The 144,179-nt window shown below is 38.0% G+C and overlaps 3 protein-coding genes and 1 pseudogene across 3 annotated transcripts; 2 read left to right on the top strand and 2 right to left on the bottom strand.

Moving 5' to 3' along the window:
- Positions 1 to 15,029: 15,029 nt before the first annotated feature.
- On the bottom strand, positions 15,030 to 18,874 carry LOC132106648 (prostaglandin G/H synthase 2-like). Its single transcript, XM_059512540.1, has 10 exons — positions 18,719 to 18,874; positions 18,480 to 18,596; positions 18,242 to 18,385; positions 17,922 to 18,065; positions 17,388 to 17,569; positions 17,207 to 17,290; positions 16,768 to 17,014; positions 16,310 to 16,596; positions 16,047 to 16,194; positions 15,030 to 15,907 (listed from the first exon to the last, which is right to left on the bottom strand). The coding sequence occupies exons 1-10, from the start codon at positions 18,774 to 18,776 to the stop codon at positions 15,498 to 15,500; spliced, it is 1,821 nt and encodes a 606-aa protein (XP_059368523.1). The 5' UTR covers positions 18,777 to 18,874; the 3' UTR covers positions 15,030 to 15,497.
- Positions 18,875 to 22,523: 3,649 nt separating this feature from the next.
- Positions 22,524 to 35,990, top strand: LOC132107403 (cytosolic phospholipase A2-like; annotated as a pseudogene).
- A 14,012-nt stretch (positions 35,991 to 50,002) lies between these two features.
- Positions 50,003 to 56,727, top strand: LOC132106647 (actin-related protein 2/3 complex subunit 5-A-like). Its single transcript, XM_059512539.1, has 4 exons — positions 50,003 to 50,290; positions 51,251 to 51,322; positions 55,349 to 55,525; positions 55,606 to 56,727. The coding sequence occupies exons 1-4, from the start codon at positions 50,150 to 50,152 to the stop codon at positions 55,666 to 55,668; spliced, it is 453 nt and encodes a 150-aa protein (XP_059368522.1). The 5' UTR covers positions 50,003 to 50,149; the 3' UTR covers positions 55,669 to 56,727.
- Positions 56,728 to 57,425: 698 nt separating this feature from the next.
- Positions 57,426 to 139,081, bottom strand: hmcn1 (hemicentin 1). The gene is made up of 107 exons (XM_059512538.1): positions 138,466 to 139,081; positions 125,474 to 125,544; positions 122,002 to 122,160; positions 121,617 to 121,739; positions 120,674 to 120,845; positions 120,474 to 120,580; positions 118,079 to 118,199; positions 117,231 to 117,494; positions 116,993 to 117,137; positions 116,487 to 116,608; positions 114,124 to 114,393; positions 109,686 to 109,827; positions 109,467 to 109,594; positions 109,153 to 109,266; positions 108,906 to 109,064; positions 108,421 to 108,615; positions 107,912 to 108,007; positions 104,910 to 105,037; positions 104,636 to 104,780; positions 103,135 to 103,247; positions 102,645 to 102,804; positions 102,285 to 102,462; positions 101,350 to 101,477; positions 98,793 to 99,059; positions 98,605 to 98,700; positions 97,777 to 97,971; positions 97,549 to 97,679; positions 96,570 to 96,717; positions 96,334 to 96,460; positions 95,699 to 95,853; positions 95,334 to 95,609; positions 94,902 to 95,183; positions 94,227 to 94,335; positions 93,975 to 94,144; positions 93,639 to 93,793; positions 93,404 to 93,527; positions 92,823 to 92,924; positions 92,535 to 92,711; positions 92,257 to 92,408; positions 92,013 to 92,136; positions 91,453 to 91,628; positions 90,048 to 90,144; positions 89,827 to 89,949; positions 89,528 to 89,683; positions 89,043 to 89,318; positions 87,140 to 87,307; positions 86,056 to 86,169; positions 85,802 to 85,888; positions 85,523 to 85,714; positions 85,274 to 85,447; positions 85,071 to 85,184; positions 84,816 to 84,961; positions 84,575 to 84,725; positions 84,080 to 84,262; positions 83,829 to 83,942; positions 83,532 to 83,719; positions 83,257 to 83,353; positions 82,989 to 83,150; positions 82,746 to 82,859; positions 82,391 to 82,593; positions 81,941 to 82,022; positions 81,582 to 81,713; positions 81,351 to 81,500; positions 81,095 to 81,254; positions 80,857 to 80,981; positions 80,596 to 80,779; positions 79,865 to 79,962; positions 79,437 to 79,715; positions 79,161 to 79,357; positions 78,611 to 78,692; positions 78,390 to 78,526; positions 77,832 to 77,973; positions 77,576 to 77,720; positions 77,362 to 77,489; positions 76,973 to 77,129; positions 76,683 to 76,804; positions 76,445 to 76,609; positions 76,243 to 76,350; positions 75,915 to 76,052; positions 75,334 to 75,468; positions 74,979 to 75,248; positions 74,539 to 74,729; positions 74,240 to 74,453; positions 73,971 to 74,105; positions 73,681 to 73,871; positions 73,114 to 73,195; positions 72,694 to 72,963; positions 72,423 to 72,593; positions 71,998 to 72,168; positions 71,745 to 71,915; positions 67,138 to 67,308; positions 66,879 to 67,049; positions 65,997 to 66,167; positions 65,181 to 65,327; positions 64,826 to 64,963; positions 64,620 to 64,741; positions 64,273 to 64,510; positions 63,371 to 63,433; positions 63,144 to 63,263; positions 62,908 to 63,042; positions 62,641 to 62,754; positions 62,428 to 62,553; positions 61,478 to 61,606; positions 60,217 to 60,579; positions 59,257 to 59,376; positions 58,999 to 59,125; positions 57,426 to 58,912 (listed from the first exon to the last, which is right to left on the bottom strand). The coding sequence occupies exons 1-107, from the start codon at positions 138,713 to 138,715 to the stop codon at positions 58,546 to 58,548; spliced, it is 16,869 nt and encodes a 5,622-aa protein (XP_059368521.1). The 5' UTR covers positions 138,716 to 139,081; the 3' UTR covers positions 57,426 to 58,545.
- Positions 139,082 to 144,179: the final 5,098 nt, after the last annotated feature.

Raw genomic sequence — 144,179 nt, 5'->3', positions numbered from 1 at the left:
TGAGAGTATGATGAAAAGTATGATGTAAAGAAACCTCACTTGTTTATTTTTTTTTTTTACAAGATTCACAAAGGTTCCTAAGCATCATAAATCAGTGTTTCGAGAGTGAACATCACTACATTATTAGACGTCCTTATGAAAGATAAGTAAATACATTACAGTCATTACACAAAGCTATGGCTTTAGAAGGCATTTATATTAACTTACAAGTCATACAGACCACTTTTTTGTACTTTTATGGTCCTTTTTTGTCCTTTAAACATGAATACTCCTTGTCCTTATTCATGAAATTAAAAAGAGCAATTTTTGGTGAACTATTCTTGAACTATTAGTGCTTGAGGGGCACAATGGTGACACCTCACATCTCACCCTGCATGTGTGTGTTTCAAACCTACAACTTTATAGCTTCCAGCCTAGATCATTAACCAATACCATGCATTACTATAGCATCACTGTCATGAAAGTATGACAGCATTTCCAAAATGATGCATTTCAAAAACAGTTGTTTTTCGCAGGTGTTGTATGCCTGATTTACCCTCTTCCACCAAACCCTTAGGCCAGGGGAGACACGAGAATTAGCTTGTCACAGCTTTCATCTACACATCTAGAGCTATACAATAATATTGAATCCCTAGCCCTTAATTAATATCAACATTATGGCAACATATTACTGCAATTTTTAAAACCAACTAAATGAATAGCTGTAAGTAAAGAAAACCTAATATATATATTCGTCAGGCCAAAGAGGATGCCTACAGAAATGGGGACAGGGTCTTGTACAATCAGGCCAGGAACACACTGAACAAAGAGATTAGAGCGGCTAAAAAGACCTACGCTAAAAAGTTGGAAGACCAGTTTACTTCCAACGACTCTACTTCAGTTTGGAGAGGACTGAGAGCCATCACAAACTACAAGACACCATCCCCTTGCACTGAGGCTAATCAACGACTTGCTAACGACCTGAATGAGTTTTATAGTAGATTTGAAACCCCCAACACCCACTCTGACCATCTCCCTACACAACCATTAACACCTCCTGCAATCCCCCTCTCCATACCTCCTGCTCTTCAAATCTGTGAAGATGATGTGCGCCAGGTCTTCAAGAAAAACAAAAGAAGAAAAGCACCAGGCCCAGATGGCGTTACACCAGCCTGTCTGAAAACCTGTGCTGACCAGCTGGCCCCCATCTTTTCACAGATCTTCAACAGATCTCTGGAGTTGTGTGAAGTGCCTTCCTGCTTCAAACGCTCAACCATAATCCCCATTCCAAAGAAACCCAAGATAACAGGACTTAACGACTACAGACCTGTGGCTCTAACGTCTGTCGTCATGAAGTCGTTTGAAAAACTGGTTCTGGCTTATCTGAAGGACATCACTGGACCCTTACTGGACCCCCTGCAGTTTGCGTACCGAGCAAACAGGTCCGTGGATGATGCAATCAACATGGCATTGCACTTCATCCTGCAACATCTGGACAAAACAGGGACTTATGTGAGGATCCTGTTTGTGGACTTTAGTTCGGCTTTCAACACCATCATCCCAACAACCCTCCAGACCAAACTGACCCAGCTCTCTGTTCCTAGCTCTATCTGTCAGTGGATCACCAGCTTTCTGACAGATAGGCAACAGTTAGTGAGACTGGGGAAATTCATGTCAAACAGCTGCTCCACCAACACTGGTGCCCCTCAGGGATGTGTTCTCTCCCCTCTGCTCTTCTCCCTGTACACCAACGACTGCACCTCTAAAGACCCCTCTGTCAAGCTCCTGAAGTTTGCAGACGACACTACAGTCATCGGCCTCATCCAGGACGGTGACGAGTCTGCTTACAGACAGGAGGTTGAGCAGCTGGCTGTCTGGTGCAGTCTTAACAACCTGGAGCTGAACACGCTCAAAACAGTGGAGATGACTGTGGACTTTAGGAGAAACCCCCCTGCACTTTCCCCACTCACCATCATGAACAGCACTGTGACTGCAGTGGAGTCATTCAGATTCCTGGGAACCACCATCTCTCAGGACCTGAAGTGGGACAATCACATTGGCTCCATTGTGAAAAAAGCCCAACAAAGGTTGTACTTCCTTCGCCAGCTGAGGAAGTTTAACCTGCCACAGGAGCTGCTGAAACAGTTCTACTCAGCCGTCATTGAGTCAGTCCTGTGTACTTCAATTACTGTCTGGTTTGGTTCAGCAACAAAATCAGATATCAGAAGACTACAGAGAACTGTTCGGACTGCTGAAAGGATTATTGGTGCTCCCCTGCCCACCCTCCAAGAACTGTACACATCCAGAGTGAGGAAAAGGACTCAGAAAATCACTCTGGATCCCTCACATCCAAGTCACCCCATCTTTGAACTTTTGCCATCTGGCCGGCGCCTCAGAGCCGCAAATACAAGAACAGCAAGGCACAAGAATAGTTTCTTCCCCCAGGCAATCTACCTCATGAACAGTTAAATGTTTCCCACTTAAACTTATGCAAAAATGTGCAATATCCTTATTTATTTGTTACCCCTCCATCCTAGAACATTCCTGCATCTCACTCAATCCTATTCCATTATCATTTATAGCACAATTGTTTATACACTTATTTATTTGCCAATTTGTAAATCTCCTGTAAATTTTTTTTTTTTTTTTTTTTTTGTCTGTGTGTTGTTGTCTCTGTTTACTGGAAGCTTATGTCACTAAAACAAAATCCTTGTATGCGCAAGCATACTTGGCAATAAAGCTCTTTCTGATTCTGATTCTGATATATATATATATATATATATATATATATATATATATATATATAATAATTTTTTAATGGAAGATTGATCTTGAGCCACACCCAGTCACTTTCATTCATTTATACTTAGTCTCTGATGATCTTAACTTGATAAGAAAAATCATATCACTAAATACAGCATGTCATGCTTGGATGAGAGCTGTGTGGCGTAGCTTCCAGTTTATGTGTACTTGTGTATACTGGAGCACAAATGTGTGCGTGTTGACCTTTAAGAAGTCTTTACAACATGTCAGGGTTGTTTTGGTGATTTGTGCATATCTTTGGTCGTGTTTGCAATGATAAATAAACCAAATAAATCAAATTAGGCCAACCATTTGCTTCAACTTAACATGTCTTCACATCACCTGCTAAACATACTGTTATCTCTTCTTAAAGCCTCCTCATAATATTTATATAGTCAAAATTGGTTAGTCACCCTGTTTACATAGTGTAAACAAGTGTGTTTCCCTGATCATTCAGTTTTACAGACATATTAAACCAAAAATTACCAACATTTTCAATTAAAGTAAATATGAAATTAGTAGGCTAACTGAATATAACTATTATAAGGAGGAGAGCAAAACATTTATATTTACATTCCCGAATTTGGTTCTGATGAACTCAAATGCTATGTAATTTTCCTGTATATTGTTTTTTTTTTCACTTCAACACCTGATATTTGGAGAAGATGCCTGTTGTTGACATGCTTTTTTACGTGGATGCTCAAGGTAATGACTATGGTAGGATGGTATATTAACCTGTGTATAAGAGTCATGGAAACATCCCCCCTCATACAAACAGAGGAAGTATCAAGGATGCTAGATCACTGGGTCTCAAACAAACCCTTTCTGGGTTTCCTCTCTATTAATAAGATATTGGTTATGTCAGAGATGCAGTATGTGGGAAATCTCCCAAATTACTCGTTTAAGGTATTTGTGGCACTTTACAGAAGAGCAGACCAAACATGGTGTGAAACTTTTTTTTCCTTCAGAAATGGTCACTGAAATGAATTCAACCTTTAGAATTTATTGATAATCAACCTCATGAGGTTGAACTAAATTTTAAGGCAAATGCGTGTAAATGTAAAGTTGATTTTTAAGAAAGAGACGGGTTTATGTGGATTAAATGATTGGGGAAGTACAGCATTCGTCACCAGAGAGAAGTCTGTCATTTTATCTAAAGATCAAGTTATGATATTTTGATTGAGAATTAAAAGATCAGAAAAGGGATCTATGATGTGCATTTAGAAAATATTATTTTATTTCATTCTGATTTGTGATGTTGTGCTTATGTAAGAAGAATATCACTTGTGGGTGCTAGTTTGAAACCAAATGTTGTTTTGTAGTTACAGTTACTGCGTATTCCCCATAATTAATAAAACATTTTTGTATTGAGCTGTAGTTTTACAAAAGCTTGGTTGTGCAGAACTTTGTGTTGACCTAAAATGAATGTGACATGGTTGTTCTCCCAGTGACTTCTTTTCCAAATTGATCTATGAATGGGCATTTCCATGTATTTGTTTTAGTTTGGAGATCAAAAATTCCAGTTTCAGGTGACTGATCACAAAATTGGAGATACAAGCCAACCAACAAGTGTATAATGGTTTGGATGGAAAACCCAGTACGTGAACATTTGAAATTTTAATTAAGTGATTTTTTTTTGTACAGTCATCTAGGGTTCTGAGCTTATCTGCCAGATCTGTTCAGTTGTTCCATGAGAACAGACTGCTGCTGACTACTAGATGGGTTTAAAAGTCATACATGATATAAAGGTCTAATAATGATCAGAAATAAATTAAGCATTTATGATGAAAGACCATTGTTTCATCATTACATGAAAATGACATGACATTAAATAAATTTTCCCAAGAAAGAGTATGAGGAAATGGAATGTCAATGACAACGTTAACACTAATTGCAAAAGAAGCTAGACAGCAACTATCAAGTCAAGTCAAGCGGTTTCTCTTTGTAGTAATGCCTCGTATGGGCCTTAAATACTATAACACCTACACACACTCAGTGATGCATAGACCACACACACACTTAGTCACTTTACAAGTATTTTACAGGTAGTGTTTCATACCTAGAGGAAAAGAGGCCTTTGTTTTCTTTTTTTATATAATTATTGCTGTTAGAAATCGGAAGTCAGACGTCAGGGTTAATTTTAAAAGATATGCTATTTATTTAAGACTTAATGCCTTCCATTGAAAAAGTTTCATAGCAGTGGTGAAAGGTGTTTGTGACTAATCAAACAGTCATTCAGTTACAGCTGTTAAAAGACAGTATTACCCAATAATTCAATACTTCTGTGTACTAACAAATGACAATTTCCTTTTACATGCAAACAGACAACTACAACCCGAATTCCGGAAAAGTTGGGACGTTTTTTAAATTTTAATAAAATGAAAACTAAAGGAATTTCAAATCACATGAGCCAATATTTTATTCACAATAGAACATAGATAACGTAGCAAATGTTTAAACTGAGAAATGTTACACTTTTATCCACTTAATTAGCTCATTTAAAATTTAATGCCTGCTACAGGTCTCAAAAAAGTTGGCACGGGGGCAACAAATGGCTAAAAAAGCAAGCAGTTTTGAAAAGATTCAGCTGGGAGAACATCTAGTGATTAATTAAGTTAATTGATATCAGGTCTATAACATGATTAGCTATAAAAGCTTTGTCTTAGAGAAGCAGAGTCTCTCAGAAGTAAAGATGGGCAGAGGCTCTCCAATCTGTGAAAGACTGCGTAAAAAAATTGTGGAAAACTTTAAAAACAATGTTCCTCAACGTCAAATTGCAAAGGCTTTGCAAATCTCATCATCTACAGTGCATAACATCATCAAAAGATTCAGAGAAACTGGAGAAATCTCTGTGCGTAAGGGACAAGGCCGGAGACCTTTATTGGATGCCCGTGGTCTTCGGGCTCTCAGACGACACTGCATCACTCATCGGCATGATTGTGTCAATGACATTACTAAATGGGCCCAGGAATACTTTCAGAAACCACTGTCGGTAAACACAATCCGCCGTGCCATCAGCAGATGCCAACTAAAGCTCTATCATGCAAAAAGGAAGCCATATGTGAACATGGTCCAGAAGCGCCGTCGTGTCCTGTGGGCCAAGGCTCATTTAAAATGGACTATTTCAAAGTGGAATAGTGTTTTATGGTCAGACGAGTCCAAATTTGACATTCTTGTTGGAAATCACGGACGCCGTGTCCTCCGGGCTAAAGAGGAGGGAGACCTTCCAGCATGTTATCAGCGTTCAGTTCAAAAGCCAGCATCTCTGATGGTATGGGGGTGCATAAGTGCATACGGTATGGGCAGCTTGCATGTTTTGGAAGGCTCTGTGAATGCTGAAAGGTATATAAAGGTTTTAGAGCAACATATGCTTCCCTCCAAACAACGTCTATTTCAGGGAAGGCCTTGTTTATTTCAGCAGGACAATGCAAAACCACATACTGCAGCTATAACAACAGCATGGCTTCGTCGTAGAAGAGTCCGGGTGCTAACCTGGCCTGCCTGCAGTCTAGATCTCTCACCTATAGAGAACATTTGGCGCATCATTAAACGAAAAATACATCAAAGACGACCACGAACTCTTCAGCAGCTGGAAATCTATATGAGGCAAGAATGGGACCAAATTCCAACAGCAAAACTCCAGCAACTCATAGCCTCAATGCCCAGACGTCTTCAAACTGTTTTGAAAAGAAAAGGAGATGCTACACCATGGTAAACATGCCCCGTCCCAACTATTTTGAGACCTGTAGCAGAAATCAAAATTGAAATGAGCTCATTTTGTGCATAAAATTGTAAACTTTCTCAGTTTAAACATTTACTATGTTATCTATGTTCTATTGTGAATAAAATATTGGCTCATGTGATTTGAAAGTCTTTTAGTTTTCATTTTATTAAAATTTAAAAAACGTCCCAACTTTTCCGGAATTCGGGTTGTAAGACAAATACCTTCAGCCTTTCTGTAAACAAGATATTGTGACATTTCTCTTTTACACTATTAATATATTTATCTTGATGTGACACAAAGTGGATGTTGATACAAATGGCAAAAGTGGTTCCTCAACTGATGTTATACAAAGACTGCCTGGTCTAGAATAAGATACTGACCAGTTGCTCTAGCAGGAAATCTTGAATGGAGAGGTCCATCAGTAGTCTTGTATGGTGATGGATGAACTTAGTGTTAAACTGGGGAGAGGAGGTCACGATGCTGATGTATCCGGATGTCATACTTAAAGGGATACTCCACTCCAAAATGAAAAGTTTGTCATTAATCACTTACCCCATATGTTGTTAACCCGTAAAAGCTTTGTTCATCTTTGGAACACAATTTAACATATTTTGAATGAAAACCAGGAGGCTTTTTACTGTCCCATAGACTGTCAAAGTCCAGAAAAGTATGAAAGATGTCGTCAGAATAGTCCATCTGCCATCAGTGGTTCAACCGTAACATTATGAAGTGAGAAACGAGAATACTCTTTGTACACAAAGAAAACAAAAATAAGTTTATTCAACAATTCCTCTCCTCCTTCATTTTCCAAAGACGAACGAAGCTTTTACGGGTTAGGAAAGACAGGAGGTAAGTGATTAATGACAGAATTTTCATTTTGGTATCCCTTTAAAAAGATACATGACCAGAATGTCTTCAAATGACTTATGGCATATGAAATCACAACTTGCATGGAAAACAATTTGCAACTATAGAGAAGTGTTTTTTTTCTACTAAGGAAGCCCTCATCTCATTCAAGGATTTTTTAATATATTTTTTTTTGGCTGTTTTCCCTGTCTGCCTCCAATATACTCATTCCTGCAATTTCTGACTCAGAAATGTTAATCAGATTTCGATTGCAGTGCTATTAGAAGCTTGTTTCAGATTAACATTCTGAGTATGAGTCACGTACTATTAACAAGGCCTTCAAAAAAAAAATCATGCAATAGCTTTGTGTGAGTAACTGACTCAAATTGTATTCATTTTTCACTAGAATCTTGCAAATTAAAACTTGCCACAGTTAGGAAACAATGTTTGTTTTTATTAGAGTTGTTCCGATTCCGATACTAGTATCGGAAATATCTCCGATACCACAACAAATTCTGGCATCGGCATCGGCGAGTACATGAACCCATATACCGATCCGATACCATTTTCAAGACCTAGTTATGAACGCTAGCTTTGCCTAACCGCTGCACGGTTCTTCTTCGCTGCTCAGAATGCATTGCAAACACAGGACGATGTGCTGTAATGCCACAAGCAACCCCTGTTTAGAGCAGCGAAGAAGAAATGAAAACGCGTTAGCAGCACTGATCTATATATGACTGGATCGCTCATCGCGTTCTAAACTGCCAACAGACAGTGAAGCCGCTTCTATATTACAGATCAGTGGTTAGCAGTATGTCCGCTGTTTAGCAGTATTTCAGACTGGACCAACCAGACAGTAAAACGGCGACTAGGGATGCCACAAGTACTGGCACTTCACTACCAAGACGGTGTTGAAAATTTTAAAATGTGATGATACCAGCGTCTCTGTAGAACCGGTAGTAAGTTTGAGTATATTCGTTACCCGCGGCTGCGTTCAGTCGCTTCCGTGTTAGTCTAAGCGCAGGGCTCCAGACTGTAGCCGAATATATATACTAGTGTCTGTGAATATTAAACTGCAAAATACTATTTAAATATTACTCCTGCAAAGTCTACATCTCTGTGGGAGACGGGCGCAGATGCACGGGAGCTCGCTGTTTTGTGGCCTCTGCCGTGTGTCACTATATGAGGACATGAACGCATAAACCGTCACTTCATGAGAATTTAACGTTTCATTTGAAAAAAACTGTCATATCATAAACACAGACACTCAAAGATCTTCATGGCGAGTAAATTGACAATATATTAAGCTACTGTTGTAGCCTACAGTAGATTTAGCTACGTCTCTATGTAGTAATAATACGTCTCTATTAATAATAATAATTATGCCTAGACGGTTGCTTGTTTTTTTACTTGTTTTGTTGTAAACAGATTATCTGATTAATATAGAATTTTTTATATTCCTAGACTTATTTGTTGCAGTTTTTTATACACTAATATTGTAAAACTAAAATACTAAAATACCTTTTTTAGTTTGCGGTGTTAGATTTTTGGCTGCATTTGAAGTTCTTTTTCGCTTAAGAAATTAAATAATATTACTGTCAAATTCATGTCAGATAATAAAAATACTGTAATAAATACAGTAGTTAACCATGTATTTGTTCATGTTTTATCAAGGGATAAGTCTGGAGCACACCATAAAATAATTCTAGAAATTTACACAGGGCTAGTAGTAGCCTATATACAGCTGTATATACAGATACACACCCAGGTATCGGATCAGTACTCGGTATCGGCCGATACCCTGAGCCCAGGTATCGGAATCGGTATCGGGAAGAGAAAAAGGGTATCGGAACATCTCTAGTTTTTATTGATGTCAGTCCTACTTTCTTCAGGCAACAATTTCGGTATGCACATGCAGAGGACAAGATTTTCAGATTAAAGGAGTGAATTTGACCATTTTTCCACTTTCAAGGAAAGCACCAGGAAAAAATAAATTGTATAAATGCAATTAAAATGCATTTGTATTTGGCTATGCAAAATGCCACTGCATTGTTTAATGTATTTAATTTATTTATTGTTAATATATGTTCTTTGTAGAACATACCACTTATATATGACTGAAATTTCAATAAAGCGGAGTAAATGAAACTTTGCATTGTTAGCTCAAGCATATTTCTGGAAGAAAAGACTCTGGATTAATGTGTTATATTCATTATCCTCTGTTGAGTGGAATGTCTCTATGCTTTTAAGATTAAGTCTGTTACGTTGTAGGTCATTTAATGAATGCTGACTTCCTGCTGTACACAACTTTGACTTCTTCTTTAGTGGTATTAAGTTTATAGAAAACTGGACATTAATTGAGCAAAGTACTTGTGCTCATTAAACCAAGGAATCTTGTTTCCAGATGTAAAGACACAATTCTGATTGTTTTCTTGTAATTCTAAGTTTAAATCCAGTTTAAAAATAAATTTTAAACTCATGGTTGCAAGAAATAACTCTCACTGTTGCCTTTTTTATTTTCCCCCCATGGGAATCAAATGTACATTATTCATATTTCTGTAAAATTAGACGGAATTAATCTGTAAGGCACAGATGGGCTTGTGTGGCTCAGGTTGGCTGAATAATTGGAATTTCTTCCTTCTTCCTTCAAAGAAAGCAACATCATTTACAATTTGGGAGATAGCCATGTGCAGATACAGGAGCACTTTCCTATAAACACAGGCATACAGGGAAGTTCCTATTCTTCACTGTCCTTTCCATTTGTAAACAGAGGTATTACAAATTCAAAACAGCAAAAGACAAACAGTGGTATCTTAACCGATGAGCTACATTTGTTACTCCTTTCATGGTCTGAGAATGTTTACAACATTAAATGGAGGGTCAGACAGTGGGGCACAGTGTAGTTTCAGTATTGATAAGTCACCACTCTGTCATCTTGCTCCAGGACCCAACTGAAAGCATTTTTTGTAAGTATTACCTCATGTGAGTCAAATGTTGACATGAAACACATAATGACAAGTAGTGACAGATTTATAGTTCTCCCCAAATATTTTTGTCTACTTTTACATTCCTTTTTTGCAATACAGCGTGTGCATAGCCTACTAAAATAGGCTATAATGAGATTAATTTCTGTCATAATTTAAAGCAACATGTAAGCTTTTAATGTTGACGTTATAGTTTCAAACTTATTCTTGTGGTACTGACGTCTGACAAGGCGACGGACTTATGTTTCTTTCCCATGCTCAAATGCAAGCGTCAATTCAACGGTGCGTATCGACTGGCGTGGAGCAGGTAGAGCAGAGCAGAGCGAGCATTTTCAAATATCAGGATCACCATGGAATGATGCAAAATTTGTTTCCGAAAGCCCGGAGTAAAAATATAGTGTCGGTTCTACTTTTGTAAATCCAGCTAGTTAGTATAATTATGTTAATAACATCCAAACTGTACTATTTAACACACACACAAACACACACACACACACACACACACACATAGGCCTACACACATATTTAGGGCTGTGGAACAATTAGGGTAATCGTGATTAATCGCATCCAAATAAATATTTGTGTTTACATAATATATGTGTACTGTGTTACAAATACACGTGCAAGTAGATATATTTAATATAAAACTGTCACGGTTCATGAATGCACCGTCTCCTGCTCGTCTCATGTTACGTCATGTTGATTGCTTCATGTGGGTGTTACCTCATTCTACCAGCCTACTTAATGCCCTGTCTTTCGTCTCTTGTTTGTCAGATCGTTGTTTGAGGTCTTCCGTGGTTCATGTCTGTTCGTCCTCCAGTTCTACTGCTTCGTGTCTTGTTCCTGTTCGGTCAATCTAGGATTACTGTCATCATCACGGATCTCTCACCACCACCTCCACCAGCGCACTCAAACACCTACTCACCTGTCTGTGCTGCCGTCGAGGTCCCTGCGTCACCCACTAGCATCTCCTCATCATTACTCATCTTTAATAAATATTCTATACTTGCATTTGCCTCCTGTCCTCCATCGAAACGTCACAAAAACAGTGTATATATATATATATATATATATATATATATATACTGTGTGTGTCTGTGTGGCTGGAAGTGAAAAACTCCTTACATTCAGGAGGGCTGAATTATTAGGCATGTTTTCTTTTACTGATAAAATGACCCTCACTTAATTAGAATAACATGCTGAAGTATTGTGAAATACTGTATATTAACACTAAGTCTTTATAGGCTTTATGGATATATATATATATATATATATATATATATATATATATATATATATATATATATATATATATACATATGGGTGAAATTTACTAGTAATTATTTGAATGGAAATGATTTCTGCACAAACAGTGTAATTATATTCAATGTTTAAATGACTGTTGAACAATGATTTTTTTTCCCCTTGAATCTATTTATCTCTGCCAAGTTCTCACACTGGAAAGGGTCCAGGGATCGAGTCCAACTGCCCCTTATTTTCATCACTTGTCAGCATGGGCGGATCTACAGGGGGGCAAGGGGGGGCAGGTGCCCCCCCACTCTAGAGCCTTGCCCCTCCAGCTGCCCCCCTAACTTTAATGATCCAAAAACTGTACTTACAAAAACAACCCACCACTATGTCCAATACATTTACCAAAAGTGAACAATTTAATTTTTAATTTTAAATGGATTATTCGCCCTTCCCCCCTGCCCCTCAAATACTTAGTTACATCCCTGATTCAAACGTGCAGAGCGGCGTTCGCTCAGTCTGGCTCATACACACAGCGAGTCTGCTTCGGTGCGGTGGCCCTGAAACCAGAGACTGAGCTGCCCCGGACAGATCCTCTGAAGGTGAAGTGAGTTTCCCCAGGTGTAGTTTAAACACACGTTTAACTTAAAGTTACATTTGTAATGAATGTATTGTATGCTAAAGACGATTCAGCATCAGCAAAAACAGCGAGTCTATTACGTTAGGCAAAATCAGCGGTCAAATCGCTCCCTCGTGATTTGTAAGAGCACTCTTCTCTTTGATTAGCCTGATTTTGATTTTAGTAAAGACAAGAACAGCTTAATAAAACATATAAAATATTGAGGGGCAGCGCTAGGGCTGGGCTAATGGGGCTTAAGCCCCGAAAGTTTTAGTAAAGCCACGAATATTTTGTTAACTTGTCTTTCTCACAGAGCAAAACAATTTATCAGAAAAACAAATGTGAATAAGATTACAGCGGCCGCGATTAACTAATCATGAACAGTGCATATTACATTTGTATTTATATTTTTCCCTTTGCATTAAAGGTACTTTTGACGTGCTTTTGCAACGTTGAGCATTGTAGCCAATCACAGACATGTCTGTTGATCACATCGGCCAATCAGGCGTTTAAATGAGTCGCTGTGCTGAAGATGTGTTTTGCGCGAGCTCACCGAGTTCACGTTCGCAAACCTGTCATTATTATTGGCAATAAACTTAAGATGCAGATAAGAGATTCACTTGATATTATTATTGATGCTGCTCTGATGCACTACATTACGCAACGCTCTGTTTGTTGTTATGAAGACTAAAAGTTCAGCGGTCTAGCTCATCAATGTCAAAATTATTATATAAGTTAACAAATGCCTGGTAAAATGTAAGTATATAATTCAATATTTGACTGTTTTACAATAGAAAAGTTCAACTTTTTATTTATTTATTAAATTTTGCCTTTTTGAATTGAAAATATGCTATAATTTCCTTGATTCGTTCATGTAAATTAAAAATAAAATATTAGTTGCAAATAGTTACAATTATTTCACTAATACAACAAGCCTTTCTTTTTCTTTATTCCCTTAAATCGCTTTAATAATTAATTAATTACTTTAAATAAAAATACCTAATTTTAGTTTGGGCTGTTACGTTACAACACACAATACAGTGCCAGTTAGGAGATCGATCATTTGATTAGCTAAGCCTAAGCAGTCCTATTAAATCCAATTCCTCTCAGATATCACAGCAATGAAACCAGGTTACAACTGGGGAAATAACAAATACAATAGAATTAAGTAGTCTAAACATAACTGGTGTGTGTGTTGTGAATTAAAAAACGTTTTAGTGTGTAAGGGCATGATTAAACAATAACTACTGTAGTTTAAAAGTGTTTTTGTGTTTTTTTTAAAGCAATTCATATATAGGGATTCCATGTACCCCTGCCACCCTGCCAAGACCTCTTGCCACCCCTTTGCCCCCCCATGCAAAATTCTCTAGATCCGCCACTGCTTGTCAGATGGCACGTATCTCCTCTTGAGGCTCACGCTCACAGCCAAACAGCCTTTCCCAGCGGCACGTCCCCTGGCCGGACAAAAAAGAAAAAGCCTGCTTATACTATCAGTCACTGAAGAGACAGTGTGTGCTGAGGCATTGGAAACATGCTCCCCGCAATCTCCCCTTCTGGCTCGCGGTGCCAATTTCATGCCAATTTATCACAGAGAAAGGAAGACTGTCTTTTAGTCCACCCACAGAAGTGAGCTAGTTGGAGCTCATACAGTAAAGCTTTAGAAAATCAAAGCCCCTGCGGGGTCATTGATGACCAGAAGCACAAATGCAAAGTCCTAATCACTCGCACAATTACAAGGACTAATCGGACGCTTCTCGTCAAAAGCTTTACTCATGTCCCTGATTTTTGCGATGCATCTCTTTACTTTGATGTGGTCAGTGGTTCGGTTTTATGAGACCTGACATCTACAACTGTAGAAACAATGTGAAAAGGGCTGGAGCGGGGCACTTACTAAAGCATGGAACTCTGTAGTGTATTGATTATCTCCTAAAATGTTCATATGTTAATGAATTAAACAAATTAAACCAAACCATGACCCCATAGTGTTGCTAAAAATATGCGGAAATGATCATATTAGTCCACAGGTTTTACACATTGAGATTTTTTATTTTACTATTATTATTATTATTTTTTATCCTTTAGCATTTGCTGTTTGTTAAATTAAGTGAATTTGCATTACCTGGTTGTATTATCTGCTTGTTTTATGGACGTATTTTAGAAAATAACGGGCCTTTTAGGCCTACACTTGTAAAATTAATCTGTCAATCTTTTTATCTTTTGCTGTAGTGAGGTTTGTTCCAACTGATTTACAAAAAACAGCCTTTGTGCCATTAATTGTATAAACCAGTGAGATTTTTGTATAAGGTGTCTGACTACAGCCAGTGCTGAAATCATTATTTGCTCAACTGAAATCAGCTGAGAAATTATTGAAGTATCAATTCATTGTAAATAATTGCATCTGCCTGTAATTATGACTTGGAAATCACGTTAGTTCACTTTGAATTTGGACTATGTTGTAATACACTCAATATATTTGCATTTTCCACTGTTTAAACAAGTCAGCACCCTCGAAAAATTTTTGTTTCTACATGTTGGTTCTAACACATTTGTTTGAGAAGATATCACTTCAAGCGATAAAACATTCTCCCTAGACTAACAATAATATCATCTGTCATCTTGAAGATTATTTTTTATTACCTGAATTTGCATGGATATTTTCATTATGTTTTATGTGCCCACAATTTAAACCAAATAAAATAGGATGATGTATCTTGATGCAACGTTATTACAAATCGTTTTTTGTTGTTGTTGTTGTTTTGGTTTAAAGGGGGCATTAAGAATACACACAGAAACAAGGTAAAAGTATTAGACTTATTGTGGTTTATTATTTGAAAAGGTCATATTTCAAGTAAAACAAGAAAATATCAATACTTTTTTTTTATAAAACATAAGTTCACAAAGATATTTCGTTAGAAAGAAAACTTTTGTTTAGTATTCCAAAATCTTGAGATGTTTCATTATAAAGATTGAAAGAAACAAAGAAAAAAGGCAGACATAAAACAAACAACACAAGTTAAACCATTTTGACATTGTAAACGACAAGAAATGTGATTCAAGTAAAATCATGACAAACTATTCAGCATTATAGCAGTGCTAAAGTCTGAGTTCTAATGTAAACATTTTTACAATACAATGTACAAATTTAATAAATAGTTAAAAATAAAGCATCAGATTTGTACATAGACTATTCAACAATACAAAAATATGAATTAAAACAATTTCCTCAGTACAATAAATAAAATAAATAACCTATAAATATTTAAATAATAAATAACTTTCTTACAGAATACATCTATCAGAGCTCAGATGTCCTTTCTTTCAGTAAAACTGTTGGGTTGACGTTTTGATCCGAGTGGGAAGTGCTTGCATTAATGGTGGTTGGTACTGAATCTTTTACATTAGGCACGTAGAAGGATGCCATAGGGCAGGGCCCTTTGACATTATTGCAAACCAATTTCTGCAGAGAGGCAGTATTGACAATCTCAAAACCCACTTTGCCACCAAAGGTGCTCGGTTTCCAGTACTCGGGGGAACAGATGGGATTTCCCATAAGTCCTTTGAGGGAGTAGGGGGCACCCATTTCCACCATGGTCTCCCCAAAGATGGCGTTGGTCCTGGGCTTCTCAATCAGCAGCCCAGCATAAAGCTCCACAGCATCCACATCACCGTACATCTCTTCAAGTTCAGCAGCCATCTCCTTTTCTCCTGAAACATAAAACAAGCTCAGTCAACTCAAATAGTTGAAAACAGAAAATCTGCAGGGAATGCTTTTAAAATATTACGTATGATATTGTAGAAAACATCCATGTTCAGACCTGATACATGGAAATATATTAACCCTCACCTGTCATTTCTTCGAATGATTTGTATGGCTTCATGTTGAAGCGTTTCCTGTAGGCATTGATAGATTGGTAGCGCATTTGCCTGCTACTTTCAATTGACTTTATGGCCACCTTTAACACAGCTGGTGCAACGTTACGCCCTCCAGCCACCTGAAGTAATAGACAAGATTTATTATTCACCAAGGGCGGTACCTTGCAACAGTATCTACAACAGGCTAATGCAAAACAACTTATTTTTCTTGTCTTAGAATAATTGAACGCTTACCCTTCCAGCAATCTGTTTGGTGAAGGACTCAACCAAGCTGTTGACGCCATGGTCTGTCAGTATAGATGTGTTGAAGAGAAACTGATTATAATTGTAGACTTCATCCTGGATGTGAAATTCATCAGGCATAAGGGGGTGCCAGTGGTAAAGAGTGTTGAACTCAGAAGAGATCCTGTTCTGGTACTGGAAACGCTCGTTGAAGAGAAGTTCAGGATCAAACTTGAGCTTAAAGTGGTATCCACTGAGATGTTGCACATAATCTTCAATGACAATTTTGATCGTCTCGCCTATAGAGTCAGAAAATAGAACGGTCAGAACCATGAGAGAGTTCCTGTAATTGTATTTTGAGCTCCAACTATTAATACATCCATGAACCCATTCTGCAAAATATCCTGTTTACATTATATACTTGTCCACTTGCAGCCAATCTAAATTTCCTTTTGTAATGGGACACTCACCAATAAGGATGAGCCGTGAGGTCTGAAACAGCCTCTCGTCATCCCAGTCAGGATGCTCCTGCTTTAGTATGTCACACACTCGGTTGTGTTCACGCAGCCAGATGGTGGCATACATCATGAGTCCGGGAACCAGTCCAAAGGCTTCGTGACCAACGGCAAACCGACGAGACTCAGGTACATGAGGAGGGTAGTGCATGACTACTTGAACCTCACTAACTGTCGGAGGATAAACCTCACCATCCACAACCTGGTTAAGGTAATGAACATGAACATTTCAGACAAGTATGCTTGCAATATGAAAGCAGAACATGAAAAATGAGTGAGTAATAAGGCAGTTGAAAATGCAAAGTTGCCTAATGGGAAGGGAGGATGAGGTAACTTGGGAGTTCAGTGAACTGGAGGTTATTTTAGTTAATTTTGGGGTGGAGAAATTCCTTACCTGATATCTCAGTTTGCCATCCTTGAAAAGTCTCAGCTTGTGTTGGCGTTCAAGGTCCTGTCCGTATATGTGTCCCAAGTCAACCTGAAAACATCAGGCAAAGTCAGTCAGATGCTACAGTGAATTTGAAAGGACCATTAATAAAGTTCATGTCACTTAAAATGTCCTATGAGATACATACCCCGTGATTTATGGCACTTGTGAAGGCTGGACCTTTCTTCATGTCTGTTTTGAAGAACTGGTGGGTAAAATGTTGGGCAAAGAAAGCGAACATAAGACTGGTGCGCTGAGGGTCTGGGATGAACTTCCTCCTGAGAAGCAGCTTCTCAGCCAGAAGCTTCACGTCTGGCAGCTCTTTTTTTCCTGGTCAAACAAAAGAAGAAATCATCAGAAAAAGACATCCACCATGTATTTACATCTCCAATTATGATGGATAAACACTAACCCAAAACTGTTATAATAAACCAGAATTTAAGCATCCTGTGCAGTTTTAAGTTATTTAAGCCTCTAGCCTCAGTGACTTTACTTAATGGAGATGAATCTCTCAGCAATAATTCTGTAAGAACATCTTATATTTATTTAAGCTTTTCTCATCCACACACCCAAATCATGCAGGCAGGCAGGTTGCATCTGCAAGCTTCCTGTCTAGCTGTGATTCCAGGAATGTGAATGGTAAGAAATGTGAGAAAACAGGTCTGAGGACAAAGAGGCTCACCTGCAACTCCCATTGGTGTTGGGCAATCGTGTGGGACAGGAGGCAGTGTGCGAGTGTAGTAGGAGAGATTTGAGTAGGCTTCCCAGCTTTTGTAACCATAGTCTGCATTGAATATAGGGGGGCTCTCAATCAGATGGGCACGAGCTAGTTTAGGAGAAAAATAAAATAAAAAGTCACTGCACTGCACTGCACAAGTTTTGCATTTATAGTTTACATTATTGCTGTAACAAAACTTTTAAAGTTACATTTTTAATAAAATGATTTAACAGCGTATGATAATGATATTTCATGACAGAAAAGCAACGCCTATAACAACTTACATGTTAGCACGTATCTCATTATGCCGTTTCTCAAAAACGATATGTTGTTGACAATATTCCACAAGCTTTTAAAGTGTGTGAGAATATAATGCACCGTGTTGGGAGAAGGCTTCAGAGAAACTTTCACCCATGTGAGAAACTCAGCTGTAAAAACGACACCAAAGTAAACGGTTAGTCAGGTACTGACAGAGAACAACAACCTAATTATTTTCCAGAAGTCAATGCAGTTTACACTTACGTGTTGTGCAGTTTTGACCGTGATATCCAGAGCGTGTACAGTCACATTCATAAGAGTCTGAGCCCAATGCCGTACAGACACCTCGATTCTGACATGGCTGAGAGCAACAGGGGTTGGCTGCATCACCAAAAAAATATATATATATATATTTTAGTCAGCTTAACTTACATCGTTTTGATAATACTAAAGAATCCTAATAGATGTGAATACGAAAACGTATAAATGAAGAAATTACTCACCTCCTTGGCAAACCACGAACCCCAGGTGCAAAAGATTAAATAATACCAAAATATTCATTCCAGTGGCGTATAGTAGTTGTATTGGGTCGTTCCTCGCCAGTTCAGATCAGAGAATGAATTAACTTTCGAGTGAGAGCGGCGCAGTTATAAGAGCAGCGTGGTGACGCAACATGCGCGGCTCTCATAGCCTACTTGAAATGAATTCCAGCATGACTCGTCATCCGCGAGTTGCAAGAGGTTAGACAATGATATAATCTACCTACTGATTATTATACGGATTATCGGATGTCATAAACTAATCTAATAATTCTGAAGGCTGTCGGGAGATAACATAACAGACTTGTAGTTTACGTATGTCTTGTCAATTTATAATTTGTAACAATAGGAAGCTAAATAAATCAATTTACTAATAAACTGTAATAATAATAATAATAATTGGATACACCCTCTGTGATCGCATTATTAATGGGTTTAGCCGGATTCTTTCTCATATATACAATACATTGTAAATACATTTTATTTAATTCGAGTAAAATTCTGAATTAAAATACATTTGAATATTTTCTTTATATTTTGGTGTAGGCTGTCTATATAATGGTGAAATCCGGAGACCGTAAAAAAGGGAAAATTCGATTGAATTAAATTTAAAGTAAAAAATGTCAAAGTTATCACAAGTGTATTGTAATACACTTTTTTTTATTAATTCTTAAAACACAAAAGCAATACTTTTTAATAAGTAAGCAATACAACTTTAATCATTCAATAGCCTACATATTAAATAATTATCGTTAATGCAATAAAAATATTTTAACCAACATTTAATAATGATAAATAAACCAAATAATAAACAAACAATCAATAACCAATTACATTTATATAAACGCAACATATGTGTTTTGAACAAGCCTTTTTAATTTTTTTTTCATTAATCTTCTTTATCATCCTCGTGTTTTTTTTTCTTTTCTTCCCTTTTTGTTTTGCGATCACCAGTTCAAGTTCATATCGCATATCAGGAATGAATGCCTCGACCGCACATAGGTCCGCTATCAAGACACACCTGCTTTGCTCTTCATCTCTGCTGACTGTTTCCTCGGGAAAACATCACTCTTTCTTTATGATTGTTAAGCATAATAATAATAAAAACATTTGAAACATATAGAAAAAAAGACATTTGCCTATGTAACTTTTTCAGTCTGTATAATAATGCTTTATATTGCTTTATATGCTGGACGACGATGAGATTTTATCATCATAGGAAGCCTATTGTAACGCTTGTTTTATTTTTTTTATTTTAAATTATAGTCCGAGAAGCGCACTCTCTGCACTGAAGACGACTGATCAACACTCCCCTAGATTTCTGGTTGGTGTGCACCCAGCCCAGGGTAAGATGAAAGGTTGATTACTCAGTCTGTTAGCAGAGTTTTTTACTGCAGGCAGTCGTGCGGAGCTCGGGGTAAACATCAGCTCTGTATGTAATATGCTGTCAGTTTAAGGGAAACGGAAAAAGTTTTTTAAAAAGTTTTTATGGTTTCAGAATATGCTGTTTAAATGTTAAAAGGACCATAGGTGTGATCGACAAAGGACAAAAAAACAGGAAACTATACGGTGCACTTACCACCCCCCCCCCCCCCCCCCCGCACACAGTGAAATAATTTATATAGTATAATAATAAATTAATAAAAAATATTGTACTTGTTTTTGTTTAAATGAATTTAGAAAATAAATAATTAAAAAAGGGAAGAAATTTTTAAATACACATCTAATTTAAATGATTGAACAAAAAAAATCATAAAAGGAGTAATGTGGGAAATATGCTTCAAAGATTAATAGGGATGAAAATAGGGATGAAATCCAAAAAATTTGTGTCCTTATTTGTGTCCTTTACATCTATTAAAAATAACATCTTTATTTGCCTCTATATTTTTGAAAGGTATCTTTTCTTGTGTTTTTGTTAAGCCATTTTGTCAGTGCTTTATTATAGACTTGAAACTCGACCCAGATCAGTTTTAAGCATTCATTAAAGTGAATCGGTTCAAAGGAGTCATTAGTTCGCAAATCGGACGAGTCATTAGTGGACAGATATGCTCATAAACTCCGCGCATATAACGTTACTCCCAAATATATTTTTAGGTCGAACAGATTAAATTTCAGGAGCATATGCGACAAAAATGTTGGCAATTTCGAGCCTTGTAGAAGCTGCTAAACTTTCTAGCTAGAAGTAAGCAATAACCAACATGCAGTTACTTTGCCAAGTTAGCCCAGAATCGTTTAACATTAATGTTATGGAATCATGACCAAAGTGATCAATTGATTGGTCAAATTTTACTAGACCTGCATATATATACAATATATTGGATTTGCTTACATGAATCAACTGAAGCTGTTCACGTGAGTAGATGGTTGGGTTTGTGGCATTCAGAACTGTGCGCGTACACTTTGAACTTCAATCGTGACAAATTATTGGACTACTTGCAGAGTGACATGACGACATGATTCAAAGGCACAAAAAACGTTGACAGCGGTGAGCGATCATTATGTTTACCAATACCCGACCCATCGCAACCGCCTACACCCCGAAACCCCCCACCCAAACTTTTTTTTTTGCATGATTTACGAGAACATCATTTTCAGGTCGGAAAACCCGGATTTCCGGATTTTTCCGGAAGAATCACACACCCTGAGGACATCTCCGTTCATAGGACTTTGAAGTTAAACTGGGGCCGGTTGCACCAGTTAGACATAAAAAAAGCTGGTTGTAAGCCCTACTCTGGGTTTTGCAATGTCCTGCATTATGATAAATATTTATACCTGTTGCACCAACTGAAACTACGCACTTATATAACTGATACGACTATTAATATAGAACTGAATTGCTCAAGACATAATATACACATTATTTATATATACAAATTATTTATTTTTTTATTAAGTCTTTCTAATTCTACATTTTTTCTGTTGTCATGTCAGAAGTACAACAAATTCCTCGTGTGTTTGCGCACACCTGCACGGCGAATAAAGCTGATTCTGATAAGTGAAGCCACCGCGCAATATGAATTGAGTAAACATTTCCTAACAAGGCCGCGTTTTAATAGCCCAATCTGAAGTCTCCCTGCACACTCCAATGACAGATTTCATCATAACAGTGTAAAATACAATAAATGTAATACAATGCTTCTCTCTAGAGTTTTTTTTTAATTGTTTTTATAGCTGACTGTTTATGTAGGAATGTATTTGAGGTAATTTTGACTTTACGGGACATGTTGTGTTTTGTTGTCTTTCTGTGGCTGAAAAAACATGTTTAGCCTATATATATATTTTAATGAAATTCACAGTATTTGAAAGCTGATAATTTATTTCTTTATTATAATTTTTTGCTGTTGTTGTTATTTTATTATTATTTAAAGTAACAAATATTTCTAAGCATTTACACTGTCCTTCCAAGAAAGATGTCAAATGGTTCAGTTTCTTTTAATAATGCCAGTTATATTTTACTGCATAATTATTACATGCTTGGCAGAAATACATTCTGTATTCAATTACTGTCGACATAGCTTCTATCCTGCCGGATAAGACCATAAACGTTACAGTTCACCTCTGCAGTAATTAGCAAACAGACATGAATCCTAAAAATGAATAATGTCTGAGCAAATCATGACTTTTCACTTTATACCTAACTCTGACTAGGCGTAAGATTTATGCAATGTGTATATAGTAAATTCTATGCACGATTTAAAGTGCATTTTACGTCCAGCCTAGTCTTACAAGTGGATGTACTGTACGTCCAGCTGGTGCAACCAGCCCATGCATGTCTCTCACAGATCACATCTTTGTAAGTAGGAAAAACAGTCTCAGATTGTGGTCTCTGATAAAAAAAAAAATAACAGTGTGGCTTTCAAGGTAGTAGACTAAGCCGAAACATAAGGCATTTATCAGCAGATTCAGCAGAGATGTTTGCTGAATGACCACTATTTTGGTTTTCCAAAAACTTCTTTTTTATTTTTTTATATGTTTTTTAAATTTACACCAAGAATGGTGATGTGCATTGGTGTGGATGTCATGTATCACTCATAGCCTTCCATGGACAGGTGATTGCGCTAGATTGGCCAATGCTGGCTTGAGTAAAAAAAGAGCAGAAACAGAAAACATATGCTACTTTCCATAGATCAAACTTTGTTTTATGAGATCAGGTTCTACATAAATTATTTTAAATATCATATATATTTGTATATGCTTCTGGCTAACCGACTCAAAGTGACAATGTATTGGTGTGAAAAAGTTATGTTGCACCAATCTCCAAAAGTGTACTTTATGGGCTTTGCCAATTTTATTGGCATGTCCTTTTCACCCTCTTTTAATTAGGTGTAAATATTTTTTTTAGAGATTTGTTCAAATTTTAAAAATTAAAATATTTATTAGTTATAAAGATTATAGTAATAGTTTTAAGAAGTAGGGGAAGCACTAGCAGCAGTAATGGTGGTGAGCTGAGTGTTCTGTGTATTTTTTAGGTTGAACTGCAAATCTCACACAAACTCATAATAAAAGTGTTGTGGGCTGAAAATGTCACCAAGGGACCTCTTGGAAACCTGTGTTGAGTACTTATTTTCTATACTTTTTCTGTATGAAGTTTAGGTACTTACAGTAGGAGGCATTGTACTTCACACAGTATAATGCACTTCCTTCATTAGGTTTTAGCTCCTAAGCTACTAATAAGACCTGATTTGGGTATTTTACAGAATAAATCATGATTGCTTCTAACAAACTAACTAATCATTCTTGTAGTGGATACCCTGACCCATATCTGGAGTGTTTCATCCCACTTCCCCAGAAAGCAGAAAAAAAATACGACATATAGACAACAGCATCAATCCAGAGTGGAATGAGGCCTTTGAATTTATCCTCGACCCCAACCAAAACAATGGGCTTAAGGTAAAAAGAAACAAAATTTATGTTACGAATCTAAACATAATCAGCTCTTCTTCAACATTACAGTCATTATAATAGTATAATTTGCTATTCACTACGCAGCAGAGAAGCAGAAATAAATATAAAAGGTGCACACGTGTGTAATTTCTGGCCCACTAGTTACAGATGGAAGCTCAAAATGATTGTTTCCAAACAGGTTTGCCCATGTTTACCATTGATGAATACATGTAGTTTATTGTAACTTTAAACTCACAGTATGTCAGGTTATACCACCCAAAAACAGACCAATGTTCAACCCCAAATTGTCTCTGCATATTTAATATAGATTAATGTTTTTTTACACCGAATAAATTACACACTTCCTAGCAGTACATTGACCTATCATGCTGCTTTAATAAGGCTTTGCTATTTCCATCTCTGTGTAGTAATTTAAACCTTCCTTCAAATCTTTTATGTTGATCAGGCTTTTGGAACGCACTGTTCTTAGTAGTGTACGTACAGTCAGTGATATGGTTTCTGTCTCTGGTTTCCAGCTGACATTAGTGAATGCTAACTATGCTGTGGATAAAGGATACTGCTTTATATGACTGCTCTTAACTTAAATTTGGACAAACAATACTGGTGTCATATCTTATAGGAAAAGTAAGTTTCATCTATTTGAGGAACACTTTCTCTTTAAGAATGTTTTAAAAGGAAAATCAACCCTATCATATTTACTTTTTATAGTACAATAACTTATACTGTATTTTGATTTATATCATATTATATTATACTGTCAAAATGTAAAAATGTCAATGTCAATGCTGTTGTCACATTTGTTTAGAATTTCTTCTCTCCCTGCCTTCTACCATTTTTGATGTGGATTGTGGTAATGTCGGTTATTGTAATTTCACAGATGACCAACGTATACTTAGAACTTTCCTTGGAGGAGTGTTACTGTATGTATAATCACAATCAACAAAACTGGCTTCTGTGAGTTGTGTATAATAATATATATCTTTTATAGTTGAAGTGCCACAAATCCGACTTTTTCCACTGTTCTCAGCTGAGCAATAGACCTGCAATTCAATCTGGATCTGTGCCCTAAAGAAAGGCTCTATAGACAACACCGGTATGACAGAGTCATGCTGGGCATCAAGAAATTGTTGCACATGGAGGAACCTTCCCACCTCCCTTCCTCTCCTCATGAAGTACCACTCAATCATTGAATGCTTCCTCAGAATCCATTGACTGCAGCTCAGATTTCTAGATAACTTTAGGGAAGTCATCATCTACCAGATAAGAAAGCAACATTAAGTAGCCGTAACAAAATATAATAAATATTTCAACATTAAAGCTTTTAATGATGGTTTTGTTTTTTGAATGTTCTCAGGTGGCCTTCATTACCAAGTTTCTGTTTTCTTTGACACATTTCTTATGCCTTTACTGGTTCAGTATTGGCTCAATGTGAAAATGGACAAGCTAAAGAGGAAATGTTAGTCAGAACTCATAGGGCTTGCGCAGTACAGGATGATTTCATAATCAATCAGTGAATAAAAAACATGAACCATAGGCCGGAAATGACAAAAGTTAAACTGCTTTTATGCATTTAAAGGATTAGTTCACTTCCAGAATAAAAAATTCCTGATAATTTACTCACCCCTATGTCATCCAAGATGTTGAGGAAAACATTCCAGGATTTTTCCTCTTTATAGTGCATTTCAATAGGAGCCAACGGGTTGAAGGTCCAAACTGTTTCAGTGCAGCTTCAAAGGGCTCTACACAATCCCAGCCGAGGAATAAGTGTCTTATCTAGCCAATCATTTTGCTAGATAATGCACTTATTCCTCAACTGGGATTCCGTGGTCAAACAGTATATACATTTTTTTTTTAGAAAATGACCATTCATTTAGCTAGATAAGACACTTATTCCTTGGCTGCAATTGTGTAGAGCCGTTAAAGCTGCATTGAAACTGCAGTTTGTACCTTCAACCCGTTGGCACCAATTGAAGTCCGCTATTGAGCAAATACCTGGAATGTTTCCCTCAAAAACATGTTGGGTTATGCATGTAACCATGGTTCCCTGAGAGGGAACGAGACACTGCATACTCTAGTGGACACTTTGGGGACTGCCACCAGCAGGGTCAGCGTCTGAAGCATTTGTGAAAATACTCCAATTCTATTGATCCATATAGCCTGTGACATCATGGGTGACTTTGGGAAAAGAAATGCCATGCCACGATGCATTCCTGTCCACCTGGTGGGAGAGCACCAAGGAAGTGACAGACATACACCAAACCTTTCCTCAGAAAGGGGCCAAGGCACTAATGCCCAGGGCCAATCACATACAGTAGCTTGGCAGTAATGGGGAACCCAGTTTCAAATGAAATCGGGACATCCAAACCAAGTTAGGAACACAGCTATCCAGCTATCTACCAATACCTTCCCACAAAACTGCCCAAAAATACCCTAGTAAGGTGAGTGGTCACCGAGTTGGAGCACAGCTATTCTTGAATTGTAGTTCCCTTATATAATGCTGAAGATTGCCCAGATCAGAGAGTGGGCCATCTATTAAAACTTAAACAGGGGAGATGGCACAGTTTAGGAGAGGGGCTCTTGGAGACAACTACTAAAATGCCCTAACAAGAGGAGCAGTTGCTGAGCTGGAATACATATATCCTTGAATAGCAGTTTCCTAGGCAAGGATTCAGTGCTTACTTGAGAGAGCTTATGCCAAGGGAAGCGCAATTTAGTCACAGAAGCCAGGCTAGAACACAGCTGCCCTTAGAACACTATATTCCAGAGCAAAGTAAGATTGAGCTGGAGCATAACTTTACACAGACAGCTACACTCTGAGCAGGGGAAGTTTATTTATATCCCTGAAGAGGGGGAATAGTCTATTCAGCCCAAACGTAATATGCAGGATTCAGAGGGACCACCCAATAAAACATAAACAGAGACCTGGGGAGGCAGGCTCCTAAACCTAAATTGCTGAACACAGGAAGGGATATTCCCCTCATAATCAAGCTTGGAATACAGCTGTCAACTATGTTCCAAACTATGTTTAGTCCCTCGGATGATACTTTAAACAGACGTCCCGACTCTTTGTGGTCATTAAAAATCCTAGGATGTCCTTCGAAAAAGAGTAGGGGTGTAACCCTGCATCCAGGACAAATTTTCCAATTGGCTTTTGACCCTCATGGCCTCCTAATCATTAACATACACTGATTGGCTACATCACTCTGTCGCCTCTCCACCAATAAGTTGAGGGCGTTCTGGTGCAATATGGCTGCTGTCGCATCATCCAGGTGGATGCTGCACACTGGTGGTGGTTGAGGAGATTCCCCCTTTCATGTAAGGCACCTTGAGTACCCATAAAAACGTTATATAAATTTTTACCAATTATAATTATTATAAAATATATAATATAGGGCAGGGATTCTCAAATCTGGACCTCAAGATCCACTTTCCTGCAGATTTTAGCTCTAACCCTAATCAAACGCACCTGAGCATGATAATCAATGCCAATCAATATCTTTGGGATCATTAGAAAATCACAGGCAGGCGACTTTGATCAGGGTTGGAGCTAAACTCTGCAGCGCATTGGACCTCCAGGGCAAGATTTGAGGAGCCCTGATATAGGGTATGCAGCTCCCACAGATCAAAGCTATCACAGTGAGCTGTGAAAAATGGGGGGACCATGCCACATGACATAAGCGCTTTTTCCTGCATTCCTCAGAAATAGGAAGAAATGCATGTACTCAATACAGCACTATCATTGGGATCTGATAACCCAAAAACCTCTCCACTAGAGGATGCAGTGCAAGCTCCCTAGAAGAGGAACTTTAATTCCTTTTTTGACTGAAGAAAGAAAAACATGAACATCTTGGATGACATGGGGGTGTGTAAATTATCAGGAAACCGGTATTCTACAAGCGAACTAATCCTTTAAATGCAATGAGACAGGTCACTTAGTCAATACAGTTACACTGCAGCTAGAAATGTTAGCCTAGAAATGCTAAGGATCTGGAGCACAACTCAAAGAAACTTTGTTCACATCTTGTTAGCATAAATATGATTTCCTGAAAGTATTACCAGTGTTACCTGGTACACTTTTTATGTTCTTAAATACACAGTATAACTGTGTAAGAATTAGTGGCTTCTATGCTGTGTGGGGTCTTTGTTCAGCCTCTCAGAACTTGCAGCCAAATGTAAGAAAAGGGCGGGGTTTAAGTGATGTCCAGTATACATCAGCAGAGAGGAGTCTGTTATTTCACTGGAAAGGTGAGTTATAACTTATTTTAATTAAAAATGCAAAAAAAAAGTGGATAAAAAAGGAAAAGAATGCATGGATAAATCTTTTATAATCAGATCTATAACTGACTTTCCAAGAGCATGCAGAAGTGAAAATTGAACTTCACATTAAAAAATTTTGATTACTTTTGAATTAACTTTAGACAAGTTTTGTATTTTTATATTTGTCACATATTTGTGTCAAAATGTAATTATAATTTCAAGGATGGGTTATTATTTTCTTTATGACATCAAAAATCCATTTCTATTATGCCAACTAATTGTGTAGGGTAATACTATACCTTGGAAATTTACAAAGACCATTATCAGCTACATTGTTGTCAGTGTGTTTACTGAAAGAATAAAGGGGGATGCCATTTATAGTAGTCTGACTTGTTGAACTGTCTGGGGAGAACCCAACTGCGTCAGTAAATAAGCATAAAAATGTGAGCAAGTATGTATACTTTTTTTTAGTTCAAAGAACTTTTTATTGTTCTTCTAAATCCCCAAGAAAGCCCTGAAGTGCCAAACATTTTAGTTCTTTAAAGGTTTATCTGTCAGTCTGTAACTGAATATAGACCACAGACATTCTCTTAATTCTGTTGCAAATGACTGAACAGGTCATGCCTCATGAGCTGTTGCTAGCCCTTTCTGGTTTGAGAAATAAAGAGTGGAATAATGTTTTATAGACCTTAAGTAAATAAATTCATCTTAACTAAGAACAGATTTACATCACAAGTAAACCAATTGTAATGCTCATGGCTGTTTTAATAGAACATAAATGGACCTCTTTATTATTAGCAGTTTTTTCAGACATCACATTTGCCACAGGTATTTAGTTTTTGGTATATACATGCATCAGTGCAAGTCAGTGCTTTAAGTGGGCCGGTACGCACCGGTACTCAGTAAAAGCTTCCTAATTCGTACCACCGAGAGCAGAGACTACATTACCCATACATCCTTGAGTTTTACAAGTGAAAAGCGCATGCGTCGCTTTTGCCGCTATCAATAACATCTCAACATGGCCGAAGAGGGTTTGTGAAACGCGCACACTCGGTTCGGCAAAAATTCAGATATAGTGGTCAACACTTAATATGCTCTCCTGGCTTCAGACTCTGAGTATTAAAACATCACGGTCAGAATCAGATGACTTGCTGCCTGACACCCCAGCAAGCCTGGATATCGCTGCAGGTCAGACGCAAGCTAATGAAGTAATGCAGTAGCTCTTTCAGGTAGGGTCACCAGACGTCCTGAAAAATTCGAGACACCCCTCGCTGCAGACTGTAGCGTGGTGACGTCACGTAGGTACGTCACGTACGTACGTCACGTAGGTACATCACGTATGTGTTTACCGCGCATGCGCTTGTAATTTGCATTGCGTGATGATGTTAGTTGTTTTCGCATTGTGCGTGCTTTAAAACGATGCGCATACTTAACAGAAAACTCTAATAAAATGTTAAAGTATTAAAGAACATTAAGGTTCTTTGTATATTGTAATATTACACTTTAATGGCACCTTATATATTTCTTACTGAGCTAGTCAAAATTACAACAGATAAAGTACAGTCGTCAGCTCTAATGGTGATGGTAAAATGTGTGTTGTTCACAATTTGATGCAATCGATCCGGGTACGAATCTGCCTTTTGACAGTTGTTTTCTCCCCTTTCAAATTTCAAATCACATCAGATAAGCATTTATTTTAAATAAAAACGAAGGAAATAATCAAAAAGTTGTGAGGGAGGGCTTTATTTTTTTTAATATGGTGGCATCCATTTAATAATTTGAATTAAAATTATAATTTACACTCAGTAATTATTGCATACTGTTTTATAATGTACTACAATACTGAGGTACAGATAATTGCCACTATTTGCAGTAAGTAATATAAATAGCAGAAAATCCTGCTATTTTAACATAGTATAAATAGAATCTATAGCCATTCGCACTTAGTGTAAATAGCCACTGCCTTTCTTATTTTAATCTTTCCTTTGCTATGGTTCTTGTTTATCTATTTATTAACTATAAATTTGGACATTTTTCTTTTGCTTTAGCAATACTGCATGTGAAACATTTAAGCCAGTAAAGTAGTTTTAAGTTACGTTGACTACATACAGTATGTTTTCAGTGTCTGCATCCCATTTTATGGATGGCGCCTCCAAAAAAAACTGATGACAGTGATCTTTTTTTTTTTATTTCAAAGAACAAAACAGAAAATATAATTGTATATACAAATATAGATTAAGACTATAGACATGACACAAGAAAAAAAAATCTGAAATTCACCTCCATCACTGATAAAACAATAAGCCAAGCAGTAGCCCTCAAATTCTTTGAATGGATAAAACCCACACAGGACTCCTCCTGCGATTCCTCACACAGCCAGGTGGACAGTCTTTAAATATCTCACTGCACCGGAGGCACTGGGTCAGAGAACATGACGCCCGGACACTCAGGTTGTATTGTTCAGACAATGCACTCCAGTTCACGACACCTAATTTACATAAAAGAACAAACAATACTAAAGCAAGATTAAATCATTTTGAAGAAAGGCAGAAGAGTCCTACAAGGAAAATATTTTAAATGTATTTTTAAATATATTATAGCATGGTGTTAGAAAAAAAGTTTTATTTTCTTTGTCTGTAAACTACCTACGAGATTTAATTTATAACCAGCATTAATATAAACTAAATTAATAAATTTTGTCAAGTCAAAATTTAGGCTGGCTTGGCTGGAGAAAGTTTTTTTCAATTTGAAAATGTTACAGTTGAGGGCTATACAGTCTGTCAGAGAAATAAAAACAGATAATTACAGTACTCTTGCCACATGAAGTGGGTCTCTTCTCTGAATTTCTTCTCACTGACAATGTCCCCAAAAACTCATATTAAGACATATGAAGGTCAATTTGAGAGGTAACACTTTACAATAAGGTGTCATTTGTAAACACTAGTTAATGTATTAATTAACATGAACTAACAATGAACAATACATGTGTTACAGTATCTACTAATCTTTGATAATGTTAATGAAAAAGATTACAAATATGATTTTTTTTTGCAATGCATGCAACCATCAATGGCATTACTTATATTAATAAAGTCTTTCTGCTTTATTTTAAGACATCTTTAATGGTTCATTTTAGGCGAAATAAGACTTTGAAAGACCATCATTCAAATACTATATCATAAAACATGTCATAAATGTTTGAAATCGCACACATTTCCAATGACACTCTCTATGATTATGACCAAAGCATGCTTACATTTAAACGCACATTTTATGTAAACAAAAGTAATATCTCATATCCACCATACCTTACGAACATCCGGAAGTGAATGAACCTGGATATACGCATTAATGACAGTCAGTACGGCGCACACTCGTATTTACGGTAAATACATATACGTTACTGTGCATGCGCGGTAAACACATACGTGACATACATACGTGACGTCACCGCGCTACAGTCTGCAGCGAGGAAAACTTGAAAAATTCGGGACAGTCCCGAAATCTAAACTGTTGTCCCGAATCCCGAAACTGGCCCTAATTGTCCCGAAAATTATACTAAAGCAAAATCTTGAGTAGTTATTGTCTGATAAACATTAAAAACTGTCTGCGGAGGTTGAGTCGTCCTGCAACCAGCCCCCGCCGGCTGCTCATTGGCTACAGAATCTTTAAGAAAAAAAAAATACCATAGGCGGCTAGGCACGAATTTAGATATTCATTTATCTATTCTAATTAATATATATACACAAAGACAATACAAAGTTTTTGTCCCCTTTTTGTTTTAAAGCTTGATGAAGAGAGCGCAAGTTGCTGCAGCTGCGAGGAGGACAGTAATGCACGCGTACAGGAGTGATTGACAGTTCGCGGCACTGTGTACAAAAAATATGTTTAAGCTCATTAGCGTTAGCGTTACAGAAAGGTCTGATTTACGCACTGTTACAACAGTCATTGTTTTTTTGTTTTTTTCTACAATGACATTTGAGTTCATGATTTTAATGTTGTTGTTTCTTGCGGCAGACTAAAGAGTAATGACAGACGGTTGATCTTTGAATTAAAATGTGTTTAGTTAAGGTTTGAAATTCATTATCTTTTATTATAGGCTACGAAGTCTAATATCATAAGCCATCCCGTCCCGTCACCCAAGACCACAGACACCCCCCTTACCCCTATATATATATATATATATATATATATATATATATATACACACAAAGATAGGTTGTTTCTCAGTTCCACATGGAATGAACAGCCTTTCCAGATTATTTTACTATAGGCAGATGAGAGGGTCTGTATTACTTACTATTGGAGAAAGCGTAATGGCTAACTTGGATCATGCGTCCCTTAATAACCAAATCACATTACAGCCTTGACGTCATTCAAAATTCAGTCAGAGCTATACGACACTCAATCACCTTTAACTGAAACCATAGGAATAAATGAGATGTGCCGTAAGCTGAATCCCACCTGTCGCAGAAAGCCAGTGACTTTTCTCATGAAACTGCATTTTTTTTTGTGGTAAACTCTATAGATAGTCCAATCTAGAAGTTTTAATCTAGTGTAAAACATATTGAAGATTTGCAGATAAACTGTTGATTCATGGAAATGATAAGCCATTCCATCTAAAAAGCTGTTTATTCAGCGTAGTGAAGCCTCTGGTCTCCTTTTCCCACATACTGCCGGACCGGAAGCGTTAGCTTTAGCTGTTATGCTTTTTTGGCTAATGGTTGCAGGCTTGCCTTCTAGTGGCTTTGGCCTTATGTTGTCATCATGATCGATTTACAAGAGCTACATTGGAAAAATGTAAGCAGAACGAATCTGTGCTATTTGTTTGAGCTAAGCAGCGCAGAAGTTTTATCTGCTGGGGCCGGAGCCACGGGCTGATCTTGATCATGTGACACCGTTATACACAGTGCTGAGAGATACAGTGAAGAAAGTATTCCAATTCGCAGTAGAATCAATAATATCTGTAAAATCTTGTAAGAAGCATTCAAATTTGGCACAGAATTTTTTTACAGATATTTTTTATACAGATAAGCTACAGATATAAGAACAAACGCCACTGATGTGGAAACCAGAAAAACATTGTTCAATAAACACAAATCACCACCATTCACCATGGATTTAAAAATACCGGATCAACTTGTGGCAGAAATTATCTCATTATCATTTTTAAATGCCTGACACAACTTTTCCCAGCACTTCAAAGCTTTAAGTATTACCGAATATATGTATTGCCTCCATTTATAAAACTAAAAGTTTCATGATGTAGGAAAGCAAACACTTATTTAAAAATAAAAAAGACATTAAATAACCACTAGTAGATGGCTGCAGAGAAGTACTTATAGGCTTATTAGCCATTTTCACTCCCTAATATATATATTTTGTATTTATTAAATTATATTTAGACATTATGTATGACAGTAATAAAAGTTATCTCAACTACTTAGAAACAAGTACATCTATAATATGTCTGCTAAATATCTGAGAAACATCTGCTTTGTAATCTGATAAATGTCTCAGAAGCAGTTTTGCATGTATTCTAATAAATATCTATTTGACATCTGACAGGAAACATCTTAGAGATGTAATGCAGATGAGCAAGCGCTTAAAAAAATACATCTTGCATATGTAAATACCGACATCTCCAAGATTGGGGTGAGTGCTTTACTGTCAGGTGCTGGTGCCACCTTCTGTAGAACTTAATGGCACTGGTGCTGGTGTCCTCAAATGTTAGTCTGGAGTCCTACAATGGTTCTCGGAGTAAGAAAAGGCATAACAATGTTAGGAGAATGTTTTTGTGGTATATTTTCACTGCAAAACAATAAGAAATGCCACAATTATCACCACACATTTTGAGAAAAGCCACAGCAAAAACACCAAAAATCTGAAAAGTTCCATGAAATCCTTGAGGGACCGATAAATGCTGCTGAATGAAAGGAACTATACAGACACTGAGACATCAAGGGAATCACCCTCACATCACGTGTCATTGAAGTACTAAAATAATCCTAAGAGACAGAAAGAGATCCAAACCAATCCTACATCCACAATAGACTAAAACTGTGGTAACTGTCAATACCTCAGACTTTGATTAATCATTTTTGTCTGAAAATGCATGTCAATTTTATTCAGGCTCATTCACACAAAATAGCTTATGTACAGTATGTTTTGAGCATTTCGTTTAGTTGATTCATGCACCTGCCTTCGACAAAAGTGACATGCATTATCAACATTCTCAAGAAGCTGAAATCTGAAACACTGCTTTCGCACATTGCCAGAAACTATCTGAAGTATGCAATATCATTATGTTTCTTAGAACTTAGTGTTGGTCTGTTGTCCAAAATTATTAGTTATCTCTATATAATTAGACCTCCTGTTTTTCTTGTAATTGTTACTGTTTATTTGTTATCATGGGCATGTTTTGCAGATTTTTGTTGGTTGTGGATCCATTTCTATTGTGGTTGTGTTTTGATTGGCATGTTTTAAATGACAGATTGGGTGGAGTTCAGTCCGTATGAGATCAGAATGGCTAAATATGAAACCTGACCTTTTTGGAAGCAAGCAATTCAGGTGTAATGTGGTCAAGAAGCATGAAGAGAACCCTCTTTACTTCCTTATGAGTACAGACTCTTTGTTTTCTGGATTTCTCTTAGTAGTAGAGAATCATGAGAAGAAAGTGTTCTTATAGAAATAGTGACACCATATAGTTGGAATTTTCACAGTCAGAGTCATATCACCTGATTTAAGGGTGTTGGTTCAGTCATTTACAATAATCTCATCCTTACTATATTGCAATGCAAGAAAAATGTGTGTTGTAATTCAATAGCACACACGCAAAATGTATGACCGTAACTGTGACCGTAAAGACACATTCTTTGAAAGGTGTACTGCCTAGATTAAATTTCACAGCAGATTCAAAGGATATTTTTTTACAACACTGACAAAGTTGTGAAGCCCACATCACATGCAAACATCCTGGCACACACATTCATACTGGGATGATCTGAGTGATTGTGATATTCTCAGGTAGAGAAAAAATATAAAGGCAGGTATACATATTTGCATGTCTAAAGGTACACTAAGAAAAAAAAAGTTTATGTCTAAAATATTATTTGGAAAATATTACAATAATAATGTCACATTTATTTTTATTAAATAATTTTTGTATGTATTGTAAATTTGTATTTCTTTTTTCAATACGTAATCTTATTATTTTTCTGGATCCCACAGCACCCCATCAAAATAAAATGTAGGTTTTGTCTTCTACCTGCAGAGGACGAGTATCAGGCCAGCAGGATGCAGAGCATGGTTAGCTTTTTAAAACACGAGAAGGCAGAGCAGGAAAAGTACATAACTTCATGTTGATCTTAAACCTCAACAATGCTGTGCCACTTTCCCATTTCACTGAGACTGCCAGTCCCATGGAGGATGAGGTTGATGTGGTCACAGGTAAGAGTTCATGTTTGTAAGGGTCATTTAAGTTCATCCTCAAGGGTTGCCTTATTGTTCTTTTTTTTTAAATTTGGATGTTTTCAGACCCATTTGAGTTTGTCTGTATCTATGAGCCATTAGACATAAAGAGCAAGAAAATTAATGTGGTGGACAGTGGCTTGACCTTTAGCTTTCTTATCCTCTGATTCAGAGACCTCGTTATCTACTTAGACTTTTCTGCCTAACCGAGTGACTCTAGTCCTCTATTTAAGGTTAGTACTCGGGCTAGTGTTATCAATTATAATACGTAAAAAAAACTCAAGTAATTATCTGTATATCAATTATGTAGCTTAAAGAACATTTTACATGCACAGACAATATGCATGCCACATAGGTTTTGTAAATGATTGTTCCTTTCTGCTTCTGCTAGCTGAAAAATGAGCATGAATGAACAAAACATCCATTTCCCAAGATCAACCCAAAGGTGTTTGATTGGGAGGGAATGAAGGAGTGTTATGTATTTAAGCCCAAACAAGGAGAAAATAACTGCCCTATTATTATCCGTTTTATCCTGGTCAACATTGAATTCAGGACGTTCAAAGCTCCAGGTGTGTGTTCTTTGTGTTTACGTCTGTGTACTTAAGGATTTTTTTAAATGGAAAAAGTCCGCTCTGCATATGCAGATTTATAGTCAATTCCGACAAATTCAGGGAATTCGGTTGTTTCTGGAGCGTCCTTATCGGTTTACACTGTGCTGTGATTTGCACAGTGATACATTTGTTGTGTAGTGAGGATCGTGTTTGACTCTTTATTGAGCTGGTTGATTTACATTCCTGTTTATGTAATGCGTAAAGTGGGCATGATTCTATACAGTATGAATCTTTACAGCTTTGAAAAGTTAATTTGGATGTTTTAATTATAAGATGTGAGTTCAGCTCAGATACTTAGTTTTTTTTATTTTTATATTAGCACTTTTTAGCAAATTAGATTGATAGTACTACTTTGTTCTCACAGTTTCAATGGTAAACAGTATTTTAAAGAATAACATTTGTATTGTATTCATATTTTTAGCTGATTTCAATTTTGTGTGGATTTGTTTGATTCAGTTTCTGAATTCTCAATGTTTCTTTTGCTTCATGTTTAGGCTTGTTTATGCAAGTCAAGTTTTTAAATCCCTTATCATCGTTATTATCTAGGTCATCAAAGAAGGCATAGAGGACAGTATCTTGAATATAGGAACGAGACTCCATCTCGCTGCTCTGCCTCTCTTTCTCTCAGTCAAGTACAAAACAAAAAAACACCTGAAGAGGGTGTCCAAAGGACAAGCATGCCAATAAGTATGCGGAGTATGATGGCATTCTAGCCACAGGAAGTTGTCACACATCTCATCATGGAAACGCTTTTTTAAACTGAAAAACAACTCCACAAACTGTGAAACCAGATGATCTGGTCTTCTAAAAATAGAAGTGGTGAGTGACACAATGCAATGACCATTTACAGTCTAATTGTTGACATTAAGTTGTGCAGGTGCTTTAGTTTTTCTCTAAATTGTTCTGTGAACTTTTATTGAGATACATAATGTCTATTTAAAGTGCAGAGATTTACTACTTCTCATTAGTTCAACCCCAAATACATTTTTGTTATCATTTACTCACCCTTATTTAGTACTTTTTTATTCGTCTGCAGAGCATAACCTATATTTCGAAGGTCATTGGGGTCCAAAAAACATTTGACCTTCACTGTATAGATGAACAAACACTTTTCTAAATGTATTATTTGGTGTTCTACAGAAGTCAGGTATGGAACAACATGAGGGTGAGCAAATGACAACAGAAGTTTTATTTTTGGTTGAACTGTCCTATTCAATACAAAATTATCCTTTGATTATAATAACTAATTACCTATCCCAAGGATGTGACCAAAAGCACCTTTGGGCTTTTGGTGTGTTTATGTTTTAATGGCAACTGCTAAAACAACATCATAAAAGTCCACTCCTGATTTATGTTTTATGAACTGAGGGAGTGCCTCAACAAAAGAGCAACATCCCGAGGTACAAAACAAAACATGAAACCTTGGCAATGTCACTGCTCTCTTGCTGTAGTCGGTTATCGCTTGGATGGAGAGGTCATTTTTATTTTGAGCTGTATCATTTCCCTTTACCCTTAACCACTACTGCCCATTAGTATGTGAGGAGTGAAAGGGACAAGAAAAGTAGGTGCTAGATAATCCTCAAACCAACACTTTGATATCAGGATGACATTATGCACCTTTTTTTCACACAGTAAAATGGTAGATCATGAAGTTTTTTTATTATTTATATATATTGTGGCAGGGGGGGGCGTGGTTTAGTGAAGTCTGCAGCGGGAGAGAGAATCAGGAGACGAGTGGTAAGTGAGTGGTTTGGGCAGAAATTATCATCGCCTGTTTCTTGTTCCAGTAATTGGCGTGGAGAGAGTATAAAACGCCAGGGGAGACGGAACCAAGTGAGAGAGAGATGGACTGCTGACGCGAGCCGGGAACGGAAACCGGAGTTATTTTCTGTTTAATAAATACGTCAGCAGTCCAGCCGACCCCTTTGTCCTCTTCCTTGCCCACACGAACTTACTACACTGGTGCCGAATCCCGGGAAGGAAGAAGGACCGCCGCCGCCGCCATGCAAAGCCCGTCCTCCACGCCGCTTGAGGTAGTCCCCACCTCTGGCATCTTCCCTCGTGGTCCTGCACCGCGAACAACAACAGGCCCTGCTGGACCTGAGGACCGATCAGGAGAGACGATTCCAGGCCATCGTTCAGGCCCAGCAGGAGGACCGCGAGAGGTTCCGGAGCTGGGTTGATCGGGAGGTTCACGCCGAGGCCGCCGGGCCGCCCGCCGCCCCCTTCCACCTGCCACTGCACAAGATGGGGTCCCAGGACGATCCGGAGGCCTTCCTGGAACTGTTCGAGAAATCGGCGGAGGCCTGCGGGTGGCCCCGCGAGCAGTGGCCGGTGCGCCTCATTCCCCTGCTCTCCGGTGAGGCCCAGGTGGCCGCCTAACAACTTCCGGTGGCGAACCTCCTGGTCTTCAACGACCTGAAGAGGGCCATCATCCAGCGGGTCGGCCGGTCGCCAGAGCAACATCACCAGCGCTTCCGATCCCTGGACTTGGGCGAGGCCGGTCGGCCCCTCGTGATGGCCCAACAGCTCCGGGACTCCTGCCGCAAGTGGCTACTAGCCGAGGGAAGCGACGTGGAGCATGTCATCGACCTGGTGGTGCTGGAGCAGTTCATCACTCGGCTTCCCAAAAAGACGGCCGAGTGGGTCCAGTGCCACCACCCCACGTCATTGGACTCATCCATCCATCTGGCGGGGGCGGGGCGGGTTTGACCAAGGGCACTTCGTGAGTCCCAGGGCCCCGCCTGTCCCCCGGAGGGGACAGTGCTTCCGTTTCTCTGCTCTCTCCGCGCCAATTCTCCAATCCACTCCCTGCCACTGGGGCGGCGGGTAGGTCTGGGCTGGCCTGTTGGCGTTGCGGGGACCCGGAGCATTTCGTGGACAGGTGTCCAGTGATGGAGGTGGGGACAATGATCCCGGTCGTCCCAATTATGATTCAATTCCGGGGACAAAAGCATAGTGTGGAGGTGGCGGTTAGTCCCCACCTCCGGCATCCGATAATTTTGGGAACGAATTGGCCCGCGTTTACGGTTTTATTGGGGTTGTCATGTGCGGATGCCTCTTGGGGAAATAAGGCGCGGAAGGAGACCGCGCGGGTACAGGTGGGGGAACACTGAGCCAGGACCACTGGGTTCTGCTTCAGGGGAACCGAACGAAATCGAGAGACTGATTCTCTCGGAGCGTGATGACTGTCCTCTGGAGCAGTCTCAGGATGAGACACTAAAACATGCGTTTCAACAGGTCCGCGCCATCGATGACCAGTCTCTCCAACCTGCCCTCCCGCTCTCCTATCCGTATTTTGCCATTTTAAAAGACCGGTTGTATCGAGTGACCCAAGACGCTCGGACAAAAGTGAATACAACCCAGTTGTTAATTCCAAAGGGCCACAGGGAAATGCTTTTCCATGCGGCTCATTCTAATCCTATGGCGGGCCATTTGGGACAGGCCACAACACTAAATCGCCTCATGACCCGTTTCTTTTGGCCGGGCATTCATGACAACGTGCGCAGGTGGTGCACGTCTTGTCCGGAATGTCAGTTGGTGAACCCACCGGCCACCCCAAAAGCGCCTTTGCGCCCTCTTCCCTCAATGCAGGTCCCCTTCGAAAGAATTGGAATGGACCTCATCGGGCCATTACAGCGATCGACACGAGGACATCGCTTTGCATTAGTCATAGTTGATTATGCAACACGATATCCTGAAGCGGTGGCCCTCCGCAACATTTCCGCTAAAAGTGTTGCGGATGCCCTGTTTCGTCTTATCTCCCGGGTGGGGGTTCCAAAAGAAATCCTCACCGATCAAGGCACGGCGTTTATGTCACGTATGCTACGCGAACTGTACGGGTTATTGGGCATTAAATTGATTCGAACTAGCGTCTATCACCCACAAACCGACGGCCTGGTCGAACGATTTAATCGCACTCTTAAAACCATGATCCGTAAGTTCGTTCACGAAGACGCCAAAAATTGGGATAGGTGGCTAGAGCCCTTGTTATTCGCTGTGCGAGAGGTCCCACAAGCCTCCACGGGGTTTTCCCCCTTCGAGCTTCTCTATGGGCACCAGCCCCGGGGAGTGCTCGACGTACTGAGAGAAACTTGGGAGGAGGGACCCTCTCAGGGCAAAAACGAAATTCAATACGTGCTGGACTTGAGAACAAAACTCCACACATTGGGGCGGCTATCAATGGAGAATTTGTTACAAGCCCAGGACCGCCAGAGACAGCTGTATAACAGGGGAACTAGGTTACGCAAATTTGCACCGGGAGAGAAAGTACTTGTATTACTCCCAACGTCGAGCTCTAAATTAATGGCTAAGTGGCAGGGACCGTTTGAGGTCGCACGACAAGTCGGAGATCTCGATTATGAGGTAATACGGTCCAACAGGAACGGGGCCCGTCAAATTTACCACCTCAACCTCCTTGAAAAATGGAATGAGGCAGAATCAGTGATGTTGGCAACGGTGATTGGGGGGGAGGATGATGTCGGTCCAGAGGCGAATATCAAACCACAATCCCTCGCCCTGGCTCCAGGTGGAGATCACCTCTCGCCGTCCCAACTTACTGATTTAACGAAATTACAGGCAGAGTTTGCCGACGTTTTCTCGCCCCTACCGGGCTGTACTAACCTGATTCAGCACCATATCGAGACCGAGCCGGGCGTGGTAGTTCACAGCCGGCCGTATCGCTTACCTGAGCACAAGAAAAAAGTAGTTCAGGCTGAATTAGGTGCTATGCTTGACATGGGGGTAATAGAAGAATCCAACAGTAACTGGGCGAGCCCGATAGTTTTAGTTCCGAAAACAGACGGCTCCGTCCGGTTCTGTGTGGATTATCGCAAGGTGAATGCTGTGTCGAAATTCGACGCGTATCCAATGCCGCGGGTTGACGAGTTGCTTGATTGGCTAAGCACGGCTCGCTTTTATTCGACATTGGACTTAACAAAGGGCTATTGGCAGATCCCCTTGTCTCCCTTATCCAAAGAAAAAACAGCTTTCAAAACGCCGTTTGGTTTACACCAATTTGTTACCCTTCCGTTTGGCTTGTTCGGGGCACCTGCTACCTTTCAGCGCCTCATGGATAAGATTCTGCGGCCCATGCTGCATTTGCGGCTGCCTACCTGGATGATATCATTATATTCAGTAATGATTGGCAGCGGCATATGCAGCATCTGAGGGCTGTCCTGAGGTCGCTGAGGGGAGCAGGGCTCACGGCCAACCCAAAGAAGTGTGTGATTGGGCGTGTGGAGGTAAGGTATCTGGGCTTCCACTTGGGGCATGGACAGGTGCGTCCCCAAATTGATAAGACAGCCGCTATTGCGACCTGCCCACGTCCCAAGACCAAAAAGGAGGTAAGGCAGTTCTTGGGGCTGGCGGGATATTATAGACGTTCTACAATTATTTATTCGGACCTCACCAGCCCTTTGACTGACCTTACTAAAAAGGAGGGGCCAGATACGGTCCAGTGGACGGAGCCGTGTCAGCAGGCCTTTACCCAGGTCAAGGCAGCTCTATGTGGCGGGCCGTTGTTACACTCTCCTGATTTTTCTCTCCCTTTTCTGTTGCAGACAGATGCGTCGGACAGGGGGCTGGGGGCAGTCCTATCCCAGGAGATAGAGGGGGAGGAACGGCCGGTGCTGTACATTAGCCGGAAGCTCTCAAAGAGAGAGGCTAAGTACAGCACCATAGAGAAAGAGTGCCTTGCCATCTGGTGGGCCGTCCTCACCCTCCACTATTATCTCCTGGGACAGGAGTTCACCCTCTGTTCGGACCACGCTCCGCTGCAGTGGCTCCACCGCATGAAGGATACCAACGCGCGGATCACTCGTTGGTATCTAGCTCTTCAGCCTTTTAAGTTCAAGGTGGTCCACAGGCCGGGTGTTCAGATGGCGGTGGCCTACTTCCTCTCCTGAAATTGGGGGTGGGGGGGGGGGGGGGGGCTGCAGGCCGGATGGCTCCCCGGCCTGAGTCGGGCGGTGGGGGTATGTGGCGGGGGGGCGTGGTTTAGCGAAGTCTGCAGCAGGAGAGAGAATCAGGAGACGAGCGGTAAGTGAGTGGTTTGGGCAGAAATTATCATCACCTGTTTCTTGTTCCAGTAATTGGCGTGGAGAGAGTATAAAACGCCAGGGGAGACGGAACCAAGTGAGAGAGAGATGGACTGCTGACGCGAGCCGGGAACGGAAACCGGAAGGAGTAAATCGAAAGTGCTGTGACAACGTGTCAGAATAGAAGTCAACATTTGGTGTTTGCAAAGTTTGAGTTATTTTCTGTTTACTAAATACGTAAGCAGTCCAGCCGACCCCTTTGTCCTCTTCCTTGCCCACACGAACTTACTACATATATATATAAATAAATAAGAGTACAAACATAGTAAATATGCATTTTAGTGTCTAATCATGGCACAAAAATCATTCTTACTGCATATGTTAAGTGTATGTTGTACAACTGAAACCACAGTATAGCAGCACTTCAGCATACTGTTATAGTGACAAGTAGGCCATTATGGAACTCTGCAGTTAGCTAAACTAAATTAAACAATCTAATGATTGTATGTCTGATAAACTACATCTAAAAGGTTCCTCTGAAAAGTTCAATTGTTCCACACACACTCTTAAAGTTCTCAAATAGTATGTGAGAATCTATTATAATCTTCACCACACTAAAATCTGCATTTTCATCTTGGGTTGCACCAAGAGTCAATGAAATTGTTGACATAAATCAATAGTGAGGTAATTAAAAGAGAGCAGATAAGGCAATTATGGGACTCAGCAGTCAGATAACTAAATTACACAATCTATGATTGTGTGTCTGATAAACTACATCTGAAAGGTTCCATTGTTCCATACACTCTTAAAATTCTCAAATAATGTGTGATAATCTATTATACACTCCACCACACTAAAATCTGCATTCTTATCTTGGGTTGTACCAATGTACCAATGAAAGTGACTAAATTAAAAGAGAGCAGATTTCCAACTTTCATAGCCTAACAGAACATGTAGATAAAATGAAGGTTGTTTATTTGGACTCATTATGTTTTTAAGGGTTTTCTTTTAATGAAGAACGTCATGAGGAATGCCTTGTGTTTATGTATGTCATGGGGATGAACATTTGTAATGAGAAGTGTGAACCTCCCATTTTAAACATCCGCTGCCTACACAGTCATTGCATCATAAACACATGACGTCCTTGTGTCACCTGAACTGAATATAATAGGATTCTAAAAAAAGAAACAACAATACACTGAATTCCTTGTGTCTTTCAGAAAATTTGTAAAGAGGAGTCCCAGTATATGGATGGGATAGCTTTTAACCTTTTGTGTGCTGTCCAAAACAACATAGGCTATCAGATAAAGTTTTAACAATTGGGTAAAGCAACATTTCACACTTATAATTCTAAAAAAGGGCCCACACTGCTTTTACATTTGTATCAATTACAGTGTGAATTGTGATGTCGGAATGCTAAAACGAGTTCTTTAGCAACAGAGTAGACAACCAATAACAAACTGCAGTGCTTAGCCTACCTTACTACATGCCATCTACGATTGCAGAAACATGTTTTCGGGAAACAGGTGAAAACAGTTAAAAACAGTTAAAGACAACAGCAGTGCAAAAAGAGACATTATTATCATTATTTTAAGTTTCATGAGACTTAATAATTACCAAAGTGAATTTACTGATATTTTCAAACCGACCTGCAGTTATTAAAACAGGTCACATGCCAATCAGGTATGGAGACGTATTCGTCCATTGAATATTATTAAACTAATAAATATGTAAATAAGAATGCAAACCCAGGGTTTACGTTTACAGTGTGGAGTCTCAAAATAAGGTTTATTAACTGCAAACCGAGCAACAGCGTGAAACCTTGGATTACATTTATGTGCGGTTAATTTGAACGGGTTTGGTTCAAGTGTGAAAAGCGCCAAACGAAGATTTAAGACAGCGAATGAAAGTGTTCTGTCGCCCTCTACCGTCACGTGACCACCACTGCATATTAAAATACTCGAATCACATTACAGAAATGTAATATATGTATTTTTTTACGGACAGAAGCAGAACATTTTTTGATTCTCAAACAGTTTATTTATTTATGTTATGTTTTTTTTTATCTTAAAAGGCCCGTTGAAAAGTGTAAATAACCACAACCACAAGGAAATTTGTTACTCCAGAAATGTCAAGAACTGTGTTTTTCAATAATATCAACAGATGTTTGTGGGCAAATTAAAATCCAAATTTTAAATCGTAAAATTAAGACTCGGAGTCTGCTGCATCTACAGTCCCGCATTCTTAGACCCCTTGCAACCCGATCTCAAGGCAATTCGAACATTTTACCAATGACCTACACCTAACCCCGCCCCTAAACCTAACCGACACAGGAGTTTAGACAAATCGTATAAAATCGTACTAGTGAGGTCGTACAAATTATTAGCCACCTCGTAAAATAGGTACGAATTGGTCGTGAGACAACGTTGTGTATCGATCCTGAATGCGGGACTGTAGATGTAGCAGGCTGGCTCAGGCTCCGTGTCTGCAGCTTCATGGATCAGGATTGGAGCGCTTCAGTTCACCGGTGGAATCAATACGAAATTGTGGCGTTGGGGATCAGTAGCGTCTAGAAACACACCGACTCGGAGAAATCAAAGCCGGTATACGGTAGACGACCCAACCGCGGAGAAACGAATCACAACGTGGGACCTATGGAGGAGGATGGCGGCGACATCAGCAGGACGTGATCGAGGAAATAGTAATCGAATGAAAGCGGGAAATTCAAAAAACATTGGAAATACTGTTTTGGGAGCGGTTGAGCACGACTGCTTCGTGAATGGATCAGACGTAGGTAGGTGGGCGGAAATGGATTACAGTGAAGAGAAAGAAGGAAATGAGGGAATATTGAAGGGAGAGGTTTCAAAAAAGAGAGTCAGTCAGGTAAAAGGGAATAAAAGAATAAGGAATGAAAATGATGAGAATTCGGAAAGTGAGGAAGAAGAACATGAGCGAAATGAGAAGGAAATACATGAGAATTTTATAGTCATAATAAGATTCAATGAAAAAGATCAAGAAAACATGAAGATAATCAACCCGTTTGTATTAACAAAACATCTGGCAAGTAAGATAGGGGAGATCTTATATGCTAAGGTCCTAAATGATGGAAATTTGTTGGTCAATTGTGCAAATGAAGATCAATTTGAGAAAGCAATCAAAGTAAAAGAGATTGGAAAACTGAAAGTGATAAACACACGGAGGGTGGGAGAACAAAATGGTGGAAGATGCAAAGGAGTGATCACAGGGGTACCAATGAATGTAGGAATGGAAGAACTTAAGAGACATCTTAAAGGGGGGGAAATAGTGATTGCACAAAGATTAAAAACTACAAGAGAAGGAGTGAAAAAGGATAGTGAAACGGTATTGATTGAATTTGAGGGGGGAAATATGCCAAAAAAGGTATACCTAGGTTATATGAGCTACCCAGTGAGAATGTATGTACCAAAACCATTGAGGTGTTTTAACTGTCAGAGGTTTGGACACATAGCCAATAACTGTAAAGAGAAGAAGAGATGTGCTAGATGTGGGGGCGAGCATGACTACGGAAAGTGTGGAGCAGGAGTGCAACCAAAATGTTGTAATTGTGGAGGAAGCCATAATGTGGCTTATAGAGGATGTGAGGTGATGAGACAGGAAAATAAAATCCAGAAAATAAGAGTTGAAAGAAGGATCACTTATGCAGAAGCAGCAAGAGTGTCAAGAGTACACAAGAATATCACTATAGAACAAGCAGAGTTGGGGGTGGAAGAACAACAACAAAGAACAAGTGACAAGATTTATGTGGATAAAAAGGACTTGGTGACGTTTATTGCAGGAGTGATAAACAGTACAGCTGAAGTTAAATCAAAAAATGATAAAATACAGCTGGTTGTCAAAGCAGCAGTAAATCATTTAGGACTAGTGGGACTGACGTGGGAAGAAGTGAGGGAGAACCTCACCAATCAGTCAAGCCAGGAAGCACCATGTATTGGTTAATATTAATGGTTATCATCTTACAATGGAATGCAAGAAGTTTACTGGCCAATGGTCAGGAATTCAAACATTTCATTAAAGACAGGAAAATAAATCCAGATGTAGTGTGTATCCAGGAAACTTGGTTAAAGCCAAATTTAGAGTTTGTGATTCATGGATTTATAGGGATAAGAAATGACAGAGAAAATGGGGGACGGGGAGGAGGAGGATGTGCTACGTTTATTAAACAAGATGTTCCATATAGGGTACTGGAAAAGGGAGAGGATTTAGAATACATTAAGGTAGTAGTGTGGGAAAGAGGGGAGGAAGTGGTTATAATAAACTACTATAATCCTTGCAAAAGGTTGGAAGTAGATAGGTTATTAAGGATACAAGGAAATAATAGAAACAAAGTAATATGGTGTGCAGATTTTAATGCTCACAGTAAAATATGGGGGGGCTCACATACAGATGTAAATGGAAGGGTAATAGAAGATTTGATGGATGATAAGGAATTGGTGTGTATGAATGACGGAAGAGGAACAAGAATAAACATAACAACAGGAAATGAATCGGCATTGGATATTACATTAGTGTCTAATCCCTTGGCTGGAATAAGTAACTGGCATGTTTGGAGCGATACTACAGTGGGCAGCGATCACTACCCAGTATCATGCTCAGTGGGAGAGCGAGTGGAAATAAGACCAGGTGAAGGAATACCAAAATGGGGTTTTAGAAGAGCAGATTGGGTAAAATTCCAGCAATTAAGTGAGGAATCATTATCAAAGATAGACATTTCTGGCAATATAGATGAAACAAACAAACAAATAACATCAGCAATTATTATGGCAGCAGGTGGATCTATTCCAAGGAGTAAACAAAGGAGGAATAAAAAACTGGTACCATGGTGGACAGAAGAGTGTCGTCAAGCTGTTAAAAACAGGAATAGAGCATTTAAACTAGTTAAAAACACCCATAACATGCAGCATTTGATTCTGTATAAAAAGGCACAGGCTAATGTGAGAAGAACAGTGCGTCAAGCTAAAAGGGCAAGTTGGAGGAACTTTTGCAATGAAATAGGAAGAACAACGCCTGTTGGTGAGGTTTGGGGAATGATAAAAAGGATGGGTGGAGTAAGGAGGGAAAGGGAAATTCCAGTTATAATTACTGAGGAAGGTACAGCAATCTCCAATAAGGATAAGGCAGAGGTAATGGCAAAAACATTTGTAAAAATTCACAGTTCAGATAACTTGTCAGAAGTATGCAAAATGAGAAAGGAAAACACAATGAATCAGTATCCTGGTGTGTTAGACTGGAGGGAAAAAACTGATGATACAATAGATGAACCTTTTAGTATGGCAGAGTTGATTAGAGCAATAAATAAAGCTAAACCAACATCTCCAGGAAAAGATCAGATATGCTACGTCATGCTAAAACATCTAGGGAAAGAAGCACTCTTAAAGTTGCTGAACCTTTATAACAGAGTGTGGGAGGAGGGAAGATTACCGAATGCATGGAAAGAAGCAGTAGTTATTCCAATAAGGAAACCAGGCAAGGATCCTTCTAAACCCACAAGTTATAGACCAATAGCATTAACATCAAATGTATGCAAAATTATGGAAAGGATGATAACAGAAAGGTTATCATATATACTAGAAAAAAGTGGAAAACTAGCAAAATATCAAAGTGGGTTTAGGAAAGGGAGGAGTACCATGGATTCGGTTATAAGACTAGAAAATGAAATAAGAAAGGCTCAGGCAAATAAGGAATCAGTCATTACAGTGTTTTTTGATATAGAAAAAGCGTATGACATGATGTGGAAGGAAGGATTGTTGATAAAGTTGCACTTGATGGGTCTAGGTGGAAGAGTTTTTAATTGGATAAAGAATTTTTTGTTTGGAAGAAAAATTGAAGTACGAATAGGGTCAGACATATCAAGTCAGTTCGATGTGGGCAATGGAACACCTCAAGGCAGTGTGATTAGCCCACTACTTTTTATCATCATGATTGATGATGTCTTTACTAAGGTACCAATGGATATAGGGAGGTCACTGTTTGCGGATGATGGGGCGTTGTGGAAAAGGGGAAGGAATATGGAGCATGCAATCAGGAAAGTACAAGGAGCAATTGATGAGGTGGTGGAGTGGGGATATGATTGGGGGTTTAAGTTTTCAATAGAAAAAACTCAAACAGTCTTTTTCACCAAGAAACAAATTAAGGAAGGGATGAAGTTAAATATGTATGGGAAAGAATTAGAAAGGGTTGGAACTTTCAAATTTTTGGGGATTATTTTCGATTCACGGTTAACATGGGTAGATCATATAAAGAAAATAGAAGGAAAATGCAAAAAAGTAATTAATGTAATGAGATGTTTGACAGGTAGGCAATGGGGAGCTAGTTGTTATGCATTAAAAACAGTATATGTGGCATTGATTAGATCTGTGTTGGATTATGGGAGTGTAGCTTATGGGTCAGCAGCCAAATCTCTATTAAAGAAACTAGATGGGATCCAGGCACAGGCATTAAGAGTGTGTAGTGGTGCTTTTAAAACTTCACCAGTACCTGCACTGCAGGTAGAAATGGGAGAAATGCCGTTAGCAATTAGAAGGAGGCAGCTGATGACAAATTATTGGGCTAATTTGCAGGGTCATAATGAGTTCCACCCCACAAAAATAGTGTTGCAGGAGACCTGGGAGAATGCAAGTTACAAAGGAGAGAATTTTAGTAGAATAGGCAACGAGGTAGCAAGAGAATTTGGAGTATTTTATATGAAGATGAGCCCTACTGTAGTATATCCAATGGTGGCTCCGTGGTTACTTGTTTGGCCTGATATTGACTGGTATTTGTTAGAATTAAAAAGGAAGGATGATGGAAAAGATCAGATAGATTTGGTAAATGCATTTAAGTACCTTATAAATAAAGATTATAAAGAATTTGTACATGTGTATACAGATGGTTCTAAGAAACCTGAGACAGGAGTGACAGGATATGGGGTGGCAATACCTGCTAAAGGAATAGGAATTAATAGAAGAACATCTGATTTTTTAGGAGTATATACAGTGGAAATGGTGGCAGTATTAGTAGCGTTAAGGTGGGTGGAAAAAACAAGTCAAGAAAAGGTTCTGATATGCACCGATTCATCCTCAGTCCTTGAGAGTTTAAGGTCTTTTCACTCTAGCCGTCAAGATGTATTATATGAAGTCCTTCAGTCAGTAACAAGAATAACAAATCAAGGAGGACAGGTACAATTTATGTGGGTTCCAGCACATGTAGGGGTGAAAGGGAATGAGCAGGTGGATGAATTGGCAAAGAGGGCTTTAAAGAAGGGAAATATAGAAATGCAAATTAAAATAAGTAAAGCAGAGGTCAAAAGTATCATCTGGGAAAAAACTAACCAAATTTGGCAAGAAAGGTGGGACAGAGAGGAGAAAGGAAGGCATTTATATCAAATTCAAAAGAGTGTAAAAATAAATAGGTTAGGTGGTGGGCACAGGAGAGAGGAAACTGTAGTGACAAGGTTAAGGCTGGGGCATGGTGCTTTAAACAGATCACTGAAAATGATAGGAAAACACGAGACAGGCTTGTGTGAGTGGTGTCAGGAAGAGGAGTCAGTGGAGCACATAATTATAAGATGCAGGAGGTATGAGGAACAGAGAGTAACAATGAGGAATAATTTGAGGGAAATAGGGGTGCAGGATTTAACATTAAAAGGAGTGTTGAGCATAGGTGATAGAGCACAGGTTAGGATATTGTTAACTTTCTTAAGGGAAACTGGTTTGTTCAATAGGTTATGAAGATAAAATAGGGATATGGGTAAGTGTGTTGGGTAATGAATGAAAGTGTTTTTTTTTTTTTTTTTTTTATGTAGAAACTAGATTGTAAGCCTATTGTCTGATTCACACTCCGGAGCAGAAGGGGGCGGTAATGCACCAAAAGCTGGTTGCCAACCGCCGTTAAAAACAAAGAAGAAGAAGAAGAAGAAGTTCACCGGTGTTTCCGAAAGAGGGCGCGCTATGCGGAAGTGATGGAAATCCACCACTGAACACCAGCCCAGATAGTACGCTGCAGGAGTCGCTAGGCTGGTTTAGCATAGACGACTGTTAGTGTTCATGCACAACATAGCGTTTAGCTGAACATCAGACGGGGTATAAATAGCGTTCATCATGTCAAAGAATACGGTGTCTGATCGTTTTCGTAAAGTGGATGTGGATGAGTACGACGAGAACAAGTTTGTGGACGAGGAAGAGGGAGGAGAAAACCAGCTAGGTCCAGATGAAGCAGAGGTGGATTCTCTCATCAGACAATATCCTTCTTTATTTACCAGCCAACATGTGCATGATCTGAAATAGTCTTGCATTTTCAGTGGCACTAGCTCATATAAATGATTTCTCTGTGCTTTATGCTTGATTGGCTAATGATGACATCAGCAATTGATATAATGCGGCTAATTAAACATTTTCCTGGAAAAAAAGTATGCATAAATAATTAAAGCAAAAATTGCTTATTATCAAGTAGAAGGAAAGACGATTATTTAATTTTGTTCGCAGCCAGTTTTACGTCAACATTATATGCACTGATTTGCTGTTCATAATTCATGAGTTGCCTGATACACCAGCTGGCCTGCAGATTTCTGTACATCAAAGACACCACACAGACAGAACTTGGCTTTTTGCGCTATTCTACTCATTTACATGTATTTTACTGGACAGAGTCCAGTGTCCAGCAATATTGATAGTGTTGTCGATTTTAAAGTTTTTCGTTTATAAGTGAAGCGAAAATCGTCACAAACATGTTTGTCTAGTTTCATTGGCAGCTCGTGCTAAATTATGTACTTGTTATCAGCTCATATTCAGACCTCTAAAAAGTGTAGGCCTGTCTTAGCATACAAGACATTATTTTTTAACCAAACGGTTTGTGAAAAAAGATGCTGATTACTTATTTTATTTAATTCGATTTAATTATTTTATCTACAACATACTAGTTTCAAACGGTGTGGGGGTTGTAAATATAAGGTTCTTTTGTCATTTGAAACTGTTGCATTATTTAGTATAAGGAAGTTGAATTCATGTCCTTATATGTCAATCTTGGAGTACCCAGGGCCTTATTTCCTGTTTCTAATTTTTTTTCCCTGTGGTTGCCTCGTGATAATGTTTTCTTCAAGTGCTGCATGTCCACAGCATTTGGATATTGTAAGAGCAGCATGTGTTAATGCATGCATAGGTATTTAAATTGTGTTGGTGTTTTACTTAACTCCACTCTTCAAAGGGAACCTAATGGGTGCATTGCAGGCAGTTTTAAAAAACCCACCGATGAACACAAAGAATCAGAATGTCAAGGTGAGTCATGCCTCCTTTTTTCCTAAGAGGAAGGGAAAAATATTTTACTCTATCATAGCAAATCATAGCATTTTGTTGTCAGATTCAGCACATTCATGGTTTTCCTTTAAAAAAATTGTTTCTTTTTGTCATTTTGATTATTCCAAAGTGTCATTAATATAAAACAACACCTTTAAATATGCTAACTTTAATATTAAATTGTATGTTTAATGCCTTGAAATAAGTATCAAAATCATTCTTATGACATGCTGACTTTAATACTGCGAACAGCTTGTGCTTATTTCCAACTATAAGAGTGATGACAAAGTACAAAATTCCACAAAAAGGATAGCAATAAATGCACATGCACAGCTATTCACTGTAATAAGCACAAGGAATTTCACTTGCTTAACTGTAGTGGGCTTCAAAGTAAAAAAACACAAAACTACATACATTTACATTGTCATTTTGCAGACGCTTTTATCCATAGCGACTTACAATTGGGGAATATATAAAGCGATTCTTTTTAAAGAGACAAACAGACACAGAAAGTGCTCGTAATACCAAGTTTTGGGCATTGTTCAAATAAGTACAAGCTAGAAATGGAAGTAATAAATAAAGAGAAAGACAAGTAAGTTTTTTTTCTTTAATTTAGGATGAAGTCAAGTAGCTTCGAAAAGACATGAGTTTTCAGCAGTTGCTTAAAAATGGTCAGGGATTCAGCATTTCGGACAGGGGTGGGAAGATCATTCCACCAGCCAGGAATGGTGAACAAGAACGTTTTGGAAAGTGATTTTGAGCCTCTCGTGATGGTAGTAGTGAGTGGAAGTAGGCGGGTTCTATATGCAAGCGTCAATGTCTTGAACTTGATGCGAGCCACAACCAGTAGCCAGTAGAAGGAGATAAAGAGAGGTGTAACACAGGCTTTTTTGGGCTCATTGAAGACCCGTTGTGCCGCTGCATTCTGAATCATTTGTAGAAGTTTAATTGTGCTTGATGGAAGTCAAGCCAGAAGAGCATTGCAGTAGTCCAGCCTAGAAATGACAAGGGCCTGGACAAGAAGTTGTGCAGCATGCTCTTAGAAAGGACCTGATCTTTCTGATGTTGTGCAGTGCAAACCTGCAAGATTGAGCAGTCTTTGCAATGTGGTCTTTGAAGGTCAGCTGGTCATCAAAGATCACACCCAAGATTTCTGACCGAAGCTGATGGGGTAATTGTAGAAGGACCTAGCTGGATGGTGAAATCATGCTGTAGAGTTGGACTGGCAGGGAAGGCAAGAAGCTCAGTCTTTGCCAGGTTGAGCTACAGGTGATGTTCTTTCATCCATGCTGAGATGTCCGCCAAGCACTAGGGCTGTCACTTTTTATTCGAAATTCGAATATGCATTCGAACATGACTTGAAATATCCGTAATTGAACTATAAATAAAATATCCGGTTTTTAAAATGCCATGTGTAGCGCATTTTTTACAGTCTATGATTAGACCGTTTGTTTTTTATTTTATTCATTGCCATCTTATCTAGTAGAGGGCACTCTAGACTAGGGGTGTAACGATACGCGTATTCGTATTGAACCGTTCGGTACGAGGCTTTCGGTTCGGTACGCGGTACGCATTATGGAACGAACGGTTCGTTGGACTAATTAATTATATTTGGAAAATAAAAAAAATTGTGAAATATAATGATATGCGTTCAACAAGGTAGCCAATAACCCAAACGACGTAACAGGCAATGCCCCTGACACCCCCGAAGAAGAAAAAAACACCAACTTATATGTTTATGTTAGGCTACTCAGTCAGGCGCTCGCTCACTCAGTACTACACGCTGAAGGCTCGTTGCAAAATGGCCAATGCGTTTAACAGACCAGAAATAGAAGATCCTCCAATAACCAACAGGTCTGGTGTCTGGGTGCACTTTGTATTCCCTGTAAGCTATAATGGTGATGGCAAGAGAGTGGTGGATAAAAAAACAACGATATGTGGCATCTAGGGTACACCAGCGGGAATACAAAAAAAAAAAAACACCAGCGGGAATACTTGAAACATGTCAACTCATTTACACCGAAATCACCTTAGTGTGTCAGTATCTGGGAAAAGATGAAAAAAAGGAGAAACATACACGCAACAAACTATCCCCGCAGCATTTAGACAGACATTTCCAACGGATTCAAACAGGGCAAAAGACATCACCACGGCGATTGGTAGGCTACATTTACGTTATAGCCGCGGATATGAGACCTTACTATTTACCATTCATTCTATCATCACCATTATAGCTTACAGGGAATCCAAAGTGCACTAATACACCAGACCTGTTGGTTATTGGAGGATCTTCTATTTCTGGTCTGTTAAACGCATTGGCCATTTTGCAATGAGCCTTCAGCGCGTACTGAGTGAGCGAGCGCCTTACTCTGTAGTGGAAAACGTAAGTTTTAAGAACATGCTTAATGTTATTGAGCCCCGTTACAATATTCCTTCACGAGCCCATTTCAGACAGACCGTAATTCCTGCTTTGTTCCAAAAAACATAAGCCCTATAGAGAACCAATTGAGTAAAAACACACTCAATATAAAGAGTTACAGAGTTCCATATAAAATGTTACATCTTTGTATTTGTTCATAACTAATATAACATTTTTTGTTCTATACAGTATGCTGCTAAGAAAACACCATAGAAGATGGGTAAAGAATAGCTCCATCATTGTTCAATGTAAAAAAACAAAACATACTTTGTTAGTTTTAATAAATAAAACATTTTTTAAAAATCAAGGAAATTTATCTGCCAATTTTTTCTTTTTGCTGTATCTAAAACGAACCGAACCGAACCGAACCGTGACACCAGTGTATCGTATCGAACCGAACCGTGAATTTTATGAACCGTTACACCCTTACTCTAGACGTATTGTAGCGTAGGCCCATGACCAAATCAAGTGAATAATAGCTAGTAGCCAGGCACATCTGTGCGCTCCGAATGTGTGTTCTCCACCCCGGGGAACATTGTAAATAAAGAGAGCCGCACTTAATCCAGATCAAGTTGATAGACTGGTGTTTCTTTGCAAACAATATTACGAAATGAATTATTCGATATTCGATATCCGTTTGAATTAGATTTTTCTCAAAAGTGACAGCCCTACCAAGCACTCTTGAGATCCGTGCAGCTACTGTTGGATCACCTGGTTGAAATGAGAGATAGAGCTGTGTGCATTCAGCACAGCAATGGTAGGAGAAGCTATGTGCCTGTATGTTGGGACCCAGTGTGATGTATTGTATGTAGAGAAGAGGAGGGGTCCGAGAACTGATCCCTGAGGAACCCCAGTGACCAGTTGATGTGCTTTGGATATCTCCTCTCTGCAGGCCACACTGAAAGACCTACCAGTGAGATTCAAACCAGCGTAGTGGAATCCCTGTGATGCCCAGTGATGTGAGGGCAGACAGGAGGATTTGATGATTGACAGTGTCAAAAGCAGCAGGTAGATCCAGCAGAATAAGAACTGATGATTTGGAATCAGCTTTTGAAATCCGCTAGGCTTCCGTGACTGACAGTAGCGCAGTCTCAGTTGAATGGCCACTCCTGAAACCTGACTGGTTAGCATCCAGTTTAGAAACAATGATACCTGGTTGAAAACAACTTGTTTGAGGGTTTTCGCTATGAATGGCAGGAGATAGACAGGCCTGTAGCTGTCTATAAGAGAAGTGTTTAATGTAGGTTTTTTGAGCATTGGGGTTACCTGAGACTGCTTGAATGCAGTGGGGAAGGTAGCCTTGAGAAGAGATGTGTTGATGATGTGTGTGAGTGCTGGTAAGAGTCTAGGAGTGATTGCTTGGAGAGGGTGTGAGGGTATAGAAAGCATGTTGTAGGATGGCTGGAGAGGATACGTTTTGATACTTCTGCCTCAGTGAGGGGATAGATGGAGAAGATGGAAGTTTTAGCAGTGGGAGTGGTTGGTTTGAGGTCCCATGTGTGGAGCTGAGAATTGACTACTGATTGTTCTAGTTATATACAATTGCTTTGATGTATCATACTTGCATTTTTCTGACATTCTGGATGTAGGATCGTGCTGAAGGTCTAGTGCTGAAGGTGCTCAGCTCCTTTAAGAGCACTGACATAGAGAAAGGAGTTCAGTCTCTGGATAAGAATGGAGTAGATCTGCTCATGAAATACATCTACAAGGGGTTCGAGCGGCCTTCCGAGAACAGCAGCGCTGTCCTGCTGCAGTGGCATGAAAAGGTAGGGTAAATAGCAATGTAATAGCAATGCAAAGCATGTGGGAGGTCAGTAGTTAAATTCTTGCTCTGTATTCTCCTCAGGCTCTCTCTGCAGGTGGAGTGGGCTGCATCGTAAGGGTCCTAACAGCCAGGAAAACAGTGTAAACTGCAGTAGGTTAGCGTAGCACACAGAAAAACACAACCCAGCAGCAGGAAATCCTGCTGAGACACTCAGAATAAAACGATGACTTTCATCAGGGTACTGAAGATGACCTCTCATCCAATTTCAATTTGGATTTTACCCTCTTCTGTTATATCATTCTTCACTCACATAGTCAAAAATGCATAACCGTGCCATCAGTTGTATGCTAGATTTACAGTAGCTTCTCTCAGGAATACTTTTCTATGCTCTTCTGTATTGTATTCAGCAATCTGATTACAAGAGACTTGTTAAGAGTTTTATAAAATCTTGCTTAAGTTTATTATAACCTTTTATTATTAATAGCATTTAGCATTTATTTACTTGCCGATGTTCTTGGAGAGAAATGTAACCTGTTATTTTAGTCTGCATTTTTGTGAAAGGCTTAAAATGAACAGTCACAGATTGGTCAATGTGTCTTACTGGCACTATGTCTGTCCACAGTGACTGTGTCAGATTATGAATAATACTCTCCGGTGTATTAAACCTTCCAATCACTGATCCCTTCTCAATTGTTCTAAATCGCCAGGCGTTATCTCCATAGTATTTATTTTTTCATAACCAAAGCGCATTAGCTTAAATACTCCTATAAGTCATTGAGTTACAATGCCGATCTTATGCATCACCTGAAACAACAGTTTGATTTTCTTGGCAGATGAAGCCATCTCACTAATTGTGACTTTCACTAATGCTGTTATAAAGTATTAATGTCTTGTCTTAATGTATCTGTGTCAGCATTCCAAAGCACTTATTGCCGTGGACCATTGTTATTGTGTGTGTCAGAATGCATATGTCTTAATCAGGAGGCGTTCTTAAGCCAATCATGTTGAATACGGCCTCAAAGCAGATCATTTCTGATCCGAGACATATCGCCTGATCACAGGGACCTGCCTCTACAATGCAGTAATACAGAAAGACAAAGTGTAAACACTCAATAAACCAAACCGGTATAATGACTGCCTTACAAAATATTCCTTTTTTATGTTTGTGCTTTTGTGATTGATTAATAAAATATGTTGAATATACTCTTGAGGACTTGAGTTTTATATTTTGAATATATAGTTTTAGGAATAAAATGGTATCTCTATCTATATCTAAATATATCTATAGCACCTGTAGTAAAAACACCGCACTAAAGATGGCAACTTTTGTTCTTAATTTTTTTTTTTTTACAAATGTTGGGTCAAAATATTTTTTTCTGGTCACTGATATTGTCAGTAAAATAGTTTTAACCAAACCTACAATATTTCCTTTCAATATACAATATTCACGATATACTTCAAAAGTTTGGGATCGTTGACTTTTTTTATATAAAGAATTCTCTTATGCTCACTGTAATCAGAAGCACAGTTAAAAACCATATTGTGAAATATTACAATTTAAAATATACATTTTCCATTTTAATATATTTTACAATGTAATTTATTTCTGTGATGGGAAAGCTGAATTTTCAGAATCATTACTCCAGTCTTCAGTGTCAGTGGATCATTCAGAAACCATAGTAATACACTAATTTGGAGCTCATTCATCTTATTATAATTAAAGTCTGTTGCATAATATTTTTTGTAGAAACAAAAAATGGATTCCTGGATTCTTTATCTTTGAAAAATAGAAACATTATTTATATAAAAATCTTTTGTAACATTATAAATGTCTTTACTGTCTCTTAATAAAAAGGACTAACCCCAAACTTTTATACAGCTCTGAAGTGATTGTATCATAATGAATTGATCGTACAATTTATTGCTTTTTTAAAAAAGGAATACAACATAGTATTACAAATAAAAAACCCAAACACTTATATACACATCATTAAAAAAGAATACACCTTGATTACTGAAACAGTTACAAAAAATACTCCAAATGTGTATGAACCTTTAATGATTATGAGACATTGCTATTATGTGCATAATAACTGATTGACAATACTCTCTTCTAGAGCAAAAATAGGGCTTACCTGAGGTGGACATCCATTTCATTGTTACTGCAGAAGTGGCTCAAACCCAAACCTCATCATTATGTTAAAAAGCACAGAATTTAAACCAATAAAATGTTCCCCATCTCATTTCATAGAAAGTGGAGGGAATTGAGATTCTTTCATATATTCAAGCAATTCCCAATAAGTTAATAGGTAGACATATGCAAATGTATTCTATTACACCACCCATAGTCCTGCTGTACACCGTGATGAAGGATTCTTGCGACCAAATCACAAACCTGCCAGCGGTCTTACTACTGGTTTCATGTGAAGTCTGTCTTGAAGTCTAAACATCAGCCTTGACTGTCTGCAGGTCTCTGCAAAGGCCTTTTACATGTCTACGTGACCTGTGAGAATCTCTTCAAGTGGCGGATCTGCACTCACACATACACACTCTCACACAAAGACCAATATAGCTCAGTCACACATGTACAAAACTGCACCATTCTCAGAGGTTGCGCTACAAAGAATTTTATCTTTATGGATTGCAAATTTCTATTTTTATGTCAGTAAATTATTGAAACGGATTTATTTGAGATAACACCATTACAGGAACCTTGTGCCAAGAGCTTTTTAATCTTACTTTTGACTAATGTCTCCTTTTTTTTTCTTTTGCTTCTCACATCGCTCTCCTGGTTTATTTTTACGGGGATGCTTTAAAAATATATTGTCTCCCCTCTTCTGCATTTCTAATCCTGTTTAGAGACCCTTCACATGGGAATATTTCTATCATAGGGAAATTAAGGAAACTAGATTTTTCTTTTTTTATCTGTCAAAATAATGGAAAACATTATGATTTCAAATGACGGGTTTCTTTTGTTTAGCGCAACCTCTGATCATGTAGCTGTGGGATGTAGTAAAGTGCTCAGTAGGGATAGGCTGAGACAGCGATGTAGACAATAAAGGTGGTCTGGTACTCTATGCCTCCATCAGCGCTGTAAGACAGGGCTCGCACCTTCATGCGGTACGTGTGAGGTTCGCGCAGTGGCCGGGTGGTGAACAGAACACCTTTGAGGTTTTCGTCCCGGAGGGCGAACGGCAGAGTCATGTCCTCGTCGACCACTAAGAAGGAAGTGCGTGGGTGGACAACTCCATCCTGGGTGTAGGCAACCAGTCGGATCAGGTCCTGATTGGCAGCGATGCCGAAGGGCAGGGACAGCAGTTTGTACTCCAGTGCATATGGGCTCAGGGCGCACTCCAGATCATTGGGCGGACAATTCTTCAGGCAGAACCTGAGAGGAAAGTTAGAACTCACTTTATTTGAAACAATTAATTAAACAAAAGTAGACAATTGCAAGTAAAAGAGTGGCAGTCTCACCCTGTGGCTGGATCTCTCTGATAGTTAGGAGGGCATGGTGTGTCGATGCACTGGTAACTCCCTCTCATGTTGAAACACATCCTGTTTGCACCACACTGAATGTTCTGTTCCAGGCATTCATCTATGTCTATTCATACAAAGACCAAAAGTGAGCAATGCACAAACCTCTTAAACTTAGTATCGATAGATTTTTCACTCTCTAGAGAAGTTAACACATGTATTGTCTGTGTTTCTTATTGAATCTTTTAAGTTTCTTACCTTGACAGGTTTTGCCATTGGTCATAAGGCGATAGCCGCTGGGACATAAACACCTATGGCTGCCTTGTGTGTTCATACATTCGTGTTGACATGTATCCCTCTGTTCACACTCATTAATATCTAAAACACAAGACAGGTAAATAAGTAATTCATTATTATCTGGAAATGGTGCAATTTGTGTGTCCATGTCTTACTACTGATATGATTAACAGGACATGAATCACATTGACATTATGAAATTAGTATGTACTATAAAAGAGCTTTTAAGATTAAACATTAATCAGGACAACAGGCAATTTACATGCACCAATTCATTATTCTAATGTCAGAATGATATAAAAAATAAAAGTGTAATTTATATAATAAATTGCTTTTACTATACTCCCTTTTCTAAAATGCTTGATGCAACTCATTGTTTTCTATGTAGCCCCTAAAGGGAAGGTGATGGAAATAGCCAGTTCAGTGTTCACTTGAAAAACATTTATATTTCCCTAAGAAAGATTGTAAGTTCGATAAACTTTTGTAACAAACTTTTGTATTCAATGCAAAGCTTCTCAGGAGAATACAAAACTTTTGTTGATTTGACACAAAAAACATTAAAATCTCATGTTTTCATGGCCGTGTCCCCTTGGGGGCTCTGTAGTGTTCAATCCCATCTCCCCTGACATTATATTTACCAAGTACATATCTTCTAAATTACTTAATTTCACATATAAACATAAAAACTACAACCTGAATTTCGTCTATTTTGATCAAAATGCTTCTTTCTCTATAATTTTCTGGCACTTACCGTACTATTGTATATTACAAAAAAAGCGTACTTTATAATCCATTGGAATATCAGTGTAATAGCAGCGGTTTTCAATATTCTAATCTTTTAAGAGCAAGAGTACTATATACATATACATCTGACCATGCATATAACATGAAAGCCAAATTCTACAGCTCAACAGTAGTTACCTAAACACTGCCCATTGTTTGCCTTAAAACCAGGGGGGCAGGAATTAGTATCCCTACGACTGCGTGATTGGGCATTGTTTGGTCTGTTGGTCATGTGACGCCCCCCGATGGGGACATATGAGTGGAAACTCTGGGAGGTCAGGCTATGGTAGCGCTGCTGGTAGGAGCTCCGATCAGAGGAGGACTGGGATGTTCTGTACCCATATGAGAAACTCTCATAGCTGGGCAAGCGCTCTAGTCCGGCACAGGACTTGCCATCGCCCAGCAGGTGGAGCCCCGGTGGGCACAGGCACTTGTAGCTGCCAGGGCTGTTCGCACACTGATAGGCACAGGGCACCGGTACCAGCTCACACTCGTTTATGTCTGCTCTCATAGCAAGACCAACACAGGAAAAGACAAATAGGGAAGCAAAGAGGGAAAATAAAGGAAACACAGTTGAAATGAAAATAGCAGGTCAAGAGAAGAAAATAAAGAAGGGGGTGAGAAAAAATACTGCACATAAGTAGCTATCCCTCAAGCAAGTTTCTTCTGCAAAAATACATAATGTATTTTTGTTGTAAAATATTAAGTGTATTTAATGATTCCAGACAAGGAGCATAAATTATTTTATTAATTAATTGTTTCATAAATTCATAATTAATAAATTAAATTCAGTGATTTATATCAGCACTGAAACCCAATGGAAACAACTGAGAACTGAAGAAAATCTCCAAACGGCACTTCTAATCCCAACTGAATGTCACTAGAGGACATTCAAAAAATGCCACAGCAAAGCATAGCATTTCAGGGGAGAATCCCAAGCAGAAAGCTGAAGGGTAAAGACATAGATAGAGGAAGGACATAGTAGTGATAGACGTGCTGGCCTTGCTGTAAGAGTGAACCTACTTACCGGTGTAATACTGCAAAACTCCTGTCACTCTTAACAACTTGCAACACTGTACTGACGATTACATCTGTAGCAGCTTAGAAAGACTTTGATCCTCAATTTAGTATCAGTGACTGACTTCTTTGTTTCTTAAGGTTATATGTTGGTTAGTTTAAAAGCACTGTGGAACATAACATAAGCGAGCTGTGTGGAAGGAAGTGACATCCCAGGTTCTGAATGCTGTTTAGGTAAGAGTTGGTTCACAGAAATTAAATGCAGCAAAAGAGTGAAGGAGATGAAAATGAAGGCAGGGATGCAGGTTGGTGTTTAGCAGGAGAGCAGCTTGGGATGTTGGGAGAGGATTAGAGTTAGTTGTGGTGGAGTTAGACTACGTACCAAGGCAGGGGCGGCCCACACCCTGAGAGCGATACCCCCTTGGACAAGTGCAGTGGTAGCTACCTCTGGTGTTTTCACAGATTTGGTTATACCTGCACTGATGTGTGCCATCATGGCATTCATCAATATCTACAAACAGAATAAAAATGTATTCATCTTTGATCATAATCCAATTATGTAACATTAAATGTTTAAATAAAAAACAAGTTAAACTTAAAAAACTTTGTTTTATTAATTAAATATATATATATATATATATATATATATATATATACATATATATATATACAGTACAGACCAAAAGTTTGGACACACCTTCTCATTCAAAGAGTTTTCTTTATTTTCATGACTATGAAAATTGTAGAGTCACACTGAAGGCATCAAGGGCTATTTGACCAAAAAGGAGAGTGATGGGGTGCTGCGCCAGATGACCTGGCCTCCACAGTCACCGGACCTGAACCCAGTCGAGATGGTTTAGGGGTGAGCTGGACCGCAGACTGATGGCAAAAGGGCCAACAAGTGTTAAGCATCTCTCGGGGAACTCCTTCAAGACTGTTGGAAGACCATTTCAGGTGACTACCTCTTGAAGCTCATCAAGAGAATGCCAAGAGTGTGCAAAGCAGTAATCAAAGCAAAAGGTGGCTACTTTGAAGAACCTAGAATATGACATATTTTCAGTTGTTTCACACTTTTTTGTTATGTATATAATTCCATATATAATTCCACATGTGTTAATTCATAGTTTTGATGCCTTCAGTGTGAATCTACAATTTTCATAGTCATAAAAATAAAGAAAACTCTCTGAATGAGTAGGTGTGTCCAAACTTTTGGTCTGTCTGTACTGTATATATATATATATATATATACACACACACACACACACACACACACACACACACACGTAACACAAATAGTCCTCATCCCAAAACATACACAACAACACTGCAAACCTATGCAAGTGCCATTGCCTCCTTTGGTCATGCCAGTAGGGCAGAGGTCAATGCAAGTGTATCCACCACGTGTGTTTTTACACTGCTGATCTGAGCGACACACTCTCTGTTTGCATTCGTTTATGTCTAAAGAGAAACAAGCAGCACTTTAGTTGCACAAGTGCATATTTTTACAGACCTTGCTCTATGCCACGTGACAGGTATTAAACGTACCAATACAGCGCCGATTCCTGAGTTGGTACCCTGGCTCACAAGCACAACGGAAGCTGCCAATGGTGTTTAGACAGTGCTGATGGCAGGGGTTGGATTCCTGACACTCATTCACATCTGCAAAAGCAAGATTAAAAGAATTCAAATGTATGCTAGAATGAAGATAATGATAAATAGAGAGCATTAATATACATTACAGTATGTCATGTACAAATATACACATCAGAAATATACAAACATGAACTTAAAAAACAAGGGACAACTGTGCACCTGAGCAGCTCAGCCCATCTGCTGTCCTCCTAAAGCCCCGCCCACAACGCGTCACACAGCGATAGGAGCCAATGGTGTTCTCACAGTCTTGTCCATCATGGCACATGTGACCACCCAATGAACACTCATCAATATCTAGGGTAAACGTGAAGGAAAGCAGGTTCTCAGTTGAGATGACAAAAAACATCAATATCATACACTACTATTCAAAGGTAAACTTTTTTAAACTGTCATACCCTGACATGTTCTACCATCAGCTGAGATGGTGAGTCCTCTGGGACAGGAACAGTAGTATGTGCCTATAGCATTGTGGCAGGCATGTGAGCAGGGGTTTCCATCAGCACATTCATTCTCATCTTCATCAGCAAAAAAGGACAGAATCTCATCAATGAAACTTTGTATATTCACAAATGAATAATGTTATCTGTATACAGTAAAAGAAAGAAATACGGTCTGACTATACCTGAACAATATGGCCCAGCAGGGTCCAGCTGAAAACCACTGGGACACTGATTACTGCGCTCTCCTGAGGACGAAAATACATCATAATTGGAGAGGGATAGTTTTTAAAAATCATTTAAATTATTACATACCAGTTTGTATTGAATAAACAGAGTCCTTTCGTCAAATCTTCATTAACCGACAACAGCTTTTAGATTTGGGTGGAGAGTGGAGCATTTGAATCGAATGCAGAACACAAAACTGAAACTGATGGGATCTAAAACTTTCAGATGACACCCAGCTCATTTCTCTGTCACTGTAAGTTACCGCAAACACATATGAAAACACATAACACATGGTAGACACACATTTGTGTGGCAGAGCGGCTCCCTCTCGCACTGTATGATGTGACAGACAACTAGTTGTCCAGTCCGGTTCCATTCATACAGCGCTTGTGTTCCGAGAATGCAGTTGTGAATCCTGAAAATGTACAGGTGTGAGTTCCAGTACAGAACGCGGTTGTCACACCCATAAATAACTGAACTGTGTGTGAACGTAACTGTATTAATGACTCAAATACAGGAGTGACAACTGTATTCTGCTGCTGTGTGAACATGGCCAATAATATGCTGCAATTTGCTTATGATGTTTAGAGATGCATATGATGCTTGCATTAAATTTAATTACATTTTAAACCAACCACTAAAACATTGTAATATACAGAATAAAACTGAAACAGTTCAGTATTTTTAAAACTTTGCATTAAAAATGGTTCTTCTTTTTTTGGCCATGGTATTTGCTCCAAATACCAGCTTAATCAAATGCTGAAAAATAATAATAAATAAATAAAATAAAATAAAATAAGTGACTGACACATCATTCATACCTAATAATTTTTTCCCTCATGCATCTTTTGTAATGTACCTTTAGCAATGGTGGAATGGATAGCAAACTCAAGCATCTCTTCTAGTGGACGGTACAGAGCGCTGATAGCCGAGGCGTGGAGAGTCTGCACCAGATAGGGCATCTTTCCTTTGGAGGGTCTGTATGTGATGGTATGATTCCAGGAGTAAGGCACGCTCACCCTGTCTATACTGAACATACGTGTAGACAGAGCATACAGCTCACCAGGACCAGTCTGGATGTAGTCTTCAGTGTAGTCCTGGAGTTTAAAAAGGATATTTTAATGTGATAAAGTTTATATTGTGTAACATCACATTTTCAAAGTATAAACAGGTATAATATTCAGTGTAATGTGATTAAGGTTCTACCTTAAGACTGATGTCTGCATTCGTTGGCAGTTGCAGGATGTGTCCGTTTACTACAATGTCCAGCAGAAGTGCTCCATCTGAGTCCAGCCCTCGAGCCACGTGAGTCATTCTGAGAATCTCTCCTATAGTCAAAACACAAATTAAATTAGGAAAACTTAGAGGCAAAGTTTTTAAAGGTCTCTATACATCATTGTGATGCCTCATACCTGTGGCAAACTCCACCTGAGTCTCACGTTTGAAGATGCCATCTGTGAGAGTGTAACCGTTGACGGCTTCACCCAGCTCCTGTGCTGTGGTCCAGTATATGGGGTTCAGGATAGAGATCAACTTCCTCATAGCAGGGCCTAGATTATTTAGCAGAACATATACAAGCATAGACTCAAATGTAAAAATTTCTATCAATATATTGATGAATAGTCTTAGTACTAAAGCCTCACTACCACATTACAAAATAATTAATATACTGACAAATACTATACAGTACATTTATAACATGTTTAGAATAGAAAAATATGATGAATTGCTGCTCATAAAAATAAAAACTCCGTAGCAGACACTGACCAAGACTCCTGGGTATGTTAGTGATGGTGGCCTGTATAACTCTCCCTCCAGTGGGACTGCTGGAGATGGTGGCATTGAGGATGGCAATGCCAAACGCCACATCGTTAATGTTCCCAATGATGCTTCCTCTGGCTTTCTGAGGGCCACCTTAGAGAGCAAAAACAGCAAAAAATTTAGACAACCAAGGTCAGACATTAACCAGTGATTAGGGAAAGTTGTATAAAATGTGTCATCCAATTCTCTCATTGTACTCTATGCTTAATAAGAAAAGGGTTCATTCTGTATTTGATTACCGTATTTTTCGGACTATAAGTCGCACCTGAGTATAAGTTGCATCAGTCCAAAAATACGTCATGATGAGGAAAAAAACATATATAAGTCGCACTGGACTATAAGTCGCATTTATTTAGAACCAAGAACCAATAGAAAACATTACCGTCTACAGCCGCGAGAGGGCGCTCTATGTTTTCAGTGTAGACTACAGGAGCACTGAGCAGCATAGAGCGCCCTCTCGCGGCTGTAGACGGTAATGTTTTCTATTGGTTCATTTCTCTTGGTTCATTTCTCTCGGTTCATGTCAACTTAATTTTGATAAATAAGCCGCGCCTGACTATAAGTCGCAGGACCAGCCAAACTATGAAAAAAAGTGCGACTTATAGTCCGGAAAATACTGTAGATTTTATAGGTAAGATTCATCATATTTCTGAAAGTAATAATAATGAGAAAAGTGGGGGGAAAAGTAAAATAATAAATATAATACATTGACAAAATTGTATGTAAGTCTTTATAAACAACCATACACAGTTGTAAATGTACCTGGACATGGCTGTATATTACATCTTGATAACTGGGTGGAGTCTCCTGGGCAGAGACGGCCGTTGTTGCTGGGTGATGGATTGTTACAGAGTCTAACACGTGTCCGTTCTCCACCTCCACAGGATGCTGAACATTCACCCCAGGATTCCCATGAACCCCACTTACCATCAACTTCACACACACATACACAGAAACGGGTGTAAGCATTTACAGTAAAAATGTATCCAGAAAATATAATTCAACTTCTAATTAAAATAATCTTGTAAATCATAACCTAAAAAAAATATCACATGTAGCATCTCTTGTATATTTATTAATTTATAGGAACTATAAGTTTGTGAATTTACAATATTTTTAGGATGTTACATTTTTCTTCAGTAAAAATGCATTAAATTGTTCAAAAGTGACAGTAAACACAAAAAAATCTGTTCTTTTGAAATATTCTATTTATATTTTAAAATATTTCTATTGATATTTCTGAAATAATCCAGAAAAATATTAAGCAGCACAACTGTTTCCAGCATTAACAATAGTAAGAAATTATTCTTGAGCCCCAAACAGCATATTAGAATGATTTCTGAAGGATCATATGACAGTAGACTGGAATAATGGCTGCTAAAAAATTCAGCTTCACCGTCCAAGGAAGGAATCAATTTTAATGTTTTAAAACATTTTAAAATATATTTAAAATAGTATATTATAAAAAGTATAAAATAGTATAATGTATTAAATTGCAATAATATTATGCCAATATTATCTTTTACTTTATTTTTTTAACAAATGAATGTAGTCATTTGAGAGCATCAGTGACTTTTTTCAAAATATAACCCCCCCAGACACACTTCATACTTTTGAACTGGAGTATTTGTACGAGTGCCATACCAGGGCAGTAGGCTGTGTTGCACTTCTGGATTTGAGAGTCTGATCCAGTACATGCTCTGCCTCCATTCGCTGGTCGAGGATTGTCACATGTTCTGTAGCGACGCATCTGACCACCATTGCAGGTTCTGCTACAGCTGCCCCAGCTGTTCCATGGGCCCCAGTTACCATGAACTATGAAGATAAATTATTTGTACTTACTGCTTTCATTATTACACCAATGTGTCTGCTTGTTTACCACATATAAAATGTGCTTACTCACTTGGACATGGTTCATTGTTGCAGAAATCAATATGGATGTCATTTCCCTCACACTGCCGTCCTCCATGATGGGGGGTGGGACTTGCACAGATACGTGTCCTCTGCCTTGTACCTCCTCCGCAAGAAACACTACATGCCCCCCAACTTACCCAGGATGACCACTTTCCATCCACTATTGAAGAAGGGAAGATAAGATAAGACAATGCTTGTTTAACCTGGATTTGATTAATCATGAAATAATGGATGTGCGCAGACTTAATAACAGGGTTTCTGCAGGATTTTTAACCTCAAATTTAAGACCTTTTTAAGACCTGCACAAATAAAATTAATAGTATATGAGCGGGGTTGGGCAATGTCTATAGTACCATATTAAACTGTAAAAAAAAGTTTTCTCAAAAACAAAATGTTTTATAAAATGCTAAACTTTAAATTTTAGCTTTTAAATCATTTTTAAGAAAATGGATGAGTCAAAAGTATTAATTATTATATAAATTGTAACAATTATTGTAGATAAAATATTATATCAATTAAATAATATAAATTAAGGGTATGCGATATCGACAAAAAATTATATCTCTATCATTTTCTGGGATTTTATTGATAACGGTAATTAGATAATATTTAGCTATAGAGTGTGTTATTGTACTGATATCTCATGTCTAATTGTGCTAACAGCTGGCTCCTAAATTCTTTTGATATTCTTCATATTCTGTGTGGTAAGTTCACAGCAATAATAGAAATGAATAATTTCCAACTAGTTGTATAGCCATTTTTTTTTAAATGTGCACCATCTTTTGAGTCAAATTCTTGTATTTGGGCTTTTACCAAGCAAACGAAATCAGTATCAACAAAATTGATCTTTGCAATACAGAGGAAACACAGAAAGCTGAATTAGAAGTGTCATTTAGATGCATTTACACTCTGTTTAATGCATCTCTGAGGAACATGGAATACTTTTACTTTTAATACATAAATAATTTTTTTATATTTTAAACAAAACATTGAAAACGGAGTTTGAAATTAAGAGGTACCTTAAATGTGAAATAAAAACTGCCAGTAGGTAGCAGCAAGTCAGTGTTAAGTGAGTCATTGTGTTTGAACTGAATCATTTACATGGGCGATTCATTCAGAAATGAAACACCGTTGTATTGTTCAGAGACACAAAACAGTGCTCTGGCTGTGTTTGGAATTATTTTTGTTGAAGAAATAGAGCAAAAACAGGAAATACAGTGTCTAAAATGTAAGTCTCTTAATATTAACTCCTTGTTTATTGAACTGCTGTATAAAATCAATATCACATTTGTAATCATGCTGTGTTTTGGAGAAACAAAAAATCAACACTCTTCATGTGATATTAACTATATGAAATATATACATTTTCTGCCCCATATCTTGAAGTATGTGATAATTCTAAATGCATTTTAATAGACTGATTCATGCAGTGAAAGAACGCACTATAAATGCGCATGCTCGTGCACTAGTCTGACCTGCCAGACTTCATCATGTAACGTATTCTAAACTCTGTATGCATTTTTTTTTTTTTTTACGCAATATACTGGATAATATCAAATCGCACATAGTTAAAACAAAAATAATTATTGCAGGATTCACAGACCACATCGCACACCACTTTACATTTTAGATTTTTATAATGCATTGTAATGCACTTCTTATCGATCCATAAGTTTTTCGATTAATCATTCTTAAAAATGTGGTCGATTCAAAATCGATTCTCAAAGGCCATGAATCTATTTTTTTCCATATTTATTTCCGCAGACATTGAATGTAAGATTAGCGTTAATCTAATTACAAATCTTCTCCACTAGATGTCACCCCTCTCATGTGCCTTGTGCGATGTTACCCAGCGCCAACCTCCCGCTCTCTCTCGTGAGGCGAAGTGACTAAAACTGCAATTCATCGACTGGCCGCTTGAGGCTGGCTGCAAAAGGGAGTCAGTTCCATAGACTCCCCATGTTAAAATGCCCAACTTTACAGCAGGAAAAAACATGTTTACAGCCTGGTTCAAAAAATGGTTTTGGTCTAAATAGCTAATTTTGCCCTTCATAACAACTGTGAGGGGGGTGAATTTTTTTATAACTCATCCGTTTAAATTATATTAAGACTTAAAGTTCTGCATAATTAAGGGCGTAGCCACTTGAGTGACAGGTGGGTTGCCGCTGCCGACACTGCCGTCGTGCTAGGTGGGTGTGGCTTCAGCAACTAGCTCCCGTCTTTTTGCCCATTTTTGATTGTCCGGCAGAGTCGCGCGGTGACACGCTGCCAAGATGGCGACGGCCCGCTTTACACACTTTAGGCTTCAAAAACACACTTCAGGAGACTACGGGTGACGTCACGGACACTACGTCCATGTTTTTATACAGTCTATGGATGTTACCAACGAACCTGTCATTCATTCATTCAGTGCTTAAAGCAGTGGTTCTCAACCCGCGACCCGTCACGAATTCAAATGCGACCCACCATATGCTGAACACACACACACACAAACAAAAAAACTTTGTTTTACAATTAATTTTATTTTACATTAATTGAAAAAAAATGTAGGCTACTAAAGAAATAAAAGCTATAGGCTAATGTTTATATGTGAAATTATTTTGTTTTTCATAAATTATTTTCAGACATGAGCAGACTTACATCACATTACGAACACATACAAGCGTGCACTTTGGCAGAATTCAATTCAAATAGTCATCAACAGCCATTAGTTCGGTAAAAGGGAGAAAAAAATAAATGTGGAGAATGCCAGCGACTGAACACATACAAAAAAAGAATAGTCGCAGTATCAGTAGTAAAGGAGGATTTTCGGTTTGCCCCGCAACTCACTTGAAGAAGTTCAAGCAAATGGAAACACCATATACTACGCAGCAATCATCCTTAATTGAAGAAATGTGGCAAAACATCGTAGAATAATTTATTTATTTCAATGAATCTAATCGATTAGATATCATAATATTTAGGCTATAATATTATAAATCAGGTTGGTTTGTATTGGTGACGTAATGTGTAAATTATATGCGTGCGGCCCGCGAGACTTGCACTTGGACCATAATGCGGCCCGGTGGAAAAAAAGGTTGAGAACCACTGGCTTAACCCCTTAACTGTCACTCACGTTTTTGAAGATAGACTTGAATGTGCATGACACAAACCTAAATTTTTGTAATTCATGACTGAAAACATTTTGTAACATGATTTTGATGTGCCATTTACATGGTAATGCAATGTCTGATTTTAAAATGGGTTTTAAAGGATGAATTTTGAGATTTTATGTTTTCAAGTGATATATAACTTCTGATGATTTCTAAAATGTGATAGAAAAAAAGGCAACGAGGACGTTTTTTTTTTAAACAAAGGTCAAAACTCCTTTTGTAATGTAGATTTCTGAGGGTACACTCTTGTCATAAATTAATCTATTACTTTTCCTACATAATTTTTAACAAAAAATATTGGTAAAATATATATTTGGGAGTCTTAGACCTTTCCAACGATATATAGTTTGTCAAGATTAGATTAGATTTGATTGTAATATAGTATAGTCAATGTAGGCGTCCCGTATTCGGGACGGGGTGACAGTTAACAGGTTAAAGGGTTTCAGGTGCTTTGTCGACGTTGATGCCACCTTCACATAAAAAGTCAGAGGTATGGAAGCATTTTAGATTTCGTAAGCAAGACGACGACGATAGTGTTGTGGACAAGAACAAAGCATTTTTCTTCTTGCATCAAACTTGTATTTATTTAACATAATTGTATGTGCATTTGAAAATTAGAGATGGGTTCTGTTTTAATGTACCCAAGTGTACCTAAAATAAAAGTTTAATATACAGGTTTGTGGCTCTTAATTTCTTTTTATTAATTACCCAATTGTAAACTTATGTTCACTGTTCTTTTTTATACATATAGTATTTGTATTAAATCTGTATTCATTGACTTGAATCGAGAATCAAGTATAGAAAATCGAATCGAGAATCGAAAATTGAATCGAGAATCAAAATCGAATCGATTTGAGAGCTTGTGAATCGAAATTGAATCGATCTGGAACATCTGAATCGATACCCAGCCCTAGTAAAAACATGGGACGATTTTCACATTGGTCTGAAAAAAAACAACAGTTGTATTGAAAATGCTCATTCATTCTGCCAGCAGGTGGGGCATTTGGTAGAATATAATTGTTTCCCTGGTAACAGCAGAAAACAAAGCAGCACAGCACCAGACTTCAGACATGCAGCGCTCCTGTTTATTTAATGAAGTCATAACATTAGCCTTTTGAAGTTTAATCGTCACATTCAGCCATATCGCAATTCTGGTCTTTCCGTCCCCAAATTTACGACCTCCTGAAATCATAATTAAGACTTTCCTGTATAATTTAAGACTTTTTAAGGCCTTCAATTTGATACAACTAAATTTAAGACTTTTGAAGACTTTTTTTAATACCCGTGAGAAACCCTGCTTATAAAGTTAATCTAGTACCAAGATCCTTCAAAAGAAAGACTAATTTGGGAAGAATATTAAAGAAACTGTTCAGCCAAAAACATTAATTCTGTCATCATTTATTTATTTACCTTTATCTATTATTACTTTGACCAGGATGCTTACCAGGGCAGTTCCTCTCACTGCACACTTGCGTCTGTGTGTCAGGTCCTTCACACAATGGTCCTTCAAATGAGGGTGGAGGGTTGTTGCAGAGTCTTAGCCTAGTCTGCATCCCTTTGCCACATGTTTCACTACAAGGGCTCCAAGGCATCCAGGCACCCCAGTTCCCTGCCACTGACAGATAAGAAGCTAGTCAGACTGATAAAGACAAGATTTGTCCATGCATAAGCAGGAGAAGGTATGTTCCTCCACTCACCTGGGCACGGCCTTACACTACACATGATGGCCTCCACCGCTTTGCCCTCACATGCTCTACCCCCATGCTGTGCAGGAGGATTACTACAAGCCCGCACCCTAGTTCTGTTACCCTGACCACAGGTACGAGAGCACTCTTCCCAGGAAGACCACTCAGACCAATTACCATCCACTATAAGGACAAAGAGAAAACATGACAAACAGTATAAACATGTCTTTACACTATTTTTTGTTGTTGTTTGTTTACCACACACACACACACACACACACACACACACACACACACACACACACATATATATATATATATATATATATATATATATATATATATATATACACTGTATATATATGTATGTATATATATCAATGAATTCAATGTAGTGCCCTGCTTAAAGGAGCAAAATAGATGAAAATCTATATTACCTGGGCAAGGTTTGCCTTGACAGCTGCGTGTTTCAGTTGCTGAACCTATGCAGTGGCGTCCTCCATTCGCAGGAAATGGGTTATTGCACTGCCTCAGCCTCTTCTGCACTCCTGTGCCACAGGAAACACTGCAGGCTCCCCACTCCATCCATTCAGAGAAGCCTCCATGAACTGCAAAACACAAACAATTCAATCTCCCATTATAACACATCTGACTGCATTATAATTGTCTTAATACTCACTAAATATGTAAAGGTGCAGTTTAGCTCACCTCGCACTGTGAGGGTCACACGCACCAGCACGGAGCCTAACAGATTTCGGGCCACGCACTGATACTCAGCTGTGTCCTCTTTCTGAGCACTACTGAACCGCAGAGAACTGTTATTCAGCATGGTGATTCGCTCATTACCCAACAGAGGCCATCCCTGACGGGACCACTCGATGACAGGCACAGGCTCTCCCTCTGCCTGGCAGTTTAGCACCACTGTGGAACCTGCATCAACCACCGTCTCCACTGGCTCGACAGTGATGGTAGGAGAACCTGTGCAACAGCACTGATGTTATTACAGTAACACAAGCTAGTGCTATTTTATGGTTTTTATTGCCTGTGTGAGTATTCTTTGTGACTTTGACTGTAGATGACTAACTTTAAAGGATATGTTTTCATTTTAGGTTTGAACTGTAGACTTACGCTGTAAGGTCAGAGTGACTGTTCTTTCCACCACTCCTGCATCATTTGTGGCCACGCACATGTAATTTCCAGCATCTTCGCTCTACAACAATACAAACCCATTAATTATTTATTAATTTTACAATGAGGAAAATACAAAGAATTAATGAATTTTTTATTAAATTTTGTGGATTGATGGCAAAAATGTTGACCATAACTCTTGTTTTATTGTAAAAATAATAGCCTGGTATTTTCAAAAGTCAATATACTACATTATTTTATTAATTTTCACCATGATCTTTAAGACTTTTTTTTTATTTGTGGTTGCAAGCAGTTGAGTATTTTTTGTAAAAAAAAATGCAGTAAATGTAAAAATAATTAACAATTATTTTTAATTATTAAATTATAATTATTATACACAGAAGAAAAAATATGCAGGTAATGGACACTATAAAAGTTAAAGAAATAGTTTATTTTGGAACAACATCCCGTGAGTAAAAAACAATTGGGGTAAATCAAGCAGTGTAGTTTATATGCTTTTCCATTTAGCAGCTGTATCTGTGACTGCAGTGTGCTGTGTTTGCTTACCACTGTACCGTAGATGGCTAGAGATCCGTTGTCAAGCTGGCGGATTCGGTTGCTTATTTGCACATTGATGCCTTTTTTGCTCCACTGGATGGTGGGCAGAGGGTCTCCTCGTACCTCACAGTTAAGGATGGCATTCCCTCCCAGGGGCTCAATGCGATTTGAATGAGCATCTCCGTCTATTATTGGTGGTTCTGTAAAAAGTGGACAAGAGATTCAGGTTATTCACACTGCACTTCCTTTTGATTTTAAAAGCAGAAAATGTAATCATATAATAGAATGCAGATGTTTACCTTTAACATAGACAAATCCCAGAGATTTGATGGATCCCACGCTGTTCTCAGCCATGCAGGAATAAGTGCCCGAGTCATCTTTACTCGCACGCTCAATCACCAACTCGCTGTGGCCATTAACACGATCATACTGGGCTGTGAATAGAAACAATACTTTCCTTATATTCACATAACAGTCTATTGACACAAGCAGCATAACTAATAGTCCTGAACTACAGGGGATGCAAACTGTGGGTATTTGTAGGCTCAGTTAGAGGGATGATCTATACCAGGGATGATATTGTTGTTGAACGCCCATGTGATCTTTGGTGGAGGAATGCCAGTGACTCCACAGGTCAACAGGAGGCGCTCTCCCTTGTTGAGAGCCACATCCCCCAGGAGTTCAGTGAAGGCTGGATGTGTGTGGATGGACAGACCAATGGTACGACTGTCCTGCCCAACTGAGTTGGTGGCAACACACGTGTAACTCCCAGAATCTTCAGGCTATATTCACAGAGAGATGTCTCAGAAAACTGTCAGAGTATGCACACATTTTGAAAATAAGCAGTTTGAAGATTGGGACTCTGACCTGTGCAGAGTCTATGAGCAGCTCTCCCGTGGGCAGGACTGTGTATTCTCCGGTGGTGTCGGAAAGTGCAATGTCATCTTTCTCCCAAGTGATGTTGGGCTGTGGGACTCCATCTGCCACGCAGGTAAGCAAAGCTTGGGTATTCTCCACCACAGACACCTCTGATATTCCTTCACGGATGGAGGGAGGTACTGAGACGAAGATAAACATTTATGTATTAGGCCTGTATAGCTTATTTTATTTATTTATTATTTGATTATTAATAAAATAAATGAAATAATTAATAAACAATCATTTAAAAGCTGGTTTACCAACATTTTACTAGTTATTATTATTACTATTATAAATATTCTACCAGATGGTAAATGCATTGATCAATTTTATCAATCAGTTAAATTATCTTGGTTTTTGAAATAAATCCATCTAATCTCTTGACTCACTCTGTACAGTGAGGCTCATCTCCAGACTGGTGGTTCCAGCAACATTAGCAGCAGTGCAGGTGTATCTGCCTGTATCTCCAGGTTGGGCAAAGGCGATTTGCAGTGCTCCTGTGCTGAGGACTCGCTGCTGCACAGACTCACTCAGCAGCTGCCCGTTCTTGTACCAGGTGATAGAGGGAGTGGGGAAACCCTCTGTGTGGCACTGCAGAGTTACAGATGCATCTAGTGCCACAGTGTACACCTTGATGTCAGATGTTATGACAGGGGGCACTACAAGAAAAATAGAATTTAGAACACTTCATAGACCACTTCCAACAGACATCTTAATTATCATCACAGCCAATGTGTGTCTCACCCTGCACTCTGAGTTTGGTTTTCCCCAGTGCAGTGCCTGCTGGATTCTGAGCCACACACATGTAGGTTCCAGAATCCTCCACTCTGGCTTTAGAGATCTGCAGGCCGCCATTGGGGAGCACTGTAAAATCGCCTCCTGATAATGAAAGAAATAAAGCGATTAAATTAATCACTTAATAATTAATAATTAAATTACAATTCAAAGGTTTGGTGGTCAGTATGATTTAAAAAAATATATATAATATATTTTTTTTCGAATAAATGCTGTTGTTTTGAACTTCCTATTCATCCAATAAAGTCACACACAAAAATATGTTTTAAACATCTATAATAAAGAACTTTTTGCAGCCTTGGTGAACATAAAAGACTTTTTAAAACATTACAAAAAATGTATTGAACCCAAAGTTTTGATACAATATAACTATTTATAATTGGGTAGATTGAGAATTAACTATATACAATCAATTAAATATTTATTTAAATAATAAATTATTATTTAATTAAATTTAGTAATTAAATGCTACTGTAAAGAGATGAAAAGCTTGCTGATAATGCCTACAGTGGCACAGCTTTTGTTCTCACTTGCAGTAAAGATGTTGATGCCCTCTTTCTGCCAGGTGATAGTTGGGCGAGGGGAGCCTGTTGCTCTGCAGGGCAGGGTCACATGGTTATTCAAAATCACATCCAATGTTGAGGGGTGTGACTGTATTACCGGAGGTTCTATAAAATATAAATACAGACAATTATTAAATGAAAAAAATGACAAAGTGACAAATATTGTAAATAGGAAAATAAATGTGGAGCCAGAAATGGGAATTTGCTATATTCAATCTTATTAGCCACAAAAAAAACCCTTTAAGTGGTTCTTTTAGAAGCATGTTGGGTTTTACTGTTTCTGTACATCTCTTACCATGTACTGTGAGCTGAACGTGTCGGTGGGCGGTGCCTGCAGCGTTCTTGGCAACACAAGAGTAACGACCTGAGTGACTCAGATCTGCAGCTGTGATCTGAAGAGGACCTAAGAGAAACCAAGGAAACAGAACTGTAACATTCAGATCAACTTCAAACTTCAATTGATTTTGTTTTTTACACTGTTACTACATAAAGCTCACCTGACGGTAATATCGTATAGCCCTCTCCATCTTTAGTTAGTCTCAATCCATCTTTGCTCCAGTATAGGACTGGATGAGGCACTCCAGAGGCAGTGCAGCCAATGATCACCGGGGACAGTCTGCTTACCACCAGCTCTGTGGCCTCATCAGCAATCGAAGGAGGAACTGTAGAGAGAAATAAACATTCAGTCCTCCTGAAAGTCAAATACAGATGTCATAAACAGAAGAAGGGATTCACCATGTACAATCAGCTGAATGGCTCGGCTGTCCTGGCCTGCCTCATTAGATACAACACACTTGTACAGTGCTGTGTCCTCTACTGTGGGTGCGATGACAACCAGAGAGCCTGACGACAACAGCCTGAGGACAGAATGCAAACTGATAAACCGGATGCAATCATGAATCTCAAGTGTCTTATTGTGCGATATTAAGCATTAGGGTCCTACTCTGACCCAAACTAAGAGTAATGCTCATTTGGTTGGATACAGTCAGAGGTGAAAAGAGGAGAGGGAGAAAACCTGGCTGAACCTGTACATATTCTGGTTCTGGTCAGTGTTAAGGGGTTGATCATTTTTGGTCCAGCGAACGGAGGGTTTGGGGATGCCGGTGGCCTCACAGGATAGCGTGGTCTGGACATTGACTGTCACAGTGATGCTAGTGGGACCCTCGGTGATAGAGGGTGGCACTGGAGTGAAAGAGAACATCTGTGTTTACTGTATGTCAGGACAGTTCCCTAACATATTTAATAAACAAGATATTTAAAATAGTGATATGCAAACACATGAACTAATAAACATGTATTCCTAGAATGAAATGGATAAAAGTATCTCTCAAATGCATTCATGTGTAAATGTACATGAAAAGCAACAGACATATTTAAGATTTAATAAGTTCACTGCATATATTTCAAAACTCACCATAAACCTGCAGATCTACTCTCTTGCGATCTGTGCCTGCCTGGTTGGTGGCCATGCAAAGGTAGCGTCCCGTATCTGTCACCTGTGCTGAGAGGATGTGAAGTGAACCATCCTCACCAAACCTGTACCTAAACGTATTGGGTGTTTGTTATTCGCCATGAACAAAACTGAGAGCTGTGAAACACTCAAGTGATCTGTGCTGCTGAGTGCTGACCTGGGGTTGTTTCCTGCCAGGATGGCTCCATGCTTCCTCCAGGTAATGCGCGGAGCGGGTACTCCATTCACGTCACACTCCAGAACCACCAGTTGATTAATATGAACTGACACAGACTGAGGACCGTCCTTTATTGTAGGAGGGACTGCAAAGAAAATGTTTATTTTAGCTTACACTGTACATATGCTCATAGACATAAACCCACAATATTTTCCCTGCTCAAAGTGCCTCAACATATGTAGAAATTGCTGGTCACCATTGACACTAAGGTTGAAGTGGCGTCTGGTTTCTCCAGCAACATTGCTGGCCACGCAAGTGTACTGGGCACCATCTTCCAGCTCAGCATTGTTGATCTGCAGGTAACGACCACTGGACAAAACACGTATCCGTGGAGACATCTAGAGAAAGCATTGCAATAGCTAATTAACATAAATGCATATGTCTCCTTTATAATCAACTTTGCTATCATAGTTCTTTTAAAAACATATTAATAGCAGAGTATATGTAAAATGTTTTTTAATATAGTAAAAAAGTTAAGTAAAAAGTACAATTTCTCTGATTTAAAAACTTCTTCGGCTTGTATTTAAGGAGGAAAGTTATAAAATCTATAACAGGAATATAAACATGAAAAAATCTGTCTACATTTGCATTATACATTTACTAGATCAATTTAGCAACTTACAAATAAGGAACATAGGCAATTTATTATAGAGGTGTTTTCATTACTGCTATTTGAAATTCAAACCTCATCTGTCACATCAGAAGTGTTGTAACTCTACAGGCTTTAATATTGAATGTTGTTTTCATTGAATACCTTCAGAGGTGCTCCATCTTTAAGCCAGGTAAGGGTTGGGGGTGGAACTGCATCGGATTTACATTCAAGGGTCACCTGTCTGTTTTGCAGGACAGACACATCTTGCACACCTCTGTCACCAGCAATGTTGGGTGGAACTGTTGGAAAAGATTGTTTTTAAGTAAGTTATGTGATGTGACATTAGTTTGAAACAATGGAAAACAACTGCTTTTAAGACCCACCATGTACTCTGACAAGAAACTCTTTATCATCATCTCCAGCAGGGCTGGTGGCCAAACATGTGTATCTTCCAGTGTTCTCCACCTACATGTGTTTGTAAACATGCAAGTCAGCAGAAGAAGGAAAAACATAGGGAATAACGTTCAAGTAGCACAGTAAATGGTAAATGGACTGCATTTATAAAGCGCTTTCAACAGACCACATGGCCATCCAAAGCGCTTTTTACAATTTGCCTCACATTCACCCATTTACACACTCATTCACACACCGACTGCGGTGTCAGCCATTCAAGGCGCCATCCAGCTCGTCGGGAGCAGCTGGGGTTAGGTGTCTTGCTCAAGGACACCCTCGACACTTGGTGAGGTGGAGCCGGGGATTGAACCACCAACCTTCCGGTTTATAGACAACCTACATGAACCACTGAGCCACTGCCGCCCCATAATGTGATTGGTACAATGTGATTATGGAATTTTTAACACTTGAGCAACAACTAAAACAAGACAGGAACAGGAATGCTACTGCCCATTTTGACACAACATTTTTATTTCCTACCTGAGCAGAAGCAACTCTGAGCACCTCTCCATCTCTGAGGAGCCGTATACTATCTGTCTGAGGCAGTGGCCGGCCATCCTTCAGCCAGGTCAGTGTGGGTAAAGGTATGCCATCAGCTTCACAAACCAGCTCCAGGACATGATTCACAACCACAGAGACCTCAGCAGGTGCACCAGAGCCGTTGATCCGTGGTGGGTCTGAAAGACAGGGATAGATGTCAATGAGTCTGTGACAGGAGTCAGTCCAGTCATTTTGTTTTGTTGCACATTCTCTCACCCAATACTTTGAGGCTGAAGTGGCGGCTTGCATCTCCAGCTTGATTATGTGCTGTACAGGTGTAGCGTCCGGTGTGGTTGACTCTTGCATGGAAAATCTGCAGGGTGCTGTTTTGGTTGAGGAGTGACAGGTGAGCATCTTTAGGCATTGCTGCACCATTCTTTAGCCAAGTAATAGTCGGACTAGGCATTCCATCTGCAATGCAGATGAAAGAGGCTGTGTTTCCCCTCACAACTATTATTTCTTCTGTACTGCTGGCTCCATCCAGACTGGGAGGAACTGAGAAAAATGGCATAATTCATTAATGACTTCAGTACTTAAAAACAGTAAAATATTAGAAATAGCAGACAAATTTGTAATTTAAATGAACATTTTCACTGTAAATGCACCTAAATTTGATCTTTGGAAATGCAAACAGGTTAACTCACCATACACCTGTAAATTGTAGTGTCTGTTGTCCACTCCAGCTCTGTTGGAGGCCACACAAGTATAGCTACCTCCATCTGAAACCTGTGCACGAGCAATGCTAACACCAAAAAATGAAAATAAGATGACAAGCATTTAGTATTATGAATCACCAGCACTTTTTAGAGTGGGACATTAACACCATTTGTAGTACTTTGTGCAAGTGTGCAATTCAGTGTTGTTACTGCAACTAAAATTATTACAAGTATTGACTGTTAACTGAAATAAAACTGAAATAGAATAAATTATCTTATAAATTATAATCATTATGTGAAAACCTAATTAATAAAATACAGAAACACAAAATACAGTTACCTTGTCAACTAACTGAAATATCTATGTTTCAGTTAAAGTACTAAAATGACTAAAACTAATTAAATAAATAAATAAATAAAAATACACTTAAATAAACATAACACATACTAAAAAGCACATAACAAATTAGTAAAACAATTAAAATATATAGGTTAATAACAATTATGAATAAATAATATGAAATTAAATAAATAATACTAAAATAACATTGGTTTATTTTTCACATTTGTAGTGAAAACAATGTTTGAAATAGAAATGGCTTATAAAATGTAAGCCTTCATCACAAATTTAAGACATTTAAGCAAGGTGTGACTGAGGGGGGAAAAAATACATTTCCCACCCTGGGATCATCATGTTTCAAACCTGTCAGATCTCTTACCGGAGGACTTGGCCAGCAGACAGCAGTCGTATCTGAGACGAAACTGGAAGCGGCAGACCATTCTTCAGCCAGTTGAGCTGCGGAGGCGGAGAACCACTAGCTACACACTCGATATTTATTGAGCTGTCCAGCACCGTGGTCAGTTCCTTGGCAGCAGGCCCATTCCCCTGGATCAGAGGAGGAACTGGGAACAAAACATGCAGCTATCAAATGTCTGGGAAGACTGTAGCTGTGTAATGACAAATGTTGGACACCACTCACCATAGACATTTAGGTTGAATATACGGTCTTCCTCTCCAGCCTGATTGGTGGCCACACAAGTGTATTTTCCACTGTCAGATGTGTGGACGGCTGTCACGGTCAGTGTGCTGCCATCAGGGCTGATTCTGAAAAAAAAAAAAAGGACATAAGATGTACTTATGACTTGAGTATGCATATGAGTATGCAGAGAACACACTGGATAGTTTAATAGCATAATGACACAAAAATCTTCTCTCACTTGATGTTCTTCTGAGCAGTTCTGCTAAGTGTCTTTCCATCTTTCAGCCACTGGATCTCAGGGCTTGGATTTCCTTCAGCACGGCAAACCAGCTGGATGCTATCGTTCAGCAGAACACTCATTTCACTAGGTAACTCAGATCCTTTGATGTTTGGTGGGACTGGCTCACACACAAAACAGATGGTAATGTGGTTTATTAAAAAAACAACGACAACAACAACTACTATATTTAATGTTTAATAATGCTTTCTTGTACCTTGTATTGTAAGATGGTAGTTTTTGCGGGCCTTTCCCTCAACATTGGATGCCACACAGGTGTAAGTGCCACTGTCAGATAACTGCGAGCGGGAAATCTGCAGCTTACTGCCCCCAGACAGGATATGCATCTCCAGAGACTCCGAATTCTCTAGAAAAAGAATAAAAACATGCATGAGTTAACTTTAACAGAAACGTAAAGCTCAAGAAATCTGTAGATTGTCTCTCTCACCAATCACTCTGCCATTCTTTAACCAAGTGAGCGAGGGAGGAGGGATCCCTGTAGCATCACAGGCGAAAGTGACAGGATTACTGATGGTTTCCACCACACGCTCCACTGCTGGGCCATCCAGCCGTGGGGGAACTGCACACAGATTGCACAGAGACTTAACATAAACAATAGTGGGCTAAACAAAATCATAATGCCAAAGTGTGATACCATTCAAAAGTGTGGGGTCAATAAGATTTGTTTTCTTTAATTCAGCAAGGATGTATTAAAATTATAAAAATAACAGTAAATAATTGTATGATGTTACAAAATATATTCATTAAAATATGAAATATTTATAATATAAATGTTTTGTTTCTCACCATGGATGCTGAGATGGAAGTTCTTGTCCACTTGACCTGCTATATTTGTGGCCTTACAGACATACTGGCCTGTATCTGACACCTGACAGAGAGAAAGAGGCATTGATACTTATAAAATATAATAAAAAAATATAATAATAATAATATATATATATATATATATATACACACCGTATTTTCCAGACTATAAGTCACACTTTTTTTCATAGTTTGGCTGGTCCTGCGACTTATAGTCAGGTGCGACTTGTTTATCAAAATTAATTTGAAATGAACCATGAGTAATGAACCAAGAGAAAACATTACCGTCTACAGCCGCTAGAGTACGCTCTATGCTACTCATTGATCCTGTAGTCTACCAATGAGCAGCATAGAGCCGGTAGAGATGGTAATGTTTACTACAAAACTCACCACCATGATAAAACTATCACTTGCTAATTTTCTCACACTCACCTCTGTTTCTCTCAGTTCCAGCATTTGTCCATCAGCCAGTATGCGCAGGTTGACAGTCTCAGTGATGGGACGTCCATTTTTGTACCAGGTAATGATGGGAGGAGGCACTGCATTAGATTCACACTCCAGAGTAACAGATTTGCCCACCTGGACATTTACCACCACTGGAAGATCTCCACTACTGTGTCTGATACTAGGGGGAACTAGGAAATTGTACACCAAAAATTTAGATCACTGACTTTTTAGAAATGTTACAATATTTAGTTTGTCATATTAAAATTAACATTTGTATGCCTTACTCCGACAAGTATTTTCTTAACCTTTGAAAAGTTTTGCAGAGACATGCTTTACTTGCCATATACTGTAAGATAAATGAGTTTTTGGGCTTCTCCAGCTTGGTTGATGGCCACACAGCTGTATTTCCCACCGTCAGACATCTTTGCTTTCAGGATCTGTAGAGTACGACCACCTAGAGACAGAGAATGAGAATAAGAGGTGGAGCAGAGGAAAGGCAATTTATATGGCAATTAATTAATTTAGGCTACACTATGTAGTCCTTCTATAATGTTTGAGTGAGCTTATTTGTTTGCATGTGTACCAGGCATTATGAGTGCTTTGGAGCTGGCCTGTACGGGTTTCCCATCTTTGAACCAGCTGAGGGTGGGAGGTGGCAATCCAGTGGCCTCACAGTTTAGAGATATAATGTTATTCATCACCACTGTCACATTCTCCTCTCTGATGCCAACAATGGAGGGAGAAACTGACAACAAACAGGATACCAGCAATTATAAGATAAAACGTAAGCTACTAGGTTGTGACAGTTGCATAATAGAGCCATGACACAGGTTTTATTTATAGATACTTACCATGCACATGGAGGTTGAAGGACTTCTCTGCTGTTCCAGCTAAGTTTTGAGCTACACACACATAACGTCCTGTATCTGTCACATGTGCATTTAAAATCTGTAACACAAACACACACAACAATTATACCAATTAATATATATGCTAAAATAAAGTCAATAAAAATTCCTAATATAAATATTAATAGCACACACACACACACGCACAAGCACACACACGTGTGCAAAATAATGATGATGCAACTGTCACTGTTGCATCACAGTTGATTTTCTCTCACCTGCAGTGTCCTGCCATTGGACAGAAGTCTGTGTGTGTTGTCTGGGGTAAGGGGTTGACTGTCTTTGATCCAGCTGATTTTAGGAGTGGGACTCCCATCCACTTGACACTCCAGTAATGTGGTCTTGTTCACCAGCACTGTGATCTCATCATGCAGGTCACCATCATCTCCGCGAATCGAGGGCGGTACTAACAAATGTAATGACACAAATATGTAAACATGCACAATAGTTTTAGTTGTTGCTGTTGTATTGTTTAGCATTTAAGAAAGAAAGGTTAATACTCATATTGAACTCACTCAACACTCTAACATCATACTGGATTGAGTCTTCTCCAGCCTCATTCACAGCCACACAAGTGTATCTGCCAGAATCCTCTGCTTGGGTTCGAGGTATCTGGAGGACTCTTCCGCCTGATTAAGAAATACAACATAAAAACATATTAAATTCTTATACACTGATATGGAAGATATAGTATCAATGCATCAATATATTAAACAAACTATTTTACCATGATATATAATCAAAATGTTGCTAATTAGCCACTCACCAGGCAGGATGAGTACTTTATCATTAGAGGTCAGCAGGTGTCCATCTTTGTACCAGGTGAGAATGGGAGGGGGGACGGCATTGGTCTCACAGAATAGGGAGATGGGATTATTTAGTATCACATCCTTCACGTCTCCATTATTACCAGTGTCAGAGTCTCCAAAGCCTCGGAAACTAGGGGGCACTGAGACAAAGACAGGATTTTACTGTTACAGACAGAGATAAAGCCTGAAAATTACCAAACAAAATCCACAGATAAAAGGTTTAAAAACAAGCTAAAAATGAGATCCAGACGATAATATATGTATATAAACCAGCCACTAGGGGGAGACATGCTCCTTAAAATTGGTGCTTCTCAACTTTTTTTGTCTTTTTGTATGTACCCACAAAACCTTCTTTAAAAAAAAATATATATATATATATATATACAGTTTGGATGGTAGTGTGCATGTAGACTATTTAATTCTGCATTCTGAACTTGTAAAACCCTTTTCACCTTGTATATTTACATCAAAGTCCTTCTCATCCTCTCCAGCGATGTTGGTGGCTACACAGGTGTAACGACCTGTATCGGACACCTGAGTATGTTTTATCTGAACGATACGACCATTTGCTGTGATAGTGAGGTGACCGTCTGCTTTCAAGATCTACAGAGAGAAATAGAGTATAGTGAAAACTCAATATTCCCATAAGAGTTAAAAACAAAGTTTTCTTGATATACTGTACATGTTTTTCACCTGGCCGTCCTTGTACCACAACAGCGTAGGTGTCGGAATAGCCTGAGCCTCACACTCCAGTGTAAGGGTGTTGTTAACTTTAATTTTCACCTCTTTAGGAGACAGACTCTCTCCTGGGATGTGATTTTTATTGATAACTGGAGGGACTGCAGGAAAGGAACATATATATAAATAGGTTACAGATAACTGACACATAAAAAATGCTATATTCCTCCACGCCAAAAGGTGGCAATGTAGCTCAGCTCTCATACGTACTGAAAACTTTGACCTCATAGTTTTTGAGAGTCTCTCCAGCCTCATTAGTCGCCACACATGTGTATCTCCCAGCATCCTCTTCTTTAGCATTCAAGATCTGTAAAGTGCGACCACCTGTCAAAAGACACATAGTTAAGCTGTAAATTAATTTTTTTATATCTATTTATTTTGCCAAAGTTAAATTTTTAGGGTTGAGATCTGACCTGGTAGTACCCTGACGTTGCGGCTGGATTCAAAGGTTGCGCCGTCTTTGAGCCAGGTGATGATGGCAGGGGGGTATGACCGGGCTTCACAAACAAGAGAGGTAGGACTATTCAATGTCACAGTAACCTCTTCAGCTGAACCTTCTGGACCAGAACCAGCAATGGTGGGAGAAACTGGTGACAGAAACATAAATAAGTCCACACACGAGACCACAAAAAGACGTAGTAATACCTCCTGCCCAAACATACCTAACACATTGAGGTTAAAGTGTCTGCTCCTGTCTCCAGCGCTGTTAGAGGCCAGGCAGCTATACCTGCCTGTGTCAGCAACCTGTGATCCATTGATCTGCAGGAAACGCCCATTTGACATCACCTGCAGCCTTGAGTCGCTAGTCAGCGCTTGCCCATCCTTCAACCATGTAATCTCCGGCACTGGATTACCTAGACCACCCAAAGAATTGGTTAACAGGAGGAAGAGATCAACACAAAATCTAGATAAGCAAAGTAATCTTGTGGTCTGTCACTTACCAGTGACCTCACAAGCCAAAATGATACTCTGACTTTCCTTCACTTTCACATCCTCCACTGTGCCTTCATTTACAATGCTAGGTGGCACTGAGGTTGACAGAACAAAGATGATTTAAGATAATATTAAGTGACACACTATTACTAATATCAATATATTCTGGCAACTGTATTGAGGCTTTGAAATTGATAAAAGCTGTGTTCATTTATGACTAAATTAAATTTTCAAAACTGTCCCATGTATAGTGCTGTGTTACCCAGGACATTTAGGTCAAAATTCTTCCGCTCCTCTCCTGCAGAGTTGGAAACGATGCAGGTGTATCTCCCAGCATCCTCACTTGCGGCATGCATCAAGCGCAGGCCTCGTCCACCTGAGACAATTACAGACATATATCAGACTCACAGGTGGCTGAATGAGGGAATGATTTCTGCACACTGAGTTAAAGGGATAGGCCGCATATACTTCTCTTAGGGAATTACTTAATCAGCTATAAATCAAGAGTGCAAGATTTATTCAGAGGAGAGATGCAGCTGCAAAATGAATCAAGCAAGTTTCAATTTGTCCCAGAAAAAAAAACAGGCTTCATAAATGTCCCTATTGTTTGGAATGAAACGAGAGAGCTCAAGTTAACAGCTGTTCAAACAGAGCTTAACCCGTCAACACAAGTCAAACCTCCCATTTTCACTCTTTAAACGAGTAATTATCACTCCCTAGGAGAGAGCTAAGCTGATCACCTGAACAAATAAGTATCTCTCTTTTCTTCCCCGGTGTCTCTCTTTCTTATAATGAGGAAAAGAGTTTGTGGTCAGCCAGAAATGATATACAGTATCTATGGAGGAGCTTGTCTATATAGGCACACTTGTGAATATGTGATCAATAATGTGCCTATTCTGCATATTTTTCTCCTGTTTTCTGTCCAGCTTCATGTCTTGTCTTTGACATGCAGATGGACAGTCTTAGAATAGCTCAGCACAGATGATTTACAATGTGGTTCATTTTGCGCAGGTGACCTCCGGTGTTTTACGATGTCTGAGGTTACAATGATCGATGTACCTCATACTTGCTGCTGGCGGAGGATCAGTCTCTGTTTACACTGGAAGTCCTTAATGTAGAGTCGTTGCATGTTCAAATACAAGAACATCTGTCTAGCTGTTTTTCTTTCCAGTTAAACACTGATCTGTGGCATTTGGCTGCTTACTGAAGCTATCTTGTTACACCAACTTGAGTTATTACACCTGGTTAACATAATCCTTTAACTGGTACTGGGCTTTTTACCTAGACTCAGTGGTGTAGAGATTTTGGATCAAGACAAAAGCATTCATTGAAGAAGTTGTTGATACCTGAGATGACCCAAACAGAGCTAGACGTGCTGATCGGCTGGCCGTCTTTGAGCCAGGTGATGGATGGTGGTGGCATTCCAGAAGCTTCACAAGTGAGAACAACTGGGTTCTTCACAACGACACTCACATTCTCAGGCACCTGTGTCTGTCCGATGATGGTGGGAGGAACTGAAGAGATGATACACATTAAATGTGAATGTATGTGAATGACAAAAAAAATCACTATACATAAGTATATTGGTAGTATTACTTAAATAGTGATCTGAAAAGTGACTTTTGCTAGTGTTATAGGAGTGTAAAGGTATACATATTCGTACCAAAATTATTTGATACAGGTCTCTCAGGTTTGGGTTTCATGTGCACTGAAAAAACACAGCATCATTTGATCCACTGCATGAGTGGAACTTCATTGGAAACTTCCCGTTTTATTTATTATTACTTTTGATGAGAAACAAAGTCTCATCTTTCAAATTAGGTAAAAAAAATTTCTGGAAATTCAAACAATAAATGCGGTTTTGATGCTCTTTGATGTGGTGTGACAGATTGATGTATAAACACCTCAGTTCAAATGGCAGGACTGAGTGAGATCATCCCTTCCTCTTTACTATTAATTGTAATGTGAAATAAACATGACTGAACATCTCATGCCTCATGTAAATGCTCAATCAGGGTTTCAACTGCAGAAAGACATCAATAAAACAGCTTGTAAACAAAATGTAATGTAGCATTTCATTTACCTCCGACAAGTCATCATTGTCCACAGCTCATTTGTTTGCTAGAGAAATGAAGTCTAGAGAGAAGCATTTAGCTAAATATTAGACTACATACTCATTTTATTTTACTTTACCTGTTAGTGATGTCTTAATTATTTAATGTAGTATGTTTAAATAAATCTTTTATAATTATAATTTTAATTAATAATAATAATTTCTTATATTTATATAGCGCTTTTTCTGGTTAATCAAATTGCTTTACATAGAAGGGGAAACTCCTCATCCACCACCAGTGTGCAGCATCCACCTGGATGATGCAATGGCAGCCATATTGCGCCAGAATGTCCACCACACACCAGCTTATTTGTGGAGAGTGATGAAGCCAATCAGAATATGTTGGTGATTAGGAGGCCATCGTGATGGACAGAGGCCATTGGGCAAATTTAACCAGGATGCCGTGGGGTTACACCCCTACTCTTTTTCGAAGGACATTGTGGGATTTTTAATAAATCAGGAGCTGGGTTTAACTTCTCATACGAAGGATGAATATGAAAATTTACAACAGTCACTATGCAAATGAATATATTTCAACAACAAATAGAAATTTTATCATTTAGAAGTTAATTTCAAAACTTTATGTGCAATTACATATTTGTATTAAAAATAAATAATTTGAGTGTTGTTATATTTAAAAATAAATAGTAATTGAATTTAAGTTGTTAATCGTAACCTTATAGTAATGTAAAAGGGCTCTTTATAGTTCAGAGCAGAAGCTGAGGTAGATTTTTATCCCTAGGAAAATTTTTATTATAATTATCTTCATTTAAAAGAAAGAGATATTTGTTCCACTTTTATTAAACCACTGTTTAATAAAAAAGAAGCCATTTTATGTTTAGGTTTTTCCTCCTGCTGTACCAAAACCATACTTAACCATGATGCCAAAACCAAGGTATGTACCAAACCGTCATATTTGTGTACCATAACACCCCTATAGTATTTTGAACAATAGTTAGAAAAGAATAGATGTAATATTAAAAAATTAATTAAAATTAATTAATTAAAAATAAATAAAATAATAAAATAATACGCATGAATCACTAAAAAGTTTGGAAGACCAGTGGAAATTAAGAAGAGTTTTTAGAAAACTGTTGGCTCAGAAAAACTATACAAAGTTTGACTGTTTTTCTCACCATGAACATTGACATCATATTTTATGTCAGCTTGTCCTGCCACATTGACAGCAATACAGGTGTATCGACCAGTGTCGGCCACTTGAGCATCCTGGATGCGTAAAAGTCTGCCTTCATTAAGTATTTGAGCCCTGCGGCCAGTGCTCAGGGGTCTACCATCTTTCATCCATGAAATGGCAGGTCTGGGGACCCCGTCTGCCTCACACTGCAGAGTGATATCCCCACCTCGCGTCACTGTCTCCTCATTCTGAGCTGAGGAGCTGATGGAGGGATGAACTGTTTGGAGTTAAGAAAAATTTACAGTAGATCAAACTGTGCCCCTAATTCATACAGACACATGCAGAATATGCAGATTGTGAATATCTAAAATTACTCAAAAGTTAAATATTGATTTTGTGGATTTACTTTTTCATAACAATATCTATTAATTGTCCAGTTCTAGTTTTAGTGCCTGTAATAAATAATGTGAGACAAAAAAAATGTACCATAAACTTGCAGATTGTATTCTTTCATTGCACTGCCAGCTGTACTGGAGGCCAGACATGTGTAAGAGGAAGCATCTGCCTTCTCAACACTAGAAATCTGCAGCTGACGCCCACCAGAGAGAACGCGCACACGAGAGTCTCCCTTCAGCTCTGATCCTGAGACACACATAAAATAATGATTAAACTTAAGGTTAAGAGTTTGTTCAAATACCTTAAGGATCATGGAGTATGAGTTAGCAAATGACAATAAATATGATGAGGATAGTGACGAGGAGGATGGTGAGAATGAAAAGTCTTACCATCTTTCTTCCAGGTGAGGCTGGGAGGAGGAATCCCACTGGACTCACACACAAGCGCGATGAGACCACCCTCAATCACAGTCAGAGGAGACACCTCATCAGATCCACGGATACTGGGAGGAACTGGGGGAAAACAAATAACAGAGAGAGAAAGAAAAACAGTATACATTACACTTGACTCAATTCAGAGTTTATATTCAAGTATATTTTCAAGTACTCACCCCACACGTTCAAGTTATAGTGCTTCTCAGTTTTTCCTGCAACATTGGTTGCCTCACATGTGTACCTGCCTGTGTCCTGGACCTGAGCACTGTTAATCTGCAAACACAAATCAATTATAAAATCAATATCATCCTAAGACTCTTAAATGAGAAGAACAACAATCCAAAATGCCCTTCACTTGCTATTTTAGAACAGGATAAAGAAATTAATTTTAACCAACCAATAGGCCAAATTTAAACCATTTACAGATTCAATAGCCAAACTTTGATGCTGGGGTGGTGAAACTAATTTACAGGGTGTAGCTACATGGTTCCCATGATATTGTGGGTGGTTGCTAGGTTGTTGCTTGTTGGCCCACCTCAAAACAATAGGTTACTGTCGTAACCCCAGTTTTCTGAAACATCGACTGGAGAGATCCACCTAAGGGAAGGGCATACGTACCTGACCTCTGTAGAAGCATCCAATAACACCAAGTCTAGCTAGACAGACAGAAGTGTGCAGCCAATGCATGATAAGGCCCCGCCCCCTTACCTGAGAGCATATAACGGATGCAACGCTGCTATTCTCCAGTAAGTATATTTGCCTATTGTGGGGCAAGCAGGGCACAGCTGGTGGATCTCTCCACTCTATGTTTCAGAGAACCGGGGTAATGACAGTCGTGTCAAGACCCATAATCATGAACCTGGTAACCCGGACACATACACATAACTGATGTGTGCATGCAGAACATGAAACAAGTATGTGGCACACAAATGTAAATAAACCCAGCAACACAAATAAAAAATGCATGCTTGGTGACATGAATCTGTGTGGCCTGCTGGCCCATTCACCACTTGTTCCTTTATTACAATATGTAAATATAAAGGGAGGAGGGAATATAACAAAGGAGGGGCTATGAAGACCCCATCCGTAAAACTGAATGTGCTACCGAGGTTTTAGTGATATCCAGTTGGTAGTGACGCACAAACGTATGAAGAAAAGCCCAGCTGGCAGGGGAGCAGATGTCCTGCAGTGACACTCCCCTGAAAAAGGCTCAAGAAGTGGCTAAGTCTCTCATAGAATGAGCTCTGATGTTTCCTGAGGCCTGCACTCCCTTCGATTCGTATGCCAAAGCTATAGATACTACAAGCCAATTTGAGAGGCGTTGCTTAAATATGGGAATTCCCTTGTAATGGTGCGACCATGAAATAAATGGTTGCTCTTCCGGAAAGCACTGGTAATGGTTATATACATCTGTAATGCATGACCAGGACACAGAGTATTCAGTCTCTTTTCCTCCATTGAGGAAAAATTGGATGCTTCTGCAGAGGTCAGGTATGAATACTCTTCCCATACATGGATCTCAAACACAAGATGATGAAAGAGAACTTACAGGCAGCTTATAGGTTGATGGATGTACTGTACCTTCAGTAAGCTGCTATCTTCTGACAGGCTCAGACCTGGTTTTCTATAGAGTGGTCGACCATCTTTCCGCCAGCTCAATGCAGGTGGAGGGATGGCATCGCTCTGACAATGCAGCTGGACTGACTGACCCATCAGAACAGTCTGGTTCACCTCCTCACCCATGATGTTGGGTGGCACTGAAGGACACAGACACATGCAGATAAAAAGTTTCTCATGCTCACTAAGACTGTATTCTTTAATTTTGAAAATTTTTATTGTGAAATATCATTATAATTTAAAATGACTGTTTTCTATTTTAATATATTTCTTGTGATGGCAAAGCTGAATTTTCAGCAGTCATTTCTCCAGCCTTCAGTGTAACATGATCCTTCAGAAATCATTCTAATATGCTGACTTGGTGCTCAAGAAACATTTCTTACTATTATAAATGTTACAAAAAATAAATGTGATGCTTGATATTTTTGTGGACACCTTTAATGTTTTTTTTCAGGATTCTTGGATAGAAATTTCAAAAGAATGAAGATTTAGGATTTAGGAGTGAGTGTGTCTTCTGAGCTCACCGTGCACACGTAGGTCATATTCTCGGTGCTGTTCTCCACCTGCATTCACAGCAACACAAGTGTAATGGCCTGTGTCACTGACCTGTGCACTAACAAACGACAACACCCTGCCACCCACCAATACCTAGTAAAAGAGGAAATTGAAAACTGATGCAGCCTGTTTAAAACTTTTAAGTGGAGTTAATTGTGAATATATATATGGCTATATATGCAGGAAAGCATCCAAAGTCCCACAAATACAGACCTGGATTCCATCTGAAAAGCTGGAGACAGGGCTGCCTTCTTTGAGCCATGTAAGGCTGGGCATGGGAACTCCTGAGGCTTCACACTCTAACCTGACTGGGTCATTCACCACCACTGTTATCATTCCTCCTTTACTAGAAATAGAAGGAGGAACTAATGGAGACATACAAAGAGTGTTAGATAATCCAAACCAAAAAAGGAGTATTTTAAGAAAAAGTTGATTATAGCCAAACTTTTGACTGAAATGTTGTTTAGTGATAAACACACAAACACACTCACCATATACCTGCAGACTGTATGTGAGCTCAGTGCTGCCAGCCACATTAATGGCCACACATTTGTAGAGGCCAGCGTCTGACACCTGTGCACGGTCAATCTCTAGCACCTGACCTCTGCTCAGAAAGTTTACTCCTGCAGCACTCGTCAATGGACGACCGTCTTTATACCACGTCACAGCTGCAGCAGAAAAGGCATGAGAGAAGAAACTACACCACATGTATGTTTGTAAACGGTTACTAGCCAGTATTTGATATTGCCCTAAAAAAGAGGAAATGTAGTAAGATTCACCTGGCAAAGGACTTCCTGTTGCCTTACACTTCAGCTGAATTTGGAAGCCAGCAAGGATGGTTTCATTGAGAGTCTGTCCAGCATACTGGATGCTGGGAGGTTCTATAAAACACATGTACATTTTTACTGAAATGCATATTAACTTAATATATATAAACATAGATTAATAAATACAAACTAATAAAATACATACATATAAATAAATTAATAAAAATAAATGGATACATTTGTTTTAACTCTCATCACTGTAATACTCTTTTTTTTTGTAGAATCAGCTTAAATTACATTATAGTAACATGACATAAACTTGCAATTAAACTATTATAATCAAAATTATTTTTAATTAAAATAATTTAAATATTTAAATTAATGAGATGATTTTTAGCATTAATGTAAAGAAATGATAAGTAAATGTGTGTAATTGTGTTAAATTGTCATGAGAATAATCATAATATAATTTAATTAATACAAATATTGTTATTTTAACAGGTTTTCTGAAATATACACAATTAACTTTTAACTTTTTAACTAGAAGTTAAAATGCCCATGCCATCTTGTTTTTTTTTAAGTATATTTCCTACCATGCACATTGAGGCGAATGTGCTGTTGTGCCTCGCCTGCTGCATTAGTTGCCACACACGTATATTTCCCTGCATCGTCTAGTCTGGCCTTCTTTATGTGCAAAACCCTACCTGCAGATTCCAGCTACATGCCAGACAGAGAGATAAAGAGAGAGGAGATGATATATGTGGTTATTTAAACCTCCTCAAACACTTATTTATTTTGAAAGGCTTCTGTCATGCTTTAAAGTCTGACCTTCAGAAACTCTTGTGTGGTGTCCACAGGACGGCCATCTTTGAGCCATGTGATGCTGGGAGGTGGAGTTCCACTGACCACACACTGGAGGCTGATTGACATGTGGAGGACCACAGATCTCTCAGCTGCACCCGTAGAACGGATAGTTGGGGGGACTGACAGACAAATATCAAATAATTAAAAAATTAAATTTTACATTACATTTTACCATAAAAATACCTGAAATGTGTCTGTAACTTAGAGGAACTTAAAAAAGTCACCTTTGACCTTACTTCTGTGAGCAGATGAGGGAAACATCAAACACAAACATTAGCTAGAAATAAAATAAATGATTACCATGTACAGATACTTTAAATTCTCTCTCTTGTTCTCCAGCCTCGTTAGTCGCTACACAGTGAAAAATTGCTGTATCAGACACCTGAGCACGTGAGATGACCAATCGACGGCCATTTGACGTGATCCGCACCCCTTCGCCCTGCCTCACCGCCACACCATCCTTCAGCCACCTTAAAAAAGAGAGAGAGACAGATGAAGATGAGCGACTTTTCAATTCGGTATATGTTTGAATATATGTGCATGTGTACTCACGTGATGGTTGGCGTAGGTGTGCCTGTAGCATAACACTCAAGCTCTAGGATATTGTTGAGGATGACTGTGGCATCTGTGGTTTCACTTGCCCCATCCACAACAGGAGGAACTGAATAAACACAAACAAAAGTATTTTCAGACGCTACAGCATCTCCGGAATCGTAAACCAAACAATGCACGAATCAACCGTGTCTTTTAAATAATGTGTAACAAACTCACATAATGAAAACACACAGAGAGTTAACGAATGCCACATGGGTCACATCATCGGATACAGCCTCTACAATCATCCTTTAATCTCACTGAATCTTTTATACATTTCCTTCATTTGATGTTAACCAGTTTATAGGCTCGTAAAACACCTTGCTGTTGATTTCCTGCAATCCCATTACCCTGGTGCAACACAAATGTGGACTGAGTGATTGTGCTGGTATTTTGGACACATGTATTAGGACCATAATGGTGTCCAGATGCTCACAAGATCAATGTGCAGATCGAGACAAGATCTGTCTGGCTCATGCACACAAAAACACAAAATGCCGAACTTCCTGATTCGTGTGGATAGTGAAGGATGAAATGACTTGAGATTTTAAATTACAGAATGTTTTTTAATTCAGGTGACTTCTCTTGACTTTTAATAGATCGCTACAAAAATGTAAATGTGTGTGCATATACCTAAGACACTGACGTCATATTTGATCTCCTTCTCTCCAGCAACGCTGGTAGCCACACATACATATCGACCAGCATCAGATGGAAGAGCACTGAGGATTTCAAGTTTGCGACCCTGCTCCAGAACATGCAGGTTCTCTCTTACAGCCACCGGTGAACCATCCTTCAGCCAGGTCAGTGAGGGAGGAGGGTGACCTTCAGCCTCACACTCCAAAATCAGAGATTTACTAAGCACAACCTTCAGGTCTGTGGGACCATCAGAACCGGCAGTGATGGAGGGAGGGACTGAATGATGCAAAAAAGGAAACATGAACAAGTGTTACTATTTCTAGGCAAATAAAATATGTAACTAAATATGAACATTGATTATAGAAATGTACAGGCCTGGAAAAGAAACTCTTTTTTTATTTTTTTTTTGATTGTGAGAGTCCTCACCATAGACATCCAGCTCATAAACTTTTTCAGCGGTGCCTGCTATACTGGTGACTTTACAGGTGTACTGTCCAGCATCTGACACTTGAGCTCTTGAGATCTTGAGGAACTGTCCTCGGTCCACATACTGGGCATGTCTGCTGGACAGAATGACCTCTCCGTTCTTGTACCATGTGATGGCAGGGAGTGGCACACCCCGAACCTCACACTCCAGAGTCACCAAATTACCAAGAACTGTTACTTCAGAAGTCATGTTTCCTCCCTTAATACTGGGTGGTACTGAGTGGGTAGAATGGAAAGACAATAATCTATTATGTGAAATTCAGATTTTTTATTCTGTTGTTGTTAAGAAAAAAATACTAAATTACCAAAGATACTGAGGTTAAAATCCTTTGACTGTTTTCCTGCTGCGTTGGTGGCACTACACTGGTATCGTGCCTGGTCACCTAAGCGAGCATTCTTTATCTTCAACTGCTGTCCTCTGTTTAAAACTTCAATATTGGGGTCACCCAAAAACACAGGCCTAAAACAAAGAGTTAAAGGGACAGATAATAGCAAATTATCTTAGTATTGTTTCAAAATATAAGAATCAGGAGTGAATTCACTGAAAATTAATTATGCCCCCAATATTTGCCTGTAAGTGATTTAATATCTGATTTACAAAAGGAATCAAGCAAATAAGGTATTGACGCTAATGTAAAAAGCCATTTTCTACAAGAAGAATTCCCAAACCTGTGCTGGGGTTATGCCAAAATTCATTTACCTGCTTTCCCTGAGTGCTAAAAGCACAACATTAATTGTGTCGGGTAGGGGTTTTGTGAAACTGTAAGAAGCCTGATTTGCATTGTCAAATATTTACACTTGAAATGCTGACAACAAACTTACAGCAGGGCAATATTTCAATGCATTTAGTGCCTGGTTAGACTGGGTTTTGGGTGGATAGTGAATAAGATGCAACTTTTTAGTGAAAGTGTTCTTTACAAAGCTTTGTGGAGTAACTTACTTCCTGTCTTTGTACCACTGAATTGTGGGAAAGGGATCACCTTTGACCCTGCATTCCAGATTGATCTCCTGATTGAGCACGGCAGAGAGGTCACGTGACCCAACTGTCCCAATTATAGTAGGAGGAACTATGAGGAGGCAAACCATATAATGAGATGTAAAACCAGCTTGGAAAGACAACAATAAGTGGATGTCAGTACAGAATAACTTTAAATGAAACAACATTTTGCAGTGTACCCAATACATCTAAGTAGAAGTCTCTCTCTGTGCTTCCAGCAATGTTGATGGCCTTGCAGGTGTAGCGCCCAGCATCTACAACAGCCGCTTTCAACAGCTTGAGAGTTCTGCCCTTCTGAAGAATCTGCACGTCGCTGCTAGGAACCACCTGGTTGAATGATACAAATAGCTATTTGACCAATTATAAACAACAAAACCAACATATATTAACATAGATTTGTTTTATACTGCAAAGGAATTTTAGCTCTACCCATCAACCTCTTAAAAATATTGATCAGAATAAATCACTCTAAAATATCAATCAATAGTAAAAGGATACAATCATGTTTATCTTGTGGGGAAAAAATCCAAGGAATATATATTATTCCAACATTAATGTGAATCAGCAGCCTCTGCTCTCCCTGCAGTGCAATTAGAGATTTCCTAATTGTTGACTTCATTCTGAAATTGATTCTCGTAAAAGAACATTTATAAGAAGCACTGGGTTTTTTATGACCTGTTCTTGGAGCTCAAACATAGTGATCCGAGGAAACTTATTTGTGGTTGGCCTCACTGAAGGAAATGCCACTTTTATTTCTCATTATGCTTATTGTAACTGGTTTAAGCACGTTTAATTTGCACATTTAACAATGTGAAATGGCATACGCAATGTGCTTTACTTCCATAAAGTGAAGTAATTCAAAACAGAATATTTAGTTGGAAATAATGTAGGACTGAACTTGATTTTATCCAGGGGGAAGTGATTGCATTGGAACATATTAGGCACTAATATATTTTTATTATTACTTATTTATTTTATTATTTTATATTTTAAATTATAGCTCTTTAGTAAGAACTACCGTTTTTGGATATGTAAGGAGAAAAGTGGCTTCAGAAGCAAAAGATAATTTTTGTCTTTATAGCTTTTTCTCTCTAAATCACATGCATTGATAACACAGAACTAGACCATGTTGTTTTTGGTGAATGTCATTGTACTGACCTCAACTCCGTCTTTGTACCAGGTGATGACAGGTACAGGTGTGCCCGTGACATCACACACCAGGTTGGCTGGTTGATTCATCACTATAGAGACATTGGACAGCAGGCCATTGTCCCGAATATCAGGTGGGACTGGATAAAGGGAAAGGAAGATACAGAGAAGAGAAAGGTTGTGCAAGGTCCAAAAAGAGAAACAATCTTAATAAATGTTTTTAAATGCTGCACTAACCGTTGACCTTAAGTTGGTATTTCTTCTCTGTTGTACCGGCATCATTGACAGCCATGCAAATGTACTCCCCATTATCCAGAGGGGACACCGAGGCCAGGATGAGAAGTGTGCCATCCTCCAAAATGGACACCCCTGGCTCATTCCCTGTCAACTCCTGACCATTCCTAAACCACTTTATTACTGGCTCAGGAGTGCCTGCAACAGTAACGATTAATAAAAATCACAATATTTGTTTTATTTGATACTGATGCAACATTGTGAATATCACACTAACTTAAATGAAATTTTAACCATTACATTTTCTAAAGCCAGCAAAAATATCTATCTTTCTCTCTTTTTTGCAACAAACAAGTATGACTACTTATGTTTAACATTTAATTAATATCCATGAATCACATTAAATTATTTCAACTGATTCAAAATTATGATCAATAAATTTAATAGAAACACAATAAGGTTATAAAGACAGTATTTATTTGAAATGGAAATCTTTTGTAAATATCTTAACTGTTGTCTTAGCCAAACATATTGCCCCATGCTGAATAAAAATATTTATTTCTTTAAAAAATATTTTGATTAGTAGTGTATATAGATAAATACCTACGATGACATATTGGTGCATATAAATTACAGTTATTACATATAATTCTTTATATTTAACCAGTGTTTTTTGTAAAATGTTTTTATATTAAACACACTTTCAGAGTCATTTCATATTGATTTGGTGTCACTTGTAGTTGTAATGGCCAGTTCTAGGAACACAGTTACACTGTTACTGGTGACCAGTTGAATAAATGGTGATTTCTTATGATTCAGGTGCAAGTTCACCTTTGGCAGGACAGGGGAAGGCAATCTGCTGGTTTGCCACTCTCTCCTGTAAGGGACTGTTGAAAGGGGGTTCAGAAACCTCTACCACGGGAGGGACTGTGGAAAGTCGGAAAAATATATGGGATTTATAGTTCATATAAAGCCGGAATAGCTGTAATCACAACTGTAAATGCAAGCATCCATCTGACCTTGCACATGGAGCTGAATAGTGGCTTCATCTTGTCCAGCGATGTTGGAGGCAACGCAGGTATAGACACCCTCATCCATAAGTCCCACCTGGTTTAAAGTCAGAGCTTCATCCGAGATCTTGTACTGAGACCCATCCAGCAGAGCAGAGCCATCCTTCATCCAGGACACAGAGGGTTCTGGGATTCCCTGTGCGACACAGGGCAGGTCTATGGCATGTCCCACCTGCACTTTCATGCCTCGAGGACCTGCACGGATGCTGGGAGGAACTGAGAAGGCAAAAAAGAGAAAGGAGTATTGGGAGGAGAGTGAAGTAATACGTGTCAAACATACTGTATGCTGGAATAATGCATTCTTTCATAACATATTATTTGGAGTGATTAGTTGCTCATAAAGCATTGGCCATGCACAAAAACAGCAAACTCTCCTTATTAGTCCTTGGAAGTTACTGAAAATTTTCTCACATCTTTTTTTTGCTGTTAATCTTCCAGATGAGACACTTGGTAGCTGTGATAAATCAAACAGCACATTCCCTTTTGCTGTAGCTCTAATTTCTCAGACTCATTTCTGCTAAAGTGTCTGCTCACAATCTTATGGAAAACTATAATCCAAGATTAAAATGACTAAGAGTTGTAGTTGTAGAATTGTAGTCATTATAAATACCTCCATTCCAATTTTCACTTGCAGATGTGTCTGAGTGTGCTCTGAGATCAACTTGTGTTTATGAGACTCTATAAATATTATCACGCTATGCTCCAAGCGACTAGCTGATCTCTCCTTCAGTACTTTCTCATACATCGTGCCAAGCCTGCTAAAGCTCAAAAGTGGGTGTTAGGAGGTCAATGAACATCACTGGCCCATATAAATACACTCACGTGCACAGTCACTGCGCAGCAAATTAGATGTCCAAGCTTGATAAATATAAACAACGCTATCTGTATTTATGCATCACAATACAATTTATGTTAATTGCAGTTCATCTCCAAAACATTTTATTTCTTCATTTGTAGTTTTGTGAAAACAAACAAAATGTACATTTATTCATTTAGCAGATGCTTTTTTGCAAAACGATTTACAATAGAGGAGCATAAGTAATTTTCACAGAGCCAACAGCTTTTACAGTATACAATGCCGTGTTTACTTAAAATCTAGATCCGGGGACAAGCTAGAGCAGAAGAGAAATGCAGAGAAGCTTTTGCAAAAGCATTGGTTTATGGTGTGTGGAGTGGCTTATATATCATATACTGTATGTGACCCTGGACCACAAAACCAGTCTTAAGTCACTGGGGTATATTTCTAGCAATAGCCTATTAAGGCTAGTTTATGGAACTCATTAGGATATTAAGTAAAGATCATGTTCCATGGAAGATGTTTTGTAAATTTCATACTGTATATATATCAAAACTTTAGTAATATGCATTGCTAAGAATTCATTTGGACAACTTTAAAGGTGATTTTCTCAGTATTTAGATTTTTTTGCACCCTCAGATTCCAGATTTTCAAATAGTTGTATCTCGGCCAAATATTGTCCGATCTTAATAAACCATACATCAATGGAATGCTTATTAGTTCTCAATTTCGAAACATTTGTGGTCCAGGGTCACATATAAAGACCCTTATGCTTAAAAACTACAGAAATTGTTGATTATCTGTTTTCTGTCACCAATAATGATGTAATATATTGCATTTTATATGATTATAGAAGTTTTGATTTTTGTATTACCTGTCTCTTTAACAGATGTGCAAGAAAAGCAAAGCGGAAGTTTCAACCATTATCAATTACCCCTCTCAAAGCAGTTACATCATCTGTTTAAACAGAGGACACAGTTTCCTGAACTTGCTGCTTTTACAATCATCTATTATTTACACAGTCATGCTGTGTCCGAAACAACTCACTCAATCACTACTTCATCCTTCACTACATAGTGAATGCCTCAGCTCACTCATTTATAAAGCATGTACAAGCGCTGTTGTGCATTGTAAATGACAATAGTCATGTCATGCCCTAAATGTTAAAAAACAAATACTAAAATCCAAAAATAGCATATGGATGTTTGAAAACTAATTTGAGTCAGATATGGTATAAAAAAAAAAAAGGTACCTGTCTGAACAAAGCCTCAGAGACGCATTGATCATCGGATGTACTACCCAAAAAAAACAAATGACAACAGTGTTTGGATATGTGTCTGTCCTGGTAAACAGCACATCAGAAGGTGTGAAACGTAAACATTTTGATGCACTTACTGAGTTGATTGTGCTGTGTGATGTGAAATTGACTATCAAATATGCAATAAACAGTCATTAAATGATGCTCACACAGCGTTGTTTTATATGCGGTACTGCAGTACATACAACTGAATGAAGCCTGATGTCACCAGAAGATTGAGGCAAAGTGATGCATTCATACAGATGGGATCTGTTTTTAAAACCCCGGGGCTGATGTGTGCTCATTTGAACTTCAGTGGAATGAGATAAAACTGTCGTTGCATCGATACATTTCACATGCAAGAATAAACTGCAACAGCATCCAAGTAAATAAATGTGATCGGTTTCTCTTACCCAGCACACTGAGTTTGATCATCTGAGTGAAGTTTCCAGCTATGTTGGTAGCTACACAGACGTACATGCCACTGTCCGTCATGCGTGTTTCTGTGATTTTCATGGAGCCTGATGACAGCCGAATGTGTCTGTGAGAGAACAGGTTAAATACATTAAGGAACGATAAGAAAAGCAGTTTTTTTTTCAGATGTAGAACCACACAGGTGCTCCTGGTTTACAGAGAAGCTTCCAAAATTATACCTCTGTTTACTTTCATGGTGAGCAGAGAAAGGAGTTTAATTGCGGTGTAATTTTAATCTGACCGCAGTCTTTCTGCCTTTAGGCTATACAGTAAACATCAGCCCTTGAAAAACAATGCAGAGAAGAGCAAGCTACTCACATACAAGCTCAAAGGTGTTTAAAAGTACGAAACAAGGGTCTTATTCATAAAATGCATGTAAAATGAAATTGGAATCCATACACCTGTTGAAAAAGCATGTGTGCAAGCTTTTTTTGTGTACATGTTGTGCATGTTGACGTAATTTTTTGATGTGGTCCATCTTCTAGTGACACAAGTGTGTTTGGGGTACATAATAATTTATTTATTTTTTTAAAATAGGCCTCTAATGCTCACCAAGGCTGCATTTATGATCAAAATAACAGTAAAAATGGCAAGTTTGTGAAATATTTATTACAATTTAAAATAACCGTTTTTATTTAAATATTTTTTATACTGTATTGTAATTTATTCCTGTGAAAGCAAAGATACATTTTCAGCAGTCATTACTCTTGATTATAGATTGAAAAGATTTTATTAAGTGTTTAGGATTTTTTATGTATAATGTCATCTCATAAATCAATCCATAGTAACAATTAAGAAATCATTGCATGTTCATATTTATTATTCTTATATGTTTTCATTATAAATTAGGTTTTCACATAAGTCAAACTGATACCTATTAGAGAAGGGGGAGATGAGTTGCTTGTCTTTGGCCCAGGTGATGATGGGAGGAGGTACGCTCTGCACCTCACATGGCAATGTGACATCATCACCCACTTTTACTGACATCTCCAACAGCTTGTCAGAGTTATTTTGCATCTCTTTTCCACCAATGCTGCTCAGCCTGGGCTTCACTACACATTTACCAAGACATACAGTATGCAAGTACAGCAGGGTGAGATTGGAGGAAGCACCAAACTAATAAACAGAAGACTAACAAATAAAGCACACACAGAAATAATGAAAACACAAGAATCAAAACCACAGAAGACAGGCAAAACAGAGCAGTATGAGCAATAGGTCGTGCTGCTCTAACCGTAGACGGTGAGCTGAACTTTCCTGGAGCTGTATCCAGCAGCATTGGTGGCTGTGCAAACAAACTCGCCAGACTCTTCACCGCTGGGGGAGACAATGTAAAGACTGCCATCCTCCCCCAGAGAAAAGACACTGCTACTCAGATCCAGCAACTCTCCTCGCTGAGGAAACATTATCACACATACATATAGCAACATGAGGGTGTAATGTAAGGCTGAAATGGTGAGACTGATAAAGTACTTATATTAATTTATTGTAAATGATTGTATGTACATGTAAATATTAAAAACAAATAGTGGTCAAAAGATCAAATTAGCTCATAACTAAATACTGTAATCAGAAAAAAGAAATTACATTCAAATCACATTTTAAAAGAAAACACTAAGCGATAACCAAAACCAAGCATGATGGGTTCAAGTGTAGTCAGCATTTTCTGTCCGAATCCCATTGTGTGAGCATGTGTGTCAAAGACAGAAAGGAGACACATTTACCTTAGACCAAGTGACATCTGGTTTGGGAACTCCATGTGCATGACATGGCAGAGAAATGGGTGTCCCCTCAATGGTACTGAATACTTGAGGGCCATGTTGAATAGTGGGCAACACTACAGAGAAAAAAACACGTTGAAACACTTATATAAACCCTGAAGGATTTATGAGGCAGGATTTAGAAATACGAGTATTTTAAACATTTTATAGGATACTGTAAAGACAACATACAGTATTTTATCCTATAATAATCTTGTCTAAGACTTTCATTTGTGGTGATTTCCATTAGTAAAAGTAGACTGCTTCTTTAAGACTGATCACATTTGAAAAATGAGAGTTTTTGTGTCTCTGTTATTTCTCTGCAGAAGTGCTTTAATCACACTGCTGGTTCTGTTTTTAATTCTCAAATGAATACATGAATGATGAAGGCATCTGTTGTGGGGCAGAGGGAAATAAAGGCTTATTGTATACAGTCATTGAAGGGAGGAAGCAGAGGACTGGACTATATCATATTGGTCCAACTGGCCTGATTCTGAAACCTCTTTTAAAGAAAAAAGAAGGATGTCCATTTTGGTAGGTATAATCCTGCATGTTATGAATAGCTATGATTATCTTCTGTTTAAAAGGTTGATCAATTTTGATTTTCAGTTTGTTTGGGTGGTTCATGTTACAGATATATTTGACTCCCTGTGTGAAGCAAAACATTTCGTATTAGGGCTGCACGATGTGTCGTTTAAGCATCGATATCGCGATGTACGAATCCACGATAGTCACATCGCAGGATGTACGATGTAGGCTGTCGTAGTTGATCCGTTATTCATTAACTGTATGGGCCAGAGAGAGCGGGCGAGAGAGAGCACGAGAGAGAGAGAGCGAGCGCGCGTGCGAGAGAGAGCGTGAGAGAGAGCATGAGAGAAAGAGCGCGCGAGTGAGAGAGAGCGAGCCCGGCCGCACGCTTCAAACAACACGAGCGCTGTCTTGCTCTCTCTCCATCGCGCATATTAATCAATTGACACGATGGTGTCGATGTTTAAATCATTTAAAATGAGAATGTAAGTGTGCTCACCCCATTTTTGTTTGTAAGAAAAAATTAGATTAGATTTCATATCGCAATATATATCGCAGAAAAATAAAATATCGCAATGTAATTTTTTCCCAATATCGTGCAGCCCTATTTCGTATTCAAAATGAAACGGTTTCAAATCAATCAGATTTGATTCTACCTATTCCAAACTGTTGCAGAGTCACAGAAATGCTGGGGTTGGTAAGATTTTTTTTTTATGGTTTTAAAGAAGTCTCTTATGTTCACCAAGGCTACATTCATTTGATCGAAAATATACTAAAAAGAGTAATATTGAAAAACATATGTATATGTTAAAATGTAATTTATTCCCGTAATGGCAAAGTTAATACATTTTTCCAGGATGCTTAATTAAATAATAGAAAGTTCAAAAAACAACTTTTGAACAGTAGTGTATTTGTGTGTTTTTCTTTTACATCTTACCATAGACATTTAGTATGGTTGTGCGGTTACTGGATCCCAACACGTTTTCGGCCAAACAGGTGTACTGCCCCCCATCCTGCTGACCGACCCGTTCTATATGTAGACTTCCGTCACGTCTCACAGTCACATATGGACTTGATGTAACCTGACAAGTGGTCACACACATGCATACATTTAAATCACATTTATTTATTGTAACTTTGTAAAATACTTAACGATGATGCAAAGGCTTCTAGGCCTATGTGTTTGCATGTGTGCACATGTGTTAACTCACTAAGCCATTGTCATGAAGCCAGTGTCTCTCAGGAAGGGGGTTTCCAGCTAGTAACACACAGGGGAGGGTGACCTGCTGGTCCTCTATCACACTGACCACTGTTGGACTCAGAGCTATCAAAGGAGACACTGCACACAAAATACACACATCAGGATGGTGATTGGTGATATATATATATATACAATTTCATTGAAGTATTGCAGAAATAAACTTAATAAATAAACAGTTTATAAAACAGTAAGATTTGTTTTCCAAAGTAAATAGTACTTTTATTCATCAAGCATGCATTTAATTGATCAAAAGTGCAAGACATTTATAAAGTTACAAAAAGTTTCCATTTCAAATGAATTCTGTTCTTATGATATGTGCATCCATCAAATGTGTTTAACACTGATAAGAAATCAGCATATTAGAATGTTTTCTAAAGAATCATGTGAGATTGAAGACTGGGGTACCGGCTGCTGAAAATTCAGATTTGCAGAATAAATTGCATTTTAAACTCCAAACTTTTAACAGTAGTTTCATGAAAATGCTACAGTTTCTCAAAGACAGATATGGTGGTTTAAAAAGTCCATTACATATACTGCACCACCACAAAGATGAAAATTAGCTATTCACACCAAAAACTCAGGTGCCTCCTATGAACCTTTATCCTCAAAACAAGCAAAGAGATTTTTAAATCCTAATCCTGATTATTTTAGATGTCATTCTCCTGATTCAATCAGACAGAGGATGGTTAAGTCTCCACTGGAAACACTGACACTGAAAACTCTGTGGACTGGCCGCACCTCTGATGTTTTGCTTGTTAAATTTCCATGGATACCTTGGAATACACATAAAAAGTGTCACTGGGGTATTAGGGCTCAGCAGAGTAGAATTATGGGACGGCTGAGATGCATTGCAGACACACTGCATGATCGCATTAGTGACCTTTAGCTTCAACATGGTGTTATGTTGTTTTTACAGGATCCCAAAAACAGTCACTCCCTCACATACTGAGATACGCTTACACTGGATCTCACACACAGTGTCTACTTCAACATGGCAAAACCAACTGACCCTTGATGAGGATTTTGGGATTACACTTAGACTTTAAAGCCTTTAGTGTTTATATGTGTCATAGTGTAAACTCTATGGATCAAAAATGTATTTCTTTTTGCCTTCTCTTTAAATATACACATCAGGTTATTTATTTAACCAACTAAAGTACACAAACATGTACTCTGATAATTTAGAGCAGGGATCAGCAACCTTTTCGGCATGACGTGCCATTTTTTATTTTTATGGTTAACCACTGTGCCAAGTGTGCACAGCCCCCCCCCACACCCCGATATAATTCTGTATTTAAACGTTACATACAAAATTTTTTAATATACGATAAAAAAAAGTTTTTTTAACGTTTAATCAACGTTAATGCACTGCTTTAATTGATGAACGTGCACACACAGACACACACACACACACACAACACACACCACTCGCACACAGAGATCTGAGATCGTGCTGTGCAAAAAGTAGCATTCAGAAGCTCATAAACCTATGAGTGTTGTCACGCTACTTTTATTAATCGATACTGAATCGCTACATTATATTTCTCAACAACAAAGGGGCAAAATCGCTTCATTGTCTGCAGAGAGAGACAATTTACACCCACCCCCCCCCCACTTTCTTTCTCTCAAAATGGCCATATTTCAGAAAATTTTTCATCACTGGATATAGCTTTAGGTCATTTAACATTTCTATGGTAAAACGTATTATTAAAAGTTGACTAATGTTAATTGATTTGCAGCTTCATCTTACCTCACTCTCTTTAACGTTAAACTGACGCTTCGCGCTCTGCTTCTGTGAACAGTAAACCCCGCCTACTTTGATCTGATTGGCCATCTCAGTGATTTTGACATTGACGAGTGCTGTTAGACCGAGGCTTTGATCTGAAGCACCTAGTATGTGCAGTGTTTGCACGTGCATCCATGCAAGTTAATTCTCACACTTTAATAGTATTTGTAGCTCCTAACAGGCTGTGTGACTATGAGAAGTTATTACATCAAACTGTACGTCATTATACAGTTTTCCTTATTGCTTGCGTGCCAGCGATTATCCCTCTGCGTGCCACTGTTGGCACGCGTGCCGTAGGTTGCCAACCCCTGATTTAGAGAGAAGAGGACATTGCATCATGCCTTTAACTTATTTGAGTTAAAGTCTGGATTAATATCAGGCTAAATGATTTCAAAGTTTCTGCAAAAACCTTGCAATGAGCCATTTTCTTAGATGTATGTAAAGAGGGTAATTTTTGCCAAGCTCACATGTTGAAGTTTCAAGCTGGCCAGTGTGGTAAGGTCTTAACTGATTGACATCATCCAGTGGTATCAGAACACATTGAGTAAAACTTCACAAATGCTAGAAATTGACTGTTCGCCACTTCTGGGTCTCCAGAGCTTTGTTAAAAAACAAAGTATAAAAAGGATGCCTGAATTCCTTTGATTCTTTAAGGGTTAAGCTGACACGCACCCACTGTATTCTTAAAGGCACGCATGCACACATGAGCTCCATCCCACACATGCAAATACATTCATCTAACATCTACAATATTTAAAAACAATACATAAATATAATCTAGTAACTGAAGTATACACACTGCAATGCATGTTTTAGTGCTCACATCTGGTGCGGTATACATCTCGCCACAGAGAATGAATTTGAGTTTACTCTGGTGTTGGCCTTCTATTTAAGCATCCTATCTCTTTTAACCAGAAACACATGTAGCCCTGAGCCTAATAAATTCATATGGACTCAAACATCAAACTGAATTCTGAGCACCTTGCGAACTCAAGCGTATGGGCCTCAGGCCGAGAAAATGTACATGTGAGTAAGATAAAGGAAGCGCAAAACAATTAATATTCCACATCGGCTCCTTCCTTCAAGCATCCTGCTGACAGACGGATAAGTATAAACATGAAACATATGCTACGGTTAAGACAGAACAGTTTTTTCAGATGTCATACCCAGTCCAGTAACAGTAACTTTGGCCTTGGCCTGGATTTTGCCAAAGAGGTTTTGAGCTTCACACACATAGGTGGTCTCATCCTCTACCCAGAGGTCTAAAAGGCAAAAGACAAGAAATCACATGAACCATGTTAAATACATTGAAACTTGTATCTAATTATAAATAAAAAAGCAAATAATAAGAAATGCACCTAAATGCAATAAAGGGAAAATATTTATAGTTTTAATGCCGCAAATGCTGAATTTCTCTAAAAACATCTCTTTATTCAGGCATTAATTTAAAAAGTAAATAAATGCAATGAAAGAAAAAATTATTTACAGTTTAACATTTTGAATGTATTTGATACAAAATTTCACTGAAAATATACAAAATATTATTTAATAAATAAAAAAATAAACCAAACTTTGAAAAACAAAAAAACATTAATAGCAGCTTTTGGTGATGGAAATTCAAATCTAGTGTTTCAAACAGACCTAAAGACAGAGAAAGTAAAAGGAAGACACTGACTGGTGATGAAAAGGTCTCCATTAGCTTTCTGAGTGACAGTACTGGGACCGCGATGCTGAGAGAATAGTTGGACGTTGTCCTCTCGCCTCCAAGAGAGCTGGGGTTTTGGGTGTCCTTGAGCATGACACGGCAAGGTGATGTTTGTGCCAATATCAGCAGACAGATCTGAAGGCTTTCGTGTGAACTGAGCAGCAGCTATGGAATACAGAATAATGAACTGAACAGTAGTTTGATTTATTTATTCATACAGGCAGCAGAAAAAATGCAGCTATTTTAGACAAAAATACAATAAAATCAACTTCAACCAAAGCTAAAAGAAACTAAAGTTCAGGTAAATGTTTCACAGTCCCTGCTACATTATAATGCATTAAAAGTACATAAACTACACTTCACATAAATAATGATTATGGTTATGCAGTTTAATCAGGGTATTTTGGAGGAAAGGGGACCCAAATTTAGATGAGGGAAATGTAACACAGTCTTACAGCCCACGTCCAGAGTGATGTACCCCTGTGCAGAGCCGGCTGAGTTTATCGCCACACATGTATACTCTCCTGCATCTGTGTCCTGAGTCTGCTGAATGCTTATAGTGCCATGCTGAGGGTCCATACTTAAAACTGCAGTCGGCTTCAACTGCACGTCACCTTAAGATCAAACACACAGTACATTTCATTACAAACAGTGCATAAATGCTAGAAAGTTCTCCAGAAGTTAAGGAGTACACTAACTGACCTTTATACCACAGGACGTCCGGATGTGGAACTCCTGTGACCCTGCACTCTAAAATGGTCGTCTGCCCTAAACCAATCAGCAGGTCAGAGTGAGGGACTGTCACCTGTGGAGACTCTACAGAGGGGTGGAGATCACAGGAAACTTAATTAAAGACTAGTGTATAACCACAAGGTGGGACTGAATAATGTCAAATGTCTCACTTATTCACAGATGTAAGAGGCTGAGTATTATTGAGCAAAAACACCATCTTACTCTTTGGTTTGATATTTATTGCTCTCATTTAGTGGTGTTACGGAATTGTTCTCTGTACTGACCGATGTAGCTGACGATGGCAGTTTGAGTGTCTGTTCCTGCAACATTACTCGCTAAGCAGCCGTATGTCCCAGCATCCTTCAGCCCTGCGTTCCTGATGACCAATGTGCCATCAGGGGTCATTCTGTGCCTTAGTAAGAAGAGTACAACAGACTACAGTAAAGGTTAACAAATAAAGACCAGATTCAAAAGTAGGATTTTTGTGTTTTTTTTTTTTTTACCTGCTGGAGCCCATGATGAACATATCATTGTGTGTCCACACCACCATGGGTAAGGGGTAGCCTTTGGCTGAACACCTAATCCAAATTTCTTGACCTGTCCGGAAGGTCTGGTTTCGTGGGTCAACCGTCACCACCGGTGGTTCTAGCATAAAAATGAGTCAATGATGTTTGGTAACATCAGCTGCTGTGCAAATGTATTGTGGCAGCAAAACAAACACAGCTCAAATTTACAAAAGCAGTGATTCCCTCAACCAGGGAACCACGGTCCACTTTGGGGCCTCTGCAAACTTCCAAGAGTGCCTCAAGATGACTTAATTTAAAATAGGACAAAACAAGATATTTCTTATTTTAATTACTTTTTTTATATTTGAAGAAACAGGATTATCACAGACTTGGAAAACCTGTATTTACCCTCATTTTAAAAGTGTGATTTCTAGGTCAGGAGAAGTCATGTTAATGTATAAACTAAAAATATATTTGTAAAAAATCCTTGTGATTTATGCCTATCCAATAAATCAATAGAAACTGGAAAAGTCACAGGTCATTCAGTACAACTACACAGATGTGTTTGTAAAGAACTTAACTGCATCTAATGTCCACATGTGTTCTCCACAATACCCCTCCAAAATTGTCCTGCTTTATACCCATGATATGATTCTAGACCAAGCCAACCACATTTCACAGCAATTCTCCTATCATTCCTTCTTCTTTTTTACAGAAACACTAAAGTGGGATTATTGGTTCCAGATTCTCTGAGCTGCCGAAGCCGAGGCATGCTCTTGATCAATTCATGATGTGCAGCCCCAGCTGAATGAGAGTGTTTTCTCACTACTGAAGCCAATCTGATGTGTGTCTCCACTGTTCTCTGACCTCCAGTCTCTGCCTGTCCCATATTCCAGCAGAGCAGGATGTGTGACATCATGGCCAGAAACAGGAATGCACATGATAGCTCTGTTCCAAAACCTAGTAAGCGGCCTACATAGCTGCTTTCTAAGAGAGCATGCAAACAGAGGGGAGACTTGACTTACAACGATTTCAATAGAGCATGTTGCCAAGACAATGCCACAATATGGTAACAAGCATTAGAAAACAGAGCATCACATTCTCCACAAAAGCAGCACTATTCTTTTAAGCATTGACAATAATAATAAATGTTATTTGAGCAAATCAGCATGTTAGAATGATTTCTGAAGAGTCATGTGACACAGAAGACTAGATTAATCAATGCTGAAAATTCAGCTTTTACATCACAGGAATAAATTAAAATTGTAACTTTAAAAAAGAAAACAGGTCTTTTGACTGGTAGTTTATATTTAATTCAATACTGAAAAGTATTGATAACATTATTTGTTTTTATTTATAATCAACATTTCTCTCACCCTGTCCACCACCTTAAATGTATTTTTCAACTGATCTTGACACAGTGTACTCTTTGATTGCCTTCTCCATTACCAATACATGCAATGGTGCGTTAGAATAAAAGGTATCTTATACAGGTAAAATGAGATATTTTAGTAGGCAGAATAACATAGCTGCCTACCTTTTGTTACAAGATAAAATGTGGCCTCTGTATGCAGCTCACTAAGTTTCGGAACAGAGCAAGTCACTGCTTAAGTGCTTGAGTATCAGTAACATGACTTACATACATAATGGTAACAGAGCCTTCCAGGTTGTCTACTGTATTTCAAAAGGAAAGCTTGACTGGAATGAGTGACGAATTTTCCAGAACCCTTCTTTGTCATGATTAAAATAGACCCAAAACAAGACCTGGCAGACAAAAAGAGTCTTTTGTACACTGGAGAGCCGCTGTGTGTTGCATGCTCAGGCGGTTAAAGCATTGCCATCGAGAGGTCACTTTTTGTCTAGTATTAAAGCTGTAATTATCCCAGGTCTTACTCACTAAATTGTACTCTAATAGACTTGGTCTGCCTAAAGGCTTGGGTTTAACAACGCACTGACGCTAAACCTCACTAACACCTCATCATCTAGGCTTCTTTGCCTGAGGCTACTCTAATTCAAATAGTTACAAATAATTGAATATGTTACTCTATAGTTTGAGCAAACTGGATGCCCACAGGTCTGGTATAAATATTAAGACACGTTTTTAGCATGCAGATTGCACACTTAATATGTTAAGTGCGACTGCAGTCGATTTCAACAATTGTTGCTAATTATTTTTGTATTTTCTAATGTAAACAAACAAAGGAATAAATAAATACTTGCAAAAATGATAAATATTTACTCTATTTAATCATTTGCGGGAAAAGGAAAGTCATTGGAGGAAAAGTTTCACTTAAGTTCTAGACATACTTTGGGTCTGTCGACCTTCTGAACACAGAGATGTGCATCTGACAGGCTCTGAGGCTGTAAACAGTGTTTGTGGACAGAGGGCTAAAGTAATGTTGTGTAAAGGATTAGGGCAGATGAATCTGTGGACTGGCCAGGCATCACTGTGTCAGCAGTCCCACTTCAAAGGGCCCATAATGACTAGGACAACACAGGAATCCCAGCAGGTGGTGATTACACACAACATATACATATACATGCACTTTGTGAGTACAACAGTGACAGCTGTTTAAAAACCCAAAGACTGACACAAAAAAATTGAAGTGGCTTAAAATGTAGAAGCAGGACAAAAACAGAGGGTAAGGGAAAAGGAAGCAGAGACTGATAGAGAAGGAATGAGAGAGAAAAACAGACTGTAGAAAATCAGTAACTGTCTTTATATTTTCTATATAGAGTAAATCATTCAAAAATGTAATTATAAAAATGCCTTCTACTTGATTTAAATCGTGTGTGCATATGTGTATGCATTGCAATAAAAGCTTTTGTAAATAAAAAGTAAAGAATTTTTTTTTTTTCAATGTCTATAAAGTTGGTTTAATCAAATATAGAATCTTGAGAAAAGAAGAGGAAAATACACCTAAAGAGAGACAGAAATTAGATGGGGCAGAAACAGAGACAAAGAGAATTAAAGTGGGACGCAGGGAAAACCCGTTCCTCGGGTCTTGGGAAAGAATGTTGTGGAAAACTAAGAGACTCATCACTCAACAATGAGGTAAAATTCTACAGTTAATGTCACTCCCGCTCTCCTGCTAATAGAACTCAAGCCCGGCCCATGCTGGGGCCCTCAGGGGCTTGACACATTTCATCATCATCAAGGACAATCTCAAGTCACATCTATCCATCAATATTACCTCAAAACTCCATATTTTCAAATCAAAACAGCTTTTTCAAATTCATTACAACAGAGCATGACTAATAAAAAATTGCCTCAGTATGAGAAACAACAGACAAGTCTTCCAGATACAAGATTCTGTAAGCGATATGTAACACAAAAGGTCAGTGAGCACTTCATGACCTCTTAGTAGATCAACTGAACTAAAAGTCTTTTTTCAAGTATATATTTGGTTGGGTGTTACCCAACCTTTCTTAATTTTTAATTCTTTCTTAAAAAATACAAGACATAGGGCAGTTGAATAAATAAATAGGCAAGGTCTAAAAATGTGAGATGCAAATGCAATGGTCAAACAAATCCATCTAATGTATGTTTATTCAGAAAAACAACAGAAAAGCAGCGCAGTGCAATGCAAAAACATGTTTTGCATAAACAATTCATTACACCTCAGTTCTGTTCTGTTACAAAAGCCATTTCTCTTTTCATTTGTGATCTCATTTGTAATTTTTCTTTTGCACGAAATGGCTTTTTTCCCCAATGAGAGAAAGCAAAGTGATTTGCCAGGGTTGTGTACTGTCGAAGGAAGTCTTCTTACTTCAGTGTAACAGAGGGGTTTAGAGCCTGTTTCAATGGAACCTACAGGATCGCAAACAGTGAGCATGCCCAGCGCAAATCACTTTCACAAGTGCTATAAAATATTACGGTGAAATATTACAGCAAGGCTGCAGTGAAAACAGATCTTGTGCTAGAGAGAAGCAGGAGAGTTAGCTGCCAAGAGCCCTGTGGCATGGCTTTTTCTATGAATGTATTAAAAGTCCAAAGAGCTCTTAGCAGTTTAAACACACCTAGTGGACAAGGAATGTAACTTGTGACCATGTGTGAATGTAACCATGAACTGATGGATTTAACACCACAATATGAGAAATGTTATTTCATGATATGTAAATTTATGTGTATATATATATATATATATATATATACTTTATTTATACTTTATTTAACATATTTTGTTGTTTGATTAACATTAATGAGACAGACAGGTATTTAGGTATTAAAGACATTTTGAAATATGGGACAAGACGTGATTTTTTTCCTAAATAAGTCGAGACTCTAAAAATAGAGCTGAAATTCTGGAAATTCTGGTCACTCTAGATATGCCCATTTTTCCTTAGGCCCTTAAATGTGGTAAAACCACTATAATCCGTCTTTTGTGGATTATTGCTTAATCAACATCACAAAAAATCACACAGATACACTTACCTTGCACACTGAGGTACACACGAGAAGTAGAGACTCCACCCTCATTGGCTGCGATGCAGGTGTACCAGCCGACATCATCCGGAGTGACTCGCTGGATTTCCAAGGATAGGTTGGCGGTGACACGCATCCGACGGTCCAATCTGGCATCCACGTCCCCTCGCTGCCAAGTCAGGTTAAAGCGCACTGTGCTGGCAACTAGACAGGTCAGAACGACATTTGCACCGGGAGACGCTGTCCTATTGGAGGGGACCGTTATAGCTGGAGGAGGCTCTGCAGAAATACACAGACACAAATGAGTCAAGTAAGTGTGCTTATAAACCTGTTTATCCCAGAGTAACTGAATTCAACAGCCTGATTTGAATCTATTCACCTTTGCTTATTGTTTTTTTGTCTATGAGTTCTCATAAGGTCTTTGGATGTCTGTGAACTCTACAGATCTATGAAGTCTGTGCAATAAGTCTGAAATGCAAAGGGAAACTGGGAGGGTGTTGAAAGATGTGTGGATTAGGGCATAAGTGGAGAATTTATACAGGAAGACACATCAATTTCTTAAGGGAGGTTTTTCCTGTCACTCCTGCTAATCATGTCACTGGCCCAGTGACAGCACAGTTGGGGAAACAGCTCAGAAAATGGGACAGGATTAAACCTTTGGACAACAATAAACCTATATGTGAAATGTGACTTGTAGGTGACCATTCCAGGTGAATGGGATCTTGATCCCTTACTCTAAAGTAATCCTGGGTGTTATTAACGCTGTATCTCACCATAAAGCCAAGACAGCAGAGAAGAGCCGGAAGACAGGAAGTGAGGCTATTTGTCCAAAAAGGTTGGGTAAGCACGGTTTGGGACAGTGTGGGGTCTGATTTCTAAAACCACACTGCCATGAGGATACAGTACTGTTTATTTTTGCAGTCCTTGTGCAACACAAAACCAAACATTGAAATATTTCTCCCTTATTGATATGTTAGGTAATAAAAATGATGTTCTTTCTTCCAATTACAAAATCTGATATCAAAATCTAATTGCAGTGGCATGAGAATATTAGATGTGTCTAAAACTGCTGCATACTTTAAAAGCATATTGTGCGTAAATTTTTGGTCAAATTTTGCAAAAAAATAAAATATAAATAAAAACAGACAGACAGACTGACTGAATGAATATGCAAATTAACTTTCTAACAGTAGGTGGCATTTATTGAAAAGCAGAAATACCACAAATAGCCTTTGGATTCTGATGCCCACTTGTCACAGAGAATAAAGGAAATCAAACAGTATTTGCATGCTTTCAAACAGCCATTCAGATTTCTGTATTCGCTATAGTGTTTATCCAACAACACCAAATACAAGACTAGTTCACTGTTGCTTAGCAAAATAGACTGTTCTTGTATGCCACCAAGTCGTAGTTATGCAAGAGCAGCAGCTCTGGGCTTATGACCAAAACCAGTCTTATTGGTTGGCCAGTTTTCTTTGCAGTGTGATGGAAAAGAGATTAGTACTCTTGTACATAAAAAATCACTGCATTAACAGTTAGTAAATGTTTGTGCTAGTCTGAATTGCAATTCATTCAAATGAAAATGCATAATGCACCAAATAATCTTTATCTTCTTAAATTCTTTTAATTAGTTTATATCAAATTATATATGTATCATACATCCAATTTGATTATACTTAAATATTTCAGCAGCTGAACTTAAGTTGAAAGAGGTTACATTTTTTTGTGTATTAATTTTCTACTGCTGTAATTCAAATAACTATAAATGTTTAGGCTGAACTGTGACATTTTTGTGCCATTTGCATCACCAAACTCTACTGCAAAAATAATAATTTCCTGAACTTAAAACCACACTCACTCACATCCATGAGATTGTTCATGGGCAACACATGTCTGTTACATGGAGCGTGAAATAAAACCAAAGACTATACTGGGTCATTTCATCTGAGGAATCCAGTGCTTTCTCCACTTTGCCTGAAATGGGGGCAGACTTTTGGAGCAAAGCATTTAAATGAGGCGATCACACTGGGATTCTGGTAGACACATGCAAGTTGACTCACGAGAAAATAAAAAAGAGACATTCTAGGCATGTTAGATGTGGGACATCTCAATATTCTGCCTCATATTTATTCCTCATATGTTATCTATTATGCACCAGTGTATAAGGTTGAAATGCCTGACCATTCAGTCATGCACAGGCAGCATGCTTCAGTGCTCTTCTAATGGTGTACATCTCTCTGAGTCTTTGCAAACTTTGAATGTTAGAACTCATTCAATTCAACTTCGTTATAATGTATATTGCATTGCGTCAGTTAATGTTACTGGTGAAAACAGGCTATAATATAGTAGAAAATGAAAGGTGACATTCTAACCAGAAACATCAAGGAAAGTTTGAGCCCGTCCTGTTCCAGCACTGCTGATGGCGATGCATTCATAAAAGCCCTCGTCCTTCAAGGACACCTGAGGGATTCCCCATGATGCATTAGCAGACTCCCTAAAAATATGATAAAAATGTAAACCATATAAAATTCATTGTTTCCCAAATAAACACAAATTGCAAAGATTTAAATGATTAGGCTATCAGCATTAGGTCCTGGAGGACTTCAAAACTATAATTTGAAGGCCTTCTTCTACATTTGCATAGCAAATTTTGCATAGCAAATTTTTCTGCTTATAATGTTTCTTCTGATTAAAAAACAGTAGTATTTAAGTTTTATTAGAAAAATAAGAATAATATATATATTTTTTTTTATTCTTAATTTTTTTTTTTCAGAAACAAAAACAAAAACATTTACTAACCCCAAATTTGGAATGATAGTGTATGTCACATTGCACAACATGTTAGCCACTCATCTACAGTGCCATTAATTAGCACTACCTTAAGATTTGGTCCACACCCAGGCGTAGTCCCTCCCTGGTGAAACGCAAGGTATAGGGGATCAGGCTATCCACAAAGCAGGTAATACTCCCTTTCTGCAGGTAGTAACCAGGGGTATGAGTGGGCATGCTTACTCTAGGTGCTTCTAAAAAAATAAGAACAAAACACTAGTAACAAATACACCTATATTATACTTAAATGGCTATTCCATGGTTTTATCTATCTACACTAATCTGACCTGGCACAATGCTGGAGTAGGAGACACTGGACACTCTTTGGAAGACAAATCCATCACGGTCATAGCCAGTGACTCGCAGAAAGAAAGCCTCTTTGGGTGGAACAAACTCAGTGATATTCCAAATGCCATAAGGGCGTCGGTCAGGGAAGTAGCGGATGGGCAGCGTCTTCATTACATCACCAGTGATGCTCAAGAGTTCCAGGCGATCAGCACGAGCAGGAGGGGAGAAACCAGTGGTGTTCAGTAGGATAAAGGTGGGGATTCCTGTGTGTGTGTGTGTGTGTGTGTGTGTGAGAGAGAGAGAGAGAGAGAGAGATAGAGAGAGAAGGAGCAAAGAGGTTAAAAAGGTTAACCAAAACACGTTTAAAATGCTCAAGTACACAGCCACTATGTTGACCTCATAAATTTGACAGCATGTGTGGTCCAGACAAAAACACAAGATTTGGGTTACTTTTTTTTGTTAAAGAATTCCCTTTTTTTAAAGAAATTAATACTTTTATTCAACAAGGACACCGTTTAAGAGGGATTTAGAAGATTAGAGAAGAATTTTGTTCTTTTGAACTTTACATTAAATCAAAAAATCCTGAAACAATGGACTACAGTTTACACAAAAAAACAGCACAACTGGTTTCAACATTGACAATAACAAACACTAAATCAGTATATTCCAATGATTTTGGAAGGATCATGTGACACTGAAGTTATGGCTGCTGAAAACTCAGCTTTGCCATCTCAGGAATAAATATATATTTTAAAATATTTAAATTACTTTAAATTGTAATAATATAACTGTTTTAACTGTATTTTGTAACTTATATGACTTTAAACTCCTTAAAACACTAACTCACCTTGGACTGGCCTGCTGGATGTCATTTTAAAGTCCAGCGTTTGCCTTCGGGAAAAGCCTGCTCGGAAATCGATGGTGCTGAGGCCTGATATACGAACTGAGTGCCTGCCCTCACTAGATGTCTGAGGTTAAATTGACAACAACACAAATAAGTAAACAAATAGAAAGTTATTTGTATTTGTTAAGATAACAGCATTCAATTGAAATGACACAACTAGTTTTTCATAGCAAGATGCACGGAAGAAGCACAACAAAACTAATTTATGATGACAGTCGGTTCAAGATCCACAGATACAGCACATTTGAAATTCTCGAAACATTAAGCATGACTCGCTTTCTTTCTTCGCTTTTGACAGATGGAACAGTCCGAGTCATTTAAACACGATCCCTGCTGTTCTGCACTGCCCTTTATGATTGTTTTGGTGCTGAGGGTCTGGTGTACGATTGATGTTGTCTGCAGCTCAGTGCTCCAGGGCGAGCCATGTCAACCCATCCTCTGCTTGCATTCTTTTGAAATTACAACCATCCTAAAGAATCACCATGGGCCATGAAGCACTGCATGATATGACGCCAAGAATGATGAGGAGAAGATCCTGAAGGATTCCTCTGAGAGATGTGGAGGAGAGAGAAGGAAAGACATTGGAACGGGGGTATAGGGGCATTCAAGAGATTCAAGGGAAAGGCCTTTGCAGAGCAATTTACAGAAGATTAAGATTAGATTATAGCCATTCATCCTGAGGTTTTAAAGCCCGCCCTTGAATTAGCCTGCCAAGCAAAATTCAGGCCAAACATTTACTAATCCAACCTAAAACAACCCAGAGGCAGAAAACCCAGTCAGACGCCACTATAACACGGGAACACTCAGAGATTGTGGTCACAATCTGCATGCTTTCTGAGAAACACTGACATTATTTAAACACATTAATTAAAGTTGTATTGGGGAAAATAAATACAAGGAGCTTTTTTCCTATCTTAGCTCATGTTCTTGTAAGCAATGGGCCGTATGAGTATTCATGTTTAAAAATGCACTGGGGGTCAGGAGAGAATTAAAACTGATTCTGTTAATGATACAAAAAAATTCATAAAATTGGACAATATATGGAAAATGGAGCATTAGAGGATTAAAGGAACCTTGGCCAATTTTTTTTTATGACATGCAACAAAACAATTTAAATAGCCCAAGCATAGATAAAGTTCATACTATGTACAGTATAGGGTATAGTTATCCTATATGAAACAATATATATATATATATATATATATATATATATATATATATATATATATATATATATATATATATATTGTGATTCATATAAGATAACAATTAATTATGGTAACTTCCTTGTAGCTTCAAAGTTTTAGACGGATAGACACTACAGTTTGGTCTAAGACTCAGCAAGGAGGCATTTAATGAATTTAAAGTAACAATAAAGATCTTGTCAATGTTACAATAAATTATATTTCAAATAATTAATCATTGATAATAAATGTTTCAAGAGCACGGAATCAGGTTATTAGAATGATTCTGAAGGATCATGTGACATTAAAGACTAGATTAATGACTGCTAATAATTCAGCTTTGCCATCACAAGAATACATAACATTTATATTTCACGACATCACAGGTTTGACTGTATTTTTATTAAATAAATGCAGCCTTTGTGAGTGTAAGAGACGTTTAAACAGAAGTGTAAATTATAAAAAACCTATCCATTCAATCTAAGCATAGCTGAAATAAACCTTTTAGTCATGGAACAGATAATAGTGTAAGAGTTCCGATTTCAGATTTTAACAAAACAACAACAACATACTGAGATTCACATTACTAGTGAATGGAAGAAGGAGGAGAGTTTGGGTGAAAGAAGGAAATAAATTGACAGATATAGGGTGGATCCTGCATATACAGCATCATGGCAGACAACCCTCTATTCAGTGCAAAAGCAAATGGAGGATGACATGTTCTCTCTTTACATTCCTCTACACATAAATCATCAAGCTCTTCAAACTCAAAGAACAGCCATACAGCTGATTGAGCAGACTATGAAAGGTTTCCCTCTGTATACAGGAGCTACAGGGCACACAAATCAATCAGACAAAAATGTTGTCCTTTACTTTGACTAGACCTTTGGGACTTTGTGTACCCTAAAGTCCCAAACCTCAATTCCCCGTCATAAGCGGAGCAACAACATAAATGACTTCACCACACAACCTTGGACTTGAGTATCTATCCATCATTCTGTGATATGTCCTTATTCTAAGGAGTTAAAACAGACACAAAGCAATAACTTTAACTTTCTGGAAAGCCACCAGTTACAGTTAAATCATCAACACTGACACAAAAGACCTATCAAATGTGTATGTGGATCTTGGTCTACGATAAACTAGTCCGTCACCTTTATGGTCCACATTCCTGGCGCTGGGTCTTTGAGGTTGAGGACTTTGGCAGAGTTAGGGATGTGAAGGAGCTCAGACAGACCCTCCTTAATCCCGATAATTTTTCCTAGAAGCACAAGAAGTACATGCCTCTGTTCTATATCAATCTACACTATGTGTTTGTTCTAGGAATACAGTAATCAGACAATGTTCTCCTTACCCTGAGAATTTCGGATCTCAATATTTGGTGCAGGGCCGCTTAAAGCAACAGTCACTTCCTTCAGGCTAGGGTCAAAAGGGATCTGCCAAGTGTTTGAAAGCCCATTCTGATGATCAGTCGAGAGCAAGTGAACCTTGGAGGACTGCACTGCCTCCTCAACCCATTTCAGCACCTGCAGTCAAAAGATTTAAGAAACTGAGTAAAGTCCATCAAAATGATTGATGGATATAGAATGTGTGTGTGTGTGTGTGTATATGTATGTGTGTGTGTGTGTATACTGTATATATATATATAAGATCATGAAGAATAACAAAAGTTTAAGCTTAGAGAAACTGTACAAACCTATAGCAAAAGGAAAAGAAATATAAAAAGGAAGAGGAAGAGATTTGAAAATTACTGGACATTTTGAGAAGCTGTGGATTTTGAAGGACATACGAAATTACAACCTCAAATAAATCTCTTTTTTTGTCTTCTGAAATATTTTAGTTTGCGTTTGATTCTAACATCAAAATTCTGAGGCACCAGTAACTTGACCGCATATGAAGATTGATAGGAATTTCTTGGAACATCTAAAAAGAGCAAACTCTTCTAAATCCTTGGTTTTCAGAGAGCTATAAAACAGAATCCTGGACTTATGTCCACGTTACCATGCTTAAATAAAGTAAAGCCTTCAACCGAGAGCATACAGCATCACTGCACCTCAAGCATTTCCATCATCTTTTCCAGTCTTTCTATTAATTTGCTCACTCTGTCATCATACATGGGGTGATGTAGTCTAGTGGATAAAAATCTGGGCTGTTAACCAAGCTAGGATATGAAGACATTTCATTATTATTTCTTGGACATACAGTATATAACAGCAGCAGTGTGTTACTGTCTGAAACATAAAGAAACTGTAAAATGATTTTCTATGGGTCAAACAAGTAGCTCCAAATAATCTTACCTCATTGACTTGTTTCTTGTCCAGATGGAAAACCTGTCCTGAGCTGGTGGAGGCGATCTCCTCATACACCTTATAGCCTATATGCGATCGGTCATCACAGTCACCAGTCAACACAAAAACCACCTGCCCCCACACATACATACTGATCATTATTGGTATTCCGGTACACAATTCTTAATGTCCAGATACATTTTTATCACATTGATTTAATCCATTTAGCAGATGCTTTTTGGCAAAGCGACTGCAATAAAAAAAAATAGTGTTGCAATATAACAATGTTCACGCTAGCACTGCATGTAAGGCATAATTTACAGATCAAAGCATGGTGGATCTTTTATTAATGCAACTAAATTGTTGCTGAAAATTGAGTGAATGATTTAATTACCTGTGACTGTTTCTGCTGAATGAGCTGAAGAACGTCGTGAGTCAACTTATAGTCTTTTGATCGGGCATCCGTAAACACGTAAATGTAGGACCCTGGTAGGGAGATTTCAAGGGCTATCTTGATGGCTCCGATGCTCATCTCTGGACAATCTCCTCCTCCCTGAAAAAAGAATAAATAATAATAATAATTTGTCATTTGTTCATTATATGAAAAACACAGAAAGCTGACTGTTGCTTTGTTTCTTTTCTCTAATGCTAGGAGAGGCAAAGTTTGATTTTATTGGTATACACCACCATTTAAAAGTTTCAGAATGGTAAGCTATTTAAATGCTTATAAAAGTCTTTTCCCTTTTGAATTTCCCAATGAAGTTCAAAATCACTCTCAAGGACCTTTTCCTGGACTGTGCCCAGCTGGTGGAATGACATCCCAATCTCAATTCATACAGCCTTTACTCATTTTCTAAAGACTCATCTTTTTCGCCAGCACTTAACCAACTAATATTAGCACTTTTCCATTTCTAGTCTTTCATACTTAAAAAAAGAAAAAACAAACAAAAACAAAAAGACCCACCCTGGCTATGCGTTCGGTACTAGACTAACTGAGACTTGTCATGGCTCTTGTATACTGTTGTTGTTCTCTTGTTGACCTGACTGCTTCTATTGTTCTCATTTTATAAGTCGCTTTGGATAAAAGCGTCTGCTAAATGATTAAATGTAAATGTAAATTTAAAAACTATTTTATCCTTAAGATATTTTAAAATTTAATGTATTACTATGATGACTCACACGTCTCACATGATCTTTCAAATATCCTTCTAGTATGCTGATTTGATGCTCAAGAAACATTTCTTACATTATTGTCAATGCCAAAATCAGTTGTTCTGTTCATTTTTGTGCAAACCATGATATTTTTTCAGGATTCTTTGAGGAATATAAATTTATATGAAATAAAAATATTTTATGACATTATAAATGCCTTTATATTTTTTACTGGCACTCTTTAAATTCATACTTTTTGACAGATACTTTAATCTAAAGCAATTTACATTACATTCAAGGTATATATTTTGTCAGTTTATGTTTTTGTCATTCCATGGGGACTGAACCCAAAACCTTAATGTTGCTCCACCATGCTCAACTGTTTTAGCTACAGCATTTCCTCTTATCCCTGGCTTGCTCACTGTCTATTTTTCTTTGCTTTTCCATTTATCTTCTTTATTTATCTCCTCTTTTCAGTCCAGCTGCTTTGGAACTTAAAAAAAATGCTACACAAATAAATCCAGATAAATTGTAATAAATATGAGCACAACTGTCAATGTGTTTTTCAATGGAACATCCAGATTTCTCAAAGGCAGATATTCATCTTAATTGCACAAAGTTGGAAAGGGCAACAGGCTGGTCAGTAGATTTGGCCTAATCATGAAAGTAGAAATGTACGGCATGCTGTAAAGCTTGCCATGGGAGTCAGTCATGCCTGCAACTGATGTTGACCTTGGAATGCAAAATGGAGCACAATCTTGGACCCAAATGGATGACTTCCAAGAGTTCTGTTAGATATGTGCCTTCCTTTAAACTGACACAGATAAAAGTAAAATGTTTTCTAATGTTTGTGTACATCAGAGTATCTGTGATTTTGGTATGTCTGTCTCTTCTCACGTGGAGGGCAAAGAGTCTTGTCTTCATTATGCATTCCACGGGGCACGTGTCTGAATGAAACATCTGGAAGCAAGTGATCTTTGCTTCTCTGTTCTTTACACAAACACACACATACAACAGTGGATAGCAAACCCAAACATCAAACAGCAGAAAGATTGTTGGAAAGGTTAAGAATGTACTCCGAATGTACTCTTGTAGTTCATTTCCAGTGGCAGGTTGTTCTCTGGACACTGCAAAAGACATTACCAGCAAACGGTGATTTGAATTTATCCCTTTCAAGTCACACACTTACAAACAAACTAGACCAAATCCTGCTCTGCTTGAACTTCTGCCTTCGAAAAAACAAAACAAAACAAAAAAAAAACATTCTTTGTGCCAATACAGAATTACACTTAATCAGTGTGTCTGCATTTTCCCTGCTTTGGCCCAAACAGCTGGGACAGATGCAGATACTGAGAAATACACAGAGGACACTTCATTCTGAAGACGCTGGTTTCTTAATGAGGTGTCCAAGTGAAACTGTTAACATGACAAATCACCACCAGTGATATAAATCTGTCATTTGCCAGATTTACAATAAACACAAATTTTTATACATGATGCCCAAGACTCTCAAATATCTGCTTTTTATTTTGGTAGCCCATTTCTAAAATAAAAAAAGCAGCATTGAAAAAAAAGAAAAAAAAAAAGATTATATATATATATATATATATATATATATATATATATATATATACATACACAGTATTTTTCAGACTATAAGTTGCACCTAAGTACAAGTCACATCAGTCCAAAAATAAGTCATGACGAGGAAAAAAACATATATAAGTCGCACTGGACTATAAGTCGCATTTATTTAGAACCAAGAACCAAGAGAAAACATTACCGTCTACAGCCGCGAGAGGGCGCTCTATGTTTTCAGTTGTAGACTACAGGAGCACTGAGCAGCATAGAGCGCCCTCTCGCGGCTGTAGACGGTAATGTTTTCTCTCGGTTCATTTCTCTTGGTTCATGTCAAATTAATTTTGATTAATAAGTCGCACCTGACTATAAGTCGCAGGACCAGCCAAAATATGAATTAATAGTGCGACTTATTTTCCGGAAAATACGGTATATATATATATATATATATATATATATATATATATATATATATATGCATGTACTGTATGTATGTATATTTAACATGATATTACAAATAATAAATAATTGGACAAATTAATTAAATTAATAATTGGTGTTGGTATTCTTATTGTACTAGGGGATTTTACGTAAAAACCATAAAGATTTTTTTTTTTACATTTCTTACAATTAAAAACAAGGTATGTCAATAAAATCACTACTAATCTCAAGACTTCCAGCCAGTATTTAGAAAATATTATAAAGCAGTAAGTGAAATATTAAATGTTAAATGTTAATGTTAAATATGTTGAAAATGATTGCATTCAAGATATTTAATATTAATATAAATTAATTAATATTAATTGATATCAATGTTAACTTTAACAGTGCTAAAAATACATTGCTAAATTGTAAAATCTAAATCATCCGGATACCCAAGGTGCACTGCTTTCAAATCACAAAGGTGCTCATTCAAATCATAATACCTGCCAGATATATTGCAATACAAGCCAAAGATAATAACCCATGGGTGCAAAGACTCGTTTTCATAGGAAATATATAACTTGAGAACATTTTAGCAGAGTGACTGTTCTCTGGCTGTTAAGACTCTACGCACATTTTTGGACTGAATATGGATTTAAATAGACCTGTGATGAAATATGTCAACAAACCCAATGTGAAGCACATGAGCTCACCTGGACATAAAGCTCCCGCAGCTCATCCTGGAACTTCTTGGGGTCTGTTGTTATTGTAATGGGTCCAATCTCTGCAGAAAACAACAAATGCCGTTAGAGGCAAAAATATGCTGTTGGAATACGGTCAAATGACCTTGTAGATCGAAAGATTAGAACGGGTTTTGTTTTGTCCACTCAGATGCCAAATATTTATGCTGTCAGCCAGTGGCAGGATCCAGGATCAAGGGTCACAGTTGAACTAGGGTGACAGAGAGCTTCCTGTTTAGTGCCAGGATGTTTTCTGAGCCCTAGAAAGCAAAAAGTCAGATTTTTTCTTTTTTTTTAACCTTCTATTACACTGAGTTGTGTATACTGAGCTGTTATTTCGAGCAACAGTGCCAGAATAAGATACAGACATACCATATTTAAGTAAATCAGATATAGTTTTATATGCAGTCAATATTACAAATTAAATTTGAATTTGTTTAATTGTGCAGCCCAAGTATTGCATTAATTAGCATAGCGTGCTGTGGTAAATAAACCTGCTGGGTCTAACCGGCAGTGGCTCTGCCCGAAGGAAACAGCCTGTTCTCATTATGTTCCCATCAGCTGTTCTGCTTCATAATAGGAAAGACCTTATAACTCAGGTATGCTCTTCTGTCAGCGGCGGGAGAGTCTGGCGTGAGGTCACTGTGCTGCGGTTGCCTGTGTCAGTGTGCATGGGCCAATCACATCATGTGCCTTTTCTGAAGCCATGTTGTCTCTACTTTCGAGCTTTCTTTCTTTGTTCAAGGTTGAATGAGCTGTAAAACTGTTAAGCATGTTCTTTCTTTCAAAGGAAGCATTCAAGATAACTATAGTAGTGCCAAGTCACATTGTACCAAACAACTCACACAAAAAGTGAAGCTTTTCCCAAACCACTAAGCAAATACCAATCTTTGAACCAATTAAAAAGCATTTTACGTTGAAGAAGTCAGGAAGTACAGTATCATCCAAAACCTACAAATTTCTTGACACCAAAAATTATAGGGGCTGCGCAAGAGAGACTCTAAGATCCTTTTGATGCATTCCCCATATCTAAAGTGTCTCTGAAGTGTATTTTGTTTTTGCATATATTACCATCTTCAGAAAATAAAAATGATTTTCTATGGTTTGCTTTCAGTTTATGTGAACAAAGAAAAACTTTATGGTCTAACGTAACTTCTTGAAAACACTGTAGAAACAAATTCTTGCAAAACTGTAAAATCTTCCTCAAGAGAGATTCAGATTCAGAGTGCTGATATTTTGGCACTTTAGAAAACACTTGAAGTGCTAAAGAAAAAAAAACTTTTACTGTAGGTGATCAAAGCTGTGTTTAACAGGATAGTAATTTTGACTGCTCTGCATGCTGAACTCCTAGCTTCAAGTGAATGCTTTCATGAATGGAAAAGTTTACAAAGTCCTGGGACATTTCTCTCGATTAAGGGGTTTTATCTTAGAAGGCTGGATGCTGGTTGTCTTTACCTCTCTTTTGACCTAAAAGTGGCATCACAGTTAAGGGAAGCTGGGGCAAAGAGCACATGGAAATATTAAAAATGGAGGAAATGGTGAAGTGCTGAGAGGACTCTTAAATGCCAGTTGCATTAGAACAACTTTGAAAAGGAGAAAAAAATTATGATAATCAAATTGGAAGACATTTAAGAGAAAGACAGACAACAGATGATGAACTTTTGATTATGGTGAATAAAAGCGTAAAAACCTTATAGAAGAAAATAAACGATAATAAAAGAGGAAGTAAGTGATTTATTTGATCTGATAGGTCATCTTAGATCACTGAAGGAAACAGTCACAGTGTTTTCTCATAAACATAGACATTGCAGTCAGCACTGAATAACGACTAAAAATACTAAGTATTTGAAACAATTCAAGGGGTTATACAAAGAAGATTCACATTTTCCATGATCATTTGAGGAAAAATGTTACTCTATGAAAAAACAGAAAGCTCCATAAGTTTAAATTTTAGAATGTCCTTCTCAAATAAAAAATAAGCATTTATTGAAAGTAACAAAACAGCTCTGCAACTTTCTGACCTACATTTGAACATCTGAAAAGCAAGACTCAAGAGAAATATCTCAAGAAGAGAGGTTATTAAACTAACATTGATAGAAATGCTATCTCTACGCCCCCAGCCTTCCATTATTATTATTATTAAAAGCTTGTTTTCAAAAATAAGTTGTTCTCTTCACTAAAGGCCAAATCACTTCGGCTTGTCAGTTTAAATGAAGAATTAAGGAACAATCTTAAAAAGAGATGGATGGAGCCTGGGAAACCACTGTAGAAGTTAAGTTACTAACCTTCCACCACATCTCTCCTGCCAAAGACCAAAGAGTTTATATAGATGTGGAAGCAATCATATTAACAGCTCTGAACATTTGTTTTCATCCCTTTTATTCCAGCAATCAGGAGGTTCTGGATTAAACTCACTATGTACTATGCAAATGAATGATTAAGAGCATCAGATACTGTTTATGCTCCAGGGTTGCATGTTGTATTTATTACAGGGCACTGACCACAATGACAATACTATGATGTCAGTGTAGATAGTAGAAATTACTGTTTCATTGCTGTCGCACTTTTATGAGATCACCCTCAACCTTTTTTCAGTATGTTATTCATACAAAAATTTTTAACTGCTACAATGGATTCTTCCTCCTTTATGTGTCTTTCCGCTGGTAGATCCAAGATGGATATTTAATGACCATGTTTATGAAATTGTAGGTACAGCAATCAAGTCCAAGAATAACCAAATAATATAATGCACAGACTAAATTACATAGAGAATTAACATCATGAACTATTAAATATCTGGAGGAAATAACAGCAATAACATTTATTAAAACATCCGCTCACAGCAAATATGTTGCACAGACTCTTCTAGGAACAGAAATATTTCACTGATGCAGGATAATCATTTCAATTACTTCAGCATTGTGCCAGGAAACTACCAAAACAGTAAGCCTTTGTAAGAAAGAAAGAAGAAAAAAAATGACTGATGAAAAAGAACAGTTCAATGAGCCAGGGCTTCCTCAACTTCACCACAACCAATGTTCAGGACAGAATCACAACGCTCCACACTTGTTGTGCCATAAAGATGACAGAGAAACATGGGGTGACATGAAAAGTAAAGTGGGATGTGTCCCAAACAATATGAGAAAAATATTAGATAGTTTTCTTCTAGAAAGACAAAACCGTTCAGGTGGAGAAAAAAACTTTTGCAAAAACTGGGTTGGCCACACCCAGAAAATAACAGCTGATAAACGACACGTCACAGCTGTCAGATGACGCTTCTGAGGAAGACTGCAGGTTGCAGTCGAAACATGTCAAGGTAAAGAAAAAAAGTTTTTTTCTCCACCTGAACGGTTTTGTCTTTCTAGAAGAAAACTATCTAATATTAATCATTAAGAAGACAATATGAAAATCTTTGAACTAATATGAGAAAAAACTTGCTATTATATTAAATGGTGCACGCCATATCATTTATCAAGCAACACTGCAACTTGTCACATTAATGTAGAATATAACTGATGTGTGGTTATTGGTACGCATACAGTTTATCATTTATTTACCTTTAAATGTGGTTTACCAATCAGAATTTACCAATCAGTGGTTTCAGTAACCGCAGTTAGTGTTGAAGCAGCCATGTCAGGGAGATGCTGTGTGTATCTAGGTGAAAGCAAAAGCACTTTCTTTGGCCTTCTGAAAGTAGATGCATTTAGGAATCTTTAAGATTACTTAAAACAGAACAGCAATGCATTTTATGGACGACCGTTTCGTGAACCTAGGAGAGGAGGTCATTCTGACTTTGCTATGACAATCTGGCGCTTCTGAATCAGCTACTGTAAGTATGTTTTGTTATTAGTTTCAGTATTTGTTCCTGAATGTTTAAATGCAGAGTTTTGCGCATCGTGCGTGTGTGTGTGTGCGCACGAGCATCTGTGAGAGTGAGTGAGTGAGTGAGTGAGTGAGTGAGTGAGAGAGTGAGAGAGAGAGAGATAGTCACACAGTGGAGTCAGCTGTCTTAACCGTCCGTGGCTTGTGTACTGCAAACACATACGAGCTTCATCACTGTCTGTCACGCCACTCTGTTCCACTTTCGGGATTGAACTGATGGTAAAACTAAGGACATTATTAACTGTCTTTACATTTATTTTGAAACATGAAGCCCGTGATTGTGGAAAGGGGCATTACATTTCCGACAAGTGCTTGCATTGCCATGTTTAGCCAATCTCAATGCACTGGGTCAGTTGACCAATGAGAGCAGACTGTGCTTGTTGGAAGGAGGGACTTTGTAGAAACCAATGCATTTGAGAGAGGCGGGGCATAGAGGACCTAAAATTACATACAGTATTTGAAAAATAATGTGTTTTTTGAACATTAAAGCATGTCTACATATTCTGTTACACCAAATACACAAAATAATGATCTTTTAAAAAGCATCATATGACCCCTTTAATATATCTATCTTGTCTGAGACCAGCTGTAATCCTATTAGGATGCTTGCCCACAAAACCAACAATGTGCCAAAGTCTGTAGGAAAATTAAGAAAGAACATTGCAAGGTTTTTTTAATGCATTTGTTTGTAATGCATTTGTGTGTTGTGGACTGTTAATATAAATGTGACCATGAATGTGTATTAGGTTTGAATGTGTATGTAATGCTTCAGTATATATAAAACTATTCAGAAAAAAAAAAAAGACATTCGCTGACATTGAAGCTTTCATACAAGAGAATCCTTACAAAACCTATGTTAATGACAAGTTTGCCGATGTCATCAGAAGGCAAGGGTTAAACTTGACTAAGGGGACTAAAACCAATCTGTTTCTAATTTAGGCCAGTAGCTTGATTGGTTTGGCCTTGAGTATGTTTCACTGGCTAAGTAAGACTCAGGGTTTCCAGTATAAGCTCTCTGGAGGACTGTCCAAGTTTGACTGACACCATCGAATGGCTGCTGATGGCAGCGCCCTCATAAAACAGTCAAAACAAGTCAAAGTGTTTCCCTCAGTATGTGACTACAGCTGCCACCAGCACAACAAAAAAAACATAAAATAATCAGAACAAGGGCATATAAAACTTGGAATGGCTGAATATCAAATAACTCTTATGGAAGTTATTATTCCCCCCAGAGAGACTTGTATTCAGTCATCATCCAACTATAATGGTAGTATTTCTTGAGCACTAAATCAGCTTAATAGAATGATTTCTGAAGGATCATGTGAAACCAAAAACTGGAGTAATGGCTGCTGAAAATTCAACTTTGCCATCAAAGGAATAAATTACTAATACAAATTAAAAAAATTACTAATACAATTTAATTTGTAATAATATTCCACAATATCACTGTTTTACATAAATTTTAATATAAAAAAAACCTTTGTGAGAATAAAATACTTCTTACAAAGACATTTTACTAACGTCACATAATTAAAAGAGATAAGTGAGAAGAAGAACGTTTTTTCATTTTTCAGACAGTTTTGTTATCATATGCAAAAATGGGATAAAAATAAAGACAAATACATTAAATAAAGTTTCTTACTTGGTTCGTTCTTAATTATACCTCACAAACTATAAATCAACTCTTCTCAGCTACTCAATATGAATGCTATACAGCTACAGTATGTAACATATGGCTTCCATTACTCTCAACATACAATCATTTAAAAACCAGAAACTTCGGCTGTGATGTAAGACTGTTGGCCCCAACATATAGAGCACTGGTTGATCATTTGTTTTTAAGCCTTGCCAAGTCACTGGTTGCAAGTCCACAAGTTTCTAATGCCATAACTGTATTTAGCTGAATTGTATGATATGAAAAATATGAGAGCTCTGAACAATTCAAATGTACCATCGGTTTTACAGCAAACCTTTTATCCGGTTTTGGTACAGTATGAGCTTTGATGATTTGTTTATGGTAACTCAAACAAAGCCATTTAATGAAAACCAACTGTATATTGGTGCAAAGCATTAGTCATTAGTCATTTGATTCCAACAGAGCCAACAAAAAAACAATCCAGTCCTGAACCACTTTCTAAGATGTAAAGTACACAAACTCTTTCAGTACACAACAAATGTTGCTCTGGTGTAGAGTACATTTGTTTAATTGGGTCAGATATCCTATAGACAAAGACCCAGCACCATTGGCCAAATCATCAACCACACATGCTCCACTCACTCAACCACAAACCCAGAGAGGACTAAGTCTAACCATCCATTTCCTCACACTTCTCTCATGCTCACACCACAAAACTTTCAGCAGGCTGGCCTCAAAAGAAAAGCCTGAACTGAAGGTCAGAAGGTCTCCATCCCTTGCTCTGTAAAGCCAAAATTCAGACCAGAGATCATAACACAGACACAGCAGATGCTGGTATGCCAGCTGGGAGCTGACTGGCGTTTTTTCAGCCGCTCAGGAAATGTTTCAGCAGTGAGACGGTGACTCCCCTGGGAGACAAAAAAAATGGGGAGACAGAAAGAGATGAAGAAAGACAGGAATAGACAGACCCAGATAGGAATGCAAATCAGGGGTCGAGAGCAGGGGAGAGATGAAAAAAACCTTGAAAGCTAATCAAATCGTGGAAAAGGATTTAAAAGAAATCTCTTACTACTACAAATATTCCAAAAAGTTTTTTTTTGAAAAGGAGACACTTGAATTAATGTGTAAATAAATATTTAATGTAAATATTTTAAATATTTAATAACAAAAACTTCTTGAAAGCACTTCAGCTGTTGTCTGTTGTAAACTACCCATGTTATTTTACTTGGAGCATAAAGTCGGATCTCATACATATGAGTCTCATTTTCCGTGAGGAGGAGGTCAGGTAAATAAGCGTTACACACACGTACATAATCACAAACTGAACATGTCAGGGTTTTCCCTCACGCAGCCTTTTTTAGCTAGTTTAAACAGAAATTTAACCAGGGTTGTATCTAGGACTGTCTGTGATTGTGTATATTATTTTTTCGCTTCTCATTTATTTTGAACTTTGTAAAACTGTAACCAAAGCTAAATGTCTTGTTCCATTACATTATAGATTTGGACCATTTTCCCAACTTTCTCAGTAAAAAAACAACTTTCTCAGTTGTTGCAGGTACTGCTGGCTTCACATCTAATGAAAACAGAATATATAACCTGATTCTGGGCTCCTCGGAATGTTCATTATAGTTATAGCATCATCAGGAATAACACTTACTTTAAATTCTCATTTGATTATATTCATAATTGCATAATTCTATAATATATTATATATAGGACTTATTTATTTCATTGGGTTATGTGATGCATACATCCAAGCAATAGACACTTGATCAACTGATTTACTGTAGGTTTTTAATGTCCAATATATTGATATCTTAGAAAGCAGAGTAGCCAAAATAAAGCTAATACATATCATATTACATTGTTTCAATACATTATTATTAGAATGCTGCAATTAAATTAAAATATATTTTACATAATATTTACAACAATAACCAAATAAATATAAGAAATAAAATAAAGAAATTAATAAAATGGAAGCAAATACTGTAACAAACCATACACTTAATAAGTCTGGTAAGTCTGCGCAAACTGGAAATCATTTTTTCACAAATAAAGACAAGGCAAAGCTAATTTCACATACACTACACAAGGACTATGGCTTAGTGGCAAACTGAATATAGCACAGCATAATCTAAAGTTGAAAAATGTTTCAGCCATAGCAATATAGCCTGTGCCGATATATAGGTCAACCACAATAAGTAATTATTACAGAGATGTTAACCCCATCCAGATCAGTATATGAAATCTCCAATGTCCTCAAGTATGGTAACAGTAACTCAAATGTCATTCAAAACATTAATCCTATCAGAACAGCACTTAAAAGAGCTCTGAAGACAGAAGACAAAAAAAAAAGCATGTCACATGTCACGTTTCACTACAAACAAAAATGTACCCATTTCACATGCATGATAGGAAAAAAATTTGCTTTGTTTTGAAAAGATAAGTCACATCATCCAAAGCCATGTCACTAAACAAGATTGGCACAAACAGACTTCATTGATCCAGACCAAATGTGTTTCCCCAGTCAGAGCCAAAAACTGAAGAAAGTTCTGAATGAGAAACATAATTGTTCACAAATGATCAAAACAGCCTGTCCTATCATCTAAATAATGCAGCAGAGTCAAATTTTGATCATAAACAGTGCTGAGTAATTACCTCCTTATAGTGTGTTTTGAGAAATGCTTTCACATCTGACTACTTTTGACAGAGAAATGCACTAAGCCCTGCGTGTGCAAATTAGTTTGTATATCATTTTTTTATTCAGTATGATGCCCCAGGGCTGTCAGAAAATTCCCTTAAAACAACTTTTCTCTAAAGAAGACAACAATGAACTGGTGGGTCTCAGGTAAAAGATATAAACTTGTTTCATACTGATGTAATGTTATTATTGTCTTGATACTGTACTTCTCTCGAGATCTCAGGTATTAAACTTTATGTACAGTAGATCTTCCAATTTGGACCTTCAAGACTATTTAAGTTGCCTAAAACCCTGCTTTGTGTTCACACATAATCCAAAACAATTAATCAGTGTCCTGTGAAACTTTCAGGACAGGTAACTGTCTCATGAAGTACAGTCCAGTAACCCCCCTGACCCTGTTATGCATAATTACGCTTTACCAATCAAAGGTACTTTTTTGAAATTCACAAAACAATTTGTAAAGATCTAATTCCACAGTTCAACAGGCCCCATTTCACAATATGATGGTGTAAATAAAATGGCTACTTTGCTATAATTGAGTCAAAATTTATGTCAGAGCATATAAGAGACCCATGTTCAGTCATATATCCAGTTTGTATATTGTGTGCTTTTATACAGTGTGTTTGTTTTATCTAGTCATATTAAAATAATACAAAAGAATGTGTGACATCAAAATAATGAAAAAGCATAAGCAATTTTTTGGCCTGGAGCAAGCAAAACTTTGCTCTACGTTATAAACAGAGGCTTTAATTTTCCACTGACTTGTAGCAGCTAATGCAATTACGCTCTAATAGTATCCATGTTTGTCTTTCAAACATCTGAAAATCATACACAGGCCAAAAGTCATCTATTGTCCTTTCATCTTCCATTCTGAACTCATCTCAAGTTCAACTTCCCAGCAGACTTCGGCCTTTGCCCTGCACCAGACACAAAAGGTCAAAGAATCTCTCCGTGTCCAATCAAAACAATTCCTACAGCTCAGAAAGAGCAATCAGCGGCAAATACACTACAAGTCAAAGGTTTTTGAACAGTAAGATTTATTTAAGTATTTTAAAGAATTCTCTTCTGCTCACCAAGCCTGCAAAAATGTATACTTTTAGTTAGCAAGGATGCTTTAATTTAACTAAGAGTGATGATAAGGGCATTACAAATGTTACAAAAGATTTATATTTCAGATAAATGCCGTTTTTCTGAACTTTCTATTCATCAAAGAAACCTGAAAAAAAAAATGTAAGTCTCTTATACTCATGCAATATACTTATATGCAATTATTTAGGCAAAAAAAGAAATACAGTAAAAACTATATTATAGTGAAACATTAATACAATTTAAAATAGTTGTTTTAACATAAATGTAATTTATTACTGTGATGGCAAAACTTATTTTTCAGCAGCCAATCTTTGGTGTGGCATGATCATTCAGAAATCTTTCTAATATTCCCGAGCTCAAGAATTGTGCTCAAGAAACATTTATTATTATTTTTGTTTTTTTGTAACATGTTAAATGTCTTTAGTTTTGATCAAAGCATCTTTACCAAATAAAAGGTTTAATTTCCCCCCACCCCCAGACAGAAAAACACACACTTTTTGATATATGTCATGAACACCCATATAAATATAAGGTAAGTGCTTACAGTAACTACTGGGTACAGTAGCACTTTTTAGAAAATGGCTCTTTGTGTAACACCTTAGGCACTGGAATCAGTCCATGCACTGTTCTCAAATTAAAGAGTGTTATATTATTCTCTCCTCATCATTAAAGAGATGAAACAGAAGAATTACACCATACTCCGAAACCCTATTTAACCCACCCCACCCACCATCACAAATTCCTGCCTAATGGCATCATTACGGGCCATGTTCACGCCAGTCTCCTTGTAATCTAGGGGTATTCCGAGATGAATGTAGCTTCAGAGGACAAGCAGCAAAAGGGTCAAAGAGCTGTTTAGTTAAACAATAAGCTTTGAAAATGTTAAAAGCATTGAAAGCATCAATGTTTCTCCTTTCCCGTTTTGAGAGCTTTGGTAAAAGGTCTAACTATATGGAGCAGATGCGACTAGTCAGAGTGAAGAAGGATAAAATGCTCCTTAAAAATGTTAAGGTGATTATAGTGCCAAAGACATCAACAAGTTGTAGCCATGTCAATGTTCATTTACAAAGCAGGCTGTCAAACTATTAGATAGGTTCAGCCATTTGAAACTGTGACAGGATGTAGAAAGAGCAAGATAAATCTCATACAAAATTAAGGGAACTTTTTTTCATTGACTACAGAAAGACAAAGGGAACTATTTGCTTTGGAAAGCTGACTGATATTCATATCCATCCAGCTGCTATCATCAGGATCTTCAGGAACCTGGAAAATTCAGTCAGAGTAGTAATGGTCCCTTAAGAATACCATTTCTGCGTATTCTCTGTCTGAAGTTTATATAATTTGTCACAGCTTTTCCTGACAGTTTTAGGATGACAAGAATGAACTGAAGAAGTACTCCTGTTCGTCTCTACGATTCTCCAGCTCCCTAAAGCCTGTCCAGAAGCCAATATTTGGACAGATTCAAAGCGTGCACAAAATAATATGATATAGTACTAATAAAGAACAAAAACCCTGAAAAGAGTGTGAGAAATATAGTTTCCAAACTCAGCCTGCTCTAAGTAGACTGTTTGTATGCCCAAAATCACACACATTTAAACACATCCAAGTTCAGGAACTGGATTACAGGGGGTCATATTTACAGACCTGTGTGTGTGTATTTGAGTATGCATGCATGTGTGTGTGGGAAGTACATCACTGGAGTCTTGGGAAAGCAGTAGCACAGGGAGCCTGTGGCCACACACTTCTCAATGGGCCAACAGCTCTTTAAAAGATCTCTGGACATCTGAAACTCATTGAAGCCTCTACTGACTATTAACCCTTATTCAGTGCCCAAAGGGACTTTCTATTTCCTCTTCCGGGTCGCATTTGAAGAGTTACCAGAGGATTCAACTTTTAGTTTCTATGCATGCATTTATCTACCAGTACAGTCTTAATGAACCAAACCGATTCTCCAAAAATGATCTAAACTAAAACAAATTGAAATGGATTAAAATCTGTACATAGTTTAATATAGTACTTCCTTTCCTGAGAGCAAGGTTTTTCTTTGATTTATGCAATAAAACACATGAGCAATATCCAAAAAGCCAGCCACAGATTGACAATTTCTTGACAAACAAGCTGCTCGTGTTATGTGTTGACTAAATAATGCATATTCCACTCCTTTGGCTGCATCTTGCATCTGCAAGGCTTCATAAAATGATCTACAATAATGCAAACAAATAGGCGACAGGCCGAATTCAGTACATCTGGAATACTGATTTACCAAATTTTGTGAAGGAAAAGGCAATCTCGCTCTCCCTCTCCCTCTCTAAGTCTTCTTTTGTGTTGCAAATCTTTCGGTTTAGTTACAGTGGACAGCGCATTCTGAAGCAATAACCAGATACAGCGTGCATCTTGAAAGAAATTCCTGAGTACCCCAAGGAGTGGATGGAAAATGTATTTGGCATGCTGCGTTTGAACACATTAGGTCAGATTCAGGTTGGGAATGAAGAAGGGGGAGGCTTAACATCTCTTGAGATGATACTTTCTTTTGAGACTCTCTCTCACTCTTCTAAGGCGTTTGAAGAGTTTAGATGCATAGTTTTTCCATCCTTACTACCACAAGAAGTTGCTTACCCTGCAATTTTATAATTTTTATGCCATCATCTTGTTTCAGCTTTTGTAGATTAGAGAAGTAAACCTGCTCTTGTACTTGAACTAATTACAAAGTGAAAACTCCAGTGTTCAAAGTCTGAGTTTTGCTAAAAAAAGTGAGTCTGTCATTCATTATTCAGGTCCTCATATCATTATTCAGTACATCAGGTATACTTTAGACAAATCTAAATGTATTAAATGTACATGGAACATACTGACTCTTAACCCATGTCTATTAAAAAAATAATAATAATTATTAGATCCGTTGGAGTACTCTAACTGTTGTGTACAGTCGGTAAAGTACCTTCCATGGAAAAATTGTGCACTAGCAGGCATTCAAATGCTTCCAAGCTTGTACCGCCTGGATAGACGGAATGATAATGACAGTGAATTCAGTGCACAGAACATCTGGGCAGTACAAACAATGCTTTGATACTTCCTGTAGGTGTGAGACACTTCAGCATGCAGCAGCTCTCAGCAAACTAACAGATTTGTCATGTTTCTGGCAACAAGTCCTTCTTTAAGATGAGCTACATCTGTAAACATCCTTAAAAAAGATACATTTTCTTAACAAGAAAAGTTGTGTAACTGAGAATATGTAGTTCATTTTTCTTATAGCCTTGGCTATATTTTAAATTATATTTTATATTATTTTAAAAAAAATTATGTTTTAAGAATAAACCAAATTGCATTAGATTTACGCTTAAATCAAGAAGAAGAAAAAAAAATTATTCTGACATATGTATTCAGAATATAAATTAAAATGGTCTAGTTTGGTGTTAAGACTGGAAAACACAGTAGGTTATACTGTAGTTATAGGTCCTGTAAAGGAAGAAAGGAACAGGTAATACTTATCAAACTAAACTTAATGTCCCCCTTGAATGCTAGGAAGGAGAACTTTGAGCAAAAAAAAAGAAAGAAAGAAAGAAATTTAATTAAGACTTAATTAAATAGACTTGAGTAGAATCAAGACATATTTCATTAAGACGAATAAAAGCTCATTTGCTTTGTTTCATGTACCTGGGTCATGAAAAGGCACCAATGCGAAGTTGTACAGTGTTCTCTGAGGTCTGCTGAGGGATGTTTCCAATATCTTCGATGCTCCTTCAATTACTTGCACTAAATCGTCGTACATGGAGCCGGTGACATCAAACACAAACGCCAAGGTGGACGCTCCCTCAGGGATTTCTTCATTTGTGTCCTGGGCTGCTGACAAAACGTGAAGAAATACTATCAGACTAAGAAAAAACGGCGAAGGTCTCAAGTCCATCTTGAGATTTCAAACTGCTCCTCGGCAAAAAAAAAAAAAAAAAACTCGACAGAAGATTCAGCGACGAACTGAGGGATAATGACAAGACATTGGTTCGAAATGTCAACACGGGCACTACCGGGGGGAAAAAATTAAGTCTTTAGGGAGACAAAAACGTGAAGAAAAAATTCAGAGTCAGATTTCTCCTGACCGTCGCTTGCGCGAGGATGCTTGGAGTTTGTTTTAGTGCACGCGCGTCCTGCTCCTCACAAGTTTCTCAACACACTGTCGCCGTTACAAACGCTGATCCACTGTAAAGTTCTTTTCAACAGAGCGACACTGCAAGCACCTCAGGCAAACTATGACTCGCCGTATTAAGACGCTGCGCTCTGATTGGTCTGCAGCTCTTTTGGGGTCGCGAGGGGGTCCTATGCATACGGACAGCCCATGTATATTAATTGCCTTACATTTCATGGGGTCTACATACATAAGAAACAAATCTCACACCATATGTTTTTTTTTAAATACTAAAAATCAGTGTTAAAACAAGTTCAAAGGAATGTAATAGGACGTAAGGAATTAAACTGAAATATACCTGCTGTCCCAAAAGGAAATTGTCTTGGAGACTTACACATTAATAAAGAAATTAGCACTCATTATAAAGCAATAAAATACATTTAAAACCTCAAAACAATAAATAAAAGTAAAAACAATACGAATTAAAATTCAGTTTCCCTGGACTTCACACATGTTAGATTTTACATTTTATGGGGACTTTCCACAGGAAACAATAATATTTTTTATGCTGTAAACTGTATATAATATTCTTTAAACCTCACCTTATCTCTAAAACCTACAGAAACCTTGCATTTTTACGTTTCGGAAAAAAAATCATAACAAAAAGAAAACTTTTAGTATGATTTAAGCTATTTCCCCAAAAAAAGTTTCCACCAGGTTTTACTATACTTTGGGGACATTTGGATCCAACAACATAGGATTTACCTGACTCACACACACACACACACACACACACACACGCACGCACGCACGCACGCACGCACGCACGCACACACACACACACACACACACACACACACACACACTGTTCATGCAGAGCTGTCGTTTGAGTTTTTGTTCTTTTACCACCACCTAATGGTAGGATACAGAAGCTGAGATAAATGTCTTTTCTACAACATTATATGCCAACAAAAATAAAGGTGTCCGGTGAAAAAGGGGCAGTCATTGTGAAAGGTCACCCTTTAAATAATTACATGATGCATTTTTGTTGGCGGTACATGTAAAATGTCAGTAAGGTTTGCTTTGAAGACTTTGTAAGAAAAGGACCAGGGTCAGCACATTTTTTTTGAGTAGACATAATGGAGTAGTAAAAAAAAATAATAATATTTTTTTTGGAAGACTGGAAAAGAGGAGCCAAATAGTCAGCCATTCATGGTAGAAGAATTAATGAACATGGCCGCCTGTCAGACCACAACACATAAATGCCATTTGGGCTGATGAGATGTTAATATTAAGTCATTTGGAAAAAGATGCAAGGGAATAGCTTGCCATAAATTCAGTCCCATGTTGACGTAAATGAGAAGAAATTGTGTTTTACAGCACTAGATATCACCAGAGCAATTATTTAAACATTTCAAAGTGTGTTTTACAGTATGATCATAATTATAAAATCCTTACTCTAAATTGCAATGCCGTTTACATGTTTCTTACCTTCAAAATGGAAATACTTTGTGTAAGGGCCTTCTTCTCCATTCTTTCTCCCAAAATATGCATGTTTTGTTTAAAGCATTATTTAATCTACTCATTTAACAAAGTATTAAATATGTATGCTGTTCCTTCGGAATCTGATCTCTTTAAAACCAAGGTCAGGATATTCTCTTAATTCAGTCAATGCGCTTCCTTGAACCACCTGTCCCCTGATGCTAAAAGGAAAGAGTAAAAAGATTATTTTGAAACCCAATTAGCACCCAATTTCCTTTGGACGTTGGTCCATTAGTCCAAGTCAAGACTAATCGAAACTTCAATCTCCATGTTAATGGTGGCTCAAAGCAGAGCTGTTAAGGGCTTGAGTGATTACAAGGGTGACTTATTCTCCCACACACCCTCCCAACCAACACAACTCCCCACTTAAAAAAACAAGAAAAGAAAATAAAAAAATGTGTCCACTAGAGTGCGCCATGTAACATGCAAAAGTAGCATCACAAACTCCTATGAACGTTTGTTAAAAATGATGCAATCGCATACATGATATGAAAAGAAAAAAAATGCACAAATTATGTTTTTAATTATAATATTTCCATTAATTAATGTTTATTATATATTTATTTACAAATGAACTGAGCATGCACTATTGCGAAAACGTATACCACTACTGACTAATGAATGAAACAAAATTAATACAGCTCAATACAAGAATCTACTTAATTAAACACTGAATTACATTTTAATATCAGTAATCATTGAAATTCCAACAGTCACACCCTTTGACATGATAGTCTCATCTTTGCCACTGGATTACTAGGAATTGACTAAAAATTAACTCTGTCAAACTGTCCACTTTTTCTATGTTGACACAGGTGTGTTGGCTTGAGCTGATGGTATGGAGGCAGGATGTTTATGTTGGATGTGCCCACTCATTTGCTGGTTACGGGTTTGAATCAGGGCCCAACATCAGCAGGCTGTCTGTGCTGTTGATGCTAAAGATCAAATACACACAATGGTGGGAAAAAATGACCAAAGCATAAATTGTACTAGCTACACATTACTACCTTGCTATCCAAAAACGTACATGCACTGCTTAAGGGAACTGGGTATTACTAATGCTCTCTGTTTTGAGGGTTTTAAGTACAAATAAAAGAATAAATCATGCATCTGAAATTCTTGCAAATGTTTACTCCAATTCTATTTTACTCTATTTTGGTACAGATAAATACACACATATGCACACAGCTGATACAGAATGTGTTCACTTAATCGTGACTAAAAACTGACCTTAAACCAACTTTATATTTAACTAGTTTGGAATTTCAGCAGTGAGGTGCCAACTACAATAAATGCTGTTTTTATGGAGAGAAGTAAATGAAATGCAATACTGCGCAAAGCCTAATTGCCAAATGGGGACTGGATACACAACCAAGCAAACCAGTTATCTGCCAAACCCAAGAGAAAGTTGTTTGAGAGTGTCTTGTGCAAAAAAATTCCCAATCTTATGCAACATAGAATAGGACATTACTGCAACCATAGCAAACTGACACAGAAGTTCTGTATTTATTCTAATGTGTTACACCACTCTGTGCACCTTACAATGTTGACTTGTTTTGCTGCTATTGCACCATAATTTACTTAAGGGGCAATGAATCACATTCCTATCTATCTATCTATCTATCTATCTATCTATCTATCTATCTATCTATCTATCTATCTATCTATCTATCTATCTATCTATCTGTCTATCTATCTGTCTGTCTGTCTGTCTGTCTGTCTGTCTGTCTGTCTGTCTGTCTGTCTGTCTGTCTGTCTGTCTGTCTCTATATCGATCTCTATATCCAATCATCCATCCATCTGTTTATCCCTCCGTCTGTCCATCAATATATCTGTCTATCCAACCATCAATCTCAGAACATCTACATTTTCGCTCTATAAAAGGTAAATGTGAAACCCATTTCAAGGCTTTGGCACAAACCAAGATTTAACATTTATTTTGGCAGATCTGAAGCAGTCATGATTTAACAGTGTTTTTATACATCCTTGTTACGCAAGTTAGTGCTTCAGTATTTATAGTACATTCAAAACTGTCACCAATCCTCTGACGGACATAAACAATGGGAATCAAGCATTTTCAATAATAAGAACATGCTTTTCATCCTAAAAACAGGACACATGATACCCCAACCCATCCTTCTCCATATCCAAACACAAACTGAACAGGAAAGAAGCCCCCTCAGCTCTGTAATCCAATAGGACTAATCCCGGGATTATATTGTACCTAATCCCCACAGAGACCCTCTTTGTGTCCTACTATGAATCAATCCAGTCCATCCAGTACATGCACAAAAGCACATATACACTTATATAAACATGCAAACCACACCCCAATAGAGACAGAAAAAAATATTCACCAGTATGCAAAACTGCATACCACACTTTAGGCACTTTTATTTTAAAGCAGGTTTGTGAGAAAACTTAGATATATTGAGTCATATATTTATTAAGTAGTATTAAATAGTTATTATTTATTATATTATATTTATTTATATATTATATTTATTTAATTATTATTAAATAAAAACACTATGGAGAAACAATTTAGGAAAAATACAAAAGAGGTCTACACAAATAAAAAGGAGGAGGCATGGGACACGAGATTGGTACAAGTGGCACCCTAATGAGGCCTAAAGGAATGTTGTGTAGCTGCCATGTGAATGGCTGCCACTGGCGAGATAAAACCTCTCTCTGCTGTTTTTTCTGGGCTTGCCATTCTATGCCGTCTGCACATTTTTCAGCCCAGTAATGACGCACCCCACAATGCTTTGTTTGGCACTGAAAGAGGTACACAGAGTGCACAGGCCACTGGACAATGAAGCGGGCAATACTGGCTGGATGTAACAAGCAGCAGAGGGAGCCCTACGGTGCCCACCTAAACCCATATACAAGAAGAATCTGTTCCCTTACAGAGGGCAAGCTTTTGTTTAGTTTAGAGAATTAACAGACTTTTAATTGAATTAAATACATTTATTTTAATTAATTAATTAAGATATTAAAATCAAATCAAAGTAGAATTTGTAAAATGTAAAAAATCTGCATGTGAAAAAATGCATAAATGTTTTAATAGCAAGCCAAAAACAGCTACAAATTTGCAAGCAGTGCTGTGGATGATTATGGATAATTAACTGTTAGTGATGAAGAAAACATTATGGCTTGTATATTATCCTTAAGAGACACTTATTAAAATGTCTTTAATGAAATAAGATAATTAGAGTGAATATAGTAACCAGAGACCAACAAAAATATTTATGGCAGTAACTGGGCATGCAAACTATATATGCAGTGTGTTTATACATTTTGCATGGGATATTTATTTTGTTTAGTCAGTGTTGGAGGAAAATCAATTGAAATCGCATGATCCCTAATATAACAAAATAAAATATAAAGAAAATTGAAATCAGATCAGACTGACTAATCTGTCTAACAATTCCATAATCTTTATCTAGCAAGACCATGACATCCTCAAACAGTCAATACTGTTATCATATGCCCACTGCTGCTTTGTGTTTACAATAACTATCTTTCAAGGTAAATGTGTGTCATTCCAATTGTACAAAAGCCCATTTGTCCACTAACTGTACAATAATTGTACTCCATAATACTATCTGGTCATCTGTATGCTTCCTTCAACACACATGCGAACAGAAAAACCAATCAATCTTCTTGTAAATTCCGCTCTCTACCCTCCCGTTTAGACAGGAGA

The sequence above is a fragment of the Carassius carassius genome, chromosome 27 (genome assembly GCF_963082965.1).
Source record: "Carassius carassius chromosome 27, fCarCar2.1, whole genome shotgun sequence".
Taxonomy (NCBI): Eukaryota; Metazoa; Chordata; class Actinopteri; order Cypriniformes; family Cyprinidae; genus Carassius; species Carassius carassius.
Note: the sequence above shows the minus strand (reverse complement) of the source record. Positions and strands in the feature narration are given on the sequence as shown.

Excerpts from the sequence above, each read along its gene's own strand:
- LOC132106648 (XM_059512540.1), bottom strand. The coding sequence starts at position 18,776 with ATGAATATTTTGGTATTATTTAATCTTTTGCACCTGGGGTTCGTGGTT. Across the intron at positions 17,015-17,206 it reads ATGGCAAACTGAGATATCAG|GTTGTGGATGGTGAGGTTTA; the intron begins GTAAGGAATTTC and ends TACCTTAACCAG. Across the intron at positions 16,195-16,309 it reads CCAAACAGATTGCTGGAAGG|GTGGCTGGAGGGCGTAACGT; the intron begins GTAAGCGTTCAA and ends CTATTACTTCAG.
- LOC132106647 (XM_059512539.1), top strand. The coding sequence starts at position 50,150 with ATGTCAAAGAATACGGTGTCTGATCGTTTTCGTAAAGTGGATGTGGAT. Across the intron at positions 50,291-51,250 it reads TGGATTCTCTCATCAGACAA|GGGAACCTAATGGGTGCATT; the intron begins TATCCTTCTTTA and ends CCACTCTTCAAA. Across the intron at positions 51,323-55,348 it reads CAAAGAATCAGAATGTCAAG|GATCGTGCTGAAGGTCTAGT; the intron begins GTGAGTCATGCC and ends TTCTGGATGTAG.
- hmcn1 (XM_059512538.1), bottom strand. The coding sequence starts at position 138,715 with ATGGACTTGAGACCTTCGCCGTTTTTTCTTAGTCTGATAGTATTTCTT. Across the intron at positions 108,008-108,420 it reads TGGAGACCTTTTCATCACCA|ACCTCTGGGTAGAGGATGAG; the intron begins GTCAGTGTCTTC and ends TTTGCCTTTTAG. Across the intron at positions 81,501-81,581 it reads AAAGAATGGCAGAGTGATTG|AGAATTCGGAGTCTCTGGAG; the intron begins GTGAGAGAGACA and ends TTCTTTTTCTAG.